The 125946-nt window shown below is 35.3% G+C and overlaps 1 protein-coding gene across 3 annotated transcripts; it reads left to right on the top strand.

Moving 5' to 3' along the window:
• The first annotated feature begins 22503 nt into the window (after positions 1-22503).
• On the top strand, positions 22504-114468 carry Ccn (cellular communication network factor protein Ccn). Of its 3 annotated transcripts, none has more exons than XM_090175176.1 (5): positions 22504-22917; positions 93296-93512; positions 96257-96484; positions 97584-97810; positions 113649-114468. In XM_090175176.1, the coding sequence occupies exons 1-5, from the start codon at positions 22717-22719 to the stop codon at positions 113886-113888; spliced, it is 1113 nt and encodes a 370-aa protein (XP_090031302.1). In that variant the 5' UTR covers positions 22504-22716; the 3' UTR covers positions 113889-114468. The 3 variants fall into 3 exon arrangements, with proteins under 3 accessions (XP_090031302.1, XP_090031303.1, XP_090031301.1); XM_090175177.1 differs by having other exon boundaries at positions 93287-93512; positions 97584-97789; XM_090175175.1 differs by having other exon boundaries at positions 93287-93512.
• The last annotated feature ends 11478 nt before the right edge of the window (positions 114469-125946 follow it).

The following is a 125946-nucleotide window of genomic DNA, read 5'->3' as shown; positions in this document are numbered from 1 at the left end:
GAAATACGTTCGATTTAGGAGTAGAAATAAGTCAAAATCCACAATTTCATTGGCTGTGAGAAGCTGAGAGCCCAACGCTTTTATCATTTTCTGTTTTCGGTATAGAATTATACTTTTAATTAAAAATAAACTGGTCATTATGACCAATGAACCCCCAGATTCCATTTAATTTACTGGTCATAGCCCAAAATAAACTGGTCTTTGACCGACGCCACCGCCTTATTTCCAACACTGCTTGGGACTCGGGAGCGAGGGGCAGGTCACTTCCTTGATTAACGACGCACCCCTCGAAAGATTAAATCCGATTTAATAGTGATTATTTTGATTAAATCACGTTTAATCATGATTAGAATGTTTAAATCTGATTTAATCATGATAAAATGATTAAATCTGATTTAAATGATTAAATCCTGATTGAAACGATTAAATCGTGATTAGTATGATTAAATCGCGATTAGAAATTAGAACGAGAATTAGAATTATTATATTGGTGATTGGAATGATTATAATTGTGCGTGATTAGAACGAGCGGATTAGAATAATTTTATATGAAAAAAAAAGTTCATTTTACAATGTTACCTTAATTACTAAGCTGTGATAACTTGTTACAAAGCTGTGATAACTTGTTACAAAGCTGTGATGTTTTCGGATGTTTTAAAGAAAATGTGATAAGTTATTTTTCAATCATTTCCATCAAACACAAATGCGATAGAACCATCAATATTAATAATTAATATTAAATTATCGTACTTTAGTTTTGATTTTAATTATAAAATCTCGATTCGACCGATTATATTGATTAAATCGTGATTAAAATGATTAAATCTGATTAATATGATTAAATCTGATTAATATGATTAAATCTGATTAAAATTATTAAATCTGATTAAAATTATTAAATCTGATTAAATGATTAAATCTGATTAAATGATTAAATCCTGATTAAAAATATTAGATCCTGATTAAAAAGATTAATCTTGAATAGAATGATTAAATCTCGTTTAAATCGTGATTAGATATTCTAATCTTGATTAGATTTTTTAATCTTGATAACCCTGATTTAATCATTTTACTATGATTAAGACGCACCCAAAATGGAAGTGACCTGCCCCTCGCTCGGGAGTCGAATATTTAACCTTGGATAAATAATAGTAGTTCCTACCTGGATATATCACTACATAGTCCCGCGTGCATTTGCTAAGTGTTTGTTACGGGTTCTGCATTGTAGAAGGCTACGTGTTACGGGAGTTTCGGGGATTCTCCGCTAACTTCGCCGAAGCGGCGCTGCTGTCGCAAAAGCCATTTGCTGGTCAGGTTTTATTTCAAGTGATATATACAGGTAGGAACTACTATTATTAATCCAAGATTTAACAACTTCAAGACGACGCTATATTTCTGTCGAGCTTATGTGACAAGTCGTAATACTTTTAAAGTTTTTAAATAAAAATACTGATAATTATAATTTTCCATCTCAACAAATCGAGGCAGAGCTATAAAAACGTATTATTTATCTAGCAACGTACTTGTTAAAAAGCGTAAATACTTGTTTGAATAGAAATACGGCTAGGCCTTGTACAATTAAAACTAATTGGGCGAAATAAGTAAGAGTATACAAAGAGAGACATTCGCGGTACAACCGGGCCCACGAAGAAACAAATAATTGTATTTCGACAACACTCATACCCATACATAACGCCTGCTTTAGTATTGTTCAAATGACGTTTTTAATTCTTCGCGTACCCTGGGTTAGCGAAAGGCGTGCAATTTGTTAAAATTCGATTACAAACGTACTTGATTGCGTTAGCCGGCGAACTGAAAGCGCGCTTAATCGATTTTGAAGAATGTTTGTCCTCGAACGTCGAGGTACTCCCGTAGAGATATGAAATAGTATAGATCTACAATTCTACGATGGACTGATACGGAAGTGACAGCTAGCAGACAACGCGTATTTTCTGGATGCGCTACGTTATAGCCAGGGTTGGACATAAGGCACTAGTCACGGCATTTGACTAATAAAATACATGCTCTGATTACTCAATTTGACTAGTGAAAAATTGAAACAAATTTTCATAAATAATGGCGGATATGGAGTATCATAAATTCATCATTCATCAATCTAATTTTATTAAAAAAATCAACATACTTGTAGACAATCAAGAGTCCAGAGAGTCCACTGCACCTCTACAAGTTCTGATTCAGAATCTCTTTCTCAAATTAATGCGTCATATGTTAATTTAATCCAAGAAAATATTTTAAACTAGTCAAAGACTATAAGTCTTGAAAAAATTGTCACGTAGGTAAAGCAAAATCTTGGCTGCCCTTCTTGTTTTTATACCCCATTTTTACCCCCACTAGCCAGTGACTACTAAAATAAATTAAGATTGGAGGCTCACTAGTCAGGCTGACTATAAAAAATATCCTTATGTCCAACCCTGGTTATAGCGCCATCTTTCCACCAAAATCAAAAAAATACACGTGACTTAAACTCCAAGTTACTATAGGGCTATCAACATTATTAGGCCTAATCTACCGCGTTCTTTTTCCCAAATACTAATTTTTAACATCAATAGATGGCGCTATTACGTAGCGCATACAAAAAATATTTTAAAAATTACAAATTTTGGTCTCCCAATAGATGACACACGGGCCAGTATGCAGCGTAAGGTAACTATGCTATTTCATATATCTATGGGTACTCCTGACGTTGTTGTTAAAACTTCTAGAGTGCTTTGCTTAACCTCTCTATTACCTATATTGAAACAATAAGGTATTTATTCATACTTAGACAGAATGATTGTTTTAAGACAATCCGAGGGTACCATTTACAAGTTATACCCTGCCACGAAAGAGGGTAAGACGAAAAATACATTCTAACCAACAGTAGCGGCACCAGGATTTTTGGGGAGGTAGGCCAACCATTTGGAGGCCGCCCACCACAATTTTTTCAAATCCGTCCACGTGGATTATTTATTATTTTTAATCAAGTGGTGCAATTTTTGGGTAAAATAGATACGCGACGAAACAATTAGAGCTAATTATGAATTTAAACATTACTAAATACAGAGTGTGTGTTGATCCTTTTTGTGTACCTATAACACATAACAAATGAGTGGTTATTTACTTATTTCTACGACTGAATTCCAGTCTATCAATTTACATTAATTCCTTCGGTACTTCGCGTGTACATCCTTTACATCAGAACTTTCAACTTTACGAAAATGAATGTACGTAGGTACATTAAGTAAAGTAAGTTTATGAACCATTTATTTGTAATGATAAAATTAAAGATACAATTTGGATATAGTAACGCTCGCGAAAAAATTAAAAATAAACTATTGTCAAAGAAAAGTGACTCGTACCTTTGAAAGGAATAAAAACAGCAGTGTCGTTAAGCGAATCACTCGCATTGAATATTGAAAAATTAATAAATAAATGAATTATTTCGCAAACAAATTACAGAATTTTCTGATATAAAATAATTTGGAGGTCCATATATTAAATTTTGGAGGCCCCTTAAGACGACTTTTGGAGGCCCCTACCAAAATTTCAAGTAGGCCCAGGCCTGCCCCGGCCTGTTGCTGGCGCCGCTACTGCTAACCAATATTTTCTCAAACTGAAAATAGCAAAAGTTGGAATCAAGTCCGAGTGAAGCGAATATCAATAAAAAGTGTTAGAAGGGAAAGACGAAGTACCGGGGCCACTCGCTGGTTTCGAGTCATTTAGGTAAAGCCCATTTTAAAGGGAATGCGCGTATAAAATAAGATAAAGTGCATCGTTAATTAAGAGGACGATTACGACGCCTCTAAGCCTCGGCCAGATGCTTTAAAAGCCCGAAAGAAAATGCCCCATCGCGTTCTATGGAAATAGAAGGCGGAGGGGGGAGGAAGCCAGAGAGACCGTCTAACTTCCGGTTGAGAACCGGAAGCCGGCAACGATTTAAGGGTGGCTGAAAAGGGCGGGCGTCGTAAAAGGTTCGCGGATCACGTGACGAAAACGCCAATGAAAAGAGAATTAAGAACTCGGCCGAAATATAATAGGTCAGGAGGGGGCAATTAAAAGGCCCCTGGCCCCTCTTCGATAAGAACAAAATATGATTCCTGATGTCGGACATATTATCTTTATCTATATTTTGCCACATCGCCAGATATCGTCTATGGACAGAGCTAAGTACGAAAAGTACGCTTTAGGAATTTTGGCTGGAAAACGGAGATGGGCCGTTACTTACCTAAATGGCAAATTAGTTTATCTTATGAATCTTTTTCTTATAAGGTGAAATTTGCAGAATATAGGCCGCAAGGATAACTACGATAATCACGCGAATATAAATTAGAATAACCACTGGGTAGTCTTAACAATTGCAACCCTCAATTATAGAATCACGACTCAAATTAAAATGCGTGAGCTAGTTCATGTGACGATGTAAAATTACAAATTTTTGTACCATAGGAACTTATACTTCAAAATATTTTAAAAAGACAGATTTACCCTATTTATCCATTCACCCTGATAACGTATAAAACGATTTATTTGAGATATATTGGCTGTTGAAAATAACACGATTTATTCGAGATATATTTACTGTTGAAAGTAACACTATTTATTCGAGGTATATATTTACTGTTGAAAGTAGCACTATTTATTCGAGGTATATATTTACTGTTGAAAGTAACACTATTTATTCGAGATATATTTAATGTTGAAAGTAACACTATTTATTCGAGATATATTTACTGTTGAAAGTAACACTATTTATTCGAGATATATTTACTGTTGAAAGTAACACTATTTATTCGAGGTATATATTTACTGTTGAAAGTAACACTATTTATTCGAGATATATTTACTGTTGAAAGTAACACTATTTATTCGAGATATATTTACTGTTGAAAGTAACACGATTTATTCGAGATATATTTACTGATGAAAGTAACACTATTTATTCGAGATATATTTACTGTTGAAAGTAACACTATTTATTCGAGATATATTTACTGTTGAAAGTAACACGATTTATTCGAGATATTAACACTATTTATTCGAGATATATTTACTGTTGAAAGTAATACGATTTATTCGAGATATTAACACTATTTATTCGAGATATATTTACTGTTGAAAGTAATACGATTTATTCGAGATATTAACACTATTTATTCGAGATATATTTACTGTTGAAAGTAATACGATTTATTCGAGATATTAACACTATTTATTCGAGATATATTTACTGTTGAAAGTAATACGATTTATTCGAGATATTAACACTATTTATTCGAGATATATTTACTGTTGAAAATAACACGATTTATTCGAGATATATTTACTGTTGAAAGTAACACTATTTATTCGAGATATATTTAATGTTGAAAGTAACACTATTTATTCGAGATATATTTACTGTTGAAAGTAACACGATTTATTCGAGATATTAACACTATTTATTCGAGATATATTTACTGTTGAAAGTAATACGATTTATTCGAGATATTAACACTATTTATTCGAGATATATTTACTGATGAAAATAACACTATTTATTCGAGATATTAACACAATTTATTCGAGATATATTTACTGATGAAAATAACACTATTTATTCGAGATATATTTACTGAAGAAAATAACACTATTTATTCGAGATATTAACACGATTTATTCGAGCACTACCGACTAAATTATCAAGGCCCGTGCGCGCTCTATCCGAAGGGGGGTACTTTGACTGAAGGATTACGCGTATTTTCCCGGTAGATGGCGATCTTAAGTCTAATTCTTTAGGGGCTATTCGTAAAACCGCAAAGTAAGGGGCAGTTCGCTATGATAATATTCAAATTGCTTTCAAGACGATATTGCTCGAAGAAAGTATATTTCCGTGTAAAGTGACCATAACATTCCATAATAAGGGATAACAACAAAGAATAAAAACCTTTAGGCCTACAACAATTTACAAAAAATTAATCATCTAAAGTTTAGGATCTTATTTTTATTGCAACTGATCAATCACAGTTCCCATAGTAATACTTTCTTGTCAAAGAAAGCTATATTCTTACAAAATATCACAATTTCCTTTTGGTAAAGAATATTTTTTACACTTTATCACCTAAGCTTTTTTAAAACATCACAGCAATATTACTTAATATGAGTAGAGCTATAAAAAGTGGGGTAGACTTGTATCTCATTAATATTTCTACATTTTTAAAACATCACAGCAATATTACTTAATATGAGTAGAGCTATAAAAAGTGAGGTAGACTTGTATCTCATTAATATTTCTACATTTTTAAAACATCACAGCAATATTACTTAATATGAGTAGAGCTATAAAAAGTGAGGTAGACTTGTATCTCATTAATATTTCTACATTTTTAAAACATCACAGAAATATTACTTAATATGAGTAGAGCTATAAAAAGTGAGGTAGACTTGTATCTCATTAATATTTCTACATTTTTAAAACATCACAGCAATATTACTTAATTTAAAAAATGAGTTGAACTATAAAAAGTGAGGTAGACTTGTATCTCATTAATATTTCTACATTTTTAAAACATCACAGCAATATTACTTAATTTAAAAAATGAGTTGAACTATAAAAAGTGAGGTAGACTTGTATCTCATTATTATTTAGACTTTACAATATACTTTTTTTCTGGTGCAAGAAAAAACCTTTTATCACCTTATTAGTTTTAATTAAATTTACCTAGTTACTTTAGTTTTTAGGCCAAAAAAATTCGATTTAATAAATTTTACTTACAAATAAGAAGTAGTACACCCACATGTACTTGTAAGAGCGGCAGTGCCTGAACGATTTTACGTACTTGTATCGTCGCGAAGCAGACGACGCTTCACAAACACGGCCAATACATTCGTGAAAGCTGGCCGCAGTTTTCGACGAATAAGCACCTCTTGCGGCTATTAGTAGCGAACTAAAATTGCCAGAAACAAAATTCGGTTTCGATGGGCGCACGGGCCTTGATAATTTAGTCGGTAGTGATTCGAGATATATTTTCTGATGAAAATAACACTATTCGATATATTAACACGATTTATTCGAGATATATTTTCTGATGAAATAACACTATTTATTCGATATTTTAACACGATTTATTCGATATATTAACACGATTTATTCGATATATTAACACGATTTATTCGATATATTAACACGATTTATTCGAGATATATTTTCTGATGAAAATAACACTATTTATTCGATGTATATTTTCTGACGAAAATAACACGATTTATTCGATATATTAACACGATTTATTCGATATATTAACACGATTTATTCGATATATATTTTCTGATGAAAATAACACTATTTATTCGATATATATTTTCTGACGAAAATAACACTATTTATTCGATATATTAACATGATTTATTCGATATATTAACACGATTTATTCGATATATTAACACGATTTATTCGAGATATTAACACGACTTATTCGATATATTAACACGATTTATTCGATATATTAACACGATTTATTCGATATATTAACACGATTTATTCGATATATTAACACGATTTATTCGAGATATATTTTCTGATGAAAATAACACTATTTATTCGATATATATTTTCTGACGAAAATAACACTATTTATTCGATATATTAACACGATTTATTCGATATATTAACACGATTTATTCGATATATTAACACGATTTATTCGATATATTAACACGATTTCTTCGATATATTAACACGACTTATTCGATATATTAACACGATTTATTCGAGATATATTAAGTATATTATGCATTTCATTTCCACACTATTTTTTCTTCCGAAGCGCGGATACTTATCCCTGTTTATGCACTTCTGAGCGCGTCTAAAACCCTCGCAAAGGCATATTCTTAGCCCATTTCAAATATATAAAGCTGAAAAATTGTCATTACAGAGGGTAAGTGTAAAACTGGCAGAAGGCAAGAACGGCCGGCGGGTAATGGCTCGAGGGTGCGGTCAGCCATGGCTTGGGCGTGGTCATCCGACAAAAAGAGAGGGCTCACCTTCGGAGCATGGGTCTCCCCTCCAAATGACAAAGCAGCTAGCCTCTCATTATTAATTGCTTAATGTATTTCCAGGAGGGGAGTCATTTAATGGCGTAATATACATAGCCCCCCCCTCCCCCCGGGGCTATTTCCTTAATGTCCGACTTCCATCACTTTTATTACTTCTGACAACTTTTTCCCCTCGTCCTCTTATAGTGAGGCAACGGCCAAACTAGTCAATATATTCAATTTAATAGTGAGAAGACCCGCTGATTTAATGGCAGGTAGACCGCTGCCTTTGACACCGAAAAATATGACGAAGCTATTTATGACCTCAAAGCTTTTAGTAATCGAATGGATTTTTAATTAAAATATATTCCATAGTTATATTATCCGTTAACGTTATTCAAATATGTGACGGATACGTTATGTTAAGCAGTGGCGGTGGAATAGGGGTACAAGGGTACATTGTACCACGAGGGGTTGGACATGGTCCAAAATCCCGTTGTAATTTTCGATAAAAATCCACAAATCCAAAATTCAAAAAATTTCTTTACGTTAGACTTTATTTAGAAACTCCTTCAAGGAAAATCCCCTATTTTGTTAATAATACCAAGAATGTATTTATTTATACCTAAGGAGAATGTCTATGTCGAGACGGTTTTTAGCCTTTCTCTCAATCCACCCGTTGGTCCCCCCAGTACGCTCCTCCGCTTAAAATAAAACGAATAGTCCCGGTATTTCATTGGCTGCTTAAAATTTACGTCACCTAACGTGATGGTAATCAAACGCCAGTGACGTTTTGTCTTTCCCCCCGTGCGAGACGGGGGAAAGGCGTTCAACGTGCCCGGCGATTGTCGCAACATAATCATTCTTCCTAAATATATATAAATACATTCTTGATAATACAAAATCCCGTAGCACAAAATTAAATGTTCGACTCCTAGTTGTACCCTCTCAGATATCAGTATAATGTACGTATTTGTACCACTCTCAAATTGATTCTCAAAATTTTTACAAATCACATTTCGGTCTATTATTTTCCCAAAATTGCCACAATATTTTCAGATTCAAATTCCCTGTTTTCCCTGTCCATTCTAAAAGATTTTCCTGACTTCTTGAGGCCAAAATTAGATAATTTTGAATTTTATATTTGACTTTTATCAGAAGTTTATAAATAAATTTTGGAATAAAGCGTTTTAATCGATTTTAGCAATTGTGTGGTAAAGCAGTGTACGCGAGGACAGTCACGGAGTAGCTGTTTGGACAATGTTAACAAATGAATTTAAGTGCTGGATTTTTAAATTTGTACCCAAGCAAATATTTTTGTTCTGATGCTAAGAGCCTTGGTTTTGATAAAAAACAATGGTGGAAATCATTGAATGGGTTGTGGGAAAGGTCGTATTATTATTTTATAAATCTGTTTAACTCGCATCATTGAATTGATCGCGGAAACAATTTCCGATAAAGATTAAAATCTGGGTTTTAAATTCTTTGCGAAAAGTGAAAGAACAAGAAGCCAAGAACCAAATTCGGGTTACACATTGGCGTATTGCTGTTTACTCCTAACACCCTATTTCTGAGAAAAACAGAAATTTCTAAAATTTGTGAAAACGTTATGGTGAAACTCCATTGTTTTCTTTAACACCTTTGACAAACGCAGTGAACTATCAGATAAATCAGTGACTGATACAAAATACTGATGTACTAAGGTTGTTTGCATCACACTGATTTATTAAAATTGTTTGCGCTAAATTTGTTTGGGTCAGTAGATGCATTAAAGAGGTTTGGGTCACTTTATGTATTAAAGTTGTTTGCTTAACACTGAGCCATTTAAGTTGTTTTCTTATCTCTGATCCATTTAAGTTGTTTGCTTCACACTGATCCATTTAAGTTGTTTGCTTCACACTGATCAATTTAAGTTGTTTGCTTCACACTGATCAATTTAAGTTGTTTGCTACATTATGATCCATTTAAGTTGTTTTCTTATCTCTGATCCATTTAAGTTGTTTGCTTCACACTGATCAATTTAAGTTGTTTGCTACATTATGATCCATTTAAGTTGTTTGCTTCACACTGATCAATTTAAGTTGTTTGCTACATTATGATCCATTTAAGTTGTTTGCTTCACACTGATCAATTTAAGTTGTTTGCTTAACACTGATCCATTTAAGTAGTTTGCTTAACACTGATCCATTTAAGTTGTTTGCTTATCACTGGTACATTTAAGTTGTTTGTGTCACAATGATGGATTAAAGTTGTTCGTTAACAATAGCATCAACTGTAGTTCATCAAGTACATTTGACCCAATAGCATACGTTTCATCGTATCTCGAATCCGGAAATAATCCGCGTGGAAATCAAAAAAACGGTTGGGGATAAAAATACAGATAATGCAATATAGCATAATAGAAAAAATAAATTACTGAGATGAAAAACGTCAAAATGGAAGAAAATCTTTTCTAAATTTACTTGGACTGTCTCGTAAGAATTCCAAAAAGATATTATTAAATTTAAGGGATACTAAAAAGACCATAAACTTTTATCTTAGAAATCATCTGAAAATTAATTGGTAAATTACTTAGTAAAAGGTAAGTGATGTTCCATTCTAGGAAAGCTGAGTTACTTTCATTTTGTCTTTAAACTAAAAAAATTGAGCGATCTCAAAAAAATGTTGGGCGTAAAATACCGTTACATGTTAAGATCTAAAAAGCCTTTGCCTCTACTTCTGTTTGAAAGAAATTTGATTTCACTAAAAAGTACAAGCGCAAAACCAAGCAGCAGGGACTTTAAATACTGCCTATGTTACCTTTTTTACGCTGGTTACCTCGATTTGCTTACAAAGTCTTTTTCTACCTATCACACGAACCCAAACCTTAATGTTCGCGTTTCCCTGCTGCTTCGTCTCGCGCTGGTTGCAGCCTACTTCCAGGGGCTAGTAGGCCACACTTGGAAGCTCTCTTAAAGGGAATATAACCTCAGATATTTGGTGTGGAACACCAACGTTTGCAGCTCTTTGGCTTTAAAAATGTTTGGCGCCACTGTACATGGAAATTTGAAAAATTGAAGGGGTCTTCCGTAAAGATTGCTTTGCAGGTTATAATCCCTTTAACTCTTCGTAGGAAAATGGGAAAAAACAGGCATACTTTTCAACTCACCCCCTACAACTCCTCAAAATTTTTGCTTAAATTTTTTAAACACCCTATATATTAATTTCAATTTTATTAAAGTTGATTTTAAAATTGAAATATGCTATAATTTAACGAGGATTTATCGAACCACGTTTTTGCGTAACTCCTAATAGATCGTCAAAACCTTAGCATTAATATAGTAACCCAATTTAACCTAACCTTAATCTATCTTTGGCTAACGTAATGTAACCAAAATATAACTTAAATTTACCAAAGCAATGCTGAAATCTGGACGAATTTAATCGATTCACAAATGACATACAGGGAAATATACATTTAGAGCCTAGGTTTGATTTTAGTGCTTTTAAGTTCTACTAGATGGCGCTGATTTAAACCTTTTGGTCGGAAGGAAATAAATACTGATATATTAACAAAAAAAACTTTTAAAAAGCTCAAATTTTATGAATAATACATGTTTTTTAATCATTTTCCGAAATATTAACCGGTAAATTTTTTTTTTTACATTTTTTTCCCGAAAAAATTAATTTAAACATGGATAATGATTAACCGTTACCGACCTCAAAGTTTAAAAATAAAAAACTAAAAATTTAATGTTTTTAGCGTTTTTTTTAGCAAATTAAATTTTCTACGTTACAGATTGCTGGCGCGATTTCGTGTAATTAAATATCGTCCATTAATGGCGATACCTATGTGAAATAGTCATATCCCTTCAATTGAATTTTTTATTAAATCCACCAACAATTAAATTGGGAACCGTTCCTACGATTAGTCTCTTCTGTTTCCTCAAGAACTGATTAAAGTTTTACATATAATATTGTATCATGAACTGTCTATTGAGAGGTAGGAGAAAGTGCACACTATACGGAGACCTTAAATTTCACCCCACACCTTACGAACATGAGAGAAAATTCGTTAGTACATAGAAATGTTCCAATATCGTTATTTGGTATGTCGAATATAAAATATTTCCTTTCTAGGCACATTGAATACCAAAATCGAATATTTAAAACGACGAATAGTTTGGTCGAATATTTTTTAATTTAAAAAAGACTATTTAACTGATCAAATACCAAATAGTTTTTTGAATACCAAATAATTTGAAGTATTTTGTTTTAGAATTTTAGTTTCAGTTTTACTATGCTGTTCTAGGAAATTCCAAAACACGCCCAAGATCAATAATCTATCCCATAAAAAACATAACAGCCGACTTTGCTACACCACATCATACATCACTATCCATCACTAAACAATAAAAAAATTGTTTACCACCGTTTTCGATTATTCGACTATTTTATCAGTAAAACCTAATATTGCTGACGAATCAATTATTCGATTGGGTATTCGATCGAATTATTTGACGTAGCCAAATAATATTAACAAGCAGCTTTCACTGTTCGGACGTTTTAAGTCGAAACAAATCCTTACTTTCTTGTCCTGTTAGATGGAAAGTTCGTAATTATAGAAAGAGCTATTAATTTGTGTGATGAAATCAATTCATTTGAGCTAATCCTATAGCTTCCTTCGCTTCAGTATCGTATCGCTAGAGACAACCTAGTTTATTTTTGACTTTAATTAATAAGATTTATAGAGTTATTAAAGTTATATTAGTTGTAACATTATAGCAGTTCGTTACTTTAATTATTTTCAATCGAGAAAATAAAAATTAAATTTAAGCCTTGACTATAATTACTCTGAAATTTTGACTTAAGCCTTCATTTGTTATTTACAATATTTTCAATAAACATTAGAGAAAAATAAAATTTAATCCTTGACTATAATTACTCGGAAATTTCGACTTAAGCCTTCATTCGTTGCTTACAATATTTTCTATAAACATTAGAGCAAAATAAAATTTAAGTCTTGCCAATTATTACTCGGAAATTTTTACTTAAGCCTTCATTCATTTATATTAAACTTATTATTTACCATGGTGAATATTAGTAGAAATTATGTTTAATTCAGAGAAAACGGCATGGTATTAGAAGATAAAACTTATTTTATACAAGACGTTTCGAGCCGAGGCTCTTCTTCAGTCGTTCGTTAGTTTTAATTTGATTTAAAATTTTACCACGCGCCATATTCAAGTTCTAATATCACGCGAGCAGAAGGTCAGCGTGTTAAAAAATAAACAAAAATTTTACTGATTTTAACAATTTACGTGTGTAATAGAATCAATGTAACCGATAAATCCAAAGTATATGTAAGTCAGTGTGAATTATTAAAATATAAATATAATATAAAATAAAATAAAATTTTAAATCACAATATTACCCCAATTAGTTACTTCTTGACATCCTTTATCTAAATTTAAATTACCTAGTTTACGAATATACAATCCTTCATAGAATTTTCTTTTGTACCAATTGGTTTCCCGTTTTAAAATTTTGTAATCATCCCATTTAATAGAGTGGTTTAACGTAGACCAAATATGTTTTGAAATTCCGTTATTCATATCGCCCTTAGCCACGCAGGATTTATGTTCACGTATCCTGTCTAAAATGGAACGTTTTGTTTCACCAATATACGTTTTTCCACATGAGCAAGGGATTTCATAAATAACGCCTCGAATGGCGGAATCTTCTATTTTAGGTTTTAAATGAGAAATTTGATTTTTTAGTATATTAGTGGTTTTTGATACTAAGTTTATTTTATAATTTTTCAAAATACGTTTAAGTTTCTCTGTGGTTTTAGGTATATAGGGTAAAACTAAAACCTCCTCTTTAGGTTTACTTTTCATATCAGAAGGCATGCTGATTAAGTTTCTGTCAAATATGGTTTCTATAAGTGTTTTTGGATAATCTGATTCAATTAACTGATTTTTAATTTTTAATTTATCCGCAATTGGGTTATCAGATATGGATTCAATATGGTGTTTTAAACCTTTAAAAATCAGTTAATTGAATCAGATTATCCAAAAACACTTATAGAAACCATATTTGACAGAAACTTAATCAGCATGCCTTCTGATATGAAAAGTAAACCTAAAGAGGAGGTTTTAGTTTTACCCTATATACCTAAAACCACAGAGAAACTTAAACGTATTTTGAAAAATTATAAAATAAACTTAGTATCAAAAACCACTAATATACTAAAAAATCAAATTTCTCATTTAAAACCTAAAATAGAAGATTCCGCCATTCGAGGCGTTATTTATGAAATCCCTTGCTCATGTGGAAAAACGTATATTGGTGAAACAAAACGTTCCATTTTAGACAGGATACGTGAACATAAATCCTGCGTGGCTAAGGGCGATATGAATAACGGAATTTCAAAACATATTTGGTCTACGTTAAACCACTCTATTAAATGGGATGATTACAAAATTTTAAAACGGGAAACCAATTGGTACAAAAGAAAATTCTATGAAGGATTGTATATTCGTAAACTAGGTAATTTAAATTTAGATAAAGGATGTCAAGAAGTAACTAATTGGGGTAATATTGTGATTTAAAATTTTATTTTATTTTATATTATATTTATATTTTAATAATTCACACTGACTTACATATACTTTGGATTTATCGGTTACATTGATTCTATTACACACGTAAATTGTTAAAATCAGTAAAATTTTTGTTTATTTTTTAACACGCTGACCTTCTGCTCGCGTGATATTAGAACTTGAATATGGCGCGTGGTAAAATTTTAAATCAAATTAAAACTAACGAACGACTGAAGAAGAGCCTCGGCTCGAAACGTCTTGTATAAAATAAGTTTTATCTTCTAATACCATGCCGTTTTCTCTGAATTAAACATAATTTCTACCTTCATTCATTGCTTACAACATTTTCAATAAACAATAGGCCAATATAAAATTTAAGCCTTTGCTATAATTACAAATCGAACTCTTCGACTACACTATTCGCTAATAGAAACTCCGGGTTATGCTGTATAGGCGGCTGGGGTCAATAGTTTAGTGTAAATAAGTATGGCTTCGTGACTTCGTAAATTAAACTTGATTCGCGCCAAGAAGCAAAATCGATTTGAGGGTCGCGTTATTTTTATTTCGCGAATAATGGAAGACAAAAAAGTCCAGCCAGCTAATTAAAAGGATAATCTTCGAAGAGTGTTTATAAGATGGTTTGTTTTAACCCGACATTCACTAGCCACCGCTGAATAGGGCGAAAAACAAAGCATTGATTTTTCAATTAGGACCTTTTCATTTCAATTTTCTTTACTGGTCGTCGCTATTAGCTAGTTCTACTTCGAGTCTTTTTTTTCCTTTGATTTTGTACCCGACGGACTCTCTTGTTCTTTGGGAATTGTCTCTCCTAAAACAGGCAATAAACCTTGATTGGGTTAATTGACATCGAGCTGTTGGCTTCGCGGTTTCAATCTTTCACTCTTTGACCAAAAATAACGTATACCATTAAAATTTGAGCGTTGATGTTAAATATTATAAAAAGTTTGTAAATTGAAATTTTAAGTCTAAATGTCTTTTACAAGATGTAAAACCCCATGATGAAAACCTTTCAAATTGGAACCATTTCTCAAAATCCATTCGTTTTCTAGATAAACTTTGAATGACCTTGAACCATGAGTTAAAGGTCATCCGAGTTTACAAATTCTAAAGGCGCCATAGAAGATGAGTATGTCTGGCAAATTTTATTCTGCAGCATGCGTATTGTTCGAGTTATTAGCCCTTCAACCTGGTCTCTGGTACATTATTTTCATCACGAACTTCGTGTTTTTGTCTAAATTCTTTCGACTTGTTATTGGTCAAATAAGGGCGGATCAAAGTTATTTACACCTAAAATATGAAGGGGAACACTTTTCTAATGGTTCTCGAGATAAATTTTGAATGAACTTGAAGACATGGTTCAAGGTCATGGAAATATCCGTTGTCAAGTGATCCCCCGCACGTTCTATGTGTCCTGAAAGTTTCAAATTCCTAGCTTTAATACATTTGGAGATTTTGGCCTTGTATCGTTTTTTAGTTAACACACTGTAGATAATGTTTACGAATATTTGGGTTAAGATTGTAGAATTTAAGTAGTGTTACCATTTCGCTGAAAATCATTTAACCACGAACAGTGGCGTACCGAGGCTGAAATAAAGTGATTTCCACGATATTCATCCAAGATATTTTACCACCAATGTTTTAGGTTAGCAAAACTATAATATTTTACTGCAAATATTTTTACTTTAATTTACAATTAACAGTTTTCGATTTTAATTTTCATATTTTCCATTTTTAATTTCACTAAATCAAGAGATTTTATACCCTTTTTCGAATTGGATAAATGGTGTGATTTTAGTCCTTTTTGATTTTGGTAAATCAGCAGATTTGCCCCCTTTTTCGAACTGGATAAATCACGTAGCTTTTACCCCTTTTCGAATTTTTTCGTCTTTTTTCCAAATGGGTAAATAATGAAATTTTTTACCCTTTTTCGAATTGGGTAAATTACGGGATTTTTTACCTTCTTTAAAATTGGATAAATCCCGATAATTTTTTAACTTTTTCTATTAAAGGAAATCACGATATTGTTTTCCATTTTTGAATTACGTAAATCAAGAAATAAAATTCCCATTTAAAATTGGATAAATCACAATCATTTTTTAACTTTTTCTATTGAAGGAAATCACGATATTGTTTTCCGGTATGTTCCCATTTATCCCAATTTTACCTTCTCCCAAAGTTATCAGTTCTCCCAAAAACATGGTGTCTCATTTGTCCCAATTCCATTTCTCCGAACCGGAGTTCATTTAACCCAAAAATATGTATTCCCATTTTTCCCAAGGATCAAGTTTCCCAAAAAAATTGATTCCCATTTCTCCCAATCATTATTTTCCAAATATATGGTAATTGCGCGGTTTTAAATCTCATCGGTACGAGTCGATATGTCGAAAAAAATACAGCGTAACATTTTGATGGCATTATATTTTTTGACGACATTGTCTAATAAAATAGGAAGGGGCCCATATGTGAATTGACTTGGCGTTAGGTTAGGTTAGGTTAGGTTAGGTTTACCATATTCATATGGGCAAAATTTGATGTACTTGCATATTAAAATAAAACTTAGATTAATGTTTATACCAAGTGTAATTTTGGGGCAAATGGGATTTGGGATAACTATTTTGGGACAAATGGGATTTGGGATAACTATTTTGGGACAAATGGGATTGGGACGAATAGGATTGGGGGAAATGGGATTGGGAGAAATGGGAATTGGGAGAAATGGGAATTGGGAGAAATGGGATTGGGAGAAATGGGATTGGGAGAAATTGGAATTGGGAGAACTATTTTGGGCGAAAGGGGGGTAAACCTGTTTTCCATTTTTGAATTACGTAAATCACGAAATAAAATTCCCATTTAAAATTGGATAAATCACGATAATTTTGCCCTTTATGGAACGGAGTAAATCACGAAAATTTTTGAGTTTTCGAATTGAGTAAATCCCGAGAATTTTTGCCCTTTTTCCGAATTGAACAAATCACGATAAATTTTGCCCTTTTACCGAATTAACTAAATCACTACAATTTTTGCCCTTTTTCCGAATTGAACAAATCACGATAAATTTTGCCCTTTTACCGAATTAACTAAATCACTACAATTTTTGCCCTTTTTTCGAATTGACTAAATCACGATAATTTTGGCCCTTTTTCCGAATTGACCAAATCACGTGAAATTTTGCCCTTTTTCCGAATTGATCAAATCCCGAGAATTTTTGCCCATTTTCCTTTAGAATTGATCAAATCGCGATAATTTTTGCCCTTTTTTCGAATTGACAAAATCACGAGAAATTTTGCCCTTTTTTCGAATTGACTAAATCACGATAATTTTGGCACTTTTTCGAAATAAGTAATTCATGATTTTTAACCTATCGATTGTGTTAATCTCTATATTTCGCCATTTGGGATTTAGCGAAACTTTCAAGATGTATAATGAGCTCTAAATGTTTGATCCGCCTCTAGAATGAGCCATTTTCGCCATTATAATCAAGTATGTTTTCCACGGATCATCGTAAGATTAAATTAAAAAATATACGTATATTAATACAAATAAGGTCGCTAGAGTGCTGACGCGTGGTGAAACTTGAAGTTACACTCGGGGACGTTACGGTCAAACCAATATAATAGGCCTATATGTATTGTTTACGCAACAAGTTATCAAATAACGGAGGCGGCACCTTCCAGTACGTGTAAGTACATAAGTGGAGCGAAGCGGGGATGTTTATTAGCCATTATGGGCAAGAGCGCTACACCCCGGTGCCGAAGGCACGAATTACATTGGCGGAGCCGCCCATAATCATAATTATACAATACATCACACGTAATAATATTCATTTCTAGCTGGCGTATCAATCATTTCGACCAAAGAGAGGCCGACAGCTAAACCGAGGGAGATAGGGCAGAAATCCAACGACAGATGGCTCTGCGGCGATGCGCCCGAATATCAGGACGGCGTATCGTGCTGGACTAGGAGAGGGTCTCCGTCCGTGGTAGGCGCTGAAGCGACCAAATCCATTACGACCAAGAGCCTCGGAAGAGGAGTAAATGTTACGTTCGAAATATTTATATTATCCATACTCTAAAGCCAGGTTCACACTTACCCCTAAAATCGCTTCGTTTTAGATAACTAGTTTTCAAAACCAGCTTGAGAAATGTGGGTTCGGGAAGCAACTCTTCCAAGTCGGTTCAAATTGCTCGTATTTTCCAAAATAATGGGAATAAAATTCTAAATAATGTCAAATAATATTACTTTATGTATATTAAACATTCTGAACTATTAGTTTTGGGATACATATTAGTATTTTTAAAAAAATGTCAAAATTTGAAATGGCGTTTTACTATGACTTTAACACAATGTGCTCTGTTTTGACCACGAATTGAACACAATGTTCTCTGTTTTGACCACGACTTGAACACAATATTCTCTATTTTGACCACGACTTGAACACAATATTCTCTATTTTGACCACGACTTGAACACAATATTCTCTATTTTGACCACGACTTGAACACAATATTATCTATTTTGACCACGACTTGAACACAATATTCTCTATTTTGACCACGACTTGAACACAATATTCTCTATTTTGACCACGACTTGAACACAATATTCTCTATTTTGACCACGACTTGAACACAATATTCTCTGTTTTGACCACGACTTGAACACAATGTTCTCTGTTTTGAAAACGACTTGAACACAATGTTCTCTGTTTTGACCACGACTTGAACACAATATTCTCTGTTTTGACCACGACTTGAACACAATATTCTCTATTTTGACCACGACTTGAACACAATATTCTCTATTTTGACCACGACTTGAACACAATATTCTCTATTTTGACCACGACTTGAACACAATATTCTCAATTTTGACCACAACTTGAACACAATATTCTCTATTTTGACCACGACTTGAACACAATATTCTCTATTTTGACCACGACTTGAACACAATGTTCTATATTTAAGGAAGTTAGTGTTAAGTAGTGACATTTTTACCAGTCTTCAACGTAGGGTTCAATGAAGTGGAAATCGAAGTAAAGGAGGCAAAAATTATCTGTAAAGGTCGATCTAAGTTAATATTTCTCCTCTTAATTTGAAAAAGAGCATTTCCATCTATAAACGTACGAAAGAGGGGTCGAGCTACACGCAGCGGTGGCACTCGGTAGGGGGCGTGACGATCACCCTGCTCCACTTAACTCGATTAGCTCACACTAGAGGGAGCTCTAAATCGCGTGCAGGGTTCCACTATATCGAAATCAACTACCTGGGTTGTCCCTACAAGATTATAGCGACTCCTAATGTACCAGCTTCGTTCGAAAGCGGACCAGATAGTGGCGCGAGAAAAATATCGCGTGAATATTCAACGAAACTCCGCTGTCTGACTTTCGCATTAACAAATTAGGCGGTCGTCCACACCAAGAACGTAATTAGGCCCACCAAGAACGTGCGATTCCTTACTGCAATCAATTATATCAAGAATCACGGTTCCGAAGGGGTATTTAACAGGTGATAAATAATGAAGTAAATAATAGTGTTCGGAATTGTTTATTCATTATCCACAAATTTTCTGATTTATTTAAAAAACGTTGGTAAAAAGAATATCATTTTAACTTATTTAATTATGTTTTTTTACGCAACCAAGCATTTATTTGAATAAAAGTGGTATTTATTTAAATAATTGTTTGTTTTATTTAAATAATAGGCTTATTCACTTTCGATTATTTAAACATTTTACAATTTTTATTCAACTATTGGTTATTTAAATAAATATTATTTAAATATAGCCGAGCTTATTTTATTCATGGATAAAAATTAATCGACTGCCGAGCACTAGTAAATAATGGTAAGTAACGTTATGGTATAAAATGGGATAAGTGGTTAATAACGGTCAATAATATATTTCTATGTATTATTTCATGGTTGGCAAAAAACCGGCTTTTTTAAAAAATTTAAAATCCAGTAGGGTTAAAACCGGTGGTAAAACCATTAATAAAAAATGCTCAATTTGCTTATATCTAGCCCTCATTACTTCGAAAATGCTCAAATTGCCCGATTTAAAAATTACGTTTTTGCGCGTGAGAGTACCTTTACATTGTGAGGAATAGCAGACTTATTTACCCGCTTTTATACCCTAACATGGCGGCATGTTTTCAGGCGCAAAATTAATTTTAAGATCCCCTAATTGCTTATATCTAGATCTCATTACTTACGACAAAAAGTGAAGGTTAAGTTTTAGTTTTTTCAATATTTCTAATTAATTTCTCAATTTTTTTATAAAAAAAAAGTGGTTTTAACATTGGATTTTGTTCGGTGTTTAAATCCGGTTTAAACCAGGGGGTTTAATCTAGTCTGGCTGGTTCTAGCCAACCCTGTATTATTTACACTATTTTAAACCTAAATCTACATTTAAGGAGATAAAACCTTGTGCTTGGGACTTTGCCAGCCCCAGAAGAGTTAAGCAGACTTTTGAAATCAGACAACAACCTTGAACAGCCTAAAGTAAATATTTCAACGAATATTTATACAATAGAAGTCTATCTCCTCCAAATCGAAAAATGTCAAGTCTCTATCTGACTCTTGAGACTTTAAGATTTAGAACAGACTTCGTCTCTGATGATGTGGACCTAAGCCCCACGAAAACGGTTAGACATTGTAAATATCATTTTTGATTTTATAAAAATAAATGTGCAATTTAACCAAGTTGTTTTACAAATCATCATTTTGACTTAGCCCTTCTCCTTTTTGTAATATCTATTTAAATCTCAAATAAATGGAAATTGAATTGAATGGAATTTTCATACTTAATTTCCATACTTGCAGAGTAATGAAAATAAAGTTTAAGATCGTCTAAAGTTGATATATTTCGTTTTTTGAAGGATATTCTTGATTTTACATATTAGTATATAATATAAACCAATGTTTAAAGGGAAGGTATTTGGTATGGAACACCAACGTTTGCAGCTTTTGCCGCTCTTGCTTTTGGCTTTAGAAATGTTTGGCACCACTGTACATGGAAATTTGAAAAATTGAAGGGGTCTTCCTTAAAGATTGCTTTGCAGGTTATATTCCCTTTAACATTATTTACCATATTTACTATTAGCTACCCAATATTCGAGAAACAAATCAAATTTGGGGGGCGTGGTTTTTCATCTCGAAATCACGATGTGAACATTCTTAATAATACGTTTAAAAATACATTTCATTTTAAATAGAAGAATACATCCATATAATGCAAAATATGATCCTTTTCAAGTCCCTGTTATGTTTGGCTAGCTGACATTTTCAACAAAAAAATAGCGCACAGAGGCGTCCTCAAACATTTCCACCAAGAAAAAATGAATGATAAATGAGTAAATTTCCATCCAGTTAAATATTAACATCGTAAAAAGGAGTAAAAAGTGCTTTAAAATTTGAACAATTTAATCTTCCGTTGATAGTAAATTTTTCGCTTAAATTATGAACTACGATAATTATAAAATATATTGTTTTCCCATATCATCACAATATTTTAAAACAAAGATATTTCAAACAAATCGTTAAAGTTCGAAATTCTATATAATAGATACAAAAGCTACGACAAATTGCATCGTCCCAAAGAAGTAAAAGAAAAATTCTAGATCAAAAATAGCAATTTAAAAACATGAACTGTAAGCCTTGACTATCATATTATTTATTTACGAAAAAAAAACGGCATTGTACAAATAAGTAATATATAAAATTCGTAGGAACGGGGAGGGGGGTTGAAAGAAGGGGGGGGGGCGCCTAATCGAAAAAATCGAAAGAGGAGAGACGGAACGCGACGATAGGTGTCGCGTCGAACTCGGCCAACTTGGGGTAGCCGGAATGCGGGGGTTCGAAGAGATCGCGTCTAGCCGAGGTGCCTGACGGTAACGGGTTATCTCCTCCGCCGACAGAGCGACTGTTTCCGACTATTTCCCGACCCGAGAAAGCGTCAAACAGTCGGGGAATTATGATTTCAATCCCCGATTTAAATATCATTTTTGACGGTACGTGAACTTAGCTTCCTTGGGCCACTCATTTGCTTTCGAACGATCAATTTTTTCGAGTAATTTTTTAATACATCTGATCCGTTTGGGGTCATGTATAAGAGAAAGGTTACGTCAACGGGTCGAGGATTTGATTCGACGATCACAGAGATGAATTTTGGATGTGCAAGTGCTATTACCGTTTTGGGAATGTTATGGGTGGCCATAGTGGCCGGGACTAGCATGGCCAGCCCGTGCTACAACTGCGAAGATTACCGGAAACAAGGCGGACCCCTTACTGACCCTTACGGATTGGTAAGTCTACAGCGGATTTCTATTCTATTTTATAAGCTTACAATTGCATTTTCAATAGATCTTAGAAAACATTGGTTTTTATATAACACGCGTTTCGGGTACGTTAAATAAAGAATTATTTAATCTAGAGAAAAAATTAAATTTTTTGGTCTATGCTTCTGTTGTGAATTGAAAAAATGCCATTAAATAAGCGACTTAAATACAGAATACATTTATTTATGGTATTCCTGTTCAAACGTCTTAACGTTGCCGAATATTTGAATTTTTAAATTAATTTATTCTGAAATTATTATTTTCTGCGTCTCATTAATTAAGAAAAGTGATTTATGAATAATTTTATAAAAGGAAATTTTTATTCGGTGTTTTATTATTATCAAGTAGGGATCAATTATTAAAATAAAACTGATATTATTTACGCCATTACATATTGAAGCGATAAAAATCTCAAAACCTAACACGACGATGAAAACTGACCTAATAGTAGTAGTAGTAGTAGTAATATTACACCAGGGAGTGGTTAATTTACAGGGTGTTTCGTCCTCGGCACCCAACATAGCAATAGCCAGTAAATTTAAAACGTAAAAAACAGGTCTAACATTACCCCTGTAGAAGTGTTCCACACGCATTACACCGGTGTTCAGGGAGTAGTTAATTTCAAGGGTTTCGCGTCCTATAGCGCCATCTCTGTTCGTAACGCGATATAGCAATAGCAAAGAAATCTTACAACGTAAAAATTGATCTAACTTTACCCCTTGTAGAAGTGTTCCACACGCATTACACCGGTGTTCAGGGAGTAGTTAATTTCAAGGGTTTAGCGTCCTATAGCGCCATCTCTGTTCGGCACGCGATATAGCAATAGCAAAGAAATCTTACAACGTAAAAATTGATCTAACATTACCACTGTAGAAGTGTTCCACACGCATTACACCGGTGTTCAGGGAGTAGTTAATTTCAAGGGTTTCGCGTCCGCTAGTGCCATCTCTGTTTGGAACACGATATAGAAATGACAGTGAAATTTTAAATCGAAGAAAACTGGTCTAACATTACCCCTGTAGAAGTGGTCCACACGCATTACACCGGTGTTCAGGGAGTAGTTAATTTCAAGGGTTTCGCGTCCTATAGCGCCATCTCTGTTCGTAACGCGATATAGAAATGACAGTGAAATTTTAAATCGAAGAAAACTGGTCTAACATTACCCCTGTAGAAGTGTTCCACACGCATTACACCGGTGTTCAGGGAGTAGTTAATTTCAAGGGTTTCGCGTCCTATAGCGCCATCTCTGTTCAGCACGCGATATAGGAGTTGCACGGTGATTTTAAAGCCCCCGTAGTATTTGCCGTTTATTAAATATAGAGTGCGGCGCTGGCTAGGATGGCCTTTGCAAAGGATAATAGCGAGATTAAAGGGTTATTTTGGAAGAGCCACGACAGATTTAAGAGAGACGACGGAGGATAATAATAAAGGCGCAGTGTCGGACGCCGATGCGAGCGCTCTAGCGTAACACGACTACCACAGATCCGACTAATTATAATTAGGCATTAAGCAGGAATTAACGGTGTCGCTTGTTCGCCGTGTTCGGTTACTTACTATCGACCCGACTAGCAAACCACATTTTTAATTTCCCGTCGCTTAAAATTTACTATACACGACATTAAATACACAAGCCCCCTTTGACTGACAATTTTTGTAACGTTTTTGACTAAAATTTGGGAGATTTAATTAATATTTTTTATCAAAATTATAATACTCAATGACTGATAATTTTTGTATCGTTTTTAACTAAAATTGGGGAGATTTAATTAATATTTTTGATCAACAATAAAACAAATTTTCGTGTCGTAATCAGGTGCAAATGATTTGAATAAGAAAATGATTTAGTTGAATTAATTTTCCTCGAAATTAATTACAAAAATTATATCATAAGAAAATATGCCAAAATTATTTCTTTTTTCATATAGAACTTTTTGTATTTTCTTTTGTTTGTAAAGCAGTAAAAATGCAAAAACATTACACGGAATTTTGGAAAAGTAAATAGACGAAAAAAGTAATTTATCTGGTTAATTGCTTTTTGCGTTTTTTAAGATCTGAAAGATTTATTTGAGGTAAATAAAGGAAACAGTCGAAAATTTACCTAAAGGATAATTTATTTTTTAAAAACTTCTAAATAATTTTTCTACTTTAATCTGTTACATTTTAAAATGTTATATTTTGGAAAGATTATAAATTATATTGTAAAAATACTTAAGACTTCAATAAAACAATTAAATCCGTTTCAAACGATACTTATAAAATGTGATTTAAAAAAATAATTTACGTGCAATAACTTTTTCGACCTATGATGTGGCATATTAGTACTAATAATTTGGGACCTATTTGATACTGCCAAATAATCAATTACTGTACTATGATTTATTTTAAATACAATCTGATATATTTTAGTAATATAAAGAAATAACACTTACAATTCTAATTTTATCTTATTCAAGCGAACTACTTTCTATCGCGGCGGAGTACACATTTTAATAAAATCTCTGTAAACAGGCAATTGAAGCAAAAAATCTTGGAAAATAGTTTACTTCCAATTAGCTGCACAATTTCCAGGCTTACTTTTGGCTTATCTTTGGTACTACCATATGTAACATATTTACTCATAAGTATGCCTCTGTTTAACATCTCTGTATTAAAAATTTCAATGAGACCTTGTTTCACAGCCACCAAGGAAAATACGGACTAACGTCGCGTAAAACTGGTTTTAACTTCCTTCCCTCCCCGCCAGAACTAGTTTTGATGACGATAAAACCGTCATCGACTGGTAAGTGACGTCAATTACGTCATATCCTCGCAACAAGGTCTCATTGCGAAAACGTTCTTTCTGGCACACTTATGAGTAACTATGTTACGTATGGTACTACAGTATAAAGAATCCCTAAATTATACCTCCTTGATTACCTTGCTCCTTGATTATCTTTGATTGTTTTTATATTTAAGAGCGTAACCCCAGGGTATAAATTTGGATATACGCAATTAAATCATAAATGCTTAAAAATTAGAAACCAATATGACTGTCTCCATCAAACGTCTGTTTGTACGCAGATAACAATTGGGAAAATGTTAATAGTTGAATGACTCTTTCCAGCGGTTGTCTTGCAGAAACACCGAATCCTAATGAAAATCAATTAATTTGGGACGATTACGATCGTTATTATTCACGAACCAATTTAAAACTACAATTTAAATCGCTACCTTAGCGCAAAAATGTGATAACTCCAATACTCCATAGTTTTAGTTTGCTTCTCATAGCTCCAGAAAATAATGAAGCGAATAATATTTTAATATTTTGCTTATTATAAAAAAACTGTGCCAATGGTTATTTTAAAATCAAATGTAATTTTTTTCAATAATTACAATTTTGTAATTCTAATTAAAATTGTATAATATTTATTGTACTGAGATTTTGCAAATTTTAAATTATCGTAAGGATAGTTTATCATTATAAGTGTTTAATCTTTAAGGGGAACGGTCAAGCTTTAACCAGTTATATAGCCCTATAGCCCATTAAAAACTAAAATCTACGGCGAAAACGGAATAAAAAATATTGAGTGGTTAATATTTAATAAAATAAAGAAATTTCGGGAAATCGAAAAGCGCGCGTCCACCGCGACACCTGGTGAGAAGTCGGTGAGACAGAAAAACAACGTAAAAGCGCGCGCCGCTGAAGACGCAAAAAATATGTTTCGCACGCGCGGCGCGTTCCAGTTATAAGAGACCTAAGCCTAAATAGCGCGAATTTAAAAGTTAGGATAGTTCGCAAATCGCTCATAGGGGTTAGGGGCGCTGGCGGCAGCCCCTAAGATGGCGGCGAAAATTCAAACCCAAACACCTGGCGTTATTTTTCGTTTCAACGTTTTGGGCCAAAAGCTATTTTTTCAAGACAAAAAAAGGTACGTGTTAGTATATTGAACGTCTTGTTAATCTTTTGATACGGAAATAAGGCCATATTTGGAAAAGCTTGGCCGTTCCCCTTTAATTGTTAATTTTGAACAAGAAAATGCGTTTTGTAAAATTTAGTAAAATTTGAGTTAGCGTATTCTCGCTCTAGGATACAAGGTGAAATGTCACGGGATCCGGAGCTCTGCTGTAAAATGATAAGAATATCCATCGATTCAAAAGCACGCGCCTATACGAGACAAAAGATTTCATTAATTCGGTAATTAATGAATTTCAATGAGCTGCAATTATAAGGGCAAGACGTTTATTTGGCCTATTTAAGACGAAATTATAGTGATTCGTTGCTGGCTTGGAAAATATAAATTGGAACCCTAGCTCCGTCTATGGGGGCATAAATTAGTCATGTTTCAACAATAGAGATTCCACCCCCTGACATCATAAATTCGCCGCTTCGTTCTACCGTCGCGGGAGGGCGCCACTAAGGCGATGGGCGTGCCTCCTATTCCTGATTCTATTAGTCGGTAAATATGTCACGATCTCAGCGCTCTTGGGATACGGTTTAAATATTTTTCAATCAACCTAGTTGTTAATTCTTTGGAATCTGATTAAACGAGATTATTTCAGCTCATTACCATAGTTTCTATTTTAAATCTTTCATTATAATTATAATAATAATAATTATTATTACCAAAAGTATATAAAATGCCCAACGAGAGAAGTATCAATTTAAGGCAGGCTCAATAAAGTTTTCAATGTTCACGAAATTCAAGCCACACCGAAGAGTAGTAAACCGCATGAAAAGTTTACTCATCGATATAAAATTGAAAAATGTTAAAATTGCACTGATTTCACTTATTTAAAAAGATAATTTCTTGATATAATGGTTTTATAAAATAACTTTTATGATACCTTTAAAATGGAGGTTCAAATTTGATCCCAAAATTGTTTCAAAAATTGGGCAGATCGAAATTCGAATTTTATGAAAATTAAAACACAAAATGTATGATATTGGTGAAGAGTCGAGCGTTTGTCAAAATCCCGAACAATCAACAGAAAAAAGATTTCTGAAATCTTGAAATTATTTTGAAAATAAGAATAAAGGCGAAAACCAGCCTTAAAATATCGAAAACACCATTAAATCCTGAAATCAGCATGCAAAATTTACTTTCTTATTTCTAAAATTACATAGATATTCTAAATCCAGTGTACACATATTTCTGATATGAAGGAAATTCAACATTACTCCGATTTGATAAGTATTAGCAGAAGTAAATGAACCGAAGTTATTGAAATAGCGCTCAGAATGGGAGGGCGTTTTCCTTATGAAAATGATGAGAAAATCGAGTCAAATAAAAGCTAATTTCCATCCCCGTCTTTTGACGTGATAAATCGCACTTGGGAATTGTGGGTATAGCTATTTCTATGAATAAAATATTGTATTATAAAAACAAAAACTTATTTTTTCGGCCTAGGAGCGCGCAAAATTTCAAATTCGAGATCAAAATGTAACTTCATAAGGAAAACGCCTAAAACATGGGGAGTTTGATTTGTAGGGACTACAGCGCTTTCCTAAACAGCATTTGTTTAATCAGCATTTTCCACCGTTGCAACAAAATGCTGTTTTGAAAACGCTATTTTAACAAATGCTATTTTAGTCAAGCGCTCTATTCCCTACATACCGGGGAGGATAACAGTCTGATAACTTCGGTTCATTTACTTCTGGTATTAGTTGATCCGAAACAAAATGGTTTAGTGTCTGGAATTCGGTTGGATCCAAATTTGTACAATATGGACCGATTGAAAAAGGCACGTAAAGAATTAATTCATATCTATGGATAATTTTGTTTTAATTCACCATAAATAGAACATACCGCAGAATGATATAGCAGACTTTTGGCGTGGCAGAATGGAATGATTCATTATGATAAAAAAGAGAGCAAAATCCATCAAAAATAATTAAAGCGACGGTAATCTCATCAAATATTTAAAGACTAGTGATATATCATAGTCCAGAAAGCCATTAGGCAAATGCCGCACGGACAAGTATAGAGGCAGCCTTTAAGTACTTCGTGACGGGACAAAAAATGACCTTGTACTATAGAGCGTAGGTCGAAGCTTAAGATTCTAGAATATCATAAAAAGGTGGAGCATACACGACAATCTGAGATCTAAAGAGAATTAGTATTTTATAAGCTAAAACGTGCTAGAGGAGCATAAATCCCAACCACTTAACTTCGCCAGTTTCGATCTAATCACGTACGTGAAAATGCCCCACGAACTATATAGCGGAAGGATGAATCACTCTTTCAATTAAAATCCACCGTTATACAGGGTGGAAGCCTCACCCGTGGTCCAGCCTCGGTACTTCTCCTAGTACACCAGAGTGCTGCGGTTCGAACACTTCTACAGGCGCTGGCATTCCACAAATAGACTAATGGGATAATTATAAGCGCATCTTTATCCAATCGCCCGAAAAAGCATTTGGAAGATGCGCTTCTAATTCTCCCATTGGTCTATTTTTAGACTAGGAAAAGTACCGAGGCTGGACCACGGCTGAGGCATCCAATTCTCCCATTGGTCTATTTTTGGCCTACCAGCGCCTGTAGAAGTGTTCCACCCGCAGTACTCTGATGTACTAGGAGAAGTACCGAGGCTGGACCACGACTGAGGCATCCAATTCTCCCATTGGTCTATTTTTGGCCTACCAGCGCCTGTAGAAGTGTTCCACCCGCAGTACTCTGTTGTACTAGGAGAAGTACCAGAGCTGGACCACGGCTGAGGCTTCCACCTTGTATTACTTCGATAAAGCACAGCTGAGGCTTCGATAAAGAATTTAAAACATATTTTAAAACGTATTAGTGAACTATCGGGTTGCGATGAATGTAAGTTTTCAAACGCTAATGGCTCTATAGAATATTTCCAGACTTTTTTGAGTTTTAGAAACTTAACTTAAACATTAGAAAATATTGAAAATATGAAATATTTCCCTAAAATTGGACACGTCATCCGTTACCTCTATAAACCATTTTAAGTATATATATACAACCGTATGAATAAAATATCAGGACCGCTTAAAAGCGCAAGCGTTCAGTCACAATAGACGTCTAAGGGATTGTCCAATCCGCGCTAAACTGTATAGTTCGTGCAGGTGATTACGTCTACACTTTGAAAAGGTGAGCTGTGACTCCGGGAAACGCGCTAGAAGCGGCGGTGGCCTTTTAAGGTAACCATAGTAACCGTCGAGTAAACAGAATTTCCAACTAAATGGCGTAGAATCGGTGAGAACTTTACAGAGTGAGAGCTAACCAATCTACAGCGACACAAACCATACACAGAGAGAGAAAAGTGAATAGCGCGGAGATTTGTTTGCTTTTGGAAAACGAAACCAGGGTTCAACGGGTTACAATTAGACTGAGCGTGCAATTAAAGTTGATGCCTTAATGAGGTCGACGGTAATGAATGAGGCCTTTCCCACCGACCATCTCTCGCTTTTAAATCTTTCCCCCACTCCCCCCCCCCTTAGTCCCGGATCGTTTCTGACACGGCAGAAAAGCGAACCGCCACTCGGAGCGTAGCATTAGCAAATGTTCTATTTAAATATCCTCGGACGAAGCTTAGCGGACGTTTGAATCCAAGCGGGGAATCGGGTCCGAGTTTGCGCGCCAAATTCCTTTGTCCCGACTGTCGACTAAGCCTCGGTCTCGAGAATAACGCGGACTAACGAGCCAAATTCGTTTTTGGCGAATATGGAGAATATAAGCTTTGGTCGGGAAATTTCGATTGAGATATACAAGAAGACCGGGTACTTCCGTTTGTCCGCGGTGGCCGGTAGGGGGTGGGAAGGATTGGCTCTTTGATTTAAATATCTATTCTCGATAGTCGTTAATATATGTTGGTCGAGCCTCGCCTTAGACGTTTTCTTATTGGGTGGGAGTGGCAGCCATCTTTAAACTGGCTATTTATCTCCTTGGCGTTTAATTTATGGTCGCTCTTATTGGGAGTATATGCAAATCTTAACCACACAATGATATTGATTTGATTAACGGACCGCAATGAGCTAGCGAATGGCAATCTATTTTGATAACGAAGCTACAACTGTAAAGATACTCTTATTTATCGATGGAGACCCGTCTTTCTTCGTAACTAATTTTCATCGTGAAGATTTAAATATCCACCAGGTTGAGTTATTCAATATATATGAATTTATGCTTTGTTCCCAATCCCAGTCAGCGGCGGCGATCCGAAAACATTCCTTAGTGGGCCCGGCCGGCCCGGGGCATTATTTTTTATCCAAAAATTCACATACTTAAAACTTTAAAAGTGTTCTTTCTAGATTTCGCTTAAGGCTCCATTTCCGTGAACTCAATGGTGAACTGAATTTTAATCATAATTCTGAAAATTTAAGTCGCTGTCTTCAGAAAAATATCTCTGTACATGGCTAGATTGTTAAGTCATTTAGCCACATACATTACGAACAGTGTTGGAAATCAGTAGTTGCGGCCGGATTTTTGGGGAGGTAGGCCAGCCATTTGGAGGCCCCCCACCACAATTTTTTCAAATTCGTCCACGTGGATTATTCAATTATTTTTAAGCAAGTGGTGCAATTTTTGGATAAAATGGATACGCGACGAAACAATTAGAGCTAATTATGAAGTTAAACATTACTAAAATCAGAGTGTGTGTTGATCCTTTTTGTGTACCTATAACACTTAACAAATGAGTGGTTATTTACTTATTTCTACGACTGAATTCCAGTCTATCTATTTACATTAATTCCTTCGGTACTTCGCATGTACATCCATTAATTCAGAACTTACAACTTTACGAAAATGAATGTACGTAGGTACATTTAGTAAAGTAAGTTTAAGAACCATTTATTTGTAATGATAAAATTAAAGATACAAATTGGATATAGTAGCACTCGCGAAAAATTAAAAATAAACTATTGTCAAAGAAAAGTGACTCGTACCATTGAAAGGAATAAAACCAGCAGTGTCGTTAAGCGAATCACTCGCGTTGAATATTGAAAAATTAATAAATAAATAAATTATTTCGCAAACAAATTACAGAATTTTCTGATATTAAATAATTTGGAGACCCATATATTACATTTTTGGAGGCCCCTTAGGACGACTTTTGGATTAATGCGTCATTTGATGATATTATCAATGAAAATATTTGAAACTAGTCAAAGACTATAAGTCTTGAAAAAATTGTCACGTAGCTCAAGTGATAATAAACTGATTTTAAACTCCTATTTTAATTCTGACGGGTAAAGCAAAATGTTGGCTGTCCTTCTTGTTTTTATACCCCCATTCTTACCCCCACTAGTCAGTGACTACTAAAAAAAATATCCTAATGTCCAACCCTGATTACGAAGGTATTTTAGGCTCTTTAACATAACTTGGGTAAAACAAGGTACGCGACGAGCCGATTTTGTGTTTGGACGAATATATCGAAATAGGTTCTATGTTGGTAGTTAACCAGACTGAACCTAGCCACGTTCCCTAATTTTCATTGATCCAAAATAAATTTGAATCTCAAAGTCATTTTTATTTAATGACAATAATATTCGCGTAGTAAACTAATTTAACTTCACCTAAATTAATAAAAACACCGTAATAGACCCCGGAAAATAATCCACAGCTACTTAAATTGAAATTGGGAACAGATGCTACGTTTAGTCGCTTCAGACAAAAATAGCGTAGCCTTTACAAAATGGCCGTCACTTTTCGAGCTTCACCTAAAATCGTAACAAATTGGGCTAACTTTACAACCGGCACAACACTTATTATCAATTACCAGTTCCTAAAAGTCCGTAGTTTCTCTCACATTAATATTTAACACTAATGTTTGCAGCGCCCCTGGGAGAAAAACGGCCAGCGCCGATGCATATTTTACTAGACGCTCTAGCGCCATCTATAGTGGTGATTAGAAAGCACTAAAAATGAGTCTCACGCGAGACCTCGATCGGCCCAATCTTCCTCTTCCTTTTTCGGTAATTTATCTCGGAAAACTTTTTCCCGAAATTCCGTTCCTTGAGGCGGGTTATTAACGCCGACAATGAGATTCTAGTACCGAAATTTGCCGATAGGTGCCACTTGGGCACGCGATTTTTGCGTCGCCCTACTTTTAGAGACTACCCAGCGGGCTCTACAACTATCTCGCGTTTGATCACGTAGGGGTACAGGTACCAATCATTTGTTCAATTATTATTGTACCGACGAAAAATAATTTAATTTAATACGTTACATGTACCAGAAGTTTCTAATTCCGGTAAATGCGACGAATTATTTGGAAATTATGATCGCGAATTTAGTTTTTTTTTAATTTCAGATGCTAATTAGCTAAAAGAAATACCTTGAAGCGAAATAAAAAATTTAGCTTCTAACGGAATATTTTGTTTTCTCGACCCAATAAAACCATCACCATGGTTACGAACACCGTTTACAGGGGCGTAGACGCAGGAAGGTTTCCGGATTATCATTCCATTTGGGTGTAGCTTTGACTTCACTCATTTTTTACACCTCTCTGATACTCTACTGAATGCTTGCAATCCGCTTGCACTAGTTACGGAATTACGTAGCTCACATTTAAGCCGTTAACGACCGTAGCGCTGTGTGTCACTTCCTGGTAACTATAGCGTCGAATCTAATTCGTCCGATAAATTTTGCTTGAGACCAAGGCTTATGGAAAACTAGTGTTTTGTCTATGTAGACAAAGATTGTTGGGCCTTAAATCCAGGATAGAATGCTCGAATTGAATCAGATTATAGAATTACTTTTGTTACCTACCTTGGGTACCAAACTGTAGAAACGTTTTTAAAAAGTCTGCTAAGAGCATTTTAAAATGTTACTTTTCATAAAACAATTTTTAATATATTTTTATTGTCAAATATTTTTATTATGCTAAATAAGTAATACATTATTAAAGGTCACATACCAAATTCCCAACGAATTAAGTTAATTGTACTGTGGAATAGCTAAATAAAGTATCTTTTTTATCTCCCACAACCAAGTTTTTAGTTTTGTTCAAGGTCGAAAAAGATTCGTAGAAAAAAAAAACAGAAATAGTAAAGTAAGTGAAATCCAGATGGCGTATTTGCCAGGAAGTCGGGAGGAAAATAGCGCCATCTTTCTCTCACGCTATCGAACTAAACAATCTGCCTTAAGTCCGTAATAATAGCTTCACTTTCTACCGTGATTTTGTTTTCTGAGTCAATCGCGACCATAGTCAGTCGTCACTGAGTCGGTCGCGCCCCAGCGTGTCCGATAAACGAATCACAATGGCGGCGCGCAACAACCAACAGCGCCACCTTCTGGCAAACTGTCAAATGACCCAGGAAATAGGCTATAGGAAACGATCCCATTTCAAACTCCTCTATAAAAGAAGTTAATAAAGGAAACTATCTGCCGAGACTGAAACGACTTTTTCACTATTTTGGGAGCGCAAACTCTTTTTATTTCCAGGATACTTCTGTAATAGACTTTTTGTTAAATAGAAAAGCTAGCTAACCTTCCGTTCGGAGCCTATAGACTATATATTTCGTGGACGACTAACAATAGTTTGCTGGCAAGGCGTTATTGTTTGTAGAGCCCTTTATAGGTGCTATATTATTTGGCAGCCAGGCTAAAACATTAAGATGGGTTTTTATAGTAGTTCCTAAATCGAACTTTTTATTTCGATGCAATGCGCCATGCTAGTTTCTGAATCTTTTATTTGCCAAGATAACACGTGCTAGGGTAATCTAAAAAAGTATTATATTTATAAATATAGTTTGTTTCGAAGCTATGGCTATACTTTCTAACATTTCTAACACAAATTGTCTTTAAAAACATTTTAATATTAGATTAATAAAATACCGCTTTTGGTAGCTTAGATATGGAGCAATTTAAATAAAAATACCTTGTAGCCGTAGGATATAGTCCGTTGAAGTTACGGAGGCCCAAACTACACTTGATATGGTTCTTGAAAAAGCTAGTTTTCAAAAGGACATAAACGCTGCAATGGTGAGAGCTGCGACTCGAAAATATTGTTAGGCCTAACGGAGATTTTTTGCGTCGACTAGAAAAAATTATGTTAGGCCTAACGGATATTTTTTGCGTTAGTAGAAAAAAATTATGTTAGGCCACGGCCAACTTTGATTTATCGCGCATCTCTCGCGCTACAGCGGCCATCTCATTCGTTGACGTTTCTGTGTTAACCTATGAGCAAAAGATGTGTATGACGTCAGCGCCCCTAGCGGATTATTATTTTTAGTATAGTTTTTACATTGGGGACAATATAACAACCGAGCGTGGCGCTGACCTCCTACACATTATAGTACAGTTTATAGGGGGAAAATCCTTGCTCGCGGAATTTCGACGAATGTGTTGGCCGTAGTAGCACGAACAGCGCGTGATCAAAGTTGGCCGTGGTTAGGCCTAACGGATATTTTTTGCGTCAGTAGAAAAAATTATGTTAGGCCTAACGGAGATTTTTTGTGTCGAGTAGAAAAAATTCTGTTAAGCCTAATCGAATTTTTTTGCGTCAATGCTAGACATTTAAATTAAATTGAATAAGCTACTCTTTGTTATGATTACCTGTAGGAATGAAGCGAGTGTTTTAAATCATCAATTTGATGTTCCGAGTCGATAATTTTTCATTATTTTGACAAAGTAAGAGTTGATTTTAATTTCGCTGGGCCATTCGGCTGAATCAAAGATAATACAAACCTCGTACCCTAGATTCAAAATAACTGCCTCGCGCGTAGTCAATAGCGTTTACCTACTTCCTCCCAGAACCCCGAAAACATTAGCTCCATAGTAAGCATGATAACCATTTATCACGGTTAACTTTTATGACACAGTTCGTATAGTGAGTTGCAGGCTAAGAAAGACAAAATATATAGTACAATCGGCACAAGGATACCTCAGATCGTTTCCGGTCATTCCACCGCGCGAAATTTGAATTTGGCCATTTTACGGTCAAATTCGAATTTTGCTCTTTTGGTCGTCTTTTAGCGCCATCTAGAGACCGAAATTGGAATCTTTATTTGTAAATTTCATAATTGTGGTGATGAGCAAATTTAAAAGATAAGGCATTCCTATCATTCTTAAATTTAAAATAGTATTTATAATTATTTAATTTTGTTAATTTATTTCTACGTCTTACCAGTTAAATCGGCAGTTTCTTTTAAAATAGTTACCACGATTTCTTTGGGGTAAAGTTGTCTTAATGAGCTATAGACGTTTAAAATTATGTTTTTATCTTTACTTTTTAACAATAAACCTTTATCGTGCTTTTTTATAGTAACCTCTTGGGCTATTTAAAATATTTGGAGCTTCAATTATCGAACCTTCTTTAGCTGCATTCAGTAATTAAACTCATGACAACATGAAATTAAAAAATAGATTCCAATTTCGGTTCCTAGATGGCGCGAAAAAACGATGAAACTCACGAAATTTGAAATTGACCGTAAAGTGGTCAAATTTAAATTACGCGCGGTCGACTGGCCGGAAATGGTCTGAGGTATCTTGGCGCCGACTGTACTATATATTTTGTCTTTCTTAGCCTGCAACTGACTTTTATAGTGATTTCCAAGGTCGAAGATCAAATATTCGGAGGCAGATGGCGCTTGTATTCTGAATCTCGAATTGGTACGAAATTCAATTATCACGCAAGCGCTACGTGGGTTCTGGGGTCCCGCGAATTGACCATAAATCTCACTTAAAATTAAAATTTCCTAATCCAACCATAAAGGTAATTTAGGAAATGGCCAGCACTAACTAATAATATAATTTTCAACGAAATTTAACATAGTTTAAGAAAGAGTCCAAGCCGAAAATCGCCAAAAATCACTAAACGGGCTACCGAGGGCATGATTTTCATTGACCCTTCTAGACCTAATGGTTGAAGAGTTCTGTAGAATACGGCGGGAGAACCGGCGGCATCGGCGGCTACACTGTAAGTGAAACTATTCCCCTCCCCTCGTGTAATGTCTCAGCCTTTCTACCAGTAAGATGGGAAGACATTCCGGTATGATGGGAGGCTCTCTCTCCGAGTAGCCGGAGAATATCTTCCGGACTGGCCCGATCGACTGGCTCCTTTGGGGCCCTTGGCTAGAGACTGACTACTTCCGGATATCAGGGGCGTAGGAACGTTCTAGAAGTTGGAGGGGGCAAAGTGAAACGAACAGGGGTCTGGAGAATGGTTTTGAATTTTTAATGGAGTGTAGCTTCTCCGAATGCATGTGTACTGTTTAATACTATGTAAATTGGCGGGAAAAGACTGAAATTTAAACACAGTTGAATTTCGATAAGCTTTATATATGCTTTTAAAATGAGAATTTGAGTCTTTTGAATATTCCAACAGACCAAAAGGTTGGAGGGGGCAGTAACATTAGATGCCCCTCCTAGCAAAATTCTAGGGAGGGGCATTGCCCCCCCTGCCCCTCCCGGTTCCTACGCCCCTGCCGGATATCATGAAAACAACAGTTAAGATAGTTGCTGCTTGGAAAAGATATATTTTGATGCGGGATTCATTCGCGGTTTGGAGGGAAATTCGATTCCACTGAAAAGTGGCGAAATTCTCCAAAGTTAGATGTTTCATTTTTTATGTCCTAGATCGATCCTTTTATCGTTAGAAAAATATTACATACTTTCGAATGTATGAAACTTTACCAAACTTTAATTTTTTGCGAAAAATGAGGTATATAAATAAGTAAATATGCAATTTTGACATTTTGATATTGTTAAGATTAGTGATACACCCTTCAAAGTGTCAGTCATAATTAGGTGCAAGCTTTTGTGGTTTTGTCACGAAATTCGCCCCCTTTGGAGCCTACCTAATTTTTGTAGCCTTAGAAAAATAATTAAAGGAAAAGTCCAGGTTGGGTAAAACTTGCTTCTATTTGAAAGATCATGTTTAAATATACTCAAAAAAATCAGTCGTAAAATTGTATCTTTTTTAAATGACGAGAAATTAATTTTTAAACGAGCCAAATTTACCCTCCAAGCGAGCTGCCATTTTCTTTCGCCTTCCCTCCGCAGAACGCACGCGGAGCAAGCGCGCGCAGGGAACAGAGCGCTGTTATAGCGCGAGCAGCGCGTGATTAAAGTTCTAAAACGACACCGCGAAACAAAATGGCAGATCGCTTGGCGGGGAAATTTGGCTCGTTTAAAAATTAATTTTAATGTATTCGCCTGACGACGACGCCGGTTAGTGCGCCGAAACGGCCGTAGCGTTTTAATAAACAAAACTCTTTTACTGTGCAATAGTGGTTTTTATTCATTTCTTTAAAATTTTAAATGTACAGGACAGTTCCACAATATTTGTAAACATGATCTTTCAAATAGATCCAAGTTTTACCCAACCTGGACTTTTCCTTTAAATAAGGGGGTCTCATTTTATACGTCACACGCGTGTTTTCCCATCGCGTCGGACCCAAATTCTTAGTATAATTTCAAAACCAAGTACCGGGATTTGAAATTAAGGGTATAAAGGTATTATACCCTATATTAACCCTTAGTAACGGTTAAGTAAATAAAATTTAAATCCTATATTCAATATAAAATTAATAGAGGTCAGACGTTTTTTGGAAAAAAGTCAAAGGATGAAATTCAAATTAAATTCATCTGGTGAAACATCACGGCTTCTTCAATTTAAAATTTCAACAGAATGATATGACTTTTTTCCATGCCCGATACCTAGCTTAGATTAATAATTGATGCGAACGAAAAAACATCCAGTATAACACGATCCCCACACGTATTGAAAAATTTAAGATCGTCATGGTAACGGCAGGTTTCTGTCTCCTATACCACTTCTACTTTTTCATTTTATTTCTCATCACCGAGAAGATTTTTTTTTTAATTTCTTTATTAATGTAAAAGTAGGGAGAGTATAATAAATAATAGACCAAATTCTTGTCATGGAATTTCATTAAAATATAATAAATATTTATCCCATATATTTTAGTATTCAAAAACGGGGTAAATTTAAAGAACCAGCGAATGATAACGTTAATTGATAACGTGTAATTTGTGATTGAGTGTACTATGGTAAATTCCAGAACTATTTGGCGGAAACATACTAGCACGAATTTCCGGTAAATCAGCCGCGGGAATTTCGAATTTTGCCTATTTTCGGTTTAATTCCTAAAGGTTCCTACGCGTGTTATATTAATCCATTTTAGAAATATCTATGGCGTAAATTTCAAAGTGATCTATAAATATTTAATGTTTATTATCATTTTTAAGCTTCATTATAGTATTATGCTTTTAAACAATCATGAAATCGTCAACGTGGTAATCTCGGCATTACCCGTTCTATACTTACCCTGGACTCACCAGTCGTTTTTTAGGTATGACTCCCTCGTAGTACTAAAAATAAATTATTAAAACTTTTTTTAAATATCATCTATGTTACTTAATTAATTATATATATAAAGCAATAGACGGTATTTTCCAAAATTATATAACGCGCGCAGGTATATTTAGAAATTCAACCGTAAACAGGTCAAATTCGAAATTTCCGCCGCCGATTTACCGGAAATTCGTGCTAGTATCTTTCCGCCAAATGAACTAGATATTTGGCCTTTCTTAATTGAGTATAGTCTTAAGAGTTTAAAACAAAAAAATATTATCATAGATTTCAATCCATAAAATTTTAAACAGTTTATTGGGTATCTTCCCATTGCGCCGAATCCCATTCGACCGAATTCCTATTAGACCGAATTCCGCCAATGTTTTTGATGAAATTAGCCCAAAGGCGGGTTTGGTATTTTTCTAATCGACCGACGCAATATTCACAATTGAGCGACCGCAAAAAAATAGTTTTTCTTTCTATGGAAGCGTCGAGGGGTCGGACACTTGTCATTATTTTGTACGGGATTTGGGGATTTCGTAGAGATTTTGGCGATTTTATCATTACTTTTCGAAGTGATTTTGTGTTTTTCAATGTTAATATACCATAGAAAGAGTTGAAAGATTTTGCGATTTTAGACAAAGTGTACAGGATTTTGGTAAATGTCCAACCCCTCGGGAAGCGTTTTAATATATTTTCAAGTCTGTTAGGTTAGGTTAGGTTAGGTTAGGTTAGGTAACACTGCATGCTGTTTTGACAGATGCTGAAACGGATAAAACCGAAACCTAAACCCGGAGAAGTGCGGGTTTTTCGGTGGAATTGGAAAATCCCATTAGACCGAATCCTAAATCCGCCAAAGTGCGGCTTTTTCTGCCGAATGGGACAATCCCATTAGACCGAATCCTAAATCCGCCAAAGTGCGGCTTTTTCGGTCGAATGGGATTCGGCGCAACGGAACAGATTCGTTTATTGTACAACCAAAACGATTAAGTTTTTTCCTTTTCAATTTCCTCACGATTAAATTTGAATATTTTTGTATTATACTTTCTATTCGGAAAAATATTCCGCTTTGAAGATCGTAGGAATGTATACCGTCTCTTTTTCCATTTTCTAAATTTCAATTTTGCTAGAGCGGTAAAAATTCTTCGTTAAACTTGATTTAATATTAGAGGAAGTGAACTTTTAATCGTTTCCTAAACAGTTGAATCATGGGTCGGTAGATAGGTAAAAATAAATTTACGACCAGAAGATAAAACAGTCTGAATAAAAATATATAGTCTATCTCTACTGATCCTCTTTTTCCGACACACTTTGCATCGACTACTTTTTTTTATTATGTGAGAGATAACCAGGCGTACCACTTTGAAATACCTCCACGCTTAAGGTAAAGTCAGACTGAAAAACTAAAAATGGTATAATCGGCATTGAGCCAGAATATAAGACAGGGATGTAAAAATCGACCATCTTGACCTTCAAAAAGGTGAATTTAACCCTCAAAAGATATATCTTGAAATATACAGGATGTTTCAAAAGCTTATGCAAAAATTTTAAGGAGTTGTAGCTGTGAGTTGAAAAGTATGCCTGTTTTTTTCACATTTTCCTACGATGAGTTAACAGAGCGCCAGAGAGCTTCAAAGTGTGGCCTACTAGCCCCTGGAAGTAGACTGCAACGAGCGCAAAACCAAGCAGCAGGGACTTTAAATACCGTTTAAGTTTACTTTTTTACGCTGGTTACTTCGATTTGTTTACGAAGTCCTTTTTCACCTATCACACGAACCCAAACCTTAATGTTCACATTTCCCTGCTGCTTGGTTTGGCGCTTGTTGCAGGCTACTTCCAGGGGCTAGTAGGCCACACTTTGAAGCTCTCTGGGGCTCTTTTAACTCATCGTAGGAAAATGGGGAAAAAAACAGTCTATAAGTCACTCATGACTTGGCCATTAACCACATATTGTAAATTTACCATAAAATGCCAATAAAACTTGAACTTAACTTCTCAACTTACCCCCTACAACTCCTTAAAATTTTTGCATAACCTTTTGAAACACCCTGTATTAATATTTTATACGACAATATAACTACTTCAAACAGGGCGATTTCAATCTTAATTTAATTTTAGTTCATTTGCGATCCACTTGGTGTCGCTATACCATCAATTTTTAACATGGAGTGGCGATAATTAAAAGGAATGGAGAAATTTTTAGTTTGACTACGTTGTAGATGGCGCCACACAACACAAGGGAGCTTATCCACTTCTATTTAATAACGGCGCGCGACGCAGGCTAAGTGGCACGTTCCAATTATCACGTGTTATTGAGCATTCGTTATTACATAAAAGCGGGAAAATTCAGTGTAGTGTGGCGCCTTCTTTAGCGTAGTCAGAGAAAAATAAATTCTTAAAGGGTAACGTAATTTTAGCTTTCGGATTTAAGCCACACCAGCTATGACAAAAAACTATTAGATTCTTAGTGCACCGCGTAATCAACCATTGACGCCATTAGATATTTTACAGACTTTTTATTCTCGATTTAAAAGTATTTCTCCATTGCGAGTCGAAACTTATTACTTAACCCTATTTTTAGAACAATTTTATCAATCTTCGAAAGAGTAATAAAAACTGGCTTATCTCCAAATTTCGTGATTTGGAAGCATTTGCGAAAATGCCATTTTTAAAGGATATCAGGCAATATTTCATAATTGAAAATGGATTTCTTATCTTCAAATTTGAAAATTTAAGTTTAGCACGATATTCCGATGGGGGAAAAAACAGTAATATCTAGGGCCCCTCATTACACCCAAGCATGTAGTAATCTCAGAGGTACATAACATATATTTTTTGATAGAAGTATTAACTTTTTAAAGGAGTTTCGAGATTTTAAATACGTATTTTGAACATATACTCCATTCACCTTAACTATATACAAAAAAATCATCCTTTAAATCAAATCAAATTTCTTAATAGTGATCAACTTAATATATTACATAGGATGTCTGAGGCAAAGTCAGCGAGCGACTTGTGTCCCAGGTGTATAGATGAAAACCATAAAATATTTTTAAAGTTTACGCTAGGTAAAATTAACAATTACACCATAAGGAACCAGATGTTACGGACATTTAAGTACACACAATCCCCCCGATGTATTAACTATATTGTAAATATTAAATTTAAATGTGGACAAATTTCCAATCATCTTGTACATTAACTCAATAAACCCAAGAGGAATTTTACCGAAAATTAATTTTTCCAATTACATTGTTTAATTTAAATTAAATTTTAGAAAAACTGAATTTTTCGAGTTACCTGGTTTTGAAAATAAGGTAGCGAAACGTGAACACGTTAATTTAAATTAAATTTTAGAAAAACTGAATTTTTCGAGTTACCTGGTTTTGAAAATAAGGTAGCGAAACGTGAACACGTTAATTTAAATTAATTTTTAGACAAACTGAAATTTTCAAGTTACCTGGTTTTGAAAATAAGGTAGCGAAGCGTGAACGTGTTAATTTAAATTAATTTTTAGACAAACTGAAATTTTCAAGTTACCTGGTTTTGAAAATAAGGTAACGAAACGCGAACACGTTAATTTAAATTAATTTTTAGACAAACTGAAATTTTCAAGTTACCTGGTTTTGAAAATAAGGTAGCGAAGCGTGAACGTGTTAATTTAAATTAATTTTTAGACAAACTGAAATTTTCAAGTTACCTGGTTTTGAAAATAAGGTAACGAAACGCGAACACGTTAATTTAAATTAATTTTTAGACAAACTGAAATTTTCAAGTTACCTGGTTTTGAAAATAAGATAGTGAAACGCGAACACGTTAATTTAAATTAATTTTTAGACAAACTGAAATTTTCAAGTTACCTCGTTTTGGAAATAAGGAAGAAATGATCAGTACTTAATAAAAATATAATTTTCAATCAAATCGGTCTTAATTTGAAAAGGTATGTAGATTTAAAGTCGAATATCGCCATATAGCCCTAAAATGGGCGAATGATCAACTTGTGGGCCCCCGATCTCCAAAATTCGGACTACCTAGCTGAGTAAACCTAGTGTCTCCCTATCTGTATTAGTGTATTTCGTAGTATTTTTATTTTTTCTTTGTATTCTAGTAATTTTGTATCTCTCTTTTGTAGTGTAATTATATTATTGTTGGTTTTGTTCCTACTCCCTGTATTCCGCAGCTTGGGCATAAGCCCCTGAGGCTTTCCAAGTAAATAAATAACTTAATAAATAAAATTTTAGATATCCCTGTCCCTTCTAAGCCTAATTCTTGGACAGTTATGTGAAATACGTCGGAATTGACGTCCAGTACACACAAATCCCTGGATTGTGTGTAAAAAAATGCGAAGAACAGATAAATACATTAATGATATTAAAAATTTTGAGAGATCTTAAAAATTTTGAGAGATATTAAAAATTTTGAGAGATATTAAAATTTTTGAGAGATATTAAAAATTTTGAGAGATATTAAAATTTTTGAGAGATATTAAAAATTTTGAGAAATATTAATATTTTTGAGAGATCTTAAAAATTTTGAGAGATATTAAAAATTTTGAGAGATATTAAAAATTTTGAGAGATATTAAAAATTTTGAGAGATATTAAAAATTTTGAGATATATTAATATTTTTGAGAGATCTTAAAAATTTTGAGAGATATTAAAAATTTTGAGATATATTAATATTTTTGAGAGATCTTAAAAATTTTGAGAGATATTAAAAATTTTGAGAGATATTAAAATTTTTGAGAGATATTAAAAATTTTGAGAGATATTAAAATTTTTGAGAGATATTAAAAATTTTGAGAAATATTAGAAATTTTGAGAAATATTAAAATTTTTGAGATATATTAAAATTTTTAGAGATATTAAAATATTTTAGAGATATTAAAAAATTTTCGAGATATTAAAAATATATATTTATGGGAAAAAAGATAATTTCATCTCTAATTAAGATAATCTTTTTAACATTAGATTTAAAGAAGCTAAGGTCTGAAGAAATTTGTAGACTATAGTCTGAAGAGTTTAATAGTTTAATACCTTGGTAAAAAATAAATTTCTGGGTTTCTGGCTTGCCATTTAGTAAATGGTACTTTTTTAGTTACTATACCATTTATATGGCCTACTTACAAACTAACATGGGCAGTAAACAGTAGTACTTGACTAGGCGGGCAAAACCAATTTCGTATTTGTTCATTTTCAGTCTATTGGCAAGTTCTTAGTAGAGGAAAATTTGTAAATACACCAGCGCCATCTCTCAATGCCTTGCTGAATCACCTTTAAGCAGACCATAGTTTCTAGAATCCAGAAAGCTTTTCCAATTAATAGCTCAGCAATGAATCTAAGAATGGCGCCACGTTTTCGGCCCTGACAGCGTGGAATCGGCTATTAGCCTCTCACCCTTATGGCGCCACCTATTAGCGCGAATACCTCGCAAAACTTGAGTTTTTTTTGTGACTATTATAGTTAATGAAACCAAATCTACGAGACGGGCAAAACTATAAATCTTAGCCTACTGCGACTTTCGATTCTACACGGAAAAATGAACGGAACAAATTAAGCCTCGGCTCTTGACGCAAAACCGAAAAAAGACGATTCGATCTACAAAACGAACGACGATTCATAATAATTCCAAGCTGGCGTCTCGGGGAAGAAAGGAAGAGATAGAACCATTCACCGAATAATATCATTACGAACTGATCACCCAAAGATTTTCCAGCGTGTGAAACGCGAAAAGTCCAGCCTTTAACTTAAGTATCCGTTAAGCCTCGGTTGAGCCACAAGTAGAAAAAATACGGGCCTTGGAACTCTATCGGATGGTAACAATTTATTCGGCGCGGCTGGAAGAATTGTCGACCTAAATTAGCGAAATATTTCGTGATCGGCAATGGTCATTTTTGACCATTATTCATTATTGAGACCACCGAGAGAGTTGAAGAGTATCAATGGGGCCTTTGCTGCTTGGCCTGTTCGGAAATGGAGACAAATGGAGGTCCCAGGTTCGGGTCGAAGAACCGATATACATATATATATATATAGATATATATATATAGAGTCTATTTCTGGAAAGAATAGGTAATTAATTTTCACTAGGTTTGTGGGGTATTGCCGCCGAGTTTGTGTCCAACTGGCCGTATGTACGTTTTGGTTTGTCACTATTGTTTTGTTGTATTTATTTTAACCTCATTAGACTAAAGCTATTGCGCCTACACCCAGAACTAATGAAGATTAAGTAATGTTTTCGTTTGTTCGATAGAAAGTGAACACGTTGATCAGTCGTTATCAATTTAGTTTCTGTAAATGAACATGTTAAAAGTGCTTTAAACTTCGTCTACATAGACGAAACACTACGGTTCAACTACCGAAGACAAGTTACTAGTCTATACATCTTTTTGTTGGCAGAATGACTACAAGGTTACGTTGATCAGTGGCATAAATATCAGTCCCGCAGGACCTGAGTCGCGGCCAGGCCCCCAAAAGATTTCGGAAAGTAGGTCCTCAAAACGAGACCTTAATTACGGCACTGACGTTGATGGCGATAAATATTAGTGCTAACTCGATTTGGTCTCAAATATTAAAATAGGTATCTTCAGAAACGAAGTTGGTTCTTATAGTAGTAAATAGAGACTTGGCAGCAAGACGTAGATAATACGTCACGCATGCTTATTCCAATTGAAAAAATCATACCAGCATGGCGGCCATAGCCTAAAGCACGGCTTCTGTTATTCTATTCGTCATTATTTCACCGAAGTAATCAGCGTTAATTTTCATTATAATATCAATTTAATTTCCAAAAGACCTTGGCCTCAAGCTAAAATAGCTGACGAAGGAGATTCATAGCCATCGTTACCCGGAAGTAACACACAGCGCCGGGTTCGCTCGCGGAGTATGTGTGAGCTTCATAACCAGTTCGATAATTGTTGTAGGGTCTTTAAAGAACTTAAGCACGTACACTAACAAGGAGACATCCCGAAGTGTAACCCACCGATTTTGTTCAAACTCGGGGGATTGGTAGACCTTCATGTAACTTGAAAAATCCTAAAGGGAATTTATTCAATGGGCAACCGTTTTACCATGGCAACGAAAAATGTTTTTGACAACAACAAATGGAAATTTTCCCATTGAAAATAACATGGGATTCTGACCGATTCATAGGACCCCCCTGTAAAAAATTTGAACAAATTTAAAAATTTCAAAAATGCCAAAAATAGAAAAAATAGATAAAAATTGACATAAAAAACATCAAAATTGATCAACTTTTGATCAATTTGAGGTCAAAATCCCATGTTTTTTTCAATGGGAAAATTTAATATTTTGTGTTGTCAAAAACATTTTTCGTTTCATGGCAAAACGGTTGGCCATTGAATAAATTCCCTTTAGGATTTTTCATGATACATGACTCATAATTATTAAAAAAATACCTGTTCTATTTCAAAATATGTCAATTTATATTTATAAAGGTATTTATTATTATATTATCATTTAGGTTTGTGTAATAAAAAAGATGTGTACCAAAATTATGAGATTTAAATATTTATAGCTAAGCCGTTCTTTAAGACTTGGCCAATAAAAGCATATCGCCGCGTTCACACTACTAGGCCTTAGATTTTGATAATTTTTTAGGGATTTATTACAATTTAATTTTAATTCATTTATGGAATTCCAAAACGTGTGTTTAAATGATTTTTTTTAATATTTATAGCCTGGTTTTCGATGGTCGTTTTATGGTGCGCTGTAAAGACACCCAAGCAGTGGTAGGCAAGATATGTCATGGTCTACATAGAAAATTTAAAAGCGAAATCCCCAATTTAACCAAGACGACCAAAACATATAAAATTAACGAAAATGTTTAAATTTTAAATTTAATAAAATTCTACTGAAATTTAGTAGAAATCTAAATTTTGAGTATGATTTTGCTAGCTACCTTATAAAAAATACTTGGCATTGTCACTGACCATACCTAGCTATTTGCATTGATCATACACTAATTGGTGTGGTAAATAATTCGTAAGAAACGACACTTTGGAGAAACTTCATCCAGAGCGTGCCATTACCTGAGCTAACAGCACTTGTTTATATTTTTTGAGTTTCGCAGTGAAACCTAAAAAAATCCATAAAAGAGAAAAAACATGTTTACTTTCACGTGTGTGTTGGGCCCCGGGGCGAAAGGAACTAGGCGACGCGACGCTTATGAAAATAAACATTTTAGCTACATCCAGTTTCTGCTTAATATTTATCGAATTTTTAAAGAGCCTCTTCTTAAGACGTTTTGAACCTAAAAGTACCGATGTTATTCGTTACATTTATTTTATTGATCCCAGGAGATGATGTAAGGTTTACTCAATACTTTCTACTTTTTCGCAAAAAATTAGGCCCAATCGAAATAATTTAAGAGCTTTTAAAATAAAAGGTATATTTTTATTTATTTTTTTCTGACTATTTTTCTAATTAGTTTATGAATTTTTCCTTTGGTATTTTTGTAATAAAATTCAAATGCACTGAAGTTAATAACGCAAAGGTAATTGGAGTTCTGAATTTATTTTCATAAATTTTGCTAAAGTATTCGTTTCTTTAAAGAATTGGGAATATTTTTGGTATTTTTGACGAAGTAGGCTGCAACAAGCGCATAAACAAGCAACAGGGAAACGCGAACATTAAGGTTTGGGTTCGTGTGATGGGTAAGAAAGGACTTTGTAAACAAATCGAGGTAACCAGCGTAAAAAAGTAAACTTATCGGTATTCAAAGTCCTTGCTATGCTGCTTGGGTTTGCGCTTGTTGCAGCCTATTTCCAGGGGCTAGTAAGCCACACTTTGAAGCTCTCTTTTAACGCATCGTTGGAAAATGGGATAAAACTTCTCAACTCACCCCTACAACTCATTAAAATTTTTGCATAACCTTTTGAAAAACCGTGTATTGCGTAACGCCATCTTCTAGAGGTCGGGGACGGTTAATCATTATCCATGATTAAATTAATTTTTTTCGGGAAAAAAATGTAAACAAAGATATGGTAAATATCTTTGTTAATATTTCGGAAAATGATTAAAAAACATGTATTATTCGTAAAATTTGAGCTTTTTATCCAAAAAAACGTCGTTTCTCCGATTAATTTTACAAATTTATCAAAAAAATAATCGGATAATACAGAAATATAAATTACTTGATCAAAACGTTTTACGAAATAATTTTGAGAGCTTTATCTATTGAATAAAAGTTAACCATTCCCGACTTCTACCATCTTCAGTATGTAGACGGAGTAAAAAAATATTGATCTGGATTAAAGCGAATTTAATTAATTAATTTTAAACCCGCAATTAAATACCCAACAAACCCTAACCACAAAACGAAAATCGTAATAAGTAAAGTCTTTCGAAACTTTTCCTTGAAAACATCGTCATAAGATGACGATTCCCAATTCATTCGAAGAACAAGAGACCAACAGAATTTTTGGAAACGGCTCCCAACTTGAAAGCTCTTCGTTCTGACATTTGAAAGAAGTGAGCGAGAGAGTGCTTGTCAGAAGAACTCTGGTGAGTTTGCCGTCACGAGCGAAACAACAAAGTAGGATCGTCCTAATTGCATTGTTTCTTCAATGGGCGAAAAGAGGAGAGCCCTGTATGAAAAGGAACTGAGGAAGTCGCCCAAAACGGCATCAAAAAGCGGCTCTTTCTCCTTCGAAGTTCCCCGAACCAAAAAACGCGAGAGGCATTGTAGAACGAGCCGGGACTCAGCGAGCCGATAAAGGAGGCTACGAGCCTAATCATAAAAGCCCGTAGGCTACGCGGTTATCTAGATACGCCTTAGACTCTTCAACGGAAGTGACGCGAACCAGGTTGCGCGGGGCTGTACGGACGTCAAAAACAAACGTTCGTTCTCATTTGCGAGAAGAGAATAGCGGACAACTAGAATGGCTAAAAGGAGAAGACAATTATTTCCGCTTCCATCGTCGACGGACAACGAAATCAAAGGAGAGACGCGAAAGGGAGGTCTCTTCTCCGTCTTTTACTCGATTTCTATTGTCGGCCGGCCCCCTGGCGGTCGCGCTCGCCAACTGCACTCGAAATGGAGAAAAACCAGAACCGCCCTCAGCGCCCACCCTCGGCGCGCGGGGTTGTTCACCCGGTTACCTTACAACCAAGGAGCCAGACGGAATAACATTCAAAATGTATTCGCTGGGAGGAAATTGCCTATAACCGGATACGATAAATGGCCTGTATTTGGGAAAGTAAAACCTGGCTGTATTATTATACCGGTACTAGAGTATGGATGCATTTTCTACTCTGGATTCGGAGCTACCTGCCATAAAAACTCTTCAGTGGAATTCAGACTCCGGTGGCTATACGGATCCACTTAACTTTATACTCTTCGGATATAAGAAAAGTGCGATTTTGTTTTATGATAATGTACGGTGATAAATGTTGCTTAGAAAAATGATTATATTGAAAGGCGAATCTCCATTTGTCTGACCCGTTTGCTCTAATCAGGGTACAGTCTGGTTGAATTGGTTACAGTAGTGGCTGTAAATCTCAGTAGCGGCACCAGGATTTTTGAGGAGGTAGGCCAACCATTTGGAGGCCCCCCCCCCCACCACTATTTTTTCAAATCGGTCCACGTAGATAAATTATTTTTTTAAGCAAGTGGTGCAATTTTTTGGTAAAATGGGTACGCGACGAAAAAATTAGAACTAATTGAGCCCTAATTACCCGGTAATCATACCGCAATAAATTTTCTATAGTGAGTTGCAGGCTAAGAAAGACAAAATATATAGTACAATTGGCGCAAGGATGCCTCAGATCGTTTCCGGTCATTCCACCGCGCGAAATTTGAATTTGGCCATTTTACGGTCAAATTCGAATTTTGCTCTTTTTGTCGTCTTTTAGCGCCATTTAGAGACCGAAATTGGAATCTTTTTTTTTAATTTCATAAGGCATTCCTATAATTCTTAAATTTAAAATAGTATGTATAATTATTTATTTTTGTAAATTTATTTCTACGTCTTACCAGTTAAATCGGCAGTTTCTTTTAAAATAGTTACCACGCTTTCTTGGGGGTAACGTTGACTTAATGAGCTATAGACGTTTAAAATTATGTTTTTATCTTTACTTGTTAACAACAAACCTTTATCGTGCTTTTTATAGTAACCTCTTGGGCTATTTAAAATATTTGGAGCTTCAATTATCGAACCTTCTTTAGCTGCATTCAGTAATTAAACTCATGACAACATGAAATTAAAAAATAGATTCCAATTTCGGTTCCTAGATGGCGCGAAAAAACTTTGAAACTCACGAAATTTGAAATTGACCGTAAAGTGGTCAAATTTAAATTACGCGCGGTCGACTGGCAGGAAATGGTCTGAGGTATCCTTGCGCCGACTGTACTATATATTTTGTCTTTCTTAGCCTGCAACTGACTATATCAAGTCATATTATTTGAGATTTGAAAGTGGGTCTTTTCTGAGTTCGGTTTTTTGAGGTGGGTGGGTCCAAAAAACCCACTGAATTTTTTGTTTTCGAACCCTGTCATATTCACCGTAATCACCCGGTAATTATCCAGTAATAAATCTGTTATCAAGTCGTATTCACCGTAATCAGCCGGTAATCATCCAGTAATAAATCTGTTATCAAGTCGTATTCACCGTAATCAGCCGGTAATCATCCAGTAATCAATCTGTTATCAAGTCATATTCCAGGGTTTTATTCCAAATAGCCCAACCTAGTGGGTTTTTAATGGGTTTTTTCATTTGGGTGGGTTTTTTATTTTAGTATACAATTTCTATATTTGTATTAGACGATTTGTTAAAGTATACAGATACTGCAAAGCTGAACCAAAAGACTGGTAGAAGTAGGTACCAAAATACAAATTTCAGGTTAACAAGCCAGTTAACTTTGTAAAATTTGAATCACAAAATACAATTAAGTCTAAGATGTATATTAAAGTAGTCATTGCACATTGAACAAGTCGGTTTTTCATTTAAAATTTGAGATTTGAAAGTGGGTTTTTTCTGAGTTCGGTTTTTTGAGGTGGGTGGGTCCAAAAAACCCACCGGGTTTTTTGTTTTCGAACCCTGTCATATTCACCGTAATCACCCGGTTATCATCCAGTAATCACCCGGTTATCATTCAGTAATCACCCGGTTATCATCCAGTAATCACCCACAATTATTGGGTAATAAACCAGTAATCACCTGGTAAAGAAAAATTCAAAGTGGTTGAAACCCTCGATTTCACCTGATTGATTAACCATTTCTTAAAAGTGTGTACAGCGATTACAGTCAAATAGCAGAAAGTTTCTCCGTTTTTTAAACTTTCCAAAAAGGTATTAATCGACTTTCTACTGTGAATGGTTTTTGAATTATTTGAAAAACCAATTGTCCAGAAACTTTTGTCCGGGACTGTACAATGTACATCGATTACCAGTCCCTCGATCTCATCCAAAGTTAGTTCAAATATCTAACATGTTTAACCAACTGTAAATTCCCTTAATTACACGTACATAACCACTATTTTACAAACGACAGCTTCTAGAATCCTTGAAGCTCTGATAATTAATCACAGGATCAGATTGCGCTAATATTTTAACACCTCAAATGTTAATCAATCTACAGAAGACAATGGCGATTTATCGTGGCAACGTATACTAGCCTCGAAAATCTGTTTACGTTTTCACGAGATAAATTTAAATTTGTGCCAGACTTATGTCAGATCGATTTAAATGGCTTTTGCACCTCAAAATAAAAATTCAAAATGCGTTTTGAAAATGGTTTTTCAAAATGAAAAATATTTTTACAAATGCGCAGTTAGGTTGTAATAATTATTAATTAATTAGTAATAATTAATAATTGGGTGAAAACTCCGAACCACTTCTTCGGCGTTGAGTTTGCATGGTTATGTTAAAAGGAACCACCTATGGACTGCATTGTAAAGGATGATAAAATTGGCGAATAAATAGATAAGTCCATTATGAAAAGGGATAATAAAGCCAAACCCTAAATAAATTTGAAGAAATTAAAAAACTTACTAATAGCTCGTACCGATAGGTCTTCGAGCGAACAAAAAACGCGAAACTCGGACCAAATAGATCTTCGAGTTTGCAAGTTCTCTCCCCCACTGCTTAAAGGGGTTTTCCACCGAGTTGTTCAGTTTCCCCTTTCCATAAAAACTTACAAAGGTTAACGGCAATAGTGAGTGTAGGGAGATGTTGACTCGCGTGGAATCTAGGAGCAACAAACACAAAAAGAAAGCAGCTAGCCTTTAAACGCGCTAACGCAGTGTTGTGTACAAATTTCATTGGACGAGCCTTTACGCTGAACGTTTACGGAAAGGGGGAAGACAATTTCCGAATTTTCCCCTTCCGACGGAAGCAGGCGCTAAAGCGTCTAACCAATGAAAAATGTACGCAAGAAAATGCATGACTTCTGACGGGTTGCATTCTCCTTGTGTGGGGTGCTGTGTTTGTTGCTCCTAGGTGGCATGAAGGGCTTGCCACCACCCTCCTACGCATTGTATCACGGCCACCTGCTAAAAAGGCATTAAATGTTGCTAGATGAATTGGGCCTAAGGTGGTGCCTTGGGTATTAACCTTGCTGATTATTATTAATTAGTAATGAATAATAATTACGTAGATATTTACAAACCATCCTCGCAGCCAGCGTGGGAAATAAAGCGGTGGCACGGTATCGCCATCTATGATTACTTGGGAGTAAATAGCAGACGAATTTTCTCTACAAGAGCTGCGATGATGGTAGCAGAGTAAAAACATTTTGAAAAAGCATTTTCGAAATAGTTTTCCAAATCCACAAAATGTAAAATGCAAAATACTTTTTCTAACGTTTTTATTTGAACTTTGATCCTAAAGAATTGGAATCTTGTTATTCACGTTTGGAAGCACTTAGAAACCTATTTCTCAGGAAACAATTAATAATCTAAATTCATTTAGATAATGAAAAAAAAAAACCACAAATGAAGCGCATAAATAAAATACAAGTTGGCAAGCCAAAATATACCTCTCCTCGGAAGAGTTTTTAATTTTCAGTCAAGCGTAACTGTATCCGTGGTTCTGCGGTAGAACGTTCACCTGTCGTTCTAGAGGGCTCGGGTTCGAATCCCGGCCGATTAAAAAATTATACTACACCCAATGACCAAAAGAGGGCGCTTTTGGAAAAACCTTTCCCCTGATTCTAAGAAACTGCGTACGCAGTGATTACTCTTTGCCTCGAAAATGCGAACGCGTTCGCAGGCCTGACAGACAGACAGACAGACCCACCCACAGACAGACAGACAGACAGACACGGTGGTTGTATAACCCCTCCTAGGGTACAAAGTCCCCTCGGAGAGGTAATAACGAACTGCAAACAATCCAGAATATTGATGATAAAATGACCAGTATTTTATTAATTAACTTAATGAAATTTGTCATTTACCGGCTATTTGGATTGTGTAATACTACATAATTTATATTACAACACAAATTAAAACAGTTATCAAACCCAAATAGAGACCATTGCAAAGTAATAATAATTATATTATGCAATAATGATATGTATTTCTGATAGGCCTTGTCTGGGTGAAAACTCGGAACAAATTTGAGTTTGCAAGTTATCTCCCCACTGGCTAAATGGTTTGACCCCCGAGTTGGTTTACCTTTCCATAAAAACTTGTTGAGGTTAGAGGTAATAGTTAGTGTCGAGAGCTGTTGCCTCGGGTGGCTTGAAGGGCTTTATACCACCCTCCTACGCATTGTAACCCGGTCACCTGAATTAATGGCATTAAAAGTCACTAGATGACTTGGGCCTAAGGTGGTGCCTTAAGAATTAACCTGCATAAGTGCACCACCTTAGACCCAACTAATTATAATTATTATTGACAACTTATACTGTCCATATTACATCTTTTGAACTATAAAATATGTTAAACAAATTCTCAATCTCAATCAATTAAGTTTAATTATTTTTTTAGAAATTAAGTTTACAAATGTAATTAAGGGGCTAAGTCAGCGACTTGTAAGCCCTTTAATATTAAGTAAATTCATCTAACAACATTATCGAAACAAAGTATGGAAATAAATACACGATTAAAACGGAAGTTTTCACAAATATTTAAATGAAATATAAAACAAAATGAAACACAAAACAATAATATTCAACTAATTATGAGTAAATGTCCCATTAGCAAACAAAGATTTCTTAACCAAAGATTTAAATTTTAGCAATGATGGAGCCGCTTGTATATTTTTATCCAGTTTATTGAAAGTTTTAACGCCCTTGTAGAATTACACTAAAGCGCAGTTCACATTATACAATTAATTGGTCCACTTAAATGTATCCAACTAATTGTAAGCAAGAAAATTGTATAGTGTGAACAGACAAATTGTAACAATTGTTCCCACTTTCTCTGTTCACACTATTAAATTTTCGTGCTTACAATTAGTTGGATACATTTAAGTGGACCAATTAATTGTAAAGTGTGAACTGGGCTTAATACATTAAACAAATTAAATTGATTAAATGTCACATTCATTTAGTAAAATTAGGGCCTACACAGAATGAATCGCAATTAGATCTATAAAATCTCTCCCTGAATTCCGTCGACTTTTTTCTCACGGTTAGTTGATTTTGCGAGCCGTGTTTGGCGCTGCGCCTCAAAATGTACCATGCCAATAACAGCAGCAGTCACCATCCCACACGCTTGTTTACCCAATCCTTGATTTGGCAATCTTGGCCTTTCGACGCTAATAGAGTCGAGACAGTCTGCAGCCGCCAGTGCGGAGGTACCTTCGACGCTCTCGACTAAAACCCCTTGTTTTCCCTTAGACAATGAGTGTTGGACTTCCCCGCGGAATTTAACCCCCGCAAACCCCTCCGCCATAACCCGGAGTCACCCTCCCGAACAGAGGGACGTTCTGGCCGACTTTGTACCGGATCGTTTGGGTGTATCGGGCGAAATTTGGCGTCGCGGAGTAGAAATCCCCAGAGCCGCTCGCTAACTTTCAACAAACCCCTCCGGCTCGGCTTTCCCCCGCGTCTCCGAGGTCTTCAGCGGGCGAACGACTGTTCTTCTAGCTATTGGCTTCTCCCTTTTCGGCACCCCATCTTTTCTCTAATTTGTCGATTTATTTAATCGATTGACGAGACTTTTGGAAAACAACGGGAGACCCTCCCTAAAACGAACGATCGATAATTTTATCCCTTAAACGCGGTTGCCTTAAAAATTTGTAGCAAACTTTCGCGTGTTTCGAGCGATTTGAGGGATGTTCTCGCTGAAGAAGATTTATTGCGGAAAATAAAACCGTGGTGAATGTAATCTTACCCTATCCGCGGTTTAAATAATTTTTCAGTTTTCCTTTTTAATTTCGAATAATGATTTGTTACACGATATAACATTTTCAGTTTGTACTTTTACTTAATATGTCTACGTATATTTCGTGATTGCAGCAAAAATAATCAGACTCGATTCATTTTAACGGTGTCAGAATTGGTAGTTTCGAAATTTATTTGATCCCAAATTTTAAACGTGATCAGTGTTTAATTTGTAAACCGTTATCCCATTTGAAAAAATCGTAAACATTATCAGATTCCCAAATTTTAAACGTTACCAGACATGAAAATGTGAAACTATCATACTCGAGAATTTGAAAAGTTCTCAGATACAAAAATATTAAAAATTATCAGACTCTAAATTTAAAAAATTATCATATCCAAAATTTTCAATTATCAGACCACAAAATTTTAAATTATCAGTCTCCAATTTTTTTAAATAACATACCCCAAACTTTTAAATTATATCATACGGCAGAATTTTAAATTATCAGACAACAAAATTTTAAATTATCAGATTTGAAAATATGAGAAGTTATCAGACTCGAACATTTTAAACGTTATCAGACTAAAAAATATGAAACATAATCATACTCCAACTTTGAAACATGATAAGAGTTTGGGCCAACAATCACAAACGTTTGGAACTATTTAGTAAATTATTTGATATTCGAAATATTATTTGTGATTTGTTATTCGAAATACTATTTGGGATTCGATATTCGAAATACTATTTGGAATTCGATATTCGAAATACTATTTGGAATTCGATATTTGAAATGCTATTTGGGATTCGATATTCGAAATGCTATTTGGGATTCGATATTCGCAATACTATTTGGAATTCGATATTCGAAATACTATTTGGAATTCGATATTCGAAATGCTATTTGGGATTCGATATTCGAAATGCTATTTGGGATTCGATATTCGAAATGCTATTTGGGATTCGATATTCGAAATACTCTTTGGAATTCGATATTCGAAATGCTATTTGGAATTCGATATTCGAAAAACTATTTGGGATTCGATATTCGAAATACTCTTTGGAATTCGATATTCGAAAAACTATTTGGAATTCGATATTCGAAATGCTATTTGGGATTCGATATTCGAAATACTATTTGGAATTTGATATTCGAAATACTATTTGGGATTCAATATTCGATATACTATTTCTTATTTGATATTCGAAATACTATGAAAAACTTAATATTCGAAATTCTATTTGTTATTTGATATTCGAAATATTATTTGGAATTTCATATTCGAAATACTATTTGTTATTTGATATTTGAAATACTATTTGTTATTTGATATTCGAAATACTATTTGTTATTTGATATTTGAAATACTATTTGTTATTTGATATTCGAAAAACTATTTGTTATTTGATACGAGAAATACTATTTGTTATTTGATACGAGAAATACTATTTTTTATTTGATACTCGAAATACTATTTGGGAATTGATCAATTAACTAGCTCAAATTTTTCCCTTTATAAATTCGAAGAAACGATTCGACGTTTTAATGATTGGATTCGGTATTTACCTCGCATAGAAAAACTATTTTGATCCTCCAAAAATGGTATTTGCCAAGATTGATACTTCCGTCGTTAAATGTATACTATTTACTTCTGGTATTACGGAAAGATTCGTCCTAAATGTACATAGGTATATAGAGTATTTTATATATATTTTATGATCGTAATAGGATCTCTGACAGAAAAGAAATAAAAACATAAAAGAAAACTAATCCTATTAAGTATTGTTTTTATAATATAAGCAAAGTAAAATAAAGGCAAAATAATCTTGAAGAAGGGGGGATTTAATTCAGATTTCTTCATTACAAGACCTGCAGCCAATCCTCGAACCCCATCACTAATGCACCCATTGAAAATCTGAAAAAGGACTTCCAACATTACTCTGTCAAACTCATCAGAGCTAAACTAGGGATTTCATATCCGAATGGCTTAAGAAGCTAAGACCCACGCGGGGTCCTTTCATACCTTTGACCCCAAATGGTCCTGGTTAAGCCTCGATAACCTTAAAAAAAAGAGATTGTATTTTTTTTGCACCACGGTGTTTTCTGGTTTAATAATATATCGTGGAGCAAAAAAAAAATACCAAAGGACTTTAAAGGATTTTTCTGATTGATCCGATTGCTTTTTTTATTTTATTTTTTGTGTGTTTATTTTGGGCCCTACCCTGCTTAGCCCTTTGTCAATTCGCGAACTCCTGGATAAATCGCCAGTCAGGCGAAATAAAATAATTGGCGTTCGAAGAAAAGAATTTGGGATTTCAATTAAAGGGAATATAACCTGCAAAGTAATCTTTACGGAAGACCCCTTCAATTTTTCAAATGTCCTTGTACAGTGGCGCCAAATATTTTTAAAGCCAAAGGCAAGAGTGGCCAAAGCTGCAAACGTTGGTGTTCCACACCAAATACCCGAGGTTATATTCCCTTTAAAGAGCCATATTATCATTTGATAAAGTTGGTACGAATGTTAAATATAAAAGGTATTATTATCCATGGTTTTAAAAGTATTATATTTTTTTTCATAAAAGAATCACACATTTTAAAAACCTTTTAATTAAACGTCTTTAAATTTTTGGAAGTAGTTTACATCTGCCCCAATACTAGTTTTGGGTGACTTAGGGTACGCGACGATTGGATTAATAGTTGTAGACAAAACTAAGCCTTGTTTCAATAGAAAACAGGGTATTTAAATACGGAGCAGCTACAAAAGAGCGGGAAATGGCTTGTTTCAATAGAAAACAGAGTATTTAAATACGGAATAACTACAAAAGAAACAGAAATTTTTTATTACAATGAAAAACAGGGAATGTGCATTCGGAGAAGCTACAAAGGGCCAATGATGGCTGGTTTCAATGGAAAACAAGGTAATTAATTACGAATCCGCTACAAAGAACCAGAAATTGCTAACCTAACCTAAACCTAACCTAACCTAAACCTAACCTAACCTAAACTTAACCTAAACCTAACCTAAACCTAACCTAACCTAACCCTAACCAGCATTGAAACAAGCCATTTCTCGCTCTTTTGTAGCTGCTACGTATATAATCAATATGAACATCAATATTCTAGTCTACAACTATTAATACAATCGTCGCGTACCCTACGTAACCGAAAACTAGTATAGGGGCAGATGTAAACTACAGTCAATAAGATTAACAAATATTAGTATAGATCAAACATAAAACCTCGTCTTCATCAGTTCTACGTCAACCAAAATTAGTATTGGGGCAGAAGTAAACTACAGCCAAATTTTTTTTTACATCAGTATTTTAATAATAATTATGAAGTACCATGGCCTTCTTGTTGAAATGTTGCTCTTACGTCACAGTCTCTTACTTTGACAAGGCTACGAGCGCGCGCTACAGTCGCCAGAGTATTATCGCTTTTTTTCTAGCGCACGTGCAAATCGCTCGCGCGAAGAATATACAAATAAAGCTGTGCCTGGTGACGTAAGTGTAACATTTTAACAAGTTGCGCAAGACCACTATTTATTTTATAAAATCAGCTATTTGATGTAATTTGTAACCCATTCTAGAAATCAAACGATTCTTTGACTCTTTAGTTTTTACGAAAATGTAATACCAGAAGTAACTAATATCCGTAAGGGGTTATTAACAAATTACGTAATGCAAAAATAACATTTTCGACACCCTCTCCCCCGCGTACTAACAAGGAGACTACCCGAGGTGTTTATCTCCAATTTTGTTCAAACTCGGGTGGTAAGTAGACCTTCATGTAACTTGAAAATCCCTAAAAGGGTGGACAAGAATGGGCTTTCGTTTTGCCATGGCAACGAAAAATGTTTTTCACAACTTAAAAACTGATTACTCGTATTTACCCAATATATGATTATTTACTCATAGTTACCATAATTGACGTATATTGGTCCAAATGTACCAGATTTAGCCATGATCTGAATTATGTATCTAATTGATGAACCTTTTTTAATTTTTTGAAAAATATCTTCGATTTTCCCATGTTAATTTTCATAGAGAAAATCAGTTTTTAAGTTGCGAAAAACATTTTTGGTTGTCATGGCAAAACGAAAGCTCATTCTTGTCCACCCTTTTAGGGATTTTCAAGTTACATGAAGGTTTACTTACCACCCGAGTTTGAACCAAATCGGAGATAACCACCTCGAGTAGTCTCCTTGTAAGTGACGTAACCAATACTCTGACTCACTCATTTGAAAAATCACCATAAGCCTAAAAATTATTAAATTTATTAAGCTTATTTATTTATTATTTTAATTATAGAAAACTAATCGTATTACAAAAAATGGAAAAAACATGTATTAGATTTCGACTATAAATTTAAAATAATTGATAATATAAATTTACATAGACAAAACACTACAATTCAGCTACTGAAGACAAACTACAAGTTTATCTGTCTTTGTTGGCAGAATGACTAACAGGTTTCAAAATAAATTCCTTCAGAAACGAAGTAAGAGATTGACAATTTTATCTTGCTGATTCAATAATTTGTCATTATTTCGACGAAGTAACCGTTTCGTTAGGAAAGCGTTTTACTTCAGACCTTGGCAAAAACTGATAATTAGCTGGAAATTATATTTTATCTATCTCTTGAGCCGCGTCACGCCTGAAACCTAAGCACTTGTATTACTCCGCCTAACAGCTTCCCGTAAATGCAATTTTACCCCTAGAACCGCATCATGGCTGAAACCTAAGCACTTGTATTACTCCGCCTAACAGCTTCCCGTAAATGCAATTTTACCCCTAGAACCGCATGATCCGCATCACGGCTGAAACCTAAGCACTTGTATTACTCCGCCTAACAGCTTCCCGCAAATGCAATTTTACCCCTATAGAACCGCATCACGGCTGAAAACTAAGCACTCGTACTACTCCGCGTAACAACTTCTCATAGATGAAATTTTATCTCTAAAATCGCATCACGTACGACCCATATGTATTACTCCGCTTAACAATCTCCCATCGACGCCATTTTATCTTCAAAATCGCATCACGGCCGAAACTCAACCACATGTATTACTCCGCTTAACAAATTTCCCATAGATGCAATTTTATCTTCAAAATCACATCACGGCCGAAACTCAACCACATGTATTACTCCGCTTAACAATTTCCCATAGACGCCATTTTATCTTCAAAATCGCATCGCGGCCGAAACTCAACCACATGTATTACTCCGCTTAACAATTTCCCATAGACGCCATTTTATCTTCAAAATCGCATCACGGCCGAAACTCAACCACATGTATTACTCCGCTTAACAATTTCCCATAGACGCAATTTTATCTCGAAAACTGCATCACGGCCGAAACCTAACCAAATGTATTACTCCTCCCAACAAACTTCCCATAGACGCAAATTTATCCCCAAAACCAAATCACAGCTGTAACCTAACCACGTGTATTACTCCGCTTAGCAACTTAAAAGGTCGAAATTTAACTGCCTAGGAATGATAACTTATTTATAAGCTATATTTCCCAGATGTAATAGTTTCGGAAAATCACTATATTTCCTTAAAGCATTTTGGAAAAGCAAAGGTAAATGTTCAAAGCGAATAGCATTAGCAAAATATACTATTATGGATACTTTTCTCTAAAGCATATACTACACTACAATAAAATTTATTGATTTACATTAAGCAGATTAAACGAGATAAAAGTTATCCCTCGTCGTTTTCTAGCGCGTGCCTAGTCTCTATATTATTAAACGTGTTTAAAAATTAACATATTTATTTAACTTGGTTCAATAGAAAACAACAGTATGACTACTATCATAAGTAACATAATAACAATAAGTATGACAATTAACGAGATTTACAACCAAACTGATTTTCATAGTTATGGCATAATCAAGATGTTTTCTCAGCACAGAGCCCTCTAGTGTCTAAAATACGCGAGACTTCCGCTAAGCCGAAATATCTGGTTTCCGATAGATAGGTGGAATAAATATTAGGCTAAAATAATAAAAATTAAAAAAGTTTTACTCGGCGCCACGAGCTCATGTTTTTATATTACGCGTGATTGCGTGATTCGCACGCGTGATTCAAAACAAAGCCAAAGCCCCTCGCGACTCCAGAACATGCTCTCCGATATTAGGCGTAAATTTTTATCAAAAAGTAGTCATCCAAAACGGTAAGTCGCTAGTCCAAGTCCCAGCTTGAAGAGAGTATCAGTGCCGAAAAAAGGTTCGGTTAGAAAATTAGCCTTAAAGCAATAGGAAGTGTCATACTTATAGTTATTATGTTACTTATGCTACTATTAATTTAAGTAAAGGCGAAGGAAATTTGAAAATTTCAAGAACATTTGTACTTATTAATACACGAATGTGTTACTGAAGTTCTCTAACAATAGCTTATTTCCATCCCTCTATCACGAAAAATAGGCATAACAGAGTCGGCGCATGCGCGAAGGAATCAGAGGGAGCGGCCATGTTTAAAAATAACGTACGCTACGCCACCTAATAGCTCCTAAAAATATTACTATTTCGAAAATTAGAGAGTTTCGTATTAACTACATAAGTTTAAGAAAAAACGTTCTTATGACTTATTAATATATCTGTAGCAGACGCTAGATCATAGGCGCTAGCTCGGAGAAGCTAGCGCCACAACGCCACCTAGACTCGTTTCGGTCGCAAATTGCATATTAAGGCCAACAGGAGACGCCACCTAACAGCTCTTAACAATCCTACTATTTCTAAAGACGCAAAAAGTACGATGTTGAGTATTAATGCCAAAAGGGGACGCTACCTTCACACACGAGCAGAGTTTAGGTTTTTTTTTCTATAAACATTTAAATAGTCCAAGGCCTAACCGTTTTTGACAACCAAGTTGTACTATATTAACACAAAACGATTGACCAAAACAATATTTACAATAGCTAGCTTTCAAGTGACGTCACCATCTTTAAGTGAAATCTTATTGACAAATAAGAAATGGCCCCGTATAGAAACAAAAATAAGCAATAGCCACCGATCTTAAAAGAACGGTTTTTGTATGAACATTTCATTTTATCCCTCCTAACCCTTGGTCGCTATTTCCCGTTTGAAAAAGGCCTGTTTTAGGGTCGCGGAATGAAACACAAATCACAATTACATAATTTTGGGGATGAGGGGAGAACGGGTGAAAAAACCTGGCGATTTCGAAAACACTCCATAATTCAAGACGCGCTGTAAAAGGAAACAAACCGCAACGATTCTCGAGGCCTATGAAAAATGCCTGTCGCCATCTAGTTGGCGGAAGACAAACTTATTCTTTTATTTTTTGCCAACGGGCGGTGTGGGAGAGCGAAGAGACACCTAGTGGTCGCGAAGTAAATAAAACTAAAGGAGAAAAACTTACCGGGTATCTTCCGCACTGTCTCCGAGCCTATTTAGAAAAGACCAAAAGATAAGGGCCATTTTACTCCCTGGCTCTATCTAGGTCCGTCCGTACCGTGTTAGCGGGGTTATATATATCAAGGGTTAGAGACCAGGGACTCTATCTTTACGCTTCGCTTCCTGGACATTATCGCCCACGTTCATCGCTGTAACTCGGTTATGGGAAGTTCGTAGCGTCCTAGGCCTTTGCCGACAAGGATGAACGAGTTAACGCTCGCCACGCCGCCTATCTGCCACCGGGCGAGATAGTTATAATGGAAAAATCCAACAGACTGTACTCCGCCCGTTCCCGAGGCTTAACTACCAACTAAGGCTTGATTGAATGAGATAGTTCAGCCTAGGGGAGCGTGTTTTTCCACAGACGCAAAATATAGCCGCGAATAAATAGTTCAGTTAAGAGGAAGCTTGCGTTGTTTCTGCCGTTTCCAGGAAGGTTTAAAACTGGATATTGATATTTTAGACGGACTTTTGGCAGTGTATGTTTTTTGCTGAGCGTCTCGAATTGTTGTACGTGGGTATATAAGAGCGGTACTTTATAGCCGAGACTTTATAGCAGTGAGGTTATGTTATGTTGGTATGTAGGATTGCTTGTAAAATAAGGATAAAGTCGGCGCGTTGGAAATTAATGGGCGGGTTTAGTGTTTACATTACAGCGTTGGAACCAAAGCTTATTTTCCAGTTTTATTGACTAAATAAATTTTCAAGTGCTTGATAGCGCAGTTATTTCGTAGATGGCGTTTCATAAAACTATTTCAGGTCTTCCACGATTCTAAATAGTTAATGCTAAATTTTGACATCACTCGCTGATCTCAGACCACTTACATCATAAGTAAAAATAATTTCCATAAGCATGACACTTCCTATTGTTATAATGCAAATTTTCTTACCGAACCTTTTTTTTTCGACCTGGACACCCTCTGACTTGGACTCGCAACTGAACTGAGTGGTATATTATGTGTTCCTTGTAAATAGCATATTTCACCGTATTTAGACACTAGGGGTCTCTGTGCCGATGAAAACCACGCTCAATAACACTGAAAATCAGTTCTATTATAATTTTTCGCTAATTGTCGTACTTTAGTTATCGGGTTACTTATATTTTTATCCAATGTTATTATACGCGGGCATAGAGAAATTCTCATCGCAGATAGCTTTCTCAAAGTCGAGTGATGCGACAACTGTTGTCAGTTTCTATAAGTATTTAATTAAAGTATTAAATTTTTCACTAATTATTACGAATGAGAGCTTTGAAGGTCCTTATTAAATTAATATTTAGTAAGTTGTCTGATCTAGAAGCGTGGCGTTTTACCATGGAGGGAACTTAAGGAGAGCCAAACCAATCTTGGAGGTACGAAAGTTGTCTCTATCCGTATCGCGGAAAGACTGCCTTTTAGTTGTTCTTAACGAGTCTAGATGGCACCACGATCCGGCAATAGTCAAATTAGATGAAAATGAATAGATCTGAGCGTGGTAATTGCTCTGTGTTACCAAGCAGTAACCTCTATAATACGCGTCTACCTATTTAGTTTTCGACAGCAACCAAAAGAGGGCGTAGCAGTAGAGATGATGGTTAGCAATAAAAAATTTAAAATTTGGGAGAGTAACAACTAGCGCCATCTCGTTGCCTTTCTGATAATATAATTTTGGCAACACTACCAGGCTCTTTTCAAGTAAAGGGCTGAGTTGGCTCTCTTCAACTTTACTCTAAGGTTTTCCCAAGGCTTAAGATCCCCAAAACCGAATCTTAGGAATTTGGTGCAATCTGGTAAATTAATTTTGCTGTGTATAATCAAGAATTGATATATTAATCACATATAACGTTACTACGATTATTAAGTGGATTAAAGGACCATTGATTACTCGTAACTCCAACCTACGCGTTTTATTATTCAGGCTTAATATATTTCTCTAATTTTCAAACTTAACGAATGAATATTAAATTTAAATTTAAAAAATAAAGTTTTCGATTCAAAAAGTTGCAAATGAAGTTTGAACTTAACGAAAACAAATATGATCAAGCAATATTTAGTTTCCCATGAATATTAATATCGTAATCAATGTATTATATATTTTTGAATGTATTTATTACATCAAGAATGTATTTATTACTTCAAGAATGTATTTATTCCATCAAGTAGGAATTTTTTCCTTCAAGTATGAATTTATTCCTTCAAGAATGTATTTATTCCATCAAGTAGGAATTTATTCCATCAAGTACGAATTTATTCCTTCAAGTATGAAATTATTCCTTCAAGAATGTATTTATTCCTTCATATATGAATTTATTCCTTCAATAATGAATTTATTCCTACAATAATTAATTTATTCCTTCAAGAATGTATTTATTCCTTCAAGAATGTATTTATTCCTTCAAGAATGTATTTATTCCTTCAATAATGTATTTATTCCTACAATCATGAATTTATTCCTTCAAGTATGAAGTTATTCCTTCAATAATGAATTTATTCCTTCAAGAATGAATTTATTCCTTCAAGAATGTATTTATTCCTCCACGAATGAAGTTATTCCTTCAAGAATGAATTTATTCCTTCAATAATGTATTTATTCCTTAAAAAATGTATTTATTCCTTCAATAATGTATTTATTCCTTCAAAAATGTATTTATTCCTCCATGAATGAAGTTATTCCTTCAAGAATTAATTTATTCCTTCAAGAATTAATTTATTCCTTCAAGAATGTATTTATTCCTCCACGAATGAATTTATTCCTTCAAGAATGTATTTATTCCTTCAAGAATGTATTTATTCCTTCAAAAATGTATTTATTCCTTCAATAATGTATTCATTCATTCCAAAATGTATTTATTCCTCCACGAATGAAGTTATTCCTTCAAGAATGTATTTATTCCTTCAAGAAGGTATTTATTCCATCAAGAATGAATTTATTCCTTCAAGAATGAATTTATTCCTTCAAGAATGTATTTATTCCTTCAAGAATGTATTTAATACTTCAAGAATGTATTTAATACTTCAAGAATGTATTTATTCCATCAAGTATGAATTTAGTCTTTCAAGTATGAATTTGAATTTATTCTTTCAAATATGAATTTAGTCCTACAAAAAGGAATTGTTCCAGGAATCATGGAATCTGTGTATTTAATTTCGTTACAAATTCTTCGTTAACCTGAAATTATTCTTAGTATTATTCTTAATTCCATTAGAAGGTTTTCGTTATCGACTTTTTTTTATATAAAAATACATTTTTTCGAGACTGCATATTTCCAAAAATAAATAAAATAGAACTTAATAGAGAACTGGGGAAAATTACTTAGATTCAGGATTGAATCTGGGATAGGTGCAGTAATCTAGTCGGGAGCGGGGATCAGTTGTACGCTTCCATTGAAAGAGGTTGGCCGCGTCCGGGGAATCGCGGCCAGACCGATGAGAGACGCGCAAAGAAAGATAACACTATAGCCACGTTCACACGTACCCTCGGAAACTTTTTGCATCGTTTCGATCTCGCTGCGGTTCGTAGCGTTTGGAAATCTGTTTGTTCACACGTTAGATTTCCAGCGAGTTTTGAAGAAAATTGGGCACGCCTAGTATAGAAATATAATTAGGAGTTTTAAAACTATCTAATTAAAACGAATGCACACGGAAGATTTTTTTTAATTTAAATTTGCAAAAAGCTGGAAGATTATTTTCTTGTAAAATCTTGGAGAGATAAGTATTCTAGAGTGGAAAACCACATAGCGGTAATAAGAACGTTAGAATTACCCAGACTACCCCGGTTTTTGGTCGGACGTTAGCTTTATCTGCCATCATTCTGGCTTGATGACGTCCGACCAAAAAGTGCATGATGGGAATTTTACAAAGCCGCACTCCAGAATACTTCCCTCCTCCAAGGTAAAATATTAATAAAATTTTATTAGGTGCAAGAAATGCACGATTGTCGATTTTCTTAAAAATTAAAGAACATGGTTCGCAAAATACCGACTCGATGACACCACGAAACGATGCCAAACTGGTCGACGAAGCGGTTCAGCCGAAGCGATCTGAATCGCTGGTACGCGCAACGGTCACTGTTCCATTGAGTTGGGAATATTAATCTAGAGGTACAATCAAAACGTCGGATTTCAGTATTTCGCGAAACAAGTTTTTTTAAAATAAGAATACGGCCGTCTGCTCCCAAATGACGAGAAAACTTTATCATTCTACCCGTGGCGCCGTCTATCTCTCGATGATTCGTTCAAATAAGACGCGTTTTCCGGCAAAAATATTTATTTTTCAAAAATAATGGATGGCGCCACGGGTCATATGATAACGTTTTCTCGTCATTTTAGAGGAGACGACACATTCGTAATTTTAAAAAACTTGTTTCGCGGGGAGCAGATTTGATTGGATATCTAGATTAAATTGGAACGGCCAAGCTTTTCCAAATATGGCCTTATTTCCGTATCAAAAGATTAACAAGACGTTCAATATACTAACACGTACCTTTTTTGTCTTGAAAAAATAGCATTTGGCCCAAAAAGTTGAACCGAAAAATAACACCGGGTGTTTGGGTTTGAATTTTCGCCGCCATCTTAGGGGCTGCCGCCAGCGCCCCTAACCCCGTATGAGCGATTTGCGAACTATTCTAACTTTTAAAATCGCGCAATTTAGGCTTAGGTCACTTATAACTGGAACGCGCCGCGCGTGGAAAACAAATTTTTCGCGTCTTCAGCAGCGCGCGCTTTTACGTAGTTTTTCTGTCTCACCGACTTCTCACCAGGTGTCGCGGCGGACGCGCGCTTTTCGATTTCCCGAAATTTTTTTATTTTATTAAACATTAACCACTCAATATTTTTTGATACGGTTTACACTATAAATTTTATTTTTTAATGGGCTATAGGGCTATCTAACTGGTTAAAGCTTGACCGTTCCCCTTTAATATTCCCAACTCAATGCACTGTTCACTCGACGGGATACAAACGTTGCGGTAGCGCTCGCATCGTTTCAGAGGGTAAGTGTGAACGCGGCTTATGCCTAGATCAGGAGGCTCAAGAGCGTCCGTAAAAAAGGCAGAAGAGGAAGGATGAATCAGAGGCGGCCACGCTCCGGCGGACAAGTGATGGACGTACTGGCCCCTAATCTCGTTTGCGCGACGACATACGTTATTACGGCCGGGAACTCCGTGTAACCGACCTCCGCACATTTTTTCCTCCATTTTACTCTCCCAAGGAAGTGAAGTTCTAACTAAAACTCTCTCATCAAAGAAACAACCGACCCCGATATTTAGGTATAAACGATATTTCGTTTCTATCAGAAGTATTCATCAGGGTCGTCCTTTGGGTGGGTAAATGGGGCATTGCCCTCCCCCTGAATTCTTATGAGCTAAAAAGTTCACGAATTTTTCTAATATCAAGAATGTATTTGTTCCATCAAGAATGTATTTATTCCATCAAGTATGAATTTATTCCTTCAAGAAAGAATTTATTAATTCAAGAATGATTTTATTCCATCAGGTACGAATTTATTCCTTCAAGTATTAATTTATTCCTTCAAGTATTAATTTATTCCTTCAAGTATTAATTTATTCCTTCAAGTATTAATTTATTCCTTCAAGTATTAATTTATTCCTTCAAGTATTAATTTATTCCTTCAAGTATTAATTTATTCCATCAAGTATTAATTTATTCCTTCAAGAAAGAATTTATTAATTCAAGAATGATTTTATTCCATCAGGTACGAATTTATTCCTTCAAGTATTAATTTATTCCTTCAAGTATTAATTTATTCCTTCAAGTATTAATTTATTCCTTCAAGTATTAATTTATTCCTTCAAGTATTAATTTATTCCTTCAAGAATGTATTTATTCCATCAAGTACGAATTTATTCCTACATGTATGAATTTATTCCTTCAAGAATGTATTTATTCCTTCAAGTACAAATTTATTCCTACATGTATGAATTTATTCCTTCAAGAATGTATTTATTCCTTCAAGTACGAATTTATTCCTACATGTATGAATTTATTCCTTCAAGAATGTATTTATTCCTTCAAGTACGAATTTATTCCTACATGTATGAACTTATTCCTTCAAGAATGTATTTATTCCTTCAAGAATGTATTTATTCCTTCAATAATTTATTTGTTCCACCAAGAATGTATTTGTTCCATCAAGTACGAATTTATTCCTTCAAGTATGAATTTATTCCTTCAAGAATGTATTTATTCCTTCAAGTACAAATTTATTCCTACATGTATGAATTTATTCCTTCAAGAATGTATTTATTCCTTCAAGTACGAATTTATTCCTACATGTATGAATTTATTTCTTCAAGAATGTATTTATTCCTTCAAGAATGTATTTATTCCTTCAATAATTTATTTGTTCCACCAAGAATGTATTTGTTCCATCAAGTACGAATTTATTCCTTCAAGTATGAATTTATTCCTTCAAGAATGTATTTATTCCTTCAAGTACAAATTTATTCCTACATGTATGAATTTATTCCTTCAAGAATGTATTTATTCCTTCAAGTACGAATTTATTCCTACATGTATGAATTTATTCCTTCAAGAATGTATTTATTCCTTCAAGAATGTATTTATTCCTTCAATAATTTATTTGTTCCACCAAGAATGTATTTGTTCCATCAAGTACGAATTTATTCCCTCAAGTATGAATTTATTCCTTCAAGAATGTATTTATTCCATCAAGTACGAATTTATTCCATCAAGAATGTATTTATTCCTTCAAGAATGTATTTGTTCCATCAAGAATGTATTTATTCCATCAAGTATGAATTTATTCCTGAATTTTTATGAGCTAAAAAGCTCACGAATTTTTCTAATATCAAGGAATATCTTAGGAAAATGATTTGTTCCGTTTATTATCCTGAAAATAACTAGCAATTATACAATAGCTATTTCGATTAAAAATCCCAAAAAAATTAAATTTGACGAGTTTTGGAGATTTAAAAAAATTGTTTTCCGGTGCTCAAGTTTTGCACCCTCCTGGAAAATCCTGAAACGACGTTCCTGTTATTCATATACTGATAATGGGCGGTTTAAATTGCGTATGAGGGTGGTGGAAACCCCTTCATGCCACGTGAGCCAACAGCTCCCTAATTAGTTTCGCGAGTCAATTGCTGGCTTAGGCTTGTTGTGGATCCTTGGGTATTAGCTTAGCTAATTATTATTATTTCGTTATTATTAATAATTTTAACTTGAGAAATCAAAACACGTTGGAGCGAAATATGGCGACATTCAAAGAGAAAACATGGATGAATAATAAGTGTTCACTTCTCTACGCGGTGTATATATAATCTTTACATTTTACATGGTTAGGCGAAACAAACAATTAGCTCACACTAGAGGTCGGCGGAACAAATAAGTTAACCGAAAAAATTTCAATTAATCATTAAAATTAGTATTATTTGTTTTATACGAATAAATTATACGATTAAACAACGATTTAACATGCAAAATTAATCATTTTTTTCCGAATATTTCTGAATAATTCTCGGTTATGGATAAATATAAACAATCGTATAATTTCTTATTCAAACGCCGACCTCTAGCTCACACTCAAAATGTGTATCAAAAATATAATGTTATTCTTATTTCTTAGTCATTTATCCGGCACGTACAGTACCCAATAGTTACTAACCCCCGCTAGTCCGCTCACGGGTCTAACACGTTTATTCAAAAGCGAATTTCCAATTTTAACACAGCCCCAAAAACCTAGAAGGCTTTTACAAACCAATCGATAAGATTTTTTGATGGAAACACAAAGAACAAAAGATTCTTTTATAATTCGCGGGCTAGAATGGCGGTTCTTTGGCGCGGAGATTTCAGGCCAAGATTTACCATTTTTTAATTACCTCAGCAACCACTCTTTAAACGGCGAGCCACGTTAGAAGTCTGGCTTCCCACTCACCATCAACTATGTTTATTCCGAGCGACTGCTCATTTTCAATGAGCCGAGGCTTAGAAGGGTGCCGCTTTCAGTTAATAGCGGAAATAAGTAGCTAACACAGACACGAGAGAAGCCTGAAATATCCGCTCAAATCGGACGAAATAATGACCGGGGTTTTGGGGGGCCAGGAAAGGCGATTCATTTTCTGATTAGCCTTTTCTCTAAATGGAAGAGAGAGTCCTCCAATAAAACGCAATAAAGAAGCGCCGACCGAGGCTTAAGAGGAAAGACAATGGCCAACCAGCCTCTCAGTGCGCCGGGAGAGGAATCTATTAAAAGACCACCCCGTACACGATTAAAAGCGGAGCCTCTTTTACATTCATTCGTGAGACACCGCTTTCCGCCGCTCGTCCTTATGACACGGATTCCCGAGTGAAATTCCCATTGAAAAGGAACTCACGCTCGTGACAAATTCCTCTAAGCCTTAGTTATATCACAAAAATATAGCAGGAGAGAAGGGTCATCTAGGACGATAAAACCAGGGTTAGTTGGTATACCCCACACTGGTTTAAACCTAGGAGCAACAAACACAAGGAGAACGCAGCTAGCCTTTAAACACGCTAACGAAGGGTTGTGTACGAATTTCATTGGACGAGCGTCACGAGCCTTTACGCTGAACGTTTTACGGGCGGGGGGAAGACAATTTCGGAATTTTCCCCTTCCGACGGCAGCGGCCGCTAAAGCGTCTAGCCAATGAAAAATGTACACAAGAAAATCCACGACTTTTGACGGGTTGCGTTCTCCTTGTGTGTTTGTTGCTCCTAGTTTAAACTATGGTTTAAACTAGTGTTGTAAGTCGGAAAATTTTCAGGAAAATGACCGAGACCTTTTTCCCTGAACATTTTTCGTATTTTTCCGAAAAAATTAAAAAAAAATCATTCCATGATTAGTCTAATATATTATTTGCAAATTTAAATAAAGCGGCATTTTCGCCTCATTTTTTCGAATCTGAAAGTAAAACTAAACCTCTAGACTGTTAAGTTAAAAGGAACCACGGCTATGGACTGCATTGTAAAGGATGATAAAATTAGCGAATAAGAAGAATAGTCCATTATGAAATGGGATAATAAAGCTAAACCCTAAACAAATTTGAAGAAATTTAAAAACTTACTAATAGCTCGTACCGATAGGTCTTCGAGCAAACAAAACCTCTAGACTAGCTTAAACTGATTAACAATGTAACACTATTAATGTTTTGTAGTATGTTTACTGATATTAGACATTTTATATCGATAAAAAGTTAAAAAAATTAAAAACACTTAAAAAGTAAATTTTGTTTCAATTTTTTATTTTTCCGGAAAATTAACAACACTTGTTTAAACCAATTGATTTAAAAAAACAATGGTTTTTTTTAATATTTTTTTTAATTAACTAAAAATTATTCCAAAATTATTGTACATTTTCTTAACGAAATGATTACATTTCTAAAACATTTACAAGGTAACCACATTTCCTTCATTATCCTTAGGTTTTCTCAAGTAGTATATAAGCCCTTCTTCATCCTAAATTTTATCTACTGTTTTTCGATAATAATCCTTATTTTGGCTTATGATTTTTCCTGTATTTTCGTTTTATTTACTTGAAAATTTCCTATTTCTTCTTAACATTTTTGAGTTTTTTTCGTGATCACCCTGCATTTATTCAAAATCAAAAAAGAAACTAAAACTAAAACTCGTTCTAGTGAGACTTGTAAGAAACCAAACCGAAACTAAAACTTTGTTCTGGTCACTTGAGACTTGTAATAATCGAAACCCAAACTAAAACTTTCGTTTCTGGCGAGACTTGTAATAAATTATTTGCACTGGCTGAGTTTAATCTAGGCATTTTTTTATTACTCATATAAATTTTTAGTTGATTGGTAATTAGTATGCACGGTTAAATAAAATCGAAAAATAGATTAAAAGTAAAATAAAGCAGTATTTAAAAAAAACCGGATTTAAACCAAACAAACCTGGTTTAAACCAAAAAACAGGTTTTTTGGTTTTTTATTAAAAATAAAGTTTTTTTTCCAACCCAGGCTAAAACTAAACGTGTATCTATCGCGGATTTACTCCGATCAAGTTTCTCGTGTTCCGTTTTCCGCTCTCGGGTGTTCCGAGATCGCTTAAAACCGATCTGCCAATTTCGACGAATCAACGGATCGAGATCGAAATCGGAGACAATTTTTGCGTATTCCTTTTAGATATTTTGGCAAAATGGCAGACCAAGACGCGAAAATTCAAATTACTAGCAGACGAAAAACTACAAAGCGCGGAAATATTTCAATGGAATGTTCTATTTGTGGTTCGATTGAGGCGAGATCTATGACGTCAGAGACAGATTCGGAGCGAATCTCGAGCAATCGAATGGATTTCGCTTTAAGTAGCAAGGCTTATTTATAATACAAACTTGAGCTATTTTTCTATGGGACTAGTGCTTTCAACCGCTTCTTAGGTTACAGTTGCGTTATCTGAACAGAGTTAATAATTACGACTTGTTTTAGCCCTTCAGTAGGCCTTAGGCAAAAATCTCTCATTTACCGACTTTTCGGACCTTTGGAGGCCCTACAATATGGAATCGTAGGCCGTAATTTATCCTAAAATTTTCGTAGGCCCTAGGCACTTTGCCTAGTCTGCCTTATGAATAAGGAGGCCTTGTTAGTGGTAATAGTAAGTGTAGGGAGCTGTTGGCTCGAGTGGCATGAAGGGCTTGCCACCACTCTTCTACGCATTGTAACCCGGACACCTGAATTAAAGGCAATCAAAGTCGCTAGATGACTTGGGTATTAACCCAGCTTATAATTATTAAATTAAATAAATACTAATAGCAGAATACAAATAACTGTTCTGCTAATTAAATCTGATGATTTTAACCGCAGTTTTTTTAGATCAGATCATATTTTGGCGATAATGAATCAGATACAATTTTAAATCAGATTGTTAAGGGTAAGAGCATTATAAAGATAAAAGTTATAATAATCAGTTAGGCTAATACCTTAGGCACCACCGTAGGCCCAAGTCATCTAGCGACTTATAATGCCTTTAAACAGATGGCCGGGTTACAATGCGTAGGAGGGTGGTGGAAAGCCCTTCATGCCACGCGAGCCAACAGCTCCCTACACTAACTATTACCGTTAATCTCTACAAGTTTTTTGGAAGGGGCAACCGAAGAACTCGGAAGAAAACTCATCATACCCGAGGGGAAAGAACTTGCAGACTCAACTCGAAAGGGGTACTAATTATTTACTTAATTATACCCTTATGAAAATGACTTTATCTAATGTCCAAATTTGAATCCAACTGGAATCAAGACACATCTAGTTTGAATCCCATTCTATTTGGATTAAATAATTTTAATGCAATCTCAATATAGTTAAATTGCATAGATTGTAAATGGATTAAATATAATGCAATCTGAATATAGTTAAATTGCATAGATTGTAAATGGATTAAATATAATGCAATCTGAATATAGGTAAATTGCATAGATTGTAAATGGATTAAATATAATGCAATCTGAATATAGTTAAAATGCATAAATTATTAATTATTATTAAATATAATGCAATCTGAATATAGTTAAATTGCATAGATTGTAAGTGGATTAAATATATTGTATTTTGGATTTAATCAAATTTGATCCATCATTTTCGTTAGACAAAGCATATTTTCTAGATGTAATAGTTTCCAATATTACTAACGTTATTTTTTTTATTCTAAAAAATATTAAAAAAAATCAAGGGAGCTCGAGAAGTTACATAATTAATGTAATAACATTAGCAGTATGTGAAGACGGTTAGATCATTTTAAGAAATTTATTTTATACGGAAGTTTCGGTGTCATCAACTTTATGGGCGGAACTTTTCGTGCGTTAATACATATCATAAACTAAAGCTAGTAATAACCTAATTGGACGTTTATTAATGAACCTTGAAAAAATGAACCAGGCATTCTTGATAAGGCCCTAGCTTTTAATCTCAAAATTTAAAATTTAAATAGACGGTACATTAGTTATTTTATTCTGTGGATAAAATCAAGGAGGTAGAATATTGTTTTCCTTCTTATTGGATAAAACTTGCAAATTGCATTGTTATAATTGAAATACGTTTATCGAAATATTGGTCTACTATTGCCCCTGTAGAAATGTTCCACTCGCGCGACACCGGTGTTCAGGGAGAAGTGGGTTTACAGGGTTTACCTTTTCTAACGCCATCTACAGGTCCGAACTTTAAACAGCGACACACAATCTAACATCAAATATATTATTACATTTCAATTAGAGGGAAATCACATTTTAATTAGATATAATACCAATCAACGAATTTCTATAAGCCAAATTCATTAATTTAAATAAACAATGAAGATAAATTTTCTTCTTTTTCACAAAAGCCAACAGGAGTTCGCTTGAAGCTAACGAATTTCGAAGAAGATTTTAGGAAAACACAAATTATTTATTTCAGTTCCTAGGCTTTAGATGGCGTTCCGTATATACAAACATTTCCGACGGGTGAATCCCGCGAGAGAGCGCTGCTAATGGCAGACGAAAAAAGAACGGTTCTAAGTGAAAAGACGATAAATAATAGGAAAAAGAAGAGTCAATTGGAGAAACGTGAGACGATTACCCTATTGCAACGGATTTAAAAGAAACCTTTTAATCTAAGTAGCATTTAGAATATATTAATCTTTTAATGTACGTTAAGGATCAACGTTTTAACTACATTTTACTCTAGTGTTTAAAATAGGCACCATAGAAATAGAAATGAGACTAGAACCACTGCGCTATCTGGTAATCTCAAGGTAAAAGGCCTAGATAAAAGACTGCCATGAGAGTGGAATCGCTACTAATCCAAGCAGGAGTGCACCATCTATTAAAGAAAATTAAAACTTTAAATATTTTAAAATAGATGGCGTGCTCCCACAAAGAATACTGGCTATTCCACTCTCATGGCAGCCTTCTAACTCGTACATCTCACCACAATCTAATCAAGCTTCTAGTCTCATTTCTTTTTCTATGCTAGACACAGACCTATGGGCCCACACCAACAGAAGGCCCCCAACAACGGCAAAAAAAACATTTTGTTTTGCAGTTAAAATTTATATATCTTAAAAGAGAAATATCAATTTAGCTCTTAATTCTAATTTTGACTGCTTGGTCAACAAGCGCCAAACCAAGCAGCAGGGACTTTAAAAACTGTTTAAGTTTACTTTAGTAGCTAGTAGGCCACACTTGGAAGCTCTCTGGCGCTCTTTTAACTCATCGTAGGAAAATGGGGAAAAAACCGGCATACTTATCAACTCACCCCTTACAACAAGTGGGGTGGCGGAGTGGTTAGCACTCTCGCCTCGCAGCAAGAAGAGCCGGGTTCGATCCCAGCTTGTGGCACTGGGTGAAAACTCGGAACAACTCCTTCTGCGTTGAGTTTGCAAGTTCTCTCCCCACTGGTTTAAGGGGTTTTCCCCCGAGCTCTTCGGTTTCCCCTTCCATAAAAACTTGTCGAGGTTAAAGGTAATAGTTAGTGTAGGGAGCTGTTGGCTCGATCTCGTGGCATGCAGGGCTAGCCAACACCCTCCTACGCATTGTAACCCGGCCACCTAAATTAATGGCTTCAAAAGTCGCTTGATGACTTAGGCCTAGGGTGGTGCCTTGGGTATTAGCCTAGCTGATTATTATTATTATTATTATTTATTATTTAACTCCTTCAAATTTTTGCGTAACCTTTTGAAACAATCTGTATTTCCTAAACGAATGAACAAAAATTTACAAAAATTATTTTAATCGTTAAAGTAATTTTTGATTTATACATAGAAAAATAATTATTGGCTGTAAATATTCAAACAAAAATTATTGTAATAGAAAACCATTTATAATACCCTTAAAGGAACAATTTTAGGGATTACCACCCGCAACAGTGTGACGAAAATACTAGATAATATATTTTCGTTAAAGATTAGTTTATCGAATGATGTTTAAACAGACGATGATGTCAACGAGAAATATGAATCGTTTCAATTCAAAATCAAATTCCTCAAAATCAATACTAATAAATTAATAATTTCATATTAGAAAAATTAAATTTCCATGAAAACTTAATCCAGTCAAAGGGATTTTAGATTCAAAATCCAATCATTCTAATGATCGTGGCTTCGGGAAAATAATGAAACAAAGGTTTTCACTTTCGAGTCACCGTGTTCGAGCGCAGTCTAGCTAAGATCGGCTCAATTTACTATATAATTTCAGTTAGGCCTAATCATCATTTATTACCCCCAGCAACTAACACGATTATCTCGGGTAACTTAGCAACGCAAAACGGGAATCAATTTACTAATATATAATGTATATCCACCATTAGCCCAAGTAAGCCGATCGCTTAGCAACGGACGGAACCTTCGGAATTTGAGAACGCAAAAACTACCGCTAGGTTTCGCTTTATTACGGTAGCCAACAATTTACAAACATTAGTCGCCTCTTCTTTTGTTACTTTGAAAAGGCATTTTTAAAATGACGTTCTGTTAAAGAAACATTTTTTTATTTACAAAGGGAAAAGCGAAATCGAACTCATTAAGAAAGTCCGACAAAAAAACAAGAGAAAAACGATGCGAAAAAGGATGCCGAACTTTATCTCTTTTGAAGCGCGCTGATTTATTTCTCGCTAAGCGCCACCTATTACGGGCCAATGGAACTATAACTGAACAATTTAATTGAAAAAACTAGAGAGAAATCTAGCTCGGAAAGGATTTTTTTCTTACTTTGGTCTCTTGTTTCTCCGATTTTCAAAATAAATTTAATGCAACTGAAGAATAAAGTTTTTTTTTCGGGGCCTTGAGGAAAAGGCTTAGAACGGCGTTTTGTCTTTGTACTGTCAAGTCCAATTTATTATACGATTTTAATTTACCTTCCGCTGTTTTAAATTACTCGTTCATACTAGAGAAAAACGCGTAAAATGGTTCGCTTCCCAAATGGTGAAAAGTAATAAAAACATTTAACTATTCTTCATTAATATTAAAATGTATATTTTCTAAACTTTATACATTTCATTTTTACCTCTCCGAGGGTACTTTGTATCCTAGGAGGGGGTTATTTATTTCAATTTTGTAGCGTAAACAATTATCCTTTTCAGTCACGTAGCTTTCAAAGCGAGAAGCTCAAGTTCGTAGCTTTGACCTACGAGCAACAAACAAAAGGAGCTAGCCTTTAAACATGCTAACATGACCAACATTTGAAAATAAAATGTTTAAAAAATTTTTACTATGCAAAAGTGGTTGTTCTTATTTTATTTTAATACCAAACCTCACCAATGCTAACGCAGTATTGTGTACAAATTTCATTGGACGAGCCTTTACACTGATCGTTTTATATAAAGGGGAAATACAATTTCCGAAGTTTACCCTTCCTACGCTAGCAGACGCTAAAGCGTCTAACCAATGAAAATTGTACACAAGAAAATGCACAACTTTTGACGGGTTGCGTTCTCCTTGTGTGGGGTGATGTGTTTGTTGCTCCTAGCTTTAACAATACTTTAAAATGATCTACAGCTAGTTTACGCGAGGGGCGACACCAGATTTCAGATTATTTCTTAAATATTTCCCAATATTTCTTAAATATTTCCCAATATTTCTTAAATATTTCCCAATATTTCTTAAATATTTCCCAATATTTCTTAAATATTTCCCAATATTTCTTAAATATTTCCCAATATTTCTTAAATATTTCCCAATATTTCTTAAATATTTCCCAATATTTCTTAAATATTTCCCAATAATTCTTAAATATTTCCCAATAATTCTTAAATATTTCCCAATAATTCTTAAATATTTCCCAATAATTCTTAAATATTTACCATTATTATTATTTTTTTTTAAATAGAGCTAATACCCAAGGCACCACCTTCGACCACATAAGCAATGTTGCTTGTGCGTGATCAAGTAACAGGTGGCCGGGTTACAATGCGTAGGAGGGTGGTGGCAAGCCCTTCATGCCACGCAAGCCAACAGCTCCCTACACTAACTATTACCGTTAACCTCAGCAAGTTCTTAAATATTTCCCAATATTTCTTAAATATTTCCCAATATCTCTTAAATATTTCCCAATATTTCTTAAATATTTCCCAATATTTCTTAAATATTTCCCAATATTTCTTAAATATTTCCCAATATTTATTAAATATTTCCCAATATTTCTTAAATATTTCGTTGTATTTCTCAAGATTTCCAATATTTCTTAGGATTTCTCGAGATTTATAATAGTTCTTAGGGTTTCTCGAGATTTCTAATATTTCTACTGTATTTCTAGATTTCCAGAATTAACGAAAATATATAGGTTTCCAATATTTCCCCTATATTTGCAATATTTATCATGGATTTCCAATATTTCCTATAATTCTTGTGGATTTCTCGATTTTCCGAAATAATTATTTTGATTTATCACTGTTTGTACACCAGATTTCTTAAGTGGCTACCCCCTCGAGTTTGCGCGGGTTATTTCCGGATTTTGCTAACTATGTAAACGTTGGTAGGGGCAGCTTCCGGTCAATATATGTATTTCAATAGATTAAGCATAACCGGAAGCGAAAACGCCTAAAATACCCGGAGAAGGTGTTGCTATTCCTCTTTTATATTTTCTATGGTCAGGGCCATATTTGAGCGCTTAGCCCAAGCTATCACTGCTCTTCGTAACGTCTACGTACTACCTTCCACAAGCCTTTGCTTCGTAACGGAAACAATGCCTTGTGGAAGGCAGGATGGATACGAAACGGAGAGCCAGTGGCGCTTAGTGGAATTCCGGCAGTCAAAAGACATTTGTAACAAAAACAGGTAGTTGGAAACTTCAAATTCCCTAAGGTATTTATAATAAACTTTTTATAAGTGTTGAAATAAAATAACACCAATTTAAAGTTAAGTAAAAATGGCTGAAATAGATCCGACTGGTTTTGTATCTTTCTCTCCAGATTTGGCAAATTACGGAAAAACAAGATTCTTCGTCGAGAGAAATTCGTCGAAAAGTTCCCATACTTTTTAACGATAACCGTTTAGGATTTTTCCGGCCAAAAATATTCAAATAGGCTTTCCTTCTAGCCCCCCTCGTGGTCCCTTTTTTCTTTTTTATCTTTCTTTATTCAAAATAAAGGTGTAAAACGACTTTTTTCCCCTCAAAAACTTTGCGGGCGAAAAGGATCATTGGGCCACGAAGAAGTTTACCAAAAACCGAGCCTGAAAAAAACCCCTAAAGTATATCTGAGCGGCTGGCCATTAACGGAAAAGGGCCACCCGAGAATATCCCGCGCTTCTTTCCCCGAGAAAGCGATTTCGCCGTCCTGTATCTAATAGCCTTTAAACTACCTAAAAGAAATTGAAAATCCTGCCTCCCGCGGAAAGTGAGAGGTAAAAACTTTGGGAGAGTTTTTACGGGGAAAGAGCCATTTTGTTTAACCAAAATGCCAGCCGATGCGTTGTTCGGTTTGACGCCAAAATAAGCTCGCTAACAAATTGATGACTTATTATTCGTAAAATAAAAAACAAAATTAGATTTCGAGGTTTTGTAAAAAGTTTAATCGCCCTCTACTCGTTTCAACTTGAAATAGGTTACGTGGTTTTGGGATCAGGCAAATACCAATACGAAACTTGGAAACAAGCTAACGCCAAATTCCAGATGGAAATTGACGTTTTTGAATTCCATAAAGATTACTTTTAGTGGAAAGATAAGGAAATTATCAAATTATCCAAGCTGATTTTTATTATTATTATTTCAAAAATTTAAATAAATCAATTTATATGCTATTTATTGTCAAGCAAATTGTAAAGAAATTTTAATTTTCAAATTTATCGCAATAAATTTGGGTCTAAATAGTTACCCAATTTATGTCGTCTAATTTTTATCATTTCATACCACCATCTAACGAGTAATTTTTTAAACAGACGTAAAAATTTAATTTATCAACTGAGATGAGTTTTATGAGAGCGTTTTGATCATATTTATATTGCAGTGTTAATAGAATGAGTTGACCATGTAAAAATTGATCAACAAGCTGCATGATCAAAAACATAAAGTCAACGCGTACATTTCAATGCTTTTACTTAAGGAAAAATACCACTAGATGTCTCTCAGGGCCGAAATTTCCTTCGTCAATGACTAGAAATTATTGAGCGTAAAATCTTATCAGTTTCTAATTACCAATTTAAAACTCGGGTACGTTACAATAAAATAAGGTCAACGTTCGGCAATAAAATCTTTAGGAGCTCAAGTATATTATTCCCAGAAGGTTTCGAAATAAGTTACTCATTTTAAAAATAAAACTAATTTATTTTCGTAGTGAAAGGTGTAATAAGTTTGACTATAAAATAAAGAAAAAAGGGTTTCTCGAAGAGAACTAAATTACCAATTAATTCCTTTTCTAAAAGTCTCTTACTTTAATATTAAATTCTCATTAGTTTGTAAAAGAAGGAGGATGGCCCCATGGCTCATCAGGCCCGTTTGGATATTAGATTTAGGACGGCAGGGCATTTAAGGGTGGAGAGAAGTCCCAAATTCAAAATTGCCGGCCAAGTTCCGGAGCCGCTATTAAAAGACACATTAAAAATTCCGGAATTTTTACCAACGCTTATGAGCTTTTCCTAGAATGTTCGGGACCTTCCTGGAAAACTATATTCGCGTTTTATATTTTAATAAGACGTAAATCATACGCTGCTGAACAAGAAGTCGCGTTCGACTGCAAACTCGCATATAGTGGAAGGCTATCAGCGAAAATTGTCAACTTAACGTCTGGTTTTTGAGGCGTGAAATAAACAAGTTGGCCTACAATATCTGGATTAAAAGTAAGTTTATTCTCTAAAAAAAGTAAAAACAACACCATCGCTTTTCGGACAATATTTATTCACGCCTCGAAAACAAGTTGGCTCGTTAGGATTAATGTTTCACGCGCTTCCATAGGGCCTTCCACCTAGGAGCAACAAACACAGCACCCCACATAAGGAGAACGCAACCCGTCAAAAGTCGTGCATTTTTTTGTGTACATTTTTCATTGGTTAGACGCTTTAGCGCCTGCTGCCGTCGGAAGGGGGAAATTAGGAAATTGTCTTCCCCTTTTCCGTAAAACGTTCAGCGTAAAGGCTCGTCCAATGAAATTTGTACACAACACTTTGCTAGCGTGTTAAAAGGCTAGCTACGTTCTCCTTGTGTTTGTTGCTTCTAGCTTCCACTCTATGCGAGTGGGTTACTCTATGTATAAATCTTTGGTAGCTCTACCATAACATACTTAGGGCTAAGGTATTAGCCTATCTGAATATTATTATTATTATTTATTACATTTAGTACACTTTAAAATTACCTAATAATTAGTGGTGTTGGCAGAATTTTATAAGGGGGGGGGGGCTCAATATATTTAAAGGTTCAGCTGGGTCATAATTTACTACAATCAAAGCTACGCCCAAGGGGGAGGGGTTAGACATGGAAACTACACTTACGTCGTTAGTCTACCCCACTGCTTTTTTAAATTGTATTTTTTTCTATAGAACTTGTGTGTTGTATTAAATTTCATTATGCTCAAAATTAATATTTTTTTTAGAAATTGCTTATGATATTTTTCTTTATTAATAATAATAATAATAAAAATAATAATAAATATTTTAATAACCAGCTAGACTAATACCCAAGGCCTAAGTCATTGAGCGACTTCTAAAGCCATTAATTCAGGTAGCCGGGTTACAAAGCGTAGGAGGGTGGTGGCAAGCCCGTCATGCCACGCGAGCCAACAGCTCCCTACAGATATTCACAACGTGTTAAAATATGTAATAATTAGACTGATTTTTGATTTTCAACTTAGTCATCTAACTAATAACGTAAATGACCGATTTTAGACGAAATAACCTATCAAAATCCTACGTCAAATTAAAGGGGAACGGTCAAGCTTTAACCAGTTAGATAGCCCTATAGCCCATTAAAAACTAAAATATGGCGAAAACCGCATAAAAAATATTGAGTGGTTAGTTTTTAATAAAATAAAGAAATTTCGGGAAATCGAAAAGCGCGCGTCCGCCGCGACACCTGGTGAGAAGTCGGTGAGACAGAAAAACAACGTTATGATTTTAAAAGTTAGGTTAGTTCGCAAATCGCTCATACGGGGTTAGGGGCGCTGGCGGCAGCCCCTAAGATGGCGGCGAAAATTCAAACCCAAACATCTGGCGTTATTTTTCGTTTCAACTTTTTGAGCCAAAAGCTATTTTTTCAAGATAAAAAAAGGTACGTGTTAGTATATTGAACGTCTTGTTAATCTTTTGATTCTGAAATAAGGCCATATTTGGAAAAGCTTGGCCGTTCTCCTTTAATGAAAATGGCGTGTGACGATATATAAAAGCAGTCAAGAAGGATAAAGGATTGATACCATAAAAGCTTTAACTAAACCCCCTGTTGCGAATTTCGTTAAAATATATTTATCTAAAAATAAAATATTTGAAAGCTCTTATATAAAATTCAGTTTTAAAACATTGTAAAGGAATTACTGTATTTTTGAACTGTAATGAATAGTTTTATACATGTATCGCGTCCTAATATCTTTTGTATCGTATATTTTTGATTAGGAATGCATTTGAAAAATTACTCGAGTTTGCGCGTGAAACGTTTCACTCCATACGCAAAAAAGGGGTTTTGAAAAAAGGTTTTTGTCAGTTGATAATTCGTTTTCGAAGGAGTGAGACGGTAGATCGAATTGAGTTTATTTAATGTATTGAGAGTGAAATTTTGAAGTTCATTAGACGAGATTAAACTGAGTTATAGTGAAAAGTGTCATTTTTTAAATTAAAGGGGAACGGCCAAGCTTTTCCAAATATGGCCTTATTTCCGTATCAAAAGATTAGGAAAAATTTTACTTTATGGGAACGGGTGCCGTAGAACACGCGACGGACGTATTAAGGCGCAAAAAGTGTGCAAACCATACTAAGCCTTTTGGAAACCAAAATTCGAATGTAGTAGAACTCGTGAAGTTGAAATCAGGTATCAATTCATTCTTTTGGACTAGACTACAATAAAATGAAATTATTTTCTAATATTTTGGACGTTTTTTGACATATCATTTTCGAATTCTTCCAACATACTTCGGGATCTGGGGGAAAATTGGGGCTTTGGGTGGGGAAAATATATAATCGTATAAAATATTGAAATTTAGTTAGCCTCGCAAGTAGGAATTTTGTAAAGGAAATTTTCTAGTAGAGAGGCCATTCATTGGGAGAAGGTGTATGAATTGGCCTCGCAAGTAGGAATTTTGGAAAGGAAATTTCCTAGTAGAGAGGCCATTGAATAGGAAAAGGTGTATGAATTGGCCTCCCAAGTAGGAATTTTGTAAAGGAAATTTCCTAGTAGAGAGGCCATTGATTAGGAGCAGTACCAAGCCTTAAGCATTAAGTATAGATAGTCTTGCTTAATATTCAAACCAATAGATGATGTATTTTAAGTATTGCCACCTAACGGTGGCGCGCACTCGCTTCGCTCGAGCGCTGGGGGCGCGCGGCGCCACCCCAACCCCAAACTAGCTAATCAAGCTGGGCCGTCTGTAACGCGACCTAGAGGAGCAGTACCAAGCAGTACATTCTAAAACATGCTTAAGAAAGTGCACGTCCATCACGTGCTCTACGTACTCAAAACGATAAAATATACAAAAACTCTATTATAATGGCCTCTCTACTAGGAAATTTCCTTTACAAAATTCCTACTTGCGAGGCCAATTCATACACCTCCCAATCAATGGCCTCTCTACTAGGAAATTTCCTTTACAAAATTCCTACTTGCGAGGCCAATTCATACACCTCCCAATCAATGGCCTCTCTACTAGGAAATTTCCTTTCCAAATTTTCTTCTTGGGAGGCTAACTAAATTTCAATATTTTATACGATTATATATTTTCCCCACCCAAAGCCCCAATTTTCCCCCAGATCCCGAAGTATGTTGGAAGAATTCGAAAATGATATGTCAAAAAACGTCCAAAATATTAGAAAATAATTTCATTTTATTGTAGTCTAGTCCAAAAGAATGAATTGATACCTGATTTCAACTTCACGAGTTCTACTACATTCGAATTTTGGTTTCCAAAAGGCTTAGTATGGTTTGCACACTTTTTGCGACTTAATACTCCGTCGCGTGTTCTACGGCACCCGTTCCCATAAAGTAAAATTTACCCAAAGATTAACAAGAAGTTCAATATACGAACACGTACCTTTTTTTGTCTTGAAAAAATAGCTTTTGGCCCAAAAAGTTGAAACGAAAAATAACGCCGGGTGTTTGGGTTTGAATTTTCGCCGCCATCTTCGGGGCTGCCGCCAGCGACCCTAGCCCCGTATGAGCGATTTGCGAACTATCCTAACTTTTGAAATCGCGCAATTTTGGCTTAAGTCTCTTATAACTGGAACGCGCCGCGCGTGCAAAACATACTTTTCGCGCCTTCAGCAGCCCGCGCTTTTACGTTGTTTTTCTGTCTCACCGACTTCTCACCAGGTGTCGCGGCGGACGCGCGCTTTTCGATTTCCCGAAATTTCTTTATTTTATTAAATATTAACCACTCAATATTTTTTATGCGGTTTTCGCCATAAATTTTAGTTTTTAATGGGCTATAGGGCTATCTAACTGGTCAAAGCTTGACCGTTCCCCTTTAAAATTAGGAAACGCGATTCACAAAAATAAAAAGACTCTAGATCTTTTCCAAACACCGAAACAAAGAGTTTGTTACATTTTTACCTCTCCGAGGGGACAAAGTCCCCTAGGAGGGGTTATACAACGACCGTGTCTGTGGGTGGGTCTGTGGGTGGGTCTGTGGGTGGGTCTGTGGGTAGGTCTGTCTGTCTGTCAGGCCTGCGAACGCGTTCGCATTTTCGGTGCAAAGTGTAATCACTGCGTACGCAGTTTCTCAAAGGGTTGGCAAAACCACCGTGTGACGGTGAGCGTTAATGGATGCATTTGCGGTTTGGTTTGGATGGTGTTTTTTCGCTCACCGTCGTGACGGTTTGGTGTATTACGTTTTTGTAATGTTTATGCGTAGGTTGTGAGTGTTGACTTTGTTGTGTTTGTGTTCTGATGGTTGTGCATGTTGAGTCTGTTGTGTTTATATGGGCGTTTTCTCTCCAACTTCTTCTTAATGACTTTGGGACGGACCGAGTGCTGAGTGTAATGCTACCTCTCAACGTCCAATGGCAGGGTTTCCACCAGTTGTTCACGGTATTCGTCTTAGTATCAATTTGCGATCGCATCGGGCGGGATTTGAACCCGAGACCTCCTGATTGACAGGCGGACGTTCTACCACAGAACCACCGACACTTGTTACGCCTTATTGAAAATTAGACCTTCAGCTTTATCGGAAGCGTATTTAATAGAGTACGAAATTTTGGTTTAATTGAAATAGAATTGAAATTGAAATTATTGCATCGAAGAAATTCTAATTTAGCGTTTCTCTATTGATTAAAAACAAATGCGCCACCCAGGTTTCGAACCCAGACCATTCGGCTTGGCAGTCGAGCGCTCTACCACAGAACCACCGATAGCTGCTTAGATTCACTGAAATTAAGACAGGCATCGTAAGCATAATAGGTAATAAAGTCTTTTTTTATTAATGAATTTATGAAGGCCTAATCTGGTATTTTTTAAAGGTTAAATCTTGTTTTAGCGCAGTCAGCCGAGATTAGAGGGTTAAAGGGTAGACCCTGTGGGTGGTCCACTTTCTTAACGACCTATATATAGTTCTGTTAATTCAAAGGAGATAATTTAACGTTAATTGCTTTAAGAGCTGGCGGTTTGTCAAGTGGCTCTCTGTGCTTTGTTGATGGTAAGGTTTTTGCTTCTTGTAAATACATTTGGTGTGGATATTTGGATATCTACGATTTCTAACGCAGTCAATGATTTCTTGGGTGTGCGAGTCATTATATGATATTGGAAATTGGACGGCATTGGTCTTTTTCATGTGGTATGCGTCACAACGTCAACAGGAAGTGAACGAGTCGTCCACTACCAGATATCTACGGTATCTTCATCAAGGGCGAGTGTTGAAATAAAATGAGCGTTAAAGATGCAGCAAGTATTTCGTAAGCGGGTAATTCCAAAAAGCCTCTGTAGATATTTCTTTCATTAAAATTTGCTTCGTATTATATTTAACTGATAAACTTGTTCTGTAAAAGGGTTTAATTCAATTGTGCATTGTTATAGTACGTCTAACTTACTGTTGTAACTACTTAACTTATGATATTCTGAATAAATTAAAATTGGTCGTTTCGTCTCAATTATTTTAATTATAATTAAAATTTTATACCGGGCGGGATAGAAATGGGTTAATATTTTTAACAAATAACTCTAAATTGCGGAGATATATCTTTAAGGGTTATCTCGAGAAATTAATACCACTAGGGACAATTCTTCCGAGGAGAGGTATATTTTGGCTAGCCAACTTGTTGTATACGTCATATTTGGTGCTGAAACCCGGGAACGAAGCAGACTTTAGACGAAATAACCTATCAAAATCCTGCGTTAAATGAATGAAAATGGCGTGTGACGATATCGGTAGAAAATAAAAGGTTTCGGTTTTTGGAACTATAGACAGCAGTCAAGAAGGATTGATGCCATAAAAGCTTTAAGCGAAACCCCCTTTATAAGACCCCGGACCCGGTATTAACATTGCCCCCCCCCGTTTGGGTTGATCGATAAAGCATTAGCTGTGTTTGGGAAATAAGCTTTAATGGCTTAGCTACTATTGAACCATAAATTGACCTGACTGTCGGCCATTCCGCGCTCTTACAAAGCCCAGACTGAACCACGCCAAGGGCTAAAGACGATCAAATTTTCTAACCAAAAACGATTATTTGCGTTAAGCTTTAAAATTAATGTATCTTGTTCGATAGCTTTTAAATTGCTTCGGAAATGACGCCAGCGCCCATTTTGGAACGCCTCCTAGTGGCTGATAATCGCTTACCTCGTCCAACCTTATTTGAAATTATTAAGATAATTAACGGTACACGTATAATTAAACTAATTAAATTGAAAAATGACGGAAGTTGATGTTTAAAAAGAAGCGTTATAGCCTAGATGGCGTGATGAAGTGTAATATAAGAAACGTTGTAAGCGTTAATATGATAATAAACCCTACCATGGACCAATAATTTAAGGAAACTCACTGTTTAGGCTTTAAAAAGCACACGTTAATACTGCGAATAGGAAAATCACCGTTAATTTTAGTTCAGCGTGGGCAAACTTGGCGTCGCTGAAGTCGATTTCCGGCGTAGTTCCGTAGTGAAGCTGGAGCCATGGAGGAAGCACGTGACTGATACTGCGACATCTCCATAGAAGAGGAGGGGTTCAAAAATCAAGTGGCTCTGCCGAACGGCGGAGACACGAACTGAGTCTAAGCGGACGATTTTCGTGAAAATTGTTTTTTCTCCATAATGCTTTTCCTGCGGGAATTTGTTTTCCTAACTGTGTTGCAATTCGGAGACTTTTTAATAATATTAGTGTTTGTACTCAACTTTGAATTTTTCATATGATTTTTAGTAAGTTTCCAGGTTTTATTTAAAACTACTTTCATAATTTTCCCTTAATTATTTGCAACACAGTTAGGAAAACAAATTCCCGTAGGAAAAGCATTAGGGAGAAAAAACAATTTTCACGAAAATCTTCCGCTTAGACTCGGTTCGTGTCTCCGCCGTTCGGCAGAGCCACTTGATTTTTGAACCCCTCCTCTTCTATGGAGATGTCCGCTCCTATTGACCACGGCCAACTTTGATTTCTCGCGCATCTCTCGCGCTACAGCGGCCATATCATTCGTTGACGTTTCTGTGTTAACATATGAGCAAAAGATGTGTATGACGTCAGCGCCCCTAGCGGATTATTATTTTTAGTATAGTTTTTACATTGAAGACAATATAACCACCCAGCGTGGCGCTGAACTCCTACACATTATAGTACAGTTTATAGGGGGAAAATCCTTGCTCGCGGAATTTCGACGAATGTGTTGGCCGTAGTAGCGCGAACAGCGCGTGATCAAAGTTGGCCGTGTATTGACTGAACGCAGTATCAGTCACGTGCTTCCTCCATGCTGGAGCGTTCACGTTCAATTTTTACAAAATGGCGCCGTTGTTGTCGGTTAAATGATTAGGCTTAGTAAGTTTTAGACTTAAAAGTTTAAGTAATTGTAATTATCCATTGTGTTAATTAAGAATAACCAGTAAGCCGCGCATGGCTGAGGTTTTTTAAACAAATTCACTGGAATCTATTTCATTTCTCAACTTAAAATATTTAATGAACTAATCCTAAATATATACTTCATTGACATTTTAAGTACTCTATGTTAACAGCAAGGTGCAAATATGGTGGCAAGCATAGTGATTTCCAACCAAATCGCAACAAAACTTCGTTACAAATAGAGTTTACATAAGAAAATTTACAAATAGAGTTTACATAACAAAATTTACAAATAGAGTTTACATAACAAAATTTACAAATAGAGTTTACATAACAAAATTTACAAATAGAGTTTACATAACAAAATTTACAAATAGAGTATACATAACAAAATTTACAAATAGAGTATACATAACAAAATTTACAAATAGAGTTTACATAACAAAATTTACAAATAGAGTTTACATAACAAAATTTACAAATAGAGTTTACATAACAAAATTTACAAATAGAGTATACATAACAAAATTTACAAATAGAGTTTACATAACAAAATTTACAAATAGAGTTTACATAACAAAATTTACAAATAGAGTTTACATAACAAAATTTACAAATAGAGTTTACATAACAAAATTTACAAATAGAGTTTACATAACAAAATTTACAAATAGAGTTTACATAACAAAATTTACAAATAGAGTTTACATAACAAAATTTACAAATAGAGTTTACATAACAAAATTTACAAATAGAGTTTACATAACAAAATTTACAAATAGAGTTTACATAACAAAATTTACAAATAGAGTTTACATAACAAAATTTACAAATAGAGTTTACATAACAAAATTTGTGATAATTTTTATATTTTGGAAAATGAAGTTTAGGCCCTGGTTCGGTGGCAGAGCCCAGAAAACTGGGCATAGCTGGGTAGGCAGAACAACCCCGAGGGAGACAATGCAATAGAATAAAAATGAGGACACAAATATTAAACAAAAAACTATAAAAATGCCCTGTTACAATTCATAAAAAGAAAAAAAAATAATAATTACACACAAATGTTAAAAAAGGTAGAGTTAAAAATAAATAGCATCAAATCAATTCAGGTATATAATCAAAAGGAATTATTGAGCCGACCAATACCAATAAAAACAGCCCTCATGAATGATCCATACATATTTAAAGTTTGATTTATCGTTATTTCAGTGCATTTTTTTCTGAACCCGATGCCTAAGTTCATCAAGTCACAGAAAGCGTTATTTAAAAAAAAAGCAGTTTTGGCTGGTTGAAACCACACTTCCTTCGGTTTTCTCATGTAGTATATAACCCGTCGTATATAATAATGTCGTGTACCCTTCTTCATCCTATATATAACTTTATTTTATCTACGGTTTTTCGATAAGAATCCTTATTTTTGCTTATGGTTTTTATTTTCCTTTAATTCGCATTTTCCTGGTCACCCTGCATTTATACAAAATTAAAAATTAAACTAAAACTAAAACTTCGTTCTTGAGAGACTTCTAACCCTGCAAAAAAGGCCCCGATCAGACATTATAAAAGCATGAAATTCCATTATTCTATTTGGGTAGTTCATATTAAGATAACTCTTAACTGAATCTGTATTATAAATCTCCGCCTTTCTGTTACATACTTCATTAATAAATAATAATAATAATTATAATAATAATCAGCTAGGGTAATACCCTTTGCACCACCAAAGATAATTTAAACTTCGTACCCTAGATTCGAATACTGAGAGCTTTCCCATTCACGGTTTTGTTAGGAAGCGTTTACCCTTTTCCGGCACGTGACCTCAGAAAAATCGGCTCCATCGGTTGCGGTAAGGCGCCATATTTAGGCCTAGGTTTGTTTTATTTAAAACAAGAGTATTTATAGAAACACGCTTAATTGTAAATCATATATTTCCAATAAAAACTTACTTTAACAAATGGTAATTCTGGTGCTTGAATATCTTCTTTCGGTAATGATGCCAATCTTGAAGAATTTTCTAAAATTTCAGGCAAATATTCCTTAAGAATGTCGATGTTAAACACGAACCCTATTAAAATGGTAAATGAAATTGAATGAACTATTAAGTTTAGTCAAATTATGCTTGAATCGCTTGTAAGATTATATTACTCACCTTTAGTAAGTCTAGGTTTTTTATTTCGATTTGAAACTTTTTTAGTGCTATAATTGTGGTCCATCATGTTTTAAAACTTCGAGTTGAACGCAAAACGCGTCAAATTACGCACCGCAACTTCCAAAAAAAAAATTAGTTTCTATCCCTAGATGGCAGTAGTGCGCCACCATTGGAGCGAATTTTTTCTGAGTTCCGGCGGGAAGTGGGTAAACGCTATCGGCAACGCGCGAGAGAGTGATTTCGAATCTAGGGTACGAAGTTTAAATTATCTTTGGCACCACCTTAGGCCCAAGTCATCTAACGACTTATTATGCCTTTAAACAGGTGGCCGGGTTACAACGCGTAGGAGGGTGGTGGCAAGCCCTTCATGCCACGCGGGAGTCTCCCAGCACGTATACCTATATCACATACTTTAATTCGCTCAGAACTAATTAATAGCAAATCAGGCTTAATTAATATAGTTTGGGAACAGCCCTCCCTCAGTTTAATCCTCGGTTCCGGAATTTTCATCCATTTAGGATCTTTAATTGACTTAACAACAAAGTTCACGATTTTATCATGTCGAGTACACCTTGAAGCACCTACTGCCGCCTTAGCCCCGACTAAGACTCTCGTAGTGATAGTTGAACCTATAGGAGCAACAAACACAGCACCCCTCACAAGGAGATCGAAACCCGTTAAAAGTCGTGCATTTTCTTGCGTACAATTTTCATTGGTTAGACGTTTTAGCGCCTGCTGCCGTCGGAAGGGGAAAATTCGGAAATTGTCTTCCCCCGCCCGTAAAACGTTCAGCGTAAAGGCTCGTCCAATGGAATTTGTACACAACACTGCGTCAGCGTGTTTAAAGGCTAGCTGCGTTCTCCTGGTGTTTGTTGCTCCACGTCTACAATGTAAAAATATCAGGAACAGTGAGTACCCTTAGATTCTTGGTCCATGACCCTACGCAGAATATAAAAATTGTTATGGACTGCGCAAGTCAGCATCTTTACAGGAACCAAGCCGATTATAAAACAAGATGTCATAGATTAACAGAGAATGTGTAACTACAACTATAGCCTGTGTTGTACATGGTTCCTGGAAGGTATTATCCACCTACTCACATTCTCTGTTTTCATGAATGCATTCTATATTAAAAACGTCGCGAATATCATTGATGAGGCAAGTTGATATGTTTCATCGATTGATATGCCGTGGAGGTGGGTGATAAAATGTTAGAAAGACAGATGGCGCATTTGTCTTAATAATCAATTGGTACTAAATTCAAATACCGCGGTAATATGGCCGTGAATTTGCTAAAATCTGTAATTAAAATACTTTTAGAGCATCTTAAGTATAAGTTGTCCCGGCCTAACCGAAAATATTCAAAGAAATACCACACACTTTTCAAGAAATCAGAAATTCAGTCTGGATTTCTTCGAAATCCGGGGATTTTTTCAAAATCTAGAAATCCGGCAATATATCCAGAAATCCAGAATCCGATGCGAAATTTCGAAATTCTGCAAAAAATCACAAAATCCGACGATAAATCGATAAATCACAAAATCCGACGATAAATCGATAATTCACAAAAATTCAAAAAAATTAAAAAAACTTTTATTTTTAGAAAATACTATTTGTTGTTAGAGGGCCAAGTCTTCAAGCGACTTATAGCCCTCTTTTTGCAGTTAATTAACAATTTTATAAAGAAAAACATTTGTATATCTAGAACAAAACAATACACTGACCTTAAATATTTAAAATCCGACGATAAATCGATAAATCACAAAATCCGACGATAAATCGATAAATCACAAAATCCGACGATAAATCGATAAATCACAAAATCCGACGATAAATCGATAAATCACAAAATCCGATTTAAGAAAAACATTGTAAACTTCTTACAGTTATATTCTGGCCGTTTCAATTTTGTCAATAACCACGTTGCTGTCTAAGAGCACTTCCAACATCCCGAGATTGACTAAGTAGTCAGACGTTGATGCATGATGTATTTGAATAAAGCGAACCAATTCGGAACGGATAATTGACGTACATATTAACGAGTTCGCAATTAGAAATTCTAGGATCGATAGCGAAAGGGTCGTATTACGTTTCCGAGATTTCCCGTTTAAGCATACAGCCGGGTGAATTTCTAATCTAACACACAGCACTGCGATTGGTTTCTGTATATTTGGCAGGTCAGGGGTCGATGCAGCTACCCGTGCGAGTGCGACGAGGAAGTCACCCCTCTCAGCTGTCCGGATGGCGTCCCGCTAATTAGGGATGGTTGCGGATGCTGCACCATCTGCGCCCGCCAAGAGAGACAGTCCTGCAACATGGTGCAGCTCTGCGACGAGAAAAGGTTGCTGGAGTGCGTCTACCCTTCGCCCACCGCCACTTCCGGCTCTTGCAAAAGTAAGGACGCTAGCTACTCAAATGAGACAAAGACGATTCCCAATAACGTATTTCGTTGCCGGACCACTTTAAGGATTTAATTACATTTTCTTAAAGACGAAATTTGCTGAAACTGAAGCGTATAGTAGTAATCTTTGTTACCTAACACCACTATGAAACTAGTCTCGACGCCAAAATCTATTAGGCCTAAACGCTGGTTTTACCCCTTAGCCAAAAATATAGTTCTTTAGAATCTATGGGACCATATTTTTAAAAGTGATCGCCCTGAAGTAAAGTTAGATTAGAGTTAGTTTAAACATTAAGGGCCTATAAGGTCAAGATTCCATCATTGCTCACTCGTGGTGTGCCAGTCTAGACCGTATTACATTGCTCACTCGTGGTGTGACAGTCTAGACCGTATTACATTGCTCACTCGTGGTGTGAAAGTCTAGACCGTATTACATTGCTCATTCGTGGTGTGACAGTCTAGACCGTATTACATTGCTCACTCGTGGTGTGAAAGTCTAGACCGTATTACATTGCTCACTCGTGGTGTGACAGTCTAGACCGTATTACATTGCTCACTCGTGGTGTGAAAGTCTAGACCGTATTACATTGCTCACTCGTGGTGTGAAAGTCTAGACCGTATTACATTGCTCACTCGTGGTGTGAAAGTCTAGACCGTATTACATTGCTCACTCGTGGTGTGAAAGTCTAGACCGTATTACATTGCTCACTCGTGGTGTGACAGTCTAGACCGTATTACATTGCTCACTCGTGGTGTGAAAGTCTAGACCGTATTACATTGCTCACTCGTGGTGTGAAAGTCTAGACCGTATTACATTGCTCACTCGTGGTGTGACAGTCTAGACCGTATTACATTGCTCACTCGTGGTGTGAAAGTCTAGACCGTATTACATTGCTCACTCGTGGTGTGACAGTCTAGACCGTATTACATTGCTCACTCGTGGTGTGAAAGTCTAGACCGTATTACATTGCTCATTCGTGGTGTGACAGTCTAGACCGTATTACATTGCTCACTCGTGGTGTGAAAGTCTAGACCGTATTACATTGCTCACTCGTGGTGTGACAGTCTAGACCGTATTACATTGCTCACTCGTGGTGTGAAAGTCTAGACCGTATTACATTGCTCACTCGTGGTGTGAAAGTCTAGACCGTATTACATTGCTCACTCGTGGTGTGACAGTCTAGACCGTATTACATTGCTCACTCGTGGTGTGAAAGTCTAGACCGTATTACATTGCTCACTCGTGGTGTGACAGTCTAGACCGTATTACATTGCTCACTCGTGGTGTGAAAGTCTAGACCGTATTACATTGCTCATTCGTGGTGTGACAGTCTAGACCGTATTACATTGCTCACTCGTGGTGTGAAAGTCTAGACCGTATTACATTGCTCACTCGTGGTGTGAAAGTCTAGACCGTATTACATTGCTCACTCGTGGTGTGACAGTCTAGACCGTATTACATTGCTCACTCGTGGTGTGACAGTCTAGACCGTATTACATTGCTCACTCGTGGTGTGAAAGTCTAGACCGTATTACATTGCTCATTCGTGGTGTGACAGTCTAGACCGTATTACATTGCTCACTCGTGGTGTGAAAGTCTAGACCGTATTACATTGCTCACTCGTGGTGTGACAGTCTAGACCGTATTACATTGCTCACTCGTGGTGTGAAAGTCTAGACCGTATTACATTGCTCACTCGTGGTGTGAAAGTCTAGACCGTATTACATTGCTCACTCGTGGTGTGACAGTCTAGACCGTATTACATTGCTCACTCGTGGTGTGAAAGTCTAGACCGTATTACATTGCTCATTCGTGGTGTGACCGTCTAGACCGTATTACATTGCTCACTCGTGGTGTGACAGTCTAGACCGTATTACATTGCTCACTCGTTGTGTGACAGTCTAGACCGTATTACATTGCTCACTCGTGGTGTGACCGTCTAGACCGTATTACATTGCTCACTCGTGGTGTGACAGTCTAGACCGTATTACATTGCTCACTCGTGGTGTGAAATTCCAATTTTCAATCCTGTTGCGAGGTGTATAGAAGTATCGTTCTGTTATACGCAGGAATTTCCTACCACGTTCTAGACTGACACGCCATCACTACGTAGGGATATACTACCTTCAAGTTTGACAATAACACAAACTAAAAACTTTGAAAGATCAATAAAAATTTCCAAATTAAATAATTATAATATTTAATAATATAATTTTTTTTAAATTGGAATTTTAAGTGGATAAACTATCTTGACAACTCTGTTATCACTAATACGTATCCGAAAGTTAACGATTGGTTAAAAACACGGTTGAAATTTTAGAGAAATTAACATATTGATTTCTTTTGGCAAGCTTAAACGGAAAGTCTCTCAGTAGGAAAGAAATTGAGGAGGTTAACTTATTATAGTTAATCTTTAGTCCGTAATTTCTCAGCCTAGCTGGGAGTAGTGGCTCACTCCTGTAATCCCAGGCGTCCGGGAGGCAGAGTTTGTGGATGGCCGTGTGAGGACGACCACCAATCCCCTAACGGGTGGTCGGAATACTTCCGCCAAGGGTGTCCCCACCCCTGTCCCCACGTATCCCCCCGTTGGCGTGGCCGTTACACATATCTCGCCCTGATTAATCAGTTATTGTGTGTGTGCTGGTGTTTAAGGCCTCGGGTCGACACCGATGTGTGTGTATCTCAAAAAAAAAAAAAATTCTCAGCCTAGACTATTTTTTTTCGTTTTTGTCGTAGTTCACCAAGGTCGAAGTTGTGAGGTGGATGGTCGTCAGTACTCGGACGGGGAGACGTTCAAACTGGACTGCCGGACTCAGTGTACGTGTCAGAATGGAACTTACGGCTGCGTGTCGCTTTGCCCACACGAAAGTATCCGTCCATCGGGCAAATGCAAAAATCCACAGCTGGTACGGATCCACGGCGCCTGCTGCCGAGACTGGCTCTGCGAATCATCCCTTTGGGAACGTAAGAGATACATTCCTTCATACACATTCAACCTCTAAGCACGCGACGACAGCATAGGCCTATTTATATTGCCAAGGTTATTTGAAGGTCGTCTGACTAAAACGTAAAATGCGCGCGATTGTTTCTTTGTCTTGGGCATTACGTGACATTCAACCTATTCAAACGCTACCATATCATAGGCCTATTTATATTACCAAGGTTATTTGAAGGTCGTCGGACTAAAACGTAAAATGAACGTGATTGTTTCTTTGTCTTTGGCATTACGTGACATTCAACCTATTCGAACGCTACCATATCATAGGCCTATTTATATTGCCAAGGTTATTTGAAGGTCATCTGACTTACACGTAAAATACGCGTGATTTTTCCTTTACTTAGCTTTGGAATTACGTGACATTTAACCTATTCGAATGCGACCATATCATAGGCCTATTTATATTGCCAAGGTTATTTGAAGGTCATCTGACTTACACGTAAAATACGCGTGATTTTTCCTTTACTTAGCTTTGGAATTACGTGACATTTAACCTATTCGAATGCGACCATATCATAGGCCTATTTATATTGCCAAGGTTATTTGAAGGTCATCTGACTTACACGTAAAATACGCGTGATTTTTCCTTTACTTAGCTTTGGAATTACGTGACATATAACCTATTCGAATGCGACCATATCATAGGCCTATTTATATTGCCAAGGTTATTTGAAGGTCATCTGACTTACACGTAAAATACGCGTGATTTTTCCTTTACTTAGCTTTGGAATTACGTGACATATAACCTATTCGAATGCGACCATATCATAGGCCTATTTATATTGCCAAGGTTATTTGAAGGTCATCTGACTTACACGTAAAATACGCGTGATTTTTCCTTTACTTAGCTTTGGAATTACGTGACATTTAACCTATTCGAATGCGACCATATCATAGGCCTATTTATATTGCCAAGGTTATTTGAAGGTCATCTGACTAAAACGTAAAATGCGCGATTGTTTCTTTGTCTTTGGCATTACGTGGATGGTGTCTTTCGATCTTTCTTTGGTCCGATCCCAATTGGTTGGTGGCGGTGTGCGTATGGCATTTTGGGGGCTATCGCAGACAGAGAGCCTAGTTGCGCCCGCTACTCGACGCCGTGGAGCCCCTGCTCTAGTACTTGCGATCCGGGTCTCTCGTACCGGATCACCAACGACAACCTGGAGTGCCACATCCGGAATGAGACGCGCATCTGTCAGGTCCGACCCTGCGACCCTGTCATCTCCCAACAAGACCCTCTCCAGGACCAAAGCGGGACAACCAGCGACAAAGTACGCGCCAGAACAGTAAGAGTAAGATCTCCCTCTCTCCATCTCCCTGTTGCACGTCGAATGATTGTTGTTTAGCGAGGGGCTCAAAAGTTTATTCCAACGAACGGCAATACGCCCCTTCATTTTTTGAGGGCGGATTTTATTAAAAATTTTGTAGAAACGGGATAGGAAATTTCATGTTCAGAATTTACGTTTTATTGTGGTAAATGGTTTCAGCTACTGCGTCTGAACAGACTGAAATGGCGTATTATTCACTTTGAAATCAATTTGAGTCTTGGCTCTTAATATACAATCAACATTAATTAATTGAGAACGAAATAACGCGAGGTATTTAGTAACATTTTAATTTAATTAACCTTATTCCAACTTTTTGACATTTTCCTTTAAAAAAAAAGAAAACCTGGTAGTCCATTTTCTTTGGGTATAATCTTTATTTTTGGGGTCAAACCTTTAATATAGATTTTAAATTTTAACAAAATCCACAAGGATATTAATTAATAATTCGAGATGTTGAACAATTTTTACATTCCAGTAAAAAAAATTATCAGTTTTTTTTCGCACTATAAACTAAGTTAGTACAGTCAAACTATTGGATGCGATAAAACCAAAATGTTTTTTTTCCCAGCGGAAGAGGAACGATAGGATCTTGCTATTATACTAACCTAACCGGATCAAACCTATACTTACGAAAACCAGCCTAACCTAACCAAATCTAGCCCTACCACACCCAGGCTAACCTAACCCAACTTAACCTTACCAAATATAGCCTTACCCATCAAAGAATGACATAACTCAACCCAGCCTTACCAAACCCAGCCTAACCTAACCCAACCTAGCCTTACCAAATCCCTCCTAGCCTAACTCAACCTAGCCTTACGAAACCCAGACTAACCTAACCCAACCTAGCCTATCATAACAAACCTAACCCAACCCAACCTATCGCTCCTAGTGTTAGACATTCGTTTTTCCAAGATACTCGATGTCATCATTCTAGTAACAGTCATTTCGGTGTTATAAGAGTTTTGAAACTAAGGCGTTTTGAAACAAAGGCGTTTCGGTGTGTAAGACGTTTCCAAATTTGTTAAAAGGTACGCTACATCTTCGCGGTGCTTTAAAGAATTATAAAACTTTTTAACCTGAGACAAATGTTGGTAATTTATTTATTTCCCACCACTTAAAATTTATATCGGAACCATATTCTCTCTTCCAGTGTCGCCCGGTTCAAAATGATGTATGTCATTAATAAAAGGAATTAGGAATAAATATTAATTTCGTCCTACATATAACGTCGTTGGTTCTGTTCTACTGATAATTATATTCTGATTAAATTCCCAACGAAATCCAGATGAATCCTTCGACTAACTAAATTCGAAACGTCAAATGCGTCTAAAGGACCTTTTAAGGAGCATTTGAACAATTTTGCGCCTTTCGGTGCCAATTCAGGAGACATCTCTCTCTGCCATTTTCAAATAATAATAATAATAATAATCAGCTAGGCTAATACCCAAGGCACCACCTTAGGCCTAAGTCATCAAGCGGCTTTTAAAGTCATTAATTCAGGTGGCCGGGTTACAATGCGTAAGAGGGTGGTGGAAAGCCCTTCATGCCACGCGAGCCAACAGCTCCCTACACTAACTAATTCCGTTAACCTCAACAATTTTTTATGGAAGGGGAAACCAAAAGCTCGTGGGAAAACCCCTTAATTCACTTATTGATTTTCTAGTGAACTCACCTCATAACCAAATCCCTGGCCACAAATGACAAATATTTTAACGTTTGATATATTTCCAATTCCAAATATTTCCGTAATATAAATTCCTGAAGTCCGAAACTTTTAATCCCAGATCAAACTTGATAAAATGTGAAAAATGAAAACCTTCAGTAACTTTTATAAGAATACATTCGTATGGAAATATTCGCAATACCACAAAACTAAGACGAAAAAAACTAGTGGAGAAGCTTAAGCTAAGCGTAAAATTTAATAAAAATCTGAACAATAAAACTCAAATCAAAGGAGACCAGGAACAAAAAAATTCCAATGAATTCCATCTGTCTCTTCAAAAACGTACAAATGTGGGAGGGGGGGGGGGGGCATAAAGGAATGGAAAAAAATCCCCCTTTTGTCACGGAAGAAGTATTCTTACGCCAGAAGGTTTTTATAGAGATAAATTACAAAAATATCGCCAAGGCACGCTCAAAAGAAAGAGGAAGAATTTCAAATTTAATATTATAAATCTTTACAATGAGTTATGGCGGATAATAATAGAGGTGTAGGAACGCGTTAAAACGTCTACGTATACGTCGAGAATATCAGGCTCTGTAAAGCCTAATGTACGTGTAAAGCTAGTCGTGGTTAGGCTTAGAAAATGCCTTTGGGAAGCGGATGAATTTATCGCTCTTAACCTCTATCGTTTATTTTTTCAAAGAAAGAGTTGGAAAAGGAGGCTAAATGGGGGGTTTTATCCCATCTATATTTCATAGGTGATGAAATAGCCAATGGTATCGTTCAACTGCAGATGACGTCACGAACTAGACAAATTGTTCAAATTTGTCAGATTTAGCGCTCGCTAGATTTGACAAAAAGCCTTAAATATAAATTCCCTGACAATATATTATTTTTCTCTTTCGTTTTCGATCAACTCGTATAATGGTCTTAGCCAAGGCTTAACGTTCGAAAAACACACGAACCTATTTGTTAAAAAACGCCGCTAAACGCCTAAATTCGTAGCGTCTGCCATTTTTCTCTGTTGAGTTAATAGAGGGTCAGATATTGATAAAGTTTAGACGTCGTAAAAACGTGCCCAGAATAAACGTCTAAATTTATAGGTTTAATTAGTACTTTAATTAAGCCTAACGAAGGAGTTAATTTTCGTTTATCGAAAGAGAAGGTCAATATTAAACAAGTGTTAAGGCTGGTTTACAGTAAACACCGTGAATCGGATTGAGTAAAAGTTGGTTGAACTAGGGCCAAAATGCCACTACTGCGAGCATCGACGCAAAAATATTGTATTAGGCCTAACGGTGATTTTTTGGATCGACGCAAAAATATTGTATTAGGCCTAACGGTGATTTTTTGCATCGACGCAAAAATATTTTATTAGGCCTAACGGTGATTTTTTGCATCGACGCAAAAATATTGTATTAGGCCTAACGATGTTTTTATTTTGCGTCGGCGCAAAAATATTGTATTAAGCCTAACGGCGTTTTTTTGTGTCGACACCTACCATCGTGGCGTTTTTGCTCTAGTGAAAACCAACCTTTACTCAAACTCGTTCTCGTGTGCTATAGGCTTTATTTATAACCGAACATCTGAACGAATGTTTACTGATAAAGTCAAATGATTTAAATAAAGCACAGGACGCATTCCTACTACGGGTTTATTTTGTAATGGGATGGCGAACTAAGATTTTCGCCGCTAGGGTCGTAACTGAACTATATATATAGTTATATATTCTGGTTTTCACCTGTTTGTGTCGACGCAAAAAAGTATAGGCCTAAAGGCTGATTTCTACTAGGAATGTCGACGCCAAATTTATAATGCTTAGTTTCCACTAGCACACACAACGGTGGGGATTTGTACTTCAGCCGTTAAAAAGGATTTACACTCCTAAAGAAAACTACTTTATTACGAAACCTAAGCTTTACGCCTAAAGTCTAATTTTCACAAGTACAAAGCGACGGTGAACGTCGACTCAAAAATCCTTAATTACGGCATAAAGGACAATTTTCATGCTCGCTAATATAAAATTTTCCGAGTGATCAGTTTCAAACAGTTATTTTACGCTACTATTGAAAAGTAATATTTTCATGGCGTCAAGTATTGCAAGCAGATTTTGAGGTTTTTCGTCCGCTACGAGCGAGCATGAAAATAGCTCTTAATGTTTATAGTTTCCACAAGCGTGCATAACGGCGTGTCACTCAACATTCAAACGTACAATGGACGGATTTTGAAATGACGTTTTAGCGCGCGACACTACAGGTACATGTCTTGGGCACACAGCCTTCTTTGCGTGCTTTTATGACCATAACATGTAGAGGTATTTTCACGCGCAAAATGAATTTTAAAAGCCGTCAATTTTTGAAATCTTCGTTAGGCCAAATACATATTTTTTCGAGACTATTCGCTACCGAAACGAGTCTAGTTGGCGTAACGGCGCTAGCTTCTCCGAGGTAGCGCCTACGATCTATCGTCTACAGACAAATTAAAAAGTCATAAGAACGTTTTTTCTTAAATAAACTTATCAAAATATAAGAAAACGATGAAAAATATTATTAAAATGCAAGTATCATTATTTATTAAGTAAAATTTACGAATAACGATGAGGAAAAACTAATAGCGTCTGCTTTAGTCGCTACCTATCTAGGTTTCAATGGCGAAACAAAGAGGGCGTAGCTATAGTTCGGCGGGTCGCAAATAAGTGAAAACCAGCCTTAACGGAGATTTTTGCGCCGATCCAAAGTCTTTATTAGACCGCATTCTAAGTGGACAAGATAGTGTCCACAAATGCTAATGGGAACGGAGCCATCTCTTTGGAAACTTAAGTTGAAGATAACTGAAGAAAGCTCAGTCGACAGACAGTAATCGACCCAAACCGAAAAAGAGGGAAGGCTGAGAGAGTTACACCGTAAAACATCTCACGTTTTATAAATCAAGAAGAAAAACAGATTTCACGTTCGCGTCCCTAACTCTCCAATTCCCGAGCCCTGCTTGAAAAAAGCGCGGAAATCGACGTTACAAAAAAAGATACATTCTTTTCCAGTTTTTTTCCACAAACGGAAAAAGATAAAAGGATCAGACGTCACTTTCAATTGTCAATAGCACCGCAATGGGCCACGCGGAGCAATCGCGTCATCGAGCCCACAGTGTCCCTGACTTCGCGTCCTTTCCAAGCCTTGGCGTTCCTTTTAGGCCTTGGCGTTTCTTTTAGGCCTTGTCTTCGCGACGAAAGAAGAAAAGGGCGTGCGGACCGATGCTGGACAAAATAAGAGAAATGTTGGTCGCGTGGCAGTTTGCTGTTTCTGCCAATTCGAAATGAACGGCCGAAAAAGGTTAAGGGATTACAAACACGAGAGCGCGGAAGAAAAAAGAAAATTGACCCCCAAACTCAGACCTCTCTTTATCGCCTTCCGCAAAAGGGTATACTGTTGTCTTTATTTTTATTTTAAAGAAAATATCGCCGATAGCGGCGGCAGCGGAAACTAATACCCGCGAACAATCAACAAGGCTTAAGCGCCTTCCCTTCCCCCTCTGTCTTCTACCCCTTCCCCCTCGGCAATAAGATTTGAAGTGATTGCGCGTCCTGATTCCCGATTTTCGATCCAACTTCGGGGCTTTCCATCGAGATGGCGTTAGACACGGACATAGCTATATATATATATATAATGCGAGTTTTGAAACGATACTCGTCGCTAAGCGGCCTAATGGAAAGAATAGCCTTCTCCCTTTTAAACTTAATGTTTCTTAAGCCTTTGTTCTCACGGGAGAAACTGTTGTGTTTTCCGCTCATGACGGTGCCCGAGAAAGTAAAACGAAAAGTAGTCCCGTGTGAACCGGGTTTAAAAAAATTCGGCTTAAATACGACCAATCCTATTCTAGAAAATAGCGCGTGAACCAGGTCGAATTCAAACGCCGGTTGTACCCTTTAAGAATGTGGATCCGTTACATTTAAAACTACTTATGCGGTTGATGGAAATAGTTGACTATTTTGGAGAACTGTGTCGAATCTAGGTTTAAATCTTTTAAATATTCACAACCGTCCTTAGAACGAGCTGAGTTTACAACGGTGTCTAGAAGAGTAATGAACAGTGTTTGGTTCCAGAATGGAATATTTCAACGGTGAAAAATTAGAACTTTAGAGAAAGTCAAGAGTTTGCAACTGCGTTTACGACGAGAAAGGATAGGAAACTGTATTTACCATGAGAAATTGAAAATATAAAACATCGTTTACAAAAGAGAAATTGACGAGCGAGAAAACGCCATTTAAATGATAAAATCGCTATTGAAAAACCATGCATGGAATCATGACAATAACGAGCATGATAACGACTTTAAAAAGAAAAATTAACGAGCATAAAACCGACTTTAAATAAAGAAATTCACTAGTTTAAAACAGACTTTAAAAGAAGTTAATGAGCATGAAACCACCTAACAAACATGAAAATCATGAGCATGAAACCACCTAACAAACATGAAAATCATGAGCATGAAACCACCTAACAAACATGAAAATCATGAGCATGAAACCACCTAACAAACATGAAAATCATGAGCATGAAACCACCTAACAAACATGAAAATCATGAGCATGAAACCACCTAACAAACATGAAAATTATGAGCATGAAACCACCTAACAAACATGAAAATCATGAGCATGAAACCACCTAACAAACATGAAAATCATGAGCATGAAACCACCTAACAAACATGAAAATCATGAGCATGAAACCACCCTAGAAACGTGAAATTCACGAGTAAGAAACCACCCTAAAAAACAAGAAATTCGCATATATGAAAACGTCTTTAAACAAGAATTTTATGAGCGTAAAACCGACTTTAAAAAATGAAATCCACAAGTGAAAAACCGACTTTAAAACAAAAAATTCACTAGTATGAAACCGACTTTAAAAAAATGAAATCCACGAGTGAAAAACCGACTTTAAAGGCTGGTTTACACTAGGGCAAAAACGCCACGACGGTGACAGTCGACGCAAAAATATTGCACTAGGCCTAACGGGAAATTTTCGCGTCGACGTTCACCGTCGTGACGTTTTTGCCCTACTGAAAACCAGCCTTAAAACAATAAATTCATTAGTATTAAACCGACATAAAAACCAGATATTCACGAGTATGGAACCGACTTAAAAACCAGATATTCACGAGTATGGAACCGACTTAAAAACCAGATATTCACGAGTATGGAACCGACTTAAAAACCAGATATTCACGAGTATGGAACCGACTTAAAAACCAGATATTCACGAGTATGGAACCGACTTAAAAACCAGATATTCACGAGTATGGAACCGACTTAAAAACCAGATATTCACGAGTATGGAACCGACTTAAAAACCAGATATTCACGAGTATGGAACCGACTTAAAAACCAGATATTCACGAGTATGGAACCGACTTAAAAACCAGATATTCACGAGTATGGAGCCGACTTAAAAACCAGATATTCACGAGTATGCAACCGACTTAAAAACCAGATATTCACGAGTATGGAACCGATTTAAAAACCAGATATTCACGAGTATAGAGCCGACTTTAAAACCAGATATTCACGAGTATGGAACCGATTTAAAAACCAGATATTCACGAGCATAGAGCCGACTTTAAAACCAGATATTCACGAGTATGAAACCGACTTAAAAACCAGATATTCACGAGTATGGAACCGACTTAAAAACCAGATATTCACGAGTATGAAACCGACTTAAAAACTAGATATTCACGAGTAGGGAACCGACTTTAAAAGAAGAGTATAAAGCAGCGATTAAAAAGCCAAACATCTAGTATCATACAAAAAGAAGTATAGAAGCTGCAACGTAATTAGGGATAAAATATCGTACCCTCTACAATCAAGATAATATATTCTGGTGTTTCGGGTTGTTGAACCCAATTTCCACCTGTGTACGTTGACTTTACTTTATAGCTTATAGCAGACACCACTATAACAACACAACAGAAACGATGTGGACACAACGGATTCGTAAGAGACAGGCTATAAAACAAAACATTGCACCAACAAAGCCAAACCATTATACAGTATACCAAACGTTGATAATACGGGATAAGTATCCAGCTACGACTTCAATCACATTACATTACATTACATTACGTTACATTACATTTGATTGCATTGCATAAGATTATATTACATTTGATTGCATTGCATAAGATTACATTACATTGCATTACATAACATTACATTGAATTGCATTACATAACATTACATTGAATTGCGTTACATTGTTTTACATTGAATTGCATTATATTGCATTACATTACATTGAATTCCATTACATTACATTACATTACATTGCATTGCATTGCATTGCATTGCATTGCATTGCATTACATTACATTACATTGAGTTACATTGCATTACATTGAGTTACATTGCATAACATTGAGTTACATTACAATGAGTTACATTGCATTACAATGAGTTATATTGCACACATTACATTGCATTGCATTATATTGCATTCCATTACATTACATTACATTACATTGCATTGCATTGCATTGCATTGCATTGCATTACATTACATTACATTGAGTTACATTGCATTACATTGAGTTACATTGCATAACATTGAGTTACATTACAATGAGTTACATTGCATTACAATGAGTTATATTGCACACATTACATTGCATTGCATTATATTGCATTCCATTACATTGCATTACATTGCATTAAATTGCATTCCATTGCATTGCATTCCATTACATTGCATTACATTGCATTGCATTCCATTACATTGCATTACATTGCATTGCATTACATTGTTTTACATTGTGTTACATTACATTTCATTGCATTGCATTACATTTCAATACATTACATTACATTGCATTATATTACATTAAATTGCATTGCATTACATTGAGTTACATTGCATTACATTGTATACATTACTATGCACACATCGCATTGCATATATTATTTATTTAAAAAAGATCCTGCCACCGCCACCTTATTTCTTATTCGGAATCGTTTGAAAAATCAGCAGCTTGCGAAGATACATGTTTCAAGCAAACAACATTAACAGAGTATTGTATATCGTTGCTAATAGCACAAAATGCTTCTCCCAAAACCTATAACAGCAGGCCTCCGAATTGTCTTTAGAAAAATTCGATAAAACGGCCGAAAAAGGAATGCTTTAAGATAACCGATAAACTTAACGGAAAAATATATTCTCAGCGCGAGGGAGAAAAACGATTTTAATGATTTCGAGATAGATTCTCCAAGTTTCTGCCACAACAAAGCTCACCGAAAAATGTTAAATTCGATCTCGGCAAAAAAAAGAGCCATTGTCTTTCCCCATTCTCTGAAGTTCGGCGTTGTGTTCCTATCCCTGGGAAGATACGGGATAGAGATCGGTAGAAAACGCCAAATCGATTTCGGTTTAGAGGCGCCACACTTTTCAGTTTCCGCGGCGAAAAAGAGACCCTTGATTACGCTCCACCTTCTTACTAGATTCAGAAATACTGTTTGTTGACTATATAGGTTGTATGTATAGGATTTTATACAACGAAATCGAAGACGAAAAGATATATAAATACAGTATCGCCTTTCTTTATATGCGGGGGAAAAACCAATAGAATATTGATCGCTCACGTTTATTTATTTAGGAGATTTACCGTGTACTAGTATCAACAATCCATTAAACGGAGATACTAAACATTTCTTTCTTGGTCAAAAATGGAGAATATTTGAACCTTACTTTCGGCAAAGATAATTTAAACTCGTACCCTAGATTCGAAATCACTCTCTCGCGCGTTGCCGATAGCGTTTAGCCACTTCCCGCCGGAACTCAGAAAAAATTCGCTCCATGGTTTGCGCCTTACCGCAACCACAGCCAACTTCGATCACGCACTGCCGCGTTATATAGCTCGGCAGCGCGTGATCGAAGTTGGCCGTGCCACAACCGATGGAGCCCGATTTTTCTGAGGTCACGTGCCGGAAGAGGGTAAACGCTTCGTAACAAAACCGTCAATGGGAAAGCTCTCAGTATTCGAATCTAGGGTACGAGTTTAAATTATCTTTGCTTTCGGTATCTTTTATTTAGTTTTAAATAGGCCTATGTTTGAAGTTTTCATTTAAAAGACAGATTTTGAGACGCGGGTCTGTTGAATGAAATTGTATTTGTAAGATAGATTTCAATGAAATTGTATTTGTTTTTATCAAACGTAATGTTGAGCAACTTTGGTTCTATGTTTATGAATTATTAGTTGAATTGGTAAGACATTTATCTAAGCAAATTTCTAAAACTAATAACAATCAGCTAGGCTGATGCCCAAGTCATAACCTGAGGCTCAAGTCATGTAGCGATTTTTAATGCCCTTAAATCAGGTGGCCGGGTTACAATGCCAGAGTTATCTGTTTTTCAGAGTAAATTTCTAAATTGTTATTAAAGCGATTTTTCTAAACTATTATCAGTTAATTTCTAAAACGTTATTAGAGTGAATTTCTAAAACGTTATGAGAGTAAATTTCTAAAACTCTTATCGGGGTGAATTTCGAAAACGTATCAGATTGAATTTCTAAAACTCTTATCGGGGTGAATTTCGAAAACTCTTATCAGAGTGAATTTCGAAAACTATTGTCAGGATGAATTTATCAGACAATTATTATACTGATTTCTAAAACTGTTATTATACCGATTTCTAAAAATGTTATTATACTGATTTAAATAAAACTATTATTAAAGTAATTTTCTAAAACTACTATTAAAGTAATTTTCTAAAACTACTATTAAAGTAATTTTCTAAAACCACTATTAAAGTAATTTTCTAAAACCACTATTAAAGTAATTTTCTAAAACTATTATCAAGGCGAATTTCTAAAACTATTATCAAGGCGAATTTCTAAAACTATCCGAGTGTATTTCTAAAACTATTTAGCAAGGCGAATTTCTAAAACTATACGAGTGTAAATCTAAAACTATTATCAAGGTGAATTTCTAAAACTATTATCAAGGTGAATTTCTAAAACTATCAGTGTATTTCTAAAGCTATCAACAGTGTGAATTTCTAAAACTGTTATTATTCTGATTCAATTAAAACTTTTATCAAAGTAAATTTCTAAAACTATTATCAAGGCAAATTCATAAATCTAATATCAAGGTGAGTTTCAAAAATCTTTATAAGGGGGGAATTTTTTAAATCATTTATGAGAGTTATTTCAGAAAAATATCACAGTGAATTTTCTAAAACATTTATGAGAGTAAATTTCAGAAAAGTATCACATTGCTTTTCTAAAATCATTATCAGTGTGATTTTCTAAAACTGTTATCAGGGGGAATTTCTAAAACATATATGAGAAAAATATCAGAGTGCATTTCAGAAAATTATCACAGTGAATTTCTAAAACATATATGAGAAAAATATCAGAGTGCATTTCTGAAAATTATCACAGTGAATTTCTAAAACATATATGAGAAAAATATCAGAGTGCATTTCTGAAAATTATCACAGTGAATTTCTAAAACATACATGAGAAAAATATCAGAGTGCATTTCTGAAAATTATCACAGTGAATTTCTAAAACGTTTATTAGTGTTAATTTTGAGGTTTGTAGCATTACAGTGTCTCTTACTAATCAGTAAAATTTAATCATGTTTGAAAATCCAATCATTTTAAATCCTGACACATCCAAAACTTAAGATTTAATTTTAATCATACGAGTTTGCCCTAATAACCAAAGGATTGAACGGCCCTTCAAGCATTGAATATATTTAACCCCAAATTCCTACCCCTCATAAGGAAGTGACACTTTAAGGTATTAATTTACTTTTGGTCAAAGTAATAATTTCTCAAGATCACGTTCCTAAAATCCTGCCAAAAATATTCCAAAAAAACGGCCCAATAATTTCGCTTTGTTCTTTTCGGGGTGGACGGCCTCGCGAGCAATCTACGAGACAGTCATCAATATCGGCTGAGACGAATAAAATCAGAAGAGTACCCGAAGAATTATGACATTAAGATATAGAGAGCCTGGAAGAAGAAGAAGAATGCAAAAATGGATGGTGTATTGTCAGGGATTGAAAAAAGATCCAAAAACAAGAGAAAACGGTATTTGGGCCCCAAAAAAATGGCCCCTGCACTAAGAATACTCCGCAGGGGGGTGGCTAAGAGGGCGGGAAAGGATCACCGAAATAAAAATTCGATAAATCGCGGCATAGGAGCGACAACAAAAGTTGGACCAGGCCGTCCTGATCGATTATTATAGATCGATTAAATAAATTATTCAACAGCTTTGCTACAGCTAAATGTATATCTTAGAAGTTCGTTATTAGGTCGATTCCTGCCTTTTCTTCGAGCTAATATTAATCCAATAATGGTCTTGATCTGTATCGATATATACACTGAAATTTACAAGTTAGGCTGATGAACTAATTTGGTGTTCGGGTTGGCCAAGAAACTAGAGCAACGATTTTTTTGGGGCCTAGGTGAGGCAAGGTCACGGATATACCATCATGAAAATAGGTTTTATTAGTGTTGTTAATTTTCTGGCAAATAAAATTTTCCGCAAATCGGAAAAATAAAAAATTTAAACATAAATTACTTTTCAAGGGTTTTTAATGTTTTTAACTTTTTATCGATATAAAATGTCTAATATCAGTAAACATACTACAAAACACTAATAGTGTTACATTGTTAAAAAGTTTAAACCATGGACAGTAAATTAAGAGGACAGGTTTTTGATACCCTTCCACAGTGCATTTTATTTCTCCCCGCGTATCACTCAGCTCGAGAGACTCCGAGGGAGTCTTGCAAGGTCGTTTGTACCACGTGATCTTAAAATTTCAAAATGGCAATCTAACGCGGTTGATATTGTTACGTAATTTTGGTTTTTTAATTCAATAAAAACTATCAACTGATATTTAGTATATCATATTTAATCTATAAAAACATGAAAAAATACCTTTTGGCGTCAAAATGTACTTCGTGTTTATCTTTTTTCTTTTTTCGAACATAAAGTCCACTCTTAGCGATACTTGTTTTTTTTCAAATAACCTTGGCCGACTCCCTTGGTGTGATTGGTTTACGGGGGCTAAAAACCAGGCTTTTTACCGATTCTCTAAAATCTACTATCCATGTTTAAACTAGTCTAGAGGTTTAGTTTTACTTTTAGATTCGAAAAAATGAGGCGAAAAAGCCGCTTTATTTAAATTTGCAAACAATATTAGACTAATCATGGAATGAAAACTTTTTTTTCGGAAAAAAAACGTAAAATTTTCCGAGCGGGAAATTTTCCGACTTACAACACTGGGTTTTATCAAGAAAGTATCTATATCTACCTGGGCAGGGTGGCGAAATGGTTAGCCTCGCAGCAAGAGCTACAGCTAGTAGAAAACTCGGAACTACTCCTTCCGCGTTGAGTTTTGCAAGTTATCTCCCTGATTTGGGTACGTTTGTTCGAATTTCATTCGTCCGAATGGTGGTACAAATGTCCGAATGATCATTTGTCCGAATGCCGGAAAACCGGATCGTATGTCCGAAAACGTATTTTATTTGCCCGAAATATTTATCACAACTTTTGTTGGTGATTTAGTCAGATTTCCATGTTATTTTCAATGGGAAAATTTCCATTTTGTGTTGTCAAAAACATTTTTGGTTGCCATGGCAAAACGGTAGCCTATGGAGACATTTCCCTTTAGGGTTTTTCAAGTTACATGAAGGCCTACCAAACCCCCGACTTTGAACACCTCGGGTCGTCTCCTTGTGAAAGCTATTCACAAGACAGACTCAATTTCGGGCTTTGTCACCGTTTTGCGTCCGCTTGCTAACGCGTCACACGTAGCCTTTGACAGTGCCTCGCTAGGGGGAGATTTTCGTCTGGTGATGATGTCACTCCGTTACTAGCTCTCAGTAAAATATTCCCCAAAGTGACAAAATTATGGAACAATATTATAGACTTATGTATATACTTACCGATTCATATTTGTTTCATTAGAATAGAATATTAATTAACTATTTCCACAAAGATTTACCAAAAGTAAATTTCGGGTTCGTCACTATCTTGTATGTAAATTTAATTTGATTCCTTTGAATTCTACTAACTACATTTTGACATTTAAAAATGCAGATTCGACTCCGCAGTTATATTTTTCAACATGTGTAAATTATTATTTTGTTTTAATTTAACCTAAGAGGAAATAAATGCGTTATCGGTTGTATTAAACTTATTATAATTGTAACATTATAAACTGTTTAATAAGGCTGTAGGTGAATAGAGGCTACACACTTTATACCCCAAAAGTAAACCAACAGAAAAAACATCAAAGCCGTTGATCCACTTTCAAACTTTCTACTAAGTTAATAAAATCTCAAGTTTAATTGAGCAAACATCACTAGTGATCTCGAATATGGCCAGAATACTGGTAGAGTGATAAATTATTAAAGATAATATTACCTTGGCAATTTGCAGCGTTACTCGAATGCAGGATTTTCCTGATAAATCCCCATCGTCCAAAGCGTGGAAAACAATGAGGTTGTTATTTTAAATCTAATAAGTACTTTACCAAACTCGATAATACCAGCTCAATCTATTATCAGAAGTCTATAAACATCCCTCTTCGGAGAGAAGTATGAAAGATACAATACACATTGTGTTAAAAATCGCGAACAATAGAGTTTCGCCATAGACTATATAATTAGAGCTGGATTAGCAACTAAAATAAATTACTTTACCTAGGTAACGTTTTATTTATTTGAAAAATATTGATTTAATATTTGAAAAAGCAAGACATAACGTAGACACTAATTTTCAAAAAAGTTTAAATTTTCGCGAATACAAAAGAATAGTACCATAATTAATTTAATTTTAATTTTAATAAGTTTCCTATAATTTTATTATAGAAAGGAAAATTAAAACTAGATAAAACTGAAAATTTAAACCTTTTAAAACGTTATAAAGTACACAATTATAATTAAAATCGTGTGATATCAAAGAAAACTAAAAAAATTAAAACCTTCGAATTTCGTTATAATGTAAAGAATTATAATTATAGTCGTGTTTATTCAGAAAAAAATAAAGTTTTAAAGAAATTAAAAATTATTAATATGATAAATTTTCGTTTGATCAGAGCAGGAATTTCAAATTAAATGTTTACTCAATTTAAATATAAATTTAATTTAATAATACAGGTATTAAAAATATTTTTTTCAAAAGCCTAATAGGCGGTTAAATAAACCCCTCTCTGACTGTCTTGCCCTCCTGTTGAAAAATGTTGCCAGATCTATGCATATAAAATTCTCAGCTTTGGCAGAATAAAGAGAAACCATAAACAAACCAGTTATATGTCCAGTCGCAGCAGCACCAACTCTATTATCGGCTATGTATGATCTTTTATTCAAAGGACTATATAATCCTATCAAAATTGAATTTAACTTTTTTACTTTCTAATATTTTTTAGCCTGAAAGTTATACAACGATGCTTTCAATGTGGGCGGCTGCGCGAATGTCTGTCGAATTTCGTTATAATGTAAAGAATTATAATTATAATCGTGTTTATTTCGAAAAAAAACCCAAAGTTTTAAAGAAATTAAGAAGGATTAATATGAAAAATTTTCGTTTGATCAGAGCCAGAATTTTCAATTAGATGTATACTCAATTTAAATATAAATTTAATTTAATAATTCAGGTGGTAAAAATATTTTTTGCAAGAGCCTAATATAATCCTTTCAAAATTTAATTTAACTATTTTACTTTCTAATATTTTTGAGCCTGGAACTTATACAACGATGCTTAATTTGAATGGCCCGGCTACGCGAATGTCTGTCGAATTTCGTTATAATGTAAAGAATTATAATTATAATCGTGTTTATTTCGAAAAAAGAACCAAAGTTTTAAAGAAATTAAAAAAGGATTAATATGATAAATTTTCGTTTGATCAGAGCCAGAATTTTCAATTAAATGTATACTCAATTTAAATATAAATTTAATTTAATATTTGTTTATATAATTGTTTCAAAATTTAATTTAACTTTTTTACTTTCTAATATTTTCGAGCCTGAAAGTTATACAACGATGCGTTCAACGTGGGCGGCTGCGCGAATGTCTGTCAGACGCGATAAAAAAAATACTAATCGTTATCCGTTTTGTTTCTTTTCGCCACCAGAGACGCCACGTGTGTCGAGCCACGATGAAAAGCAACGTTCCAGTGCGTCTCAGCGACGGCAACAACTGTACCAGCGTCAAGAGCTACCAGGCGAAGTTTTGCGCAAACTGTCGCGGTAAAGTGTGCACGCCTAGACTGGCGACCACGTTCAAAGTGGACTTCCAGTGTCCTTTGGGAACGGAAACTGTCACCAGAGACGTCATGTGGATTGTCAAATGTGTGTGCGAAAATATACGCTGACCAACATGATATTCTAACAATTAAACTTTCGAGTTTAAAACTTACCAAAAATAAAAGGAAAATATTTAAAAAAAAAGAAGATAACGCGATAATATGTGAAATAAGTGAGAATACGATTTGAAATAGACGTAATATTTTTACAACCCTTATCAATTTAAACAAAGAACGGTTTAGAATACTTTCGAATCCTAAATATGACGCACTAAGGCTTAGTAATTTAAGCCCAGTATAAATTATTTGGAAAAATCATTTTTCTCTTACAAAAAGGACTATTAAAGGCCGCTTATTACGTCAAACGGTCGTTAGATGGCGTCCGTGTCTCTGAAAAAAAAACACCGCGCCATCTAACGGATATTTTCGTAGCGTAAGTAGCTTTATTGCGAAATAAAAATCAAGATAACCAACATATCGAGGGCGTTTTTATCGTTGACGTAACGAATGACGTCATTATGCCTTCTTCACCAATAACAAAAAAAATAAGGATATAAATAACATACGCGTAAATTTTGTACAAAATATAAATCCAATATCAAAAATATCCTCTGCCCTCACTCAAAACCTAAAACCAACACGATATGAAATTCACAGACCAATATATTGTCGTTTATCATTTGATAGTTTTATGGACAATTTAGTTTAACAATTTTGGAAAAACAATATCCTCAAAAGTGATACAAGAAAGCGAGAAATTTTTCCTGAAAAAAATATGTGGTGACCGAAAACAATAAAAAAATGTATTGTTGGCAAATTTTTACATGGTACTTTCATTTACTTTTCATTAACATTTTCTTAAAGGCCTAGGTTTTCTTCTGCCTGTCACCCTTTAAATTTACTTTCCTTCCAAACAAATACCCTGGTGGTAGGCTAAGGTGTTCCGCTGTTGGCCTACCACCAGGGTATTTGTTTGGAAGTAAAGTAGATTTAAAGGGTGACAGGCAGAAGAAAACCTAGGCCTTTAAGCTTGGTTTCCACTAGCGCGTCATTCAACTTTGGGACGTACAATCATTAGTACGCGCGTAAAGAAAAATACGTTATGACGCGCTAGTGGAAACCAAGCTTTACAAGAATATTTCTATTCCTACTTATAATTTGCAGCGTTTTCAACAATTCACCTATATGCTCCTTACCTTAAAGGGGAACGGTCAAGCTTTAAACAGTTAGATAGCCCTATAGCCCATTAAAAACTAAAATTTGTGGCGAAAACCGCATCAAAAAATATTGAGTGGTTAATTTTTAATAAAATAAAGAAATTTCGGGAAATCGAAAAGCGCGCGTCCGCCGCGACACCTGGTGAGAAGTCGGTGAGACAGAAAAACAATGTAATAGCGCGCGCTGCTGTAGACGCAAAAAATATGTTTCGCACGCGCGGCGCGTTCCAGTTATACGAGACTTAAGCCTAAATTGCGCGATTTTAAAAGTTAGGATAGTTCGCAAATCGCTCATACGGGGTTAGGGCGCTGGCGGCAGCCCCTAAGATGGCGGCGATAATTCAAACCAAACACCTGGCGTTATTTTTCGTTTCAATTTTTTTGACATATGCTATTTTTTCAAGACAAAGAAAGGTACGTGTTAGTATATTGAACGTCTTGTTGATCTTTTGATACGGAAATAAGGTAATTTTTGGAAAAGCTTGGTCGTTCCCCTTTAACAAGCAATCAAATCGGCACAATATCTAATAGGTGATTCCGAAAAAGATCGGTGGTCACATGATTTGGTTACTTTCTGTTGTATGGTTAAAGTATTTGAGCGCGCGCTTTATTTTTCATTTTCAACGCGCGTGCACAATCGCGCGAGCCACAATCTACTAATATATCAAGAGCGCGCGCCCATAAAATTAACTCTTTTGTACACGTATTTGTCGAGATTATATTTCAGAATCAACTATTGGTTCCTTAAAACTGACGTCTTCATTTTTATGGCCTAAAAGGGATTTATTTATATTTAGGGAGACAACTCCAAATCCTCCTCGTGCTCCCAAAGTAGGCTTATCACCCCAAAATATCTCTTAGGTTCCCTAAATCTGACGACTGTTGACGCGATTTAAGCACTTGTCGGTATTCCAAATTATTCGAGAGTGGGAAAAAATACAAAATAGTTTGAATGATTTAAATAATTATAATTTTTTAAATTAATTAAATTATTCAATGTTGGAAAAGGTAAAAAATGATTTAAGTAATTAAAATTTTTAAAATTATTTAAATTATTCAATATTTGGAAAAAAATACAAAATAATTTAAATAATTTAAATTATTTGATAGTGAAATATGTGAAATAAGTGATAATTAATACGATTTGAAATAGACGAAATATTTTTACAACCCATATCAATCTAAAACAAAGAACGGTTTAGAATACCTCTAAAGGGCTTAGTAATTTAAGCCCAGTATTTGGAAAAATATTTTTTCTCTTACAATAAAATAGATACAATACATATAATACATATTCGATAGTGGAAAAAGTACAAAATAATTTATTTAAATTATTCGATAGTGGAAAAAGTACAAAATAATTTATTTAAATTATTCGATAGTGGAAAAAGTACAAAATAATTTATTTAAATTATTCGATAGTGGAAAAAGTACAAAATAATTTATTTAAATTATTCGATAGTGGAAAAAGTACAAAATAATTTATTTAAATTATTCGATAGTGGAAAAAGTACAAAATAATTTATTTAAATTATTCGATAGTGGAAAAAGTACAAAATAATTTATTTAAATTATTCGATAGTGGAAAAAGTACAAAATAATTTATTTAAATTATTCGATAGTGGAAAAAGTACAAAATAATTTATTTAAATTATTCGATAGTGGAAAAAGTACAAAATAATTTATTTAAATTATTCGATAGTTGAAAAAATACAAAACAATTTAAAAAAATACTCACAAAATAGTAACTTAACGTATTCAGTTTAGTCGCAACAAACTCTGGGACGTTCCTTTGTTGGGTGTAAAGGGGAACTTACCCCCATAAATTTTGGTTAGATGGAAAATTGTTGTCCAGTTGGAAAAATTAAGTTTTTGGCAACCTTTTTTCTAGGAACATTTTAAGAAAACGTTTAATAAGTGACTTGTAAAAATTAGGATAGAGTTGCCAAAATCAAAGCTTGAATTCAACCCCCTTTGGTACAGCCCTGTAAAAACTAAAAATAATTTAAGATTCAGATATTTGATCACTCACTCAAATATAAATATATAAATATTTAAAAACTTTGCTATGCCACATAAAAGCAAAAGAATAAGTATATTTCCCAAAAGACTTTTAAGCAACCATTTCATTAAAACATTTCTAAGAGTACTGGCAGTTGCGTAACTAGGCCAATGCACCCAATGCGACGCATCGGGGCCCGCCTAATATATAGGCTTCGTGCGTAGTTTAAATTTTGGTCATAAGTATCGCCACCTACCGACCGAGTTATAATTAAATATATGAAAGCTGTCTGCTCTTTCAAAATTATCTCTGCATAAAAACTGAAAGTTCAACCGGAAAACCTAGATATTCAAAAAGTGTCTGCTATTTCTTCACATATTTATTTTACGGATATTAAGGCAGATGGCGCTATATTTCCTAAGCTCGAAGTCTGTAGGGGCCCGCAAGCTTTGCCGTCCATCAAGACGGGTGAACTGTCACTGGTGTAAATATAGCGGGGCCCATTTTGCATTGGGGCCCAATTTTTCTAGTTACGGCTCTGACAAGGAGACTACCCGAGGTGGTTATCACCAATTTTGTTGAAACTCGGGGGTTAGGTAGACTTATGGTAGTATGAAAATTGCCAAAGGGAAAAGTTGCAATGGGCTTTAGTTTCCCCATGGCAACCCAAAATGTTTTTGACCTCTCCATTTAAAAAAGCATGGTATTTTCTCGGTTACCCAAATTTTGTTAAAATTTAACCAAAATTGATCAATTTCAGCCAAAATCCTTGATCAATTTTACCCAAAATAGGTCAAATTCATCTTTTTGGGTATATTTTGAAAATTTTATATTTTTCAAATTTTTTAAGTAAGTAACCTGTGAAACCGAGAAAATCCCATGCTTTTTTAAATGGAGATTTATTGGTTTTGAGAGGTCAAAACCTTTTGGGTTGCCATGGGAAAACTGAAGCCCATTGCAACTTTTCACTTTGGCAATTTTCATACTAGCATAAGGTCTACCTAACCCACGAGTTTCAACAAAATCGGTGATAACCACCTCGGGTAGTCTCCTTGTGAGTACTGATAATTACGATACTTCGAGAGGGGGAATTTGAATTCCAGAGAATCTGTCGTCACAGACAAGCATCTGCAAATAGAACACAAAGTAAAACATGGACTTCTTTTCGCGTACAATCCAATAAAAACTAGGTTAACGTGTAATGACGCGCTCAACAAAAATGGAAAGCATCGTGGACGTCTAGGAACTGGGTGCCATAAATTTCGTTGCTCTCCTTGCCTGGATTTTCAAAAGAAAAACATATATACACCTAAATAAAAAATAGGCCGAGAAAGAAGCATGCACGAGGAGAGGGCAAACTGAACTATGATCTGCCAACACACCAGAGGATTCGGAAGTTAGCTGACACTGCGGATGGGGAAAAGTTGCAGGGTGAAAGCTGCGCGTTTATTTCGGTCGACGATAGATCGGATCGTTCTCCGATAGAGGGGGGAAGGAAGGATTCTTTTTTATTTTTCTCACCCCCCTTTCTAGCGGAAAGCCCACTGCAGCCATTGGTGGAAATAGATGAACCGAACTAACTCCCTCTTTCGTAAGATCTGGGAAACTCATCTTTTTTTTGTACCCGGTCGAATTTTTCTTTTTCTTCGTGGCAAGTCTGGGGAATCTGAGGCGAAAATTTGATCTGGCTGAAATGATGGAAACGCCGTAGCGGAGTGCACTGTTTCGTTACTGATAACGAGAGAAACCATCCCCACCCCACCCCTTGGCGTCCAACACTGCCTTATCGATGACACACTTCTCACTTTGTACCATCTTATAAACATTTCTTCAAAACGTCATTTTCGTACTACTACTTTGTTTCGCGCTAAAAGCTGACGCAGCTATTGACGTCATTTCCGCTCAGTATGTCCGACATTCTTCATCACCAGGGGTGCGTCAAGAAGCTGATAATATGTTCTCCACTTGCGAATAAATCATTAGAAGAATTTTTCTCACCGTGAGAATTAGTTAAAATAGATCTTTAAATAAAAATACATTCATAGCCGATAATAGAGTTGGTGCTGCTGCAACTGGACATATAACTGGTTTGTCTATGCTTTATGTTTATACTGCCAAAGCTGAGAATTTTATACGCATAGATCTGGCAGCATTTTTTAACAGGGGGACAGGACAGTCCGAGAGGGGTTTATTTAAGCGCCTATTCTTCTGAAGATGGCGTATAACAGTAAGCTAAGCTATGTATATTTTTAAATAATTTTAACGATAATATATTAATATATAAAATCTAATATATCTACGTATATTATCGTATTATTATCAATACAAATTTATACGAGCAGCTAAATCGCCGAACGTTATCCAAGATGGCTGAACCCAAGGTTGCTAAAGCGAGCTATTAGTAAGTTTTTAAATTTCTTCAAATTTGTAAGGTTTAGCTTTATTATCCCTTTTTATAATGGACTTTTCTACTTATTCGCTAATTATATAATCCTTTACAATGCAGTCCATAAGTGGCTACTTTTAACTTAACATTGCGTATATACTAATCTCCACCACTCTCCCCCATTTCGGCTTTCCGTTGCTACGCAACTCGTTTTGAAATTTTTAATATTTAGGCTTATTTTCTCTATTCGGTGTTATAGTCGCGAGCCAGATTTCCCGCACGGTACTGATGAGTCCCAAATAGGACGAAACCGGTCTACCGTTGGAATTTCTGGCTATTTTATTTAATTTAGTTTTTCACTCGAAGAGCTATTTGGTTCGAGTTTCGCGTCTTTTTGTTCGCTCTAATACCTATCGGTACGAGCTATTAGTAAGTTTTTAAATTTCTTCAAATTTGTAGGGTTTAGCTTTATTATACCTTTTCATAATGGACTTTTCTACTTATTCGCTAATTATATAATCCTTCAAATAAAAGACGAGATGAAAGTGACAGGGTCTGACGACGACGTCACAAACACATTCGATTAGTGCCTCGGGCGTAATAAAGAATGCTAAAAAATATATGAAATATAAAATCGTGACGTCGGTGACATACCCTTGAAGCATAAAGGCAAACAAAATTACAATTTCAAATCAAGCGTGAGCACCCCTTGCGTAATCATCTGTAATCACGCGTATTCATTGGAATTCTCCCGTACTCAATTACTCATATGTAACAATTTAAAGTTTTGGTTTGCCTGTGTACTCCTCGTAATCATTAATGAATACCTAATCGGTGTATAGGCAAATTCTTACTGGTTAGCCAATAGGACGAAGGTTAGAGTATGAAGGGACGAAGGTTTGACAATATTTAAAAATAAGTGTGAAACACTACTTTTTAATTTAACGAAATATTGATATTTCAATGTTGTGTTAATATCCCACTTATAATATTGCTTCATTTTGAAAAATATTTTCTTCGCGTAGGTTACCATATAGCTATGTACAAAATAATTGAACTTCGGACTTGTCATTTAAGAAAATCCAAATTAAATGGTTCTCTTCCAACTGTAACTAGATGCGAATAAAATATACTATCACAACCATAATAATTATAGTTAGATCGAAATGCCGGCAACAAATCAGAAGTATGGCATGAATTACTTATATCTGTTTATGATGTAAAAACGTAAATATCCAAGGGTACAAATCGTAGGTAACCACTTTAGAAAATCACCGAAATATTCTGAAAAATCAACATAAATAACTGAAATATTGTGAGAAATCAATATAAATGACAGAACGTCTGTTGATAATCAGAAATGAGGTGTGACTAGCCCTTCGTATAAAAACGTATCTGCGAATTGCCTCCAAAACTGCCGATCCGTTCATAGTTTTAATTAACTATTTCCCCAAAGACTTATCAAAGGGAAATTTTGGCCTTGTATTTAGCTAATCCTACTTAAGTTTAAAAATTCATTTGAGTTCTTTGATTTTTACTACGCATACCAGCGTATCAGCGTGAACTTCATTTCACCATTAAAAATTGAAGATTCTACGCCGCAAATAAATTTTCGAGGAGTGTAAATTATTAATTCGTTTAAATTTAACCAAGAATGTATTTATTTTAACTTAGATACGATATGTATCTCATTGGATGCCTATAAAACTGACATCTTTCGACGGTGACGTATTCCCCCCCCCCCCTTCTCGTAGTGGAGAAAATAATAATAATAATAATCAGCTAGGCTAACACATAAAACACCACTTTAGGCCTAAGTCATCGAACGACTTTTAAAGCCATTAATTCGACCGTCACTCTCCCTAAGCATAAATAAAAACGTTCTTAATTAAATCAAGTTTTAGTTGAAGCTGTTTTAAATTTAAGGTTCTATATCGAATTTCAAGATATTTCGAAGTATAGAAATTGAACTTTGCCGAGCGAATAAATCCTCAAATGCGAACTCAACTTGTTTTCATATTTTTGGGAAATTTAGTGGAAAAGCCACTACAAGCAGAGTCTATCTGGTAGGTACTTAGGGATCAACGTCCTGCTATAGAAATAGCAAAAGCGCGGAAAGTAAATAAAAAACATCAGTTTCGGAGATATCATTGTAACGTATAACACGCCAGTATTTGTCACTCTTTTTATCTTTCAAAGAAATTCCTAAGCCCCAGACGGGGGCCTAGGCTAGACACCACACCCTCATCTATGCCATGTTTTGTAAATCTATACAATATACACAGCCCCCCTCCACAGTTCACCCCTTTTACAAATAAATATGGTTTCAGTAAAGGAGCAGATAGAGGTAACGCATCAGTCAGACTATCTTGCAATTTCCAGATAAATATATAAATTTGTTTTGCCTCTCAGAATGTCTCGACCATCTCGTCCATTTGCAACCATTCAAAAGAGGTCCTCTGCCCACTCGAATTACTGGGACCCACGCGAAAAAAAATTCGATTTTTAGCCACAAATTGACGAAACTCTGATAGAAATTCTTGGAAATATGGAAAGGCTGGAAAAATTCCCGGACAGTATCCCCACAAAAGTAAAATAATCAATTTAGTTCTGGACTTCCTTCGGAGCTCTATTCGGTACTCGACACGTGAAAAGGTTTTTTGAGATAAATTTAAAAGTTAGTCTGTGATGTGAATGGAATCAATTTATGGTTCGATATGGGGTCGTAGGAATGTTTGAGAATTTGTAGGGGGCAGCCATACTCGAAACCCTGGGGTTCGGAGCCCCCGGCGCTCTAAAAACATTTTTAAAGCGAAAAAATTGACATTATTAAATATTTTTGCCTTTAGAAATTTTTAAATGGATTTAAAATGACAATTAACGCAAAAAAATTGTAAAGATGAGTAAATTTCAGTTTTACTTGATGGATAACTAATATTTTTTCAACAATAAAGACAGGGCTAAAATCATAAAATTTTTGTAAGTGTTCTGTTTTATCGTCTTGGTGAATATTTGCTCCTTCAAGCCTTTAATACATTTTACTCGTCTACTTTAAGTTTAGAACCGGCCAAACATTTGGAGTGGGCAAATGCATTAGTTAAAGTATTATGAAGGGGAATTGTTTACTTCCTGTTCCTACGCGACTGATATGAACGTATTAAACAAGCTTGCTTAAGCTAAACGAGGGGTCGTTCACTCTTTAAGAGCGGCACGGTAATCGAAATTGCGTGAATAAAAATGTGCACCACAATCAATTTATTTCGACCCCTCAATCGCGATATTTCGATCCCGCAATCGCGATATATTGACCCCCAATCGCGATACTTTGACACCTCAATCGCGATATTTTGACCCCCCAATCGCGATACTTTGACACCTCAATCGCCATATTTCAACCCATCAATCGCGATTCTTTGACACCTCAATCGCGATAGTTTGTCACCTCAATCGCGATATTTCGACCCCATAATCGCGATATTTTGACCCCCCAATCGCGATACTTTGACACCTCAATCGCCATATATCAACCCATCAATCGCGATACTTCGTCACCTCAATCGCGATATTTCGACCCCAATTAAAATATTTCGACACCTCAATCGCGATATTTCGACCCCGCAATCGCGATATTTCAACCCCTCAATCGTGATATTTCAACCCCTCAATCGCGATACTTCGTCACCTCAATCGCGATATTTCAACCCCCAATTGAAATATTTCGACATATCAATCGCGATATTTCAAACTCTCAATCGTGGTACTTCAACCCCTCCATCGCGATACTTCGTCACCTCAATGGATATATATCAGTAGTGCATGTTTATTTGAATACTCCAGCTCTCTAATATACTCCTGGCTTTATTTTGAATTAAAATAAAATATCCTTAAATCTTTGATTCATTAGCAGCATATGGAGACGAATACTTATCTCCAAGAGATGCGTTATATATTTCTGGTATTACTTAGAAAGTTCAAAATATCCTTAAATCTTTGATTCATTAGCAGCATAAGGAGACGAATACTTATCTCCAAGAGAGGCGTTATATATTTCTGGTATTACTTAGAAAGTTCAAAATATCCTTAAATCTTTGATTCATTAGCAGCATAAGGAGACGAATACTTATCTCCAAGAGAGGCGTTATATATTTCTGGTATTACTTAGAAAGTTCAAAATATCCTAAAATCTTTGATTCATTAGCAGCATACACTTCTGGCATAATTTAAAATTTAAATATAAGGTAAGATAAAATCTTTGATACATTGGATATCAGTAAAAGACGAATATCCCCAATCAAGGCTTAGACAAGGCGAATTAATTATTTAAGGATGAACCAATTGGAGACTAAAGCGATGATTTCTACTCAACGCATAGGCGATGAAAGTGCAGAGGCGAGATGGCGAGGGAAACAAAAGGTGGAAAGGTCACGCGGAGAGAGCGGATGACATTTGACCCCTCGTAATCCGCGGGCGACCAAGGATGTAGCCCCGAGAAAAACATCTCAGACGCGTATAAACGTGGCCTCGCAGAGAGAGATGGAGGTCCCAGCACCCTCTGTTTACAGATAAGTCATAAATGTTGCATGACTGCAATCTTCCATCCAACACCTCGCCGCCAATAGACTCTCATACCACTTCGCGGATGCTTAAAGTATAAAAATGGACACGGATGCTTTCGAAGTATCGGTCTCAAATATTTTTCTCAAAACCTATACCGGATATAATTTCGAAAATTTCAGGGTATAATAATTAAATTAAAAAGTTGTTGACCAAATTTAATTAACAAATTTCGTAAACACTATTTAAAAGAATTAAAATAGAAATAAAAGTACGATATTATTGCATAAGTAAATGTTTATTTTAAAAATAAAACAGTTAAATTAATTAATTTTTAAAGCTACTTGTGGATTATTCCATAAACAAATATCTAATATACAGGGTGTTTCAAAAGGTTATGCAAAAATTTTAAGGAGTTGTAGGAGGTGAGTTGAGAAGTATGCCTGTGTTTTTCCCATTTTCCTACGATGAGTTAAAAGAGCGCCAGAGAGCTTCAAAGTGTGGCCTACTAGCCCCTGGAAGTAGGCTGCAACAAGCTCCAAACCAACTGAATATTATGGGCCACCCGTGGTCAACCTACTTCGTTCCTGTTCTGTAAAACGAACAATACGTTTGTAACGAACCAGTCGCGGAGAAGTTCAAATAAAAAATTAAGTAACGTATACCAGAATGTGCCCGTCTCACGTAATCGACGATGGACATTGGTAAAAGTCCGCGAGACGCGAATGCGCTGGTTCGGGTACCTTTCCTGGTAGAGACGTTGAACAGCCAAAGCATTGCCATCCGCTAGTTCATACACGAAATAAATATCCGCCAGTTCTTCCGAAGTTAACTCCATTGTTGCAGTTTGAAAGTGATGGGAAATCGTGGTCCATCACGAATTTAAATACCATTTAAGTTTACCTTTTTACGCTGGCTGAAAAAAACGGCATACTTATCAATTCACCCCCTACAACTCCTTCAAATTTTTACATAACCCTCTGAAACACCCTGTATACTACGCGTTCGTGGTAAGTTAATCTATTCAGGGTATAATAATAATTAAGTTCAAAAGTCGTTGCCAAATTTAATATAAAAATTTCGTATACATTTAAAAGAATTATAATTGAAATAGAAATAAAAATACGATATTATTGCGTAAGTAAAAGTTTATTTCAAAAATAAAAGCTTTTTTTTAATAATAACGCATTTTCATTTCTACATGTATTTTATTTAAAAATTTCGAAAATTTATGTAAAATAATTTTTCTAAGCTATGTGTGGGCGGTTCCTTGGAAAAATACCCAAAGCTTATATTAGAAATAAACCTTACTACTAAGATAATCCCAAATTTGTGTAAGCTTTTAATTTCATGTAAATTTGATTTCTAGCTAAGCATGGGACCAACCAGGCGCTAGGCTTAAAGTGCTAGGCTTCAAAATTTGCTTATTCTCTATGCAACGGTCAGGATCGTACGCTCGTTATAATTCATGCATTGAGCCTTTTGTTCTAGCAAAACTGTTGAAATATTAAAATTATTTATTAATAAGGTAAGTCAACTAGTAATTACTTGTGAAGCGAATGCCTGGTGGCTGGGTTAAATTACAGGAGGATAAATAAATAATTAAATGTTTATTTATCAAATCCACAAAGAAATACATCTTTATTCGGAACAGGGCGAAGTCATTTCCTATTAAATTATTTTTATTTTTATTTTTATATTTATTTTAATTTTAATTTTTATATTTATTTTTATTTTTATTTTTATTTTTATTTTTATTTTTATTTTGTTTTTTTATTTATATTAGATTTGCTTTTAATTTCAGTTGGGTTACAATTCTAGATTAAAAAGAAAAAAATTGTAAAGGTTACATGTACATTAAAAAATATTAACTAAAGCTACGTACATAAGATTTAGTGTACCTATCTTTATATTTCGAAGATACAAATTAAATACGAAATAAATAAATGCACCGGTACTATAACAATT

The sequence above is a fragment of the Leiobunum rupestre genome, chromosome 5, assembly GCF_980474605.1.
Source record: "Leiobunum rupestre chromosome 5, qqLeiRupe1.1.hap1, whole genome shotgun sequence".
NCBI lineage: Eukaryota > Metazoa > Arthropoda > Arachnida > Opiliones > Sclerosomatidae > Leiobunum > Leiobunum rupestre.
This window is presented reverse-complemented; position numbering and strand designations above follow the sequence as displayed.

Coding starts and splice junctions, on each gene's coding strand:
- Ccn (XM_090175175.1), top strand. CDS start 22,717: ATGTATAAGAGAAAGGTTACGTCAACGGGTCGAGGATTTGATTCGACG. Junction 22,918..93,286: donor TTACTGACCCTTACGGATTG/GTAAGTCTACAG, acceptor TGGTTTCTGTAT/ATTTGGCAGGTCAGGGGTCG. Junction 93,513..96,256: donor CACTTCCGGCTCTTGCAAAA/GTAAGGACGCTA, acceptor TTTTTGTCGTAG/TTCACCAAGGTCGAAGTTGT.